We start from the raw sequence: 144,179 nt of genomic DNA, 5'->3' as shown, positions 1-144,179 counted from the left end.
TCACTTGTACTTGAATTTGAATCTCTTGTATTTGAATCATTTGTACTTGAATTTAAACAATTTGTACTTGAAGTTGAATTTAAATTAATGAAAGTTCTCATTTTGGATCTCATTCATTTTGCTTTTATTCTTATTCAAAATATTGCAAACAATATGTTCTTACATTGTTGAAATAAATAACAAAGATAACTAAGAGCTTTGCACAAAATGCATCTATATATGCACCCATATGTGCATCCATGTCATTCTTGAAACAAAAACTCATTTTGTGTCTTCTTCCAATTCCATACTGAGTCCCAATACCACTACCACACCAAAGCCAATGCTCGTCAAAGAATGGCAGATCAAGAGAAAGAATTGGAGAGAGTAAGCTCAGAACTTAAGGACCTGTGAGGAAATATGGGTCAAGTCATTGAGATACTACAAGTCATTAAGGCTAAGTTGGACACTTAAACAACGGTCGTTTCAGAGGTCATTGGTCATACAATTAAACCCCAACATGCAAGAAAGGTGCCTACTACTTGGCCAATCTTTGATTTACCTCCCGGCTTTACACCTCCAGTTGAAGGTGCCCCTGGTGTTGTACAATCCACTCAATAGACAGTGCCTTTACCAACTATCAACGAGGCATATCCCGTGGTCCACACATTTGCACAACCCCTTATTCATGCACGTATGCAACGTTATTTCGAAGATCAATAACATGCTCCAGATTTTTCTGACGAAGATGACAAAAGGCATGAAGACATAAGAGGAATGAAGGATAAGTTCCATATTCTTGAGAAATGGTTAAGGGCTATGGAAGGTGACCAAGTCTTTTGTGCTGCTATTAGGGGGATGAGCTTAGTGTCTGGTCTTGTGATTCCCGTAAAGTTCAAGACCCCTAATTTAGATAAGTACGAGGGCCACTGATGCCCTCAAAGTCACCTCATCATATACTATCAGAACATGGTTGCGCATGTCGAAGACAATAAACTTATGATACATTTCTTCCTAGATAGCTTGAGGGATGCTCCATCTAAGTGGTACTTAAGCCTTTATAAAAGTAGGATTCATTGTTTCCAAGACTTAACTGATGCTTTCATCCATCATTATAAATATAACATGGATCTGGCCCCGGATAAGAGGCAATTGTTCAGCATGTCCCAGAAGGATAATGAGGCTTTCAAGGAATATGCACAAAAATGGAGGGGGTGGCCTCACAAGTTAAACCACCCCTTGTTGAGAAGGAGTTAGCAGATAAGTTCATATATACAATAAAGCCTATGTTTTATGAAAGGATGGTGAGTAGTGTATCGACAAGTTTCTCTGATTTGGTTGTCGTGGGCATAAAGGTTGAGCTTGGATTGAAAAATGGAAAAATGATAACCACCACTGAAACATCTGGTAACAATGTCAAAAACATTTCCGGAGGTTTTCAAAGAAAAAAGGAGGGTGAAATAAACGTAGTGTCAACCAGTCAAAGAAGGAGTCACTCATGGAAGAAGCAGCAACAACAAGTTGCCCAATAACAACCAACTTATCCAATGCAGTATATCCAACAACCGTATGTGGCAGCAATCACCCCGACTTTTGGCCAACCATAAGCTCCTAGCTATCAACATGTTTAACAAGCACCAGTATACCAACAAACACCTACAGAACCCATTTATCAATAGCTAAGGGCTCATGCTCTGGGTCCGTAAAATCTTCCAAATCAGAGCAGGGTACAAAGGGGTAGACCTCATTTCGCTTCGATCCTTATGACGTACACTGAGTTCTACCCATCATTGCTGTAAAAAAGGTTGGTGACTCCAGACCTTTGGGTCCTCCATCAGATGTTTTCCTACATGATACAACCAAAATGCCCATTGTCCTTTCCATAAGGGCACTCATGGGCATGGTTTGGAAGGATGTTATGCTTTGAAGCATATAATGCGAGAGTTGGTTGAGAATAAGATCCTTTCATTCAGAGATGTTGGACCCAATGTAAAGAGTAACCCTCTTCCCGCGTGGTGTTGTTAAGGCCATTAAAGATGTATCTGATGTTTGTATAATAAAAAATGTTGAAGATGTTAAAACTCCATTGCTAGTATTCCATGCAAGATTGGTGGGAGCTGGCCAAGTTGATACCTGTCATGATAACCGTGAAGGGATGTTGTTTATCCATCACCCGTGGTAGTCTGTATGCCTTCCCCATTTCCCTTCGAAGGCACCAAGGTTATATATTGGAAGTATGACATAGCTATTGTAGATGGAGAGCCTGAAGATGTTGAATGTGAGAAGAGCCTGAAATATGTTGATGCCAATATCACAAACATCGCATGGACAAGCAGAATGACCCGCAATGGTTGGATTTATACTCCTATTTTCAATATAACCCCTCAAGAACTGATAAAGGAAGCTATGATCTTAGTTCTTTCCAAAGAATATGGAGTGGTACAGTCAGCGTTGCAATCAGGTGAAGCGGTTGAATTTCTCAAAATGATAAAGAAAATAGACTACAAAATAGTCGATCAACTACATTAAACACCATAAAAAATATCCATCATATCCTTGCTATTGAAATCCCAAGCTCATAGGGAGGATCTACTGATAGTACTTGCCCAAGCTCATGTTACTCAAGATATAACAGTTGGCCAACTCGATGGGGTGGTCGCCAATATCACAACTTGCAACATTCTAAGTTTCAGTAGTGAAGAGTTTCCTAAGGAAGGACATAATCACAACCGCGTCTTACATGTATCCATAAAGTTCTAAGAAGATTCTCTAGATAGGGTTTTAGTTGACACTGGATCTTCCCTCAATGTCCTACCAAAAAAGGAACTAGCTAAGATATCTTAACAAGGGTCAGAGATGAAACCCAATGCGCTTGTGGTTAAAGCATTTGAGGGTTCCCGAAGGACAATGGTTAAGGAGGTAGAGCTATTAATCTAAATCGGCTCACATGTATTCCCCATCATTTTTCAAGTCATGAATATCAATCTCACTTATAGCTTCCTTTTGGTACGTCCATGGATACATGCTGTTGGGGCAGTGACTTCTACTTTGCATCAGAAAATGAAGTTTTTCGTCAACAACAAGCTCATCATTGTATCAGGCGAAGAAGGTTTCATCATTAGTCAACTCTCCTTTTTCCGTTATATTGAGGCTGATAAAGATGCTTTAGAAACTTCTTTCCAAGCACTTGAGATAGCCAATGCCACGCTTGTGGAAGTAAAGGACCCTGTTGAGAAAGCTAGTTTGTCATTTGCATCTTTGAAAAGCACGAAGTTAGCAGTTGAAAGTGGAGGCCCTGCAAGTTGGGGGAAAGTCATCGATGTCAGCAAGAAAAATGATCGTTTTGGTTTGGGGTACAAGCCTTCTTCTAAGAAAAGGGCCCTGGTCCCTGCAAATGACCGCGTGCAGAGCATTCAAGAAGTCTTCCTCAACACAGGTTATGTCCGTGGGGATCAAGTCGGTGCAGTTAAAGATGATACTAAAGATGAAGAAACGTCAAATCTGATATACCATGTGAAGCAGCCTTAACAAATTGGTAGGCAGTTAAGATTCCAGAAGTTTTTCCTGTGTCAAAGTAATTGTGTTTCCTTTGTTTTTCAAAAAAAAATCCTTAGCTCTTCCCAAGGCCAACAAATCATTTATATGGCCACTTTAAATTTCAAAAATCGTTAGGAAAAATAAAGAGCATTTTTATTCAAATTCTTATTGTTCATTCACTGTCTTTCTTACTTGAAAATGGAAATATTTTCACAAAAATGCAAAAAAAATGTGCATTCTTATTTCCACCTTTCTAAGAAAGCAATCATTCAAAACATGTAAATAAATAAATAAACCACTTGAACCTGATGACCATAATACTTCCTATAACTTTGAATTCCCCATCTACTAAGCAGAAGAGGAGGGGGAGGAATATTGTGACATCCCCGAAGAAATGGCAAGGCTGCTCGAGCACGAGTCCAAGGCCCTTCAGCCACATCAAGAACCGGTGGAGACAATCAACCTTGGCATTGAGGAAGAGAAGAAAAAGGTTAAAATTGATACTACACTTGGGGAAAGCATCAAAGAAAGATTGATCAAGTTGCTAAAAGAATACGTGGATGTATTTGCATGGTCGTATCAAGATATGCCAGGTCTAGATATCGACATTGTTGTCCACAAACTACCACTGCAGCCAGATTGCCCACTTTTGAAGCAAAAACTCTAAAGGGCAAGACCTGACATGGGTCTGAAGATCTGTGACGATGTCAAATGTCAATTCGATGTCGGATTTGTAACGGTTGCAAAGTACCCTCAATGGGTAGCTAATATTGTGCTAGTACCCAAAAAGGATGGCAAAGTTAGGATGTGCGTTTATTACATGGATCTAAACAAAGCTAGTCCAAAGGACGGTTTCCCTCTGCCACATATTGACACTTTGGTAGACAACATTCCTAAGTTCACAGTCTTCTCCTTCATGGATGGATTCTCGGGTTACAATCAAATCAAAATGGCTCCAGAAGACATGGAAAATAACACATTCATCACCCTTGGGGAACATTTTTCTACAAGGTAATGCCATTTGGTCTCAACAACGTCGGGGAAACTTACCAAAAAGCAATGGTCACTCTTTTCCATGATATGATGCACAAGGAAATCGAGGTTTATGTCGATGGTATGATCACTAAATGTCAGAATAAAGAAGATCATATGGAACATCTAAAGAAGCTATTTGAGCGCCTCAGGAAATTTAAACTAAAATTCTGGTATCAGATATAAGATGTCGAAGGTAATGTTACGACACTGATATCTGCTAACACACAATGGATAAAATAAACAGAATGGTAAAGCGAATAACACAAGCAATTGTTAACCCAGTTCGGTGCAACTCACCTACGTCTGGGGGCTACCAAGCCAGGAAGGAAATTCACAAAAATAGAATTAGTTCAAAGACTACCCGTACACTTCAACAAGTTACAGTCTTTCTCACCTAATCTCTACCCGTGCAACTGCTACCTAAGCACTCTTAGATATGAGAACCCACTCACTTCCCTTACAATCACACACCCGTGATTTTAAACAACAATCCCTTGTGAAAATAAAATACTTTTCAATTACAAACTCTTGATTTTACTTCACAGTTTTAATCAAGAAGACACACTCTTGATCTTGCTTCATAACTTTGATCAAGAAGACACACACTTGATCTTGCTTCACAGCTTTGATCAAGTGGACACACACTCTTGCTTAATAGCTTTAGAGTGACAAATTACAACCATAAATCAGTCCAATTCAATCATCAATGGATGACTTGAATGACCTACAAGTCTTACGACTAAACAGACACAAACCCTAGCTCTCTCTCTCTATTTCGCTCAGTCTTGGTTGTGTGTACAAATAGGTTTTCTAAGTCCCTTTTTATAGAAGCATTGGACATCTTGAAAACCCTAAATATATTTTCCAATCAAATCTTTTTATAACAGCTGTAGAGATCTCCTTGGAAAATAAATAAATCTGGTTGTAATCCATGATTGAATGCGCCAGCTAGCCATATTTTCAATCATCCAATGATTGCCATTAATTGTGCAATCACAAAACACCAGACATTCATACTGAATGTTCTGTGTACAGGATGTCATGACATCGGGTCTGACATCCTGGAAAAATCCTGCATAATCCAATTTCCTTTTATAGCAGGTACAGCCATATCAGATACCATGACATTGTGTATGTCATCTGAAACAATCCTGCATGAACTTGTCTTCCATATAAGCTCCAGCAGGTACAACCAATATCAGAAGCCTTGTCATTGTATGTGGCATTCTGAAACAATCCTGCTTGCATATGTTCTTTAACTCCAGTAGGTACATAGGATATCTCATGTTAAGACATCACACATGACATCTTGTGAACACTCTTTGTTTTACCAAAATTGCTGCCAACACTTAGAATCAACAAACTCCCCCTTTGGCAAATTTTGGCTAAAACATATATCTGTCCTTTTTGTTCACAAGGCAAACTATCAGGAGTTAAACCACATAACAGTAGTTTAATCAGCAGCAGAAGCAAAACAATTACTAGCTATGGCTACTAGTAATACACACATGCACAAGGGTACTTCTCCTCCCCCTAAATCTATGCAACAATCAGAATCACTAGTTATTGTTGCAACTAGTAATACACACAAATGCATAATGCACCAGGGTACTTCTTCCCCCCCTAAAATTGTGCATACACCAAACATAACAGCTACTGTAACTCCAGCACCTGTACCAGCCAGAATTTCATACTGACATCTGCTTCAACATCAACACCTGTGCACCATAACAAACATCCTCTTTGACATCTGTAAACATCTGTAAACATAACACCATTCTGTCTTCGCACCTGTGCACTTCTTTCAATAATAGTTGTCCTCCAGTCCAGCCACATACAACTTCCACACATCAGCTTCCATATCAAGCACTTCTCCCCCTTTTTAGTCAAAATTGACCAAAGATGAGCAAATCTCATAGCATCTTTACACCCATCACCTCTTTCACTACCCCATACCTCACAAAACTCCATACTCTTTTTGTGAGAACTAACCACAGACTTCTTTGATTGCTATAGATTCTCATACACACATAACCCCAAATTTCCTCTTAAACATTCAAATTGATTGGCATCCAAAGCTTTTGTGAATATGTCACCTAATTGCCTCTCTGTAGGAACATGCTTCAGTGCTATGATCTTCTCTTCCACAAGTTCTCTGATGAAGTGATGCCTGATATCAATGTGCTTTGTCCTGCTGTGCGGAATAGGATTCTTGGAAATATTTATAGCACTCAGGTTATCACAGTATAATATCACGACTTCTTGTGTGACATTGTATTCAGACAATATTTGTTTCATCCAGACCAGTTGAGAACAACTACTTCCAGCTGCTATGTATTCAGCTTCAACAGTGGATAGAGATACACAGTTCTATTTCTTGCTGAACCATGAAATCAAATTGTTCCCTAAGAAGAAACATCCTCCTGATGTGCTCTTCCTATCATCAGCACTCCCAGCCCAGTCTGCATCACAGTATCCAGTCAACATAGAGCCAGATCCATGAGTATATAACATCCCATAGTCACTAGTGCCATTGACATATTTCAGTATTCTCTTTACTTGGTTTATGTGACTGAATTTTGGTTTAGCTTGATATCTAGCACACACACCAACAGTAAATGCAATGTCAGGTCTGCTTGCTGTGAGATATAGCAAACTGCCTATCATGCTTCTGTAGAGACTTTGATCTACACTGACACCATTTTCATCTTTGGAGAGTTTTACATGTGTAGGAGCAGGTGTTCTTTTAGGGCTTGCATTCTCCATGCCAAACTTCTTCACAATGTTCTTGGCATACTTGCTTTGGGATAAGAAGATAGAGTCTTCCATCTGTTTGACTTGTAGACCAAGAAAGTAGGTCAGTTCCCCAACAAGGCTCATCTCAAACTCAGATTGCATTTGTCTAACAAAATGTTCAACCATCTGTTCTGACATCCCACCAAATACAATGTCATCTACATATATTTGTGCCACCATGAGCTTCCCTCCTTCATTCTTCACAAACAGAGTTTTGTCAATACCTCCTTTCCTATATCTGTTGTCAGTGAGGAACACTGTGAGTCTCTCATACCAAGCCCTGGGAGCTTGTTTTAACCCATAGAGGGCTTTCTTCAGTCTGTACACATGTTGTGGAAGATTTGGATCTGTGAAGCCTTTAGGCTGTTTGTAACACCCTTCTAAAATACCCCAAATATTTAATTAAAATAGCAATATATCAATCAGAGTAATTATGCAATTAAGGGTGTCACACAATCATTTCACACCATTCACCAAATAACTGTCATGCTCTTTTATTAATTCAAAACATAAAGCATTTGCACAATACGCAGCGGATAGAAATCAAATCAATCATACAAAACATGTAGCCTATTACATGTAAACTGGGTCACAACCAACAATAAAACATTTAAAACATCCCATCCCGATGTTACATCTACCAGAGCATGACCCACTAAGGAACTACACTAGACTTCAAGCACTAGCTCCTACTCAATCACTGCTCGTTACCTGAAAAATAGTTGTAAGGGTGAGTTCCTCAATCAATATAATAAGCATTATAAAATATCATGAAATGCTAAGTAATTTAACACATATCATCACCCTAATCAGATCACACATATTCAGCAACGACAATATCAACTCATAATCATCATCATCATCATACTCAAACTCAACACAACCATAAAACATACGTATAATATTGGAATACATCCATTCATATTATACGCCATACATACATGCATACATTATGCAATGAGACTCCATGCATGCGGTACCGACTATTCGTGAACATATAGTTCAACCTCACCGATCAAATCCAGATACGGCTACCAAGCTCACTAGTCCCACTCATTTGAGACCTAGTGACTCACTCACTAATTCCTCACCATGGGAATTAGCTACCACCCCAAGGGCTATGATATGCACGCTAATCACCTAGCATGCAAACATCAACAATCATCCACAATGATTCACTCACTAATTCCTCACCATGGGAATTAGCTACCACCATAAAGGCCACAATATGCAAGCTAAATCACTTAGTCATGCAAACATCAACAATCATCCACAATGGACGTATGCTCACACTCTAAGCCATAAACAGTCCATTCATAATTTCATACATGATAGATACATTCACCACATTATGCATATCATCATACATCATCACATATTCACCACATAATCATATCATGTCATACCACATAATCAATCACAGCATTAGCACACTCTACTAATACCTATACTACTCAAACCAACGGGAACTGATCCCTACTCTATCATACATCAGCTAAATTACATTACTCAGCTGAACAACCAAAAACTGCACAACAACAGCACAGAAAAATCACAATCCTGCCCATACGCGTATTGCCTAGTCCCATACGCGTATGGCCCAATTCTCAGCCAATCCCATACGCGTACCACCTATCTCATACGCGTATGCTACGCGTACCACTTCCCCATACGCGTACCAACAGAGACCAAACCACGTTCAAAACATCATCTTCCTCATCCATACGCGTAATGCCTAGTGCCATACGCGTACCAGACCATCTCATACGCGTATTGCCTAGTGCCATACGCGTATGACCAGAAACCAGAATTCCAGATCTGCTATGGTTTTCTCTGCTACGAGATCTCCCAATTCCAACCTCTTACAATTCAATTTTACACAGTAATCGTTCATATCATCTAACACGAATTATCCCCTATTCGATTTCACAAATTCTAACATTTTTACATCTAATTCCTACGAATTCCCTTCAATTATAATCCAATTTTCGTTCATCCAATATTTCACAATTTCATCATGCATCATTCCAATTAGAGTCAAATCAATGGTTTATCACTACCCATTACATGTTATCCCATAATACCCATTAATCGACGATAAACCCCCCTTACCTGAGTTAATCCGGCAAATCTCTGAGCTTCAAGCTTTTCCTTCCTTCAACTCTCGTTCTCTGGCTCTTTTTTCCACTTTTCTGTCTCTTTTCCTTTTCACGTGAAAATAACCCTTTTACCAAATGGGACCTTTTCTAATTCCAACTTTTATTCCAATAATAATAATAATAATCCAATAATTCCAATTATTTAATTAAATTAATAAATATAATATTAACTTAAATTAAATGATTATCTTATTTTTATCGGGGTGTTACAACTCTCCCCCACTAAAAGAGTTTTCGTCCTCGAAAACATACCTCAAGCGAATAACTCTGGATAAGACTCCTTCATCTGGCTCTCAAGTTCCCAAGTCACATTACCACCTGCTGGTCCTCCCCAAGCTACCTTCACCAAAGCAATCTCTTTACCCCGCAACTGCTTCAACTCTCGATCCTCAATCCTCATAGGTGATGTTTCAACAGTCAGGTTATCTCTCACCTGGACATCATCTACTTGGACCACATGCGACGGATCATGAATGTACCTCCTCAACTGAGACACATGAAAAACCTCATGCAAATTCGCAAGTGACGGCGGTAAAGCGATACGATAGGCTACCTCTCCTATCCTCTCCAAAATCTGATGAGGACCAATAAATCGAGGTGTCAACTTCTTCGACTTCAAAGCTCGACCAACCCCAGTTATCGGAGTAACACGAAGAAACACATGGTCTCCCTCTTGAAACTCAAGTGACTTCCTCCTCTTGTCGTGATAACACTTCTGACGACTCTGAGCAATCCTCATTTTCTCCTGAATCATCTTAATCTTTTCCGTAGTTTGTTGAACAATCTCCGGTCCAACCACATCACTCTCACCGGACTCATACCAACATAAAGGTGTCCGACATCTCCTACCATACAAAGCTTCAAACGGTGCCATACCAATGCTCGAATGAAAACTATTGTTGTAGGTAAACTCAATCAAAGGTAAATAACAATCCCAAGCACCTCCTTTTTCCAAAACACAAGCCCTCAACAGATCCTCTAGTGACTGAATCGTCCTCTCAGTCTGACCATCAGTCTGCGGATGATATGCAGAACTCAATCTCAGCTTAGTTCCCAAAGCCCTCTGCAAACCTTCCCAGAACTTCGATGTAAATCTAGGATCTCTGTCCGAAACAATACTCGACGGAATACCATGCAAACTTACAATCTTCTCAATATACAACTCAGCTAATCTCTCTAACGGATAATCCATTCTGATCGGAATGAAATGAGCCGATTTTGTCAATCTGTCAACAATCACCCAAATAGCTTCAAAGTTCTTAATCGTCCTCGGTAAACCAGAAACAAAATCCATACTGATACTGTCCCACTTCCACTCTGGAATAGCCAACGGTTGCATTAGCCCAGACGGCTTCTGATGCTCAATCTTTGACTTCTGACAAGTCAAACAAGAATAAACAAAACTCGCAATTTCTCTTTTCATTCCCGGCCACCAAAATAACTTTTTCAAATCATGATGCATCTTCGTAGCTCCAGGATGAATACTCAGGCCACTACGATGTCCTTCCTCAAGAATACTCTTCTTAAGTTCGGTAACATCCGGAATACACACCCGATTACCAAATTTCAAAACACCATTCTCATCAACTCTGAATTCACCACCTTGACCTTGATTCACTAGAGTCAACTTATCAACCAAAAGCACATCGGATTTCTGACCCTCTCTAATCTCATCTAGAATACTACTTGTTAACTTTAACATTCCCAATTTAACACTATTGTGAGTACTCTCACACACCAAACTCAGGTCTCTAAACTGCTCAATTAAATCCAATTCCTTAACCATTAACATAGACATATGCAATGATTTCCGACTCAATGCATCAGCCACTACGTTTGCTTTACCCGGATGGTAATTCAAACCAAAGTCATAATCTTTCAGAAACTCTAACCATCTCCTCTGTCTCATATTCAGCTCTTTCTGATCAAACAAATACTTTAAACTTTTATGGTCACTGAAAACCTCAAATCTTGACCCGTACAAATAATGCCTCCATAACTTCAGAACAAAAACCACAGCTGCCAACTCTAAATCGTGTGTCGGATAGTTCCTCTCATGAACCCTCAATTGTCTCGAAGCATAAGCTATAACCTGCTTGTTCTGCATCAAAACACCACCTAAACCCAACAATGAAGCATCACAGTAAACCTCAAATAATTCCGACGGACTTGGTAATATCAGAATAGGAGCAGTAGTTAACCTTCTCTTTAACTCTCGGAAACCTTCTTCACATTTTGAGTCCCAAACAAACGCTTGCCCCTTTCTAGTCAACATCGTCAACGGTAACGCCAACTTAGAGAATCCCTCAATGAATTTCCTATAATAACCTGCAAGTCCAAGAAAACTCCTTATCTCAGACACTGACTTCGGAGCTCCCCACTTAGATACCGCTTCTATCTTAGAAGGATCAACAGCAACACCACCTCTTGAAATCACATGACCAAGAAAACTAACCTCTTCTAACCAAAATTCACACTTAGACAGTTTAGCAAATAACTTCTTTTCTCGTAGAACTCTTAAAACCATTCTCAAATGCTCAGCATGCTCTTCTTCAGATTTCGAATACACCAAAATATCGTCAATAAACACCACAACAAACTGGTCTAGATACGGATGGAAAATCCTATTCATATACTCCATGAATACTCCAGGCGCATTAGTCACACCAAAAGGCATTACGGAATACTCGTAATGTCCATACCTTGTTCTAAAAGCAGTCTTCTGAATATCCTCAGTTTTCACACGTATCTGATGATATCCCGATCTCAAATCTATTTTGCTGAACACACTCGCACCAACCAACTGATCCATCAAATCGTCAATCCTCGGCAAAGGATACCGATTCTTGATCGTCACCTTATTCAGTTGCCTGTAATCCACACACAACCTCATAGTACCTTCTTTCTTCTTAACCAACAACACTGGTGCACCCCACGGCGACACACTCGGACGAATAAATTTCTTATCCCATAGATCTTCCAACTGACTCTTCAATTCAGTTAACTCAACAGCAGACATACGGTAAGGAGCCATCGATATCGGCCTAGTACCAGGTACCAAATCAATCGAGAACTCAACTTCACGCTCTGGCGGCAATTCATTCACTTCTTCAGGAAACACATCAGGAAAATCACACACCACGGCTAGATCGCAAATCACCAGTTTATCTTTAGCCTCCAAGGTCGCTAACAGCATAAATAACTCTGCCCCATCTGCTACTTCCTCATTCACCTGCCTTGCTGATAGAAACAAACTCTTTCCTTCCTCAATCTCAGGAAAGATCACCGTCTTATCAAAACAGTTGATATAAACTCGGTTAAACACCAACCAGTTCATACCCAGGATAACATCAACCTGCACTAGTGGAAGACACACGAGGTCCATCCCAAAGTCTCTACCAAAAATACTCAAAGGACAATTCAAACAAACTGAAGTAGTAGTCACTGAACCCTTCGCAGGAGTATCAATCACCATACTACCATGCATCTCAGATATCGCTAACTTAAGTTTCACAGCACAATCCAAAGATATAAAGGAATGAGTCGCACCTGTGTCAATAATAGCTACAAGAGGAAAGCCATTAATATAACACGTACCTCGGATCAAACGATCATCTGCAGAAGTCTCAGAACCCGATAAAGCAAAGACCTTGCCTCCTGACTGGTTCTCTCTCTTCGGTTTAGGACACTGTGGACTGATATGACCCACCTCCCCACAGTTGAAACAAGTCACAGTCTTCAACCGGCACTCTGCGGCCAAGTGACCACCCTTGCCACACTTAAAACACTTCTTCTCATTACTGGTACACTCATGGACACGATGTCCAGCCTGACCACATCTGTAACACTTAGCAGGGGCACTAGAGTCTCCCCCACTAGGCCTCTTCATCCCACTCTGTCTCTGAAAACCTTTGCCAGCTGCATACGGTTTTCCACGATCATTCTGATTCTTGCCTTTCCTATCAACCCTCTGCTGATAGCTCTCCGCTCTGGCCTTGGTATCCTGTTCAAAAATCCTGCAACAGTCAACCAAATCAGAAAACACTCTGATCCGCTGATATCCAATAGCCTGCTTGATCTCGGGACGTAACCCGTTCTCAAACTTCACACACTTTGAAAATTCCCCAGTAGCCTCGTTATAGGGAGTGTAATACTTCGACAGCTCTGTGAACTTAGCAGCATACTCAGTAACAGACCGGTTGCCCTGCTTCAATTCTAAGAACTCTATCTCTTTCTTTCCTCTGACATCCTCTAGAAAGTACTTCCTCAGGAATCTCTCTCTGAACACCGCCCAAGTGATCTCAGTATTTCCAGCAGCTTCCAACTCAGTGCGGGTAGCAACCCACCAATCATCTGCTTCCTCTGACAGCATATGCGTACCGAACCTGACCTTCTGGTTATCGGCACACTCAGTCACTCGGAAGATCCTCTCAATCTCCTTCAACCACTTCTGAGCACCATCTGGATCGTATGCTCCCTTGAACATTGGAGGATTGTTCTTCTGGAACTCACTCAGTTGACGAGCAGCTCCCATTCCCACAACATTCGGATTCCCACCAAGTACTCCAGCTAGCATACCCAGAGCCTCAGCAATCGCAGCATCGTCTCTACCTCTTCCAGCCATCTCTATTCTGAAAACCCAACAAGCTAAACAATAAGTACTGATAGGGTTACACAACACCTATCCCGTTGTCAGTGAGGAACACTGTGAGTCTCTCATACCAAGCCCTGGGAGCTTGTTTTAACCCATAGAGGGCTTTCTTCAGTCTGTACACATGTTGTGGAAGATTTGGATCTGTGAAGCCTTTAGGCTGTTTGTAACACCCTTCTAAAATACCCCAAATATTTAATTAAAATAGCAATATATCAATCAGAGTAATTATGCAATTAAGGGTGTCACACAATCATTTCACACCATTCACCAAATAACTGTCATGCTCTTTTATTAATTCAAAACATAAAGCATTTGCACAATACGCAGCGGATAGAAATCAAATCAATCATACAAAACATGTAGCCTATTACATGTAAACTGGGTCACAACCAACAATAAAACATTTAAAACATCCCATCCCGATGTTACATCTACCAGAGCATGACCCACTAAGGAACTACACTAGACTTCAAGCACTAGCTCCTACTCAATCACTGCTCGTTACCTGAAAAATAGTTGTAAGGGTGAGTTCCTCAATCAATATAATAAGCATTATAAAATATCATGAAATGCTAAGTAATTTAACACATATCATCACCCTAATCAGATCACACATATTCAGCAACGACAATATCAACTCATAATCATCATCATCATCATACTCAAACTCAACACAACCATAAAACATACGTATAATATTGGAATACATCCATTCATATTATACGCCATACATACATGCATACATTATGCAATGAGACTCCATGCATGCGGTACCGACTATTCGTGAACATATAGTTCAACCTCACCGATCAAATCCAGATACGGCTACCAAGCTCACTAGTCCCACTCATTTGAGACCTAGTGACTCACTCACTAATTCCTCACCATGGGAATTAGCTACCACCCCAAGGGCTATGATATGCACGCTAATCACCTAGCATGCAAACATCAACAATCATCCACAATGATTCACTCACTAATTCCTCACCATGGGAATTAGCTACCACCATAAAGGCCACAATATGCAAGCTAAATCACTTAGTCATGCAAACATCAACAATCATCCACAATGGACGTATGCTCACACTCTAAGCCATAAACAGTCCATTCATAATTTCATACATGATAGATACATTCACCACATTATGCATATCATCATACATCATCACATATTCACCACATAATCATATCATGTCATACCACATAATCAATCACAGCATTAGCACACTCTACTAATACCTATACTACTCAAACCAACGGGAACTGATCCCTACTCTATCATACATCAGCTAAATTACATTACTCAGCTGAACAACCAAAAACTGCACAACAACAGCACAGAAAAATCACAATCCTGCCCATACGCGTATTGCCTAGTCCCATACGCGTATGGCCCAATTCTCAGCCAATCCCATACGCGTACCACCTATCTCATACGCGTATGCTACGCGTACCACTTCCCCATACGCGTACCAACAGAGACCAAACCACGTTCAAAACATCATCTTCCTCATCCATACGCGTAATGCCTAGTGCCATACGCGTACCAGACCATCTCATACGCGTATTGCCTAGTGCCATACGCGTATGACCAGAAACCAGAATTCCAGATCTGCTATGGTTTTCTCTGCTACGAGATCTCCCAATTCCAACCTCTTACAATTCAATTTTACACAGTAATCGTTCATATCATCTAACACGAATTATCCCCTATTCGATTTCACAAATTCTAACATTTTTACATCTAATTCCTACGAATTCCCTTCAATTATAATCCAATTTTCGTTCATCCAATATTTCACAATTTCATCATGCATCATTCCAATTAGAGTCAAATCAATGGTTTATCACTACCCATTACATGTTATCCCATAATACCCATTAATCGACGATAAACCCCCCTTACCTGAGTTAATCCGGCAAATCTCTGAGCTTCAAGCTTTTCCTTCCTTCAACTCTCGTTCTCTGGCTCTTTTTTCCACTTTTCTGTCTCTTTTCCTTTTCACGTGAAAATAACCCTTTTACCAAATGGGACCTTTTCTAATTCCAACTTTTATTCCAATAATAATAATAATAATCCAATAATTCCAATTATTTAATTAAATTAATAAATATAATATTAACTTAAATTAAATGATTATCTTATTTTTATCGGGGTGTTACACTGTTCAACATATACTTCTTCATTTAGGTAGCCATTTAGAAAGGCACTTTTTACATCCATCTGAAACAGTTTGAATTTCAGAATACATGCCACTCCAAGCAATAATCTAATGGACTCAAGGCGAGCTACCGGAGCAAAAGTCTCATCAAAGTCAACTCCTTCAACTTGAGTATATCCTTGAGCTACTAATCTAGCTTTGTTTTTAGTAACAACTCCTTGTTCGTCAGATCTATTCTTATATACCCACTTTGTACCTATGACATTCACTCCTTCAGGTCTAGGGACCAATTCCCATACTTCATACCTCTTGAATTGACCTAACTCTTCTTGCATGGCATTGATCCAGAACTCATCAGTCAAGGCTTCCTTGATGTTTCTAGGTTCAATCTTTGACACAAAGCAACCATATGAGATTACTTCCCTTGATCTAGTAGTGACTCCTTTATCTGGGTATCCTATGATAAGGTCTTTGGGATGATCCTTCTGAATTCTGATAGAGGGTCCCTTGTTGATTTTGTCATCTTCAGGTTCAGCTTGAGGTGGTTCTTCTTCCTTATTCTTGTCTGAGGTGTCAGCTAGAGAATCATTCAGAGATGTCTCGACATCATCTGTGACATCAGTCTGTTGATCATCAACCACTACATTTATGGATTCCATCAACACATTAGTTCTGGAATTGAAGACCCTGTAGGCTCTGCTGTTTGTTGAATAGCCCAAAAATATTCCTTCATCACTTTTGGGATCCATCTTCCTTCTTTGCTCACGATCAGCCAAGGTATAGCATTTGCTACTAAAAACATGGAAGTATTTTACTGTAGGTTTTCTTCCTTTCCAGACTTCATAAAGGGTTGTGGGAGTCCCTTTCTTTAATGTCACTCTGTTGTGGACATAGCAGGCTGTGTTCATGGCTTCAGCCCAAAAGTGATAGGGTAACTTCTTAGCGTGAATCATAGCTCTGGCTGATTCTTGCAGAGTCCTATTTTTTCTTTCCACCACACCATTTTGTTGGGGAGTGATGGGAGATGAGAACTCATGATGAATTCCTTCTGAAGAGCAGAATTCAGCAAATTTGTTGTTCTCGAATTCCTTTCCATGATCACTTCTAATTTTGACAACAGGACTTTCTTTTTCCCTTTGAAGTTTCAGACACAGCTCCTTAAAGACTTCAAAAACATCAGATTTTTCTCTTATAAAATTGATCCAGGTGTATCTGGAGAAATCATCCACTACTACATATGCATATTTTTTCCCACCAAGGCTTTCTACTTGCATGGGTCCCATCAGGTCCATATGAAGTAGTTCCAGGACTTTGGTAGTCGTGTCATGTCTGAGCTTCTGGTGTGACATCCTTGTTTGTTTTCCAATCTGACATTCTCCAAAGATTTTTCGCTCATCAATCTTTAAGTTGGGAATTCCTCTAACAGCCTCAACTGATATGATTCTCTTCATACCTTTCAGGTGCAGATGGCCCAATCTTTGATGCCATATTTTTACTTCTTCTTCTTTGGCTAAGGAACAATTGAAAAGTATCTAGTCTCTTGAGAGCTCCACATGTAGCAGTTGTCTTTGGACCTAACTCCCTTCATGATTACTTTATTTTCTCTGTTAATAATCAGACATTCAGTTTTGGTGAAGTTTACATTCAGACCTTGATCACACAGTTGACTGATGCTTATAAGATTAGCAGTTAATCCCTTAACAAGTAGGACATCATCAAGGTCAAGAACTCCTGGGCAATCCAGCTTACCCATTCCCTTGATTTCCCCCTTTGCACCATCACCAAAGGTGACATAACTCATGGCATGAGGATGAAGTTCAGTTAGCAGATTTTTGTTCCCAGTCATATGTCTGGAGCAACCACTGTCAAAATACCAATCTTCTTTGGTAGAAACTCTGAGGGAAGTGTGAGCTATGAGACTTGTGACCTTTGTCTTAGGAGCCCATTGCTTTTTGTTGACAGTCTTGTGATGCTTGGACTTTGATTGGTATTGAGACTGAACAGGGTCAGGATAGCCACATAGCTTATAGCAAAAGGGCTTCAGGTGGCCAAATTTTCCACAGTATTGGCATTTCCATCTTTGATGCTTCCCTTTTTGCTGTTGTGACATCTATTGTGACATCTCAGGTTTGCTTTTAACATGGCTATACTTAGGTTTGGATTTTGGTTTACAACCAGTGTAACTGTACTCAGCCTTGAATCCAATACCAGATTTGTTTCCTGTTATTTGGCCAGTCTGAAGAATCTTGTCTAAGATGGCAGAACCATTGTTAAGCATTCTTACATACTTAGTCATCTCATCTAGTTTGGAATTCAAGAATACAACTTCCACCTTTAATTTAGAGATGGTTTCCACAAGCTCTTCCTTTTCATTTTCCAACTGAGCGATCATTTTCTTATGGATGTCAACTTGTCTGCACACTCCTGTCCTTCTCTGGCACAATTCTTTAAGGGTTCTTTCATCATCAATTGACTCTTCCTCAGACCCCCATCTTCCTGTCAAAGCAGTCACATGGTTTGTGGCTTCTTCTGCTTCACTTCCATCAGACCAAGAGGCCACAAGACTTCTCTTTTGTTTCCTGAGGTAGGTCTCACATTCAGTTTTAATATGACCATACCCATTGCATTCATAGCACTGAACATCTTTGGGCTTTTCTTCAGACTTTGGTTTCTTACCAAAGCTATTGGATTTGTCAGATGTGATGTTCTTGACATTTCCCTTTGCTCTCACATCTACCCCTTTTATCAGTCTGTTGAACTGTCTTCCCAGCATTGCTATCTCATTTGCTAGGTCTTCATCAATATCCTGACCACCTTCCTTATCTTCCTCTTCAGTGTTTGACATAAATGCTATGCTCTTGGCTTTCTTTTCAGCTCCATCACATATTCCCATCTCAAACGTTTGGAGGGATCCAATTAGCTCGTCAACTCTCATATTTGAGATGTCTTGTGATTCTTCTATGGTTGTTACCTTCATAGCAAATCTCTTGGGGAGTGATCTGAGTATTTTTCTTACTAACTTTTCATCTGACATCTTCTCCCCCAAGGCTCCAGAGGCATTGGCAATTTCAAGGATACTCATGTAGAATTCATGAATATTTTCATCTTCTTTCATTCTTAAGTTTTCAAACTTGGAGGTGAGCAACTGAAGTCTCGACATCTTTACCCTAGAGGTGCCTTCATGAGTGGTCTTGAGAATGTCCCAAGCCTCTTTGGCCACTTCACAGTTGTTTACCAGCCTGAAAATATTCTTGTCTACCCCATTGAATATTGCATTCAAGGCTTTAGAGTTTCCAAGAGCAAGATCATCCTCCTCCTTGGACCATTTTTCTTCAGGCTTTTTCTCAGTGGTGGCTACTCCTTCTTTAGTAATGACAGGATGCACCCAACCTGTTAGCACAACTTTCTAAGCCTTGTTATCAAGGGATTTTAAAAACGCTACCATTCGAGGTTTCCAGTAGTCATAGTTAGAACCATCCAGAATTGGTGGCCTATGAACAAATCCTCCATCTCTCTCCATTGTACCAGAAAGTATTGTCCCTAGATCTCACCCAGAACCAGAGCAGGATGCCTGCTCTGATACCAATTGAAATTCTGGTATCAGATATAAGATGTCGAAGGTAATGTTACGACACTGATATCTGCTAACACACAATGGATAAAATAAATAGAATGGTAAAGCGAATAACATAAGCAATTGTTAACCCAGTTCGGTGCAACTCACCTACGTCTGGGGGCTACCAAGCTAGGAAGGAAATTCACTAAAATATAATTAGTTCAAAGACTATCCGTACACTTCAACAAGTTACAGTCTTTCTCACCTAATCTCTACCCGTGCAACTTCTACCTAAGCACTCTTAGATATGAGAACCCACTCACTTCCCTTACAATCACACACCCGTGATTTTAAACAACAATCCCTTGTGAAAAGAAAATACTTTTCAATTACAAACTCTTGATTTTACTTCACAGTTTCAATCAAGAAGACACACTCTTGATCTTGCTTCACAACTTTGATCAAGAAGACACACACTTGATCTTGCTTCACAGCTTTGATCAAGTGGACACACACTCTTGCTTAACAGCTTTAGAGTGACAAATTACAACCACAAATCAGTCCAATTCAATCATCAATGGATGAATTGAATTACCTACAAGTCTTACGACTAAACAGACACAAACCCTAGCTCTCTCTCTCTATTTTCCTCAGTCTTGGTTGTATGTACAAATAGGTTTTCTAAGTCCCTTTTTATAGAAGCATTGGACATCTTGAAAACCTTAAATATATTTTCCAATCAAATCTTTTTATAACAGCTGTAGAGATCTCCTTGGAAAATAAATAAATCTGGTTGTAATCCATGATTGAATGCGCCAGCTAGCCATATCTTCAATCATCCAATGATTGCCATTAATTGTGCAATCACAAAACACCAGACATTCATACTGAATGTTCTGTGTACAGGATGTCATGACATCGGGTATGACATCCTGGAAAAATCCTGCATAATTCAATTTCCTTTTATAGCAGGTACAACCATATCAGATACCATGACATTGTGTATGTCATCTGAAACAATCCTGCATGAACATGTCTTCCATATAAGCTCCAGCAGGTACAACCAATATCAGAAGCCTTGTCATTGTATGTGGCATTCTGAAACAATCCTGCTTGCATATGTTCTTTAACTCCAGCAGGTACATAGGATATCTCATGTTAAGACATCACACATGACATCTTGTGAACACTCTTTGTTTTACCAAAATTGCTGCCAACACTTAGAATCAACATAAACTACGATTAAACCCAACTAAATGCACCTTTGATGTTCGATCTGGAAAGCTCCTTAGTCTCATCATTAGTCAACGAGGAATTGAGGTAGATCTTGACAAGGTCAGAGCAATACAAGAAATGACTACTCCACGTACAGAGAAAAAAGTTAAAGGATTCCTTGGACGATTGAATTACATCTCCAGGTTTGTATCTCATATGACTGCTACGTGTGAGCCTATAGTCAAGTTGCTTTGAAAATATCAAGCAATTGAATGGAACTCTGACTGCCAAAAAGCTTTTGTGAAGATCGAACAATACCTGTAAGATCCCCCTATTCTAATTCCACCTATTCACGGGAAGCCTCTCTTTATGTATCTGACTATGCTTGAAGAGTCAATGGGATGCGTACTAGGGCAACACGATGAAATTGGCCAGAAAGAAGATGCCATTTACTATATGAGCAAGAAGTTTACCGATTGTGAAACCCGATATTCACTCTTGGAGAAAACTTGTTATACTTTAGCATGGGCCGCTCGCTGTCTAAGACAATACATGCTTAGTCACACTACTTTGTTGATCTCAAGAATGGATCCAATAAAGTATATCTTCGAAAAGCCTGCTTTAATTAGAAGGCTCGCCCGTTGGAAGATGTTACTGTCTGAGTATGACATCCAATATGTATCCCATAAAAGCTATTAAAGGAAGTGTGTTGTCTGATTACCTAACAAACCAACCTGTTGAAGACTACCAATCGTTGAAATTTGACTTCCTTGACGAAGACATTATGGTAGTAAAATATTATGAAATCCCAAGACCTGATGAAGGGCTTGAACCCAGATCTCGGTGGAAGATCATGTTAGATGGTTCCTCCAATTACATGGGGCGTGGTGCAGGACCTGTTTTGTTGATTCCGAATGGTGGATATACTCATTTCATGATGAGGTTGTGTTTTTATTGCACAAATAATATAGTAGAATATGAGGCATGCATCCTAGGCATTGAAGCAATAATTGACCTCTGAATCAAAATCCTTGAAGCATGTGGATACTCAGCCTTGGTGATCTACCAAGTCAAAGGTGAATGGGAAACCCGTGATACCAAGTTGATCCTTTTAGTAGTAAATTCACGACCATTAAGTTATGGATAAACTTAACGTCAATTAAACCAGAGTCGCCACCGCGCTTTTATTGTTTCCAAAGGAAAAGGGAGAAGTACGAACAAAACCCAAAGATAAGAAGTTTTCAAATCAAAACTAATAAAATGCCAGAGATTACAGGTAAGGGGGTTGGTTACACAGAGGGAAGGTGTTAGAACCCAAAGTGTCCTAGGTACTCCTAGGGAGCCCTTTTTTATGTGTGTATGTGTTTTGGTATAAAAGATGTTTGCAATAAAACAGAGTGTGGGGATGAGAAAAGAATTCATTAATTATATTTTTGTGTTTGACAAGACCTTTAGACTTGTGCCTACGTACCAACATAAAATGAGGGATCAAAACCTCGTAGTTCGTGGTATCAATTTCAAAGTGAGTGAGTTGCTTTTAACAAAAAATTAAGTTTAAAAGAGGCACAAAAGGCCCAAGAGAGTTTGAATGAGTATTAGTTTTTTTTCTCTTTGGAAATTTTAAGTAAAGTATGGTTAAGTTTGTTTACAAGTTTGAATTAAGAAAAAGAAGTTTAAAAATGCAATGGCATAAGGCCAAAGTTTCTAATTTTGTAATAAAGTCTAAATTTAATAATCAAAAGCAAAGAAGATTTTGAAAGAGGGGAGAGATTTGAAATTTAAGAAGTGGGAGGAGATGAAGAGACTAATCCTAAGCAAAAATTTAAAAGTTAAGAGTTGAAAAGATCTGACCAATGGGATGCAATCCAATAGACAAGAATGTCATATAGAAACCCACTTTTCCTTTGGACTTTGAAATCAAGCAATATCAATACACAAGTAGCAAGATGAAGAGCAAGGCATCAAATAAAGATAGCCACATCCAAGCTAGCAACTCCATAGTCTTCTTCATAATCTCCCTTGCATCCGATGACATACTCTTTGAATGGCTCAGAAATAGGCATTAGACCAGGTTCAAAGTAACATTTGCATCAAGACCATATAGCAGATGAACTCAAAAGGGATCTCAATACTTGCATCAGATGAAAGTTCAATTCACAATGACTTGGCTTCAGAAAAGTAGGCATTGGCCAAGTCCTTTTGCATAGGGAATGTTGCCTAATTCTAAGTCCAAGTCTCAGATCAAATCCAACAGTCCACACTAATATTTTTTAAGAGTTTTTGTTGTTATTATGTACTTTAAGGTCCTAATACCAACAAACACAAACAAGGTATACAAACAGATATATACAAACACAATATATTCACAATACATGGCTTAAGTGAGCAAAGTAAAAATGGAATTAAAATAAACAAGTTAAATGATGTGAATAATGGTAAATGATAAAAAGGGCTTGAATTTAAAGTGCATAAGGTAAATGACATGAATTTAAAAGTTAGTCAAATGTTAGTTGATTAGTTGTTAGTATTATTTTTGCTTTTCAATTGTTTAAGTCATTCTTTGGAGAACACTCAACCCTCTATTCACAAGCATGAATCCTTGAACCAAGACATCTTCCAAAGGAAGGAAAAAAGGCCAAGTTTCCATATAATACCATGAAAGGGGGGAGACTTACAATCTCACTTACTAGAATGCTATGCTTTTGGGTCAAAATTTAGCGCTATGTTAAGCAATCCAAATTGGACTTATGTAGAAGTCACAACTATCTGAGGCCGGGCAATAGAAATTTTAGTGTTAATACATGTTAGAGATATGGTATAATGAACCACACTCCTAAAACATACCACACTTAAAAAGAAGATGGCAAAAGGGTGAACCTAATCTCATCCATACTTGTATTGGTTTATGAACCAATTAGCCTTAGGATATAGAGATATCATTGGTCAATGGAAAGGATGGGATAAAATGGGATTGAAGATGAAGAGGGAGAGGAAATGAGACAAACACAAATTGGTCATGGGAGGAATCTTATCAAATTAAAATCATTCATTCATTTTGGGAGATGAAATGTACATTTCATCAATCTCCTAAATCCAATGATTTTAATCCAACAAAGTCAAATCAACCTTGACCAAGGCCCAAACAGAATAGTCAAACTTCACAAGTCAATAAAAATAGCTCAACACAATTTATTCACAATTAAACAATTAAAAATCAATTAAAAATGCATTAAATTAAATTATGTTTGATCAAAAACCTAAAACCTCTTCAAAACACCAAATAAATTGGCAAGAGATTTATCATAGGTCAAATAAGGTCAAAGGACCTTGGAGAAAAAATTTCATTATTTTTGGAAAGTCAAGAGTATTTTTAAACAATTAAAAATATGCACAAAAACAATTAAATCATGAAAAATATTAATGTTGATCCAAAAAATAATTTTAATTCATAAAATGAAAGAGAAAAATATTTGAAATTTTTGGGTGAAAGTCCCATATTTTTTGGATCAATATTAAAAGTAATATGAATTAATAAAAATAAAGTAATTAAAATAAAAATCAGAAAAATAAAAAAAAACGTGCACCATCTGATCTCCCTCATTCATTGAGGTGGCAGATCAAATGGTCTAAACCGCGCGTTCCATGTGGTCATCAGTCAACTGTGCAACACGTGTGGTAATCACAACCAACGCTCAAGATTAAAAGAACTTGGATGGATCATGTGGTTCAGAAGCTTGCGAACATATTGCCGGAGCCAGAGCTCCGGTCTTCTTCTCAGATGGACCTCACCGGACTGGTCCACCTTCAACCATCACCAAAATGAAAAAGCAAGACATGGATTTAAAGAAAAAATGCTCAGGAGCTCGAATCTAGCCTCAATTTTGTCTAACTCCAAGTATATAGGAAGATACAGGGAGTTGAATTTTGAGGATGATGATCTGAGTTGCTCCGATTTGACGTCTAAGCAACTCAATCTTGTTGCCTACATTGGTAGGACTTCAGACAACCAAAAATCAACAAGAATAGTGGAGAAATAAGAGAGAATCGAAGAGTGGAAAAATCTTGAAAATCACCTTCAATGGAGCTTCAGATTGGCACAATCTTGCTCTCAATTATGCTTGGCCTTGCTTCAGATGCTTGATGGAATAGAAATGGATCAAGGGAAGGGATGAACTCTTGGAGTTTCAATCCCAAAACAGTTGGAGATTTGAAACTCGATTTTCAAAGAAAATCTTCAACCTTATCCTTTAATTATGAGGGTTTAGAGTTGTTGAATCAAAGCTTGCGTATGAGGTCCAATTTCTGAGCAAGAGAGCTTCTATTTATAGGCCAATGGGACTGATATTTGTACACTTCCATTTTTGGCAAAAGTTGAAAATCTCTCTTGCATGCTTGCATGCTTGCATGGGCGTGTGATAGGCCCATCAAGTGATGCACTTAAGTCCAAAATTGAGTGTAACTCATGCTGAAATCATGTTGTCAGGACATGCATTCGTGTATGAAAAGTGGAACTTGATATTATCCAAATGGTCCTTCAACTTTAACCCATGTGTAAGTCATTCATCCTTTGTCCAAATGAGATGATTTTGGACTTTTTGGAAAGGATAGATCAAGAGGAACAACTTTCATGTTGAACATTTTTTCATTTGAAGCTTGGATCATGATGAAATTTTGAGGTGGAAGTTTGGAAAATCAAACATATCAAAAAAAATTATAAGTATCAAGCCATATGTTCACTTCTTTCACCTTGACGAATTTTTTCTATGGGCTTCAAATGAGAAAAGTTCCTTCATTAAAGTTGTAGCTCTTTTAAATCCCTTCAAATTCGTCACAAATTTGACCTCATTTGGATTGGGATGAAGGAGTTATGCATTTTAGAAGTTGAGGAAAATCACTTATTCAATGGTATTAGCCCAAAATGACCTATAATGTTTCCTCTTCGCACATGCATTTGCAAGTTGAATTTGAACTTCATCCAAACATAAAAGTTGAATTAGACATATTGAATTTGATCATTCAAGTTTAATGGCTTTCATCTCATACAAAATGAGCAAGTTATGATCTTGGAAAGTAGACCTTCAAATTAGGGTTTAGACAAAATGACATATAATCTTTCACCATAAAAATTGACTTTCCAATCAAAACTAGCTTTTGACCACATCATGAAAGTTGTTTGGAATGTAATTTAGAGTAACTTTGATCTTGGAATAATTTTCATATGATAAATATTGTAGGAGATAGGGTCTAGGGAACCCCAGTTTTGACTAGTTGACTTCCTCTGGTGAACCACCACGAACCAATTTGCTAGCTTGATACTCTCTTGACATTTGTGACTCATGGGGGATCATATATGCATAAGGTGATGAAATGTGAAGTATCCCTTGAAATGTTTTACCAATTGGTGAAGAAACTTGTTGAAGAAGTCACACAAGATACCTAGATGAATTAGGGCTTCCAAGGCAAACAAGCTTCAAAATCTTAATGATTTCTTGATCAAAATAACATGTGAAGATCATGGGGATCCATATATGATACTTAGAGCCAATGTAGTCCAATTTTTGATTGAGCTCCTTGCATTGAGGGTCTTAAACCCTAGATATGAGTTTGATAGAACATAAGTGACATACCCACTACATACAAAAGATTTAAACTATACAATGACATATTTTTGGTATTTTGGTTAGTAAAATGATAAAAACAATGTATGATACAATCCAATTGTACTTGGTGATCTCTCCCAATGCAAACCCAATGAATGAGGGGTAAGGAGGATGCCAAGGTGTGATCCCAATGCTAATGCATATGATGAGAATAACATGAGGGATCTTAGGGTCAAAATTAGGGTCTTACGACTGCCCCTATTTATGGACGTTCTAGCTGAGGAGATGAAGGTTAAAAGCTTCATATCGACTCAGTAGAACGGGCTTAAATAACAATAATAGAAGCAAATTTTGGTCCCTAAGAGACCTCATGATGCATATGATATGAAATGCTAAAATAATCTCTGTGGGGAAAATGTTGCCACAAAGGAAAAGAGTCCAGAGATACCGAAAGTCCGCAGGAGTATAATGCATTCCGTAAGGAAAACTCACTGGGTAGACAGAGACTCTGGTGCGAAAAAGGTCGTGCGTAGGCCAGGCTAAGATTTAAAACAGTTGGGGGACTCGAGGGATTCCACGAAAATAAATCAATGGAAAGACTCAGCCGAGGAATAAAAGGAACACCTGCAGGGGAAACGGGTAGATCAGAACAAAACTGAAATACTCGATCCAAATAGGAAATGGCGATTTCACTGAGGAAATACGCACTCAGACTCAACTGGGGAAGAGATGATCTTCAACATAGGAGTAACAGAAGTATATTATCCATTATCGGTTACTGCGTAAAGGGATAGCATAATCTGTCAGAGAGGACATTCATTACCAGTTAGGGTAAACATATCAAGGATGACTCGCTGAGGAAAGAACCAAATCAAATAGGATTTACAACTATCGGTTACTGGGCAGAAGACCACAAAGAAAGAGAATATCCGTCACTGGTTAAAGTGAACATATCAAGGATAAACTCAAAGGGAAGAATATCCGTCATCGATTAAGATGAACATATCAAGGATAGACTCACCTGGGGACATTAGGAAGAATATTCGTTACCGGTTAGGGTAAACATATCAAGGATAAACTGCCTGAAAAAGTAGGAATTATATCTATCGGCTATTGGATAGAATATCAGAAAGAGAATATTCGTCATCGGCTAAGATGAACATATCAAGAATAGACTCTGAGGGGAAAAATAGGAATTACATCTATCAGTTACTGGATAGAATACCGAAAAGTGAATATCCGTCATCGGTTAAGATGAACATATCAAGGATAGACGCCACGAAAGGGGAAGCAGAATTTACGACTACCAGTTACTGGGCAGAAGACCGCAAAGAAGAGGAAATCCGTCACCAGTTAGGATGAATATATCAAGGATTAACCTTCTGGGGAACAAAACAGGGATTACAACTACCTTTTTACTGGGTAGAATACCAAAACGAGAATATCCGTCATCAGTTAAGATGAACATATCAAGGATAAACTCAGAATGGAAAGAGTATCCGTCATCGGTTAAGATGAACATATCAAGGATAAACTTCCTGGGAGACGTGGAAACGAATCCGCTGGGGAGAAAAAGGCTACTTTTGCCGGGTATCGGGGCATAAGTGAAATACTTGCAAATTGGGAAGAATATCACCAGTTACTGGGTAATAGACTCTCAGGGGACCAAAAGCATCTATAGAGGTAAGATCTAGAAAGAAGCCGTCAATCAAATACTCAAACCAATGAGGATATAACTCAGGGGGAGTGATTCCATCCAGGTAATCAACTGGGGAGGAAGCTAAAATAATGGTCATCCACGAGGAAATAACTCAGTGGGGAATGAGAAAGGTTAAATTCTTTCTGTTTAAGGGGCTAACACTCTATAATTAAAAGAGGATAGACACACCAAATCTACGGTGGGGGGGGGGGTGGGGGGGGGGGGGGGGGGGGGGGGGGGGGGGGGGGAGGATACTACCGTAGCTGAGGATTAGAGAAATAGTGAATCATAAAGTGCATTATTAATGCAAATGATGAAATCTATGAATGTATATGCATATATGATGGTTATGCTGACAAAACGATCACAAAGGATACAAATGTCACTGGTCTGTATCACCAATATAATACTCATCCAATCCTCACAGGAGGGAAGCATCTGCTGGAGAGAAAAAGTTTCAAAGGAATGAACATGAATAATCCATCTTGAAGGTTCAACCCTGGCTGGGGAAGAGGAAAAGATTTGCCGAAAATCTGCACCTTCAACTCTGCGGGGAATTTTAGGTCAATACCATATTAAATGGGAGACAACCTTGCAGAGGATCGAAAATACTGCTCAAGAATCAGGGCTAACCAGAGTCAGGGGCAACTCCGCAGGTGACTTGAGGGGAAACAAAATTTGCTGAATCCATGCAACTTGCTGCGATAATGCGCCTACAACTCGAGGGAGGCAATTACGAACTCAGTTGGGGAAACCATCAAAACTCGACTGGAGATTGAAAAGTTGTTGGGGAGGAAATATAAATCACACCAACTGCTTGGGGATAACACCAATCAATGTTTTGCATTTTAGGGCTTACCTGTTCTCAAACCGTTGTGGATTTTCCTGAAATCGATTGCTCTGTAAAAAGTAATTGTTTTTATTATTTAAGAAAACATGATTTTTATTTTAAAACTTTAATTTCGAAAATGATCACAATAAAATTTAATTCCATTTAACTGAATAAATAAGAGTAGAAACAATTGGATAAAAAGCTCAACTTTATTTAATAGGATGGTAGTCTGTAAATGACAAGACTCCATAGATCTTTACAAAAGTTGAAAAATGGTAATTTACATGGAAAAGAGCTACATTGAATACAATGATCACTAATCCTTTTACCGCCTTCAATATCCAATATGCTCTTGGCTTTGGCTGAAGATGAATCAGAACCAATCATTGTGCTCAAGAAAGTCTTCAAGACTGGAGATTGGAAGCTTGTAGTTACTTGCCATAATCCCTAATTTTTGCATAAATTGCCCCAAGGTGTGGTACTCAATTTATCGGGATAATTTTTCTTTTTTATGTCTCTAACTTTTGCCTGGATCGCCCTTTCGGGTTTTCAATCAACCGAGACGCTCATTTTTTCCTAAGCCACCCTTTCGGGTTTTCAACTTAGCGAGTTGTTCTTTTCTTTTTAGGCGAAGTATTTCTTGAATGCATCGACATTCACAGGACGTGTGAACTCTTCACCATCCATAGTTGTAAGGATCAAAGCGCCACCTGAAAATGATCTCTTAAGAACATATGGGCCTGCATAATTAAGAGTCCATTTGCCCCTAGAATCTGGTTTGAAAGATAGAATCTTCTTGAGCATAAGGTCACCTTCTCTGAACACACGAGGTCTGACCTTCTTATCAAATGCCTTCTTCATTCTCTGCTGGTATAATTGACCATGACACATGGCAGTTAACCTCTTCTCTTCTCAAATTCAACTGGTCATACCTGGTCTAACACCATTCATCTTCAGTCAACTTGGCTTCCATCAGCACATACAATGATGGGATCTCAACCTCTACCGGGAGCACACCTTCCATGCCATAAACAAGTGAGAAAGGAGTTACCCATGTTTAAGTGCGGATGGATGTACGATACCCATACAAAGCAAATGGGAGAATTTCATGCCAATCTCTGTACGTCACAACCATCTTCTGGATGATCTTCTTGATGTTCTTGTTTGCAGCTTCAATAACCCCATTCATCTTAGGTCTGTAGGGAGAAGAATTATGATGTGCAATCTTGAAGTCTTTGCAAAGAGCCTCCACCATATTATTATTCAAGTTAGCTCCATTATCAGTAACGATCTTACTTGGCACACCATACCGGCATATAATCTAATTCTTGATAAACCTCACAACAACTTGCTTGGTTACATTCGCATACGACACCGCTTCAACCCACTTTGTGAAGTAATCAATTGCCACCAAAATGAAACGATGTCCATTCGACGTTTTAGGCTCAATCATGCCAATCATATCAATTCCCCACATGGAGAAGGGCCATGGGGAGGAAATAACATTCAACAGTGTCAGAGGAATATGAATCTTATCTGCATAAATTTGATACTTGTGTCATTTCTTCACAAACTTGCAACAGTCAGATTCCATTGTCAGCCAATAGTAACCTGATCTCAAAATCTTTTTATCCATAACATGTCCATTGGAGTGAGTACCAAAGGAACCTTCATGGACTTCAGTCATCAATAAGTCTGCTTCGTGTCTATCCACGCATCTGAGCAGAACTATATCGAAGTTTCTCTTATAAAGCACATCACTATTTAGGTAGAAGTTGCTGACTAACATGTCTTCTTATCTTTCAGAGTTGCCCCAGACGGGTAAATCTGACTTTGGAGAAAACACTTGATATCAAAATACCACAGCTTCTCATCCTTGATCTCTTCAACAACAAACACATGCGCTGGCCTATCAAGACGCATCACAGTAAGATTAGGAACTTCATTCCAATACTTCACTATAATCATTGAAGCCAATGTTGCAAGAGCATCTGCCATCCGGTTTTCATCTCGAGGGATATGATGAAATTCAACCTTTGTAAAGAAAGTTGAAATCCTCTTCGCATAGTCTATATATGGTATCAAACCGGGTTGGTTCGTCTCCCATTCACCTTTGATCTGATTCACGACCAAAGCCGAATCTCCATAGACTTCCAAATACTTGATTCTGAGATCAATGGCCTCTTTAAGCCCCATAATGCAAGCTTCATACTCAGCCATATTGTTTTTACACTTGAAAGTCAATCTAGCTGTAAACGGGAAATGCGTGCCTTGAGGAGTAATAATCATTGCCCCAATGCCATTACCATACTGATTAACAGCTCCATCAAATACCATGCACCAACGGGAACCAGGCTCTGGCCCTTCTTCAAGCAATGGTTCATCACAATCCTTCATTTTCAAGTACAAGATCTCTTCATCAGGAAAATCATACTGCACTGACTGATAATCTTCAATTGGTTGGTGAGCCAAATGGTTAGCTAACACACTACCTTTAATTGCTTTCTGAGATTGGTCTTCAATATCATACTCTGATAACAACATCTTCCAATGGGCAATCCTCCCTGTTAAAGCAGGTTTCTCAAAAATATACTTGATTGGATCCATTTTGGATATCAACCACGTGGTATAATTTAACATATATTGACGTAGACGCTTAGCAACCCAAGCCAATGCGCAACAAGTCTTTTCAAGCATAGAATACCGAGTCTCACAGTCGGAGAACTTCTTACTCAGGTAGTAAATAACATATTCTTTCTTTCCAGTTTCGTCTTGCTGACCAAGAACACAACACATACTTTCCTCAAGCACAGTCAGATACATGATCAATGGTCTTCCTTCAACAGGCGGAGACAGAATCGGAGGCGTAAGCAGATACTCTTTGATACTGTCAAAAGCTTTCTGGAAGTCTCCGATCCAATCACAAGACTGATCTTTCCGAAGAAGCTTGAATATAGGCGCACATGTGGCAGACATATGCAAAAGAATCTTGAGATATAATTCACGCGACCGAGAAAACCTATGACTTGCTTCTCAGTTTTGGGCGCAAGCATCTCTTGTATTACTTTGACCTTGGCAGGATCAACTCCAATACCTTTCTCGCTGACAATAAAGCCCAACAACTTACTAGAACGAACACCAAAAGTACATTTATTGGGATTCAAGCGGAGTTTATACTTCCTCAAACGCTGGAATAGCTTCAATAAATGCTCAAAATGTTATTCCTCACCACTGGATTTAGCAATCATGTCACCAACATAAACTTCGATCTCTTTATGCATCATATCATGAAAAATAATGGTCATTTCTCTTTGGTAAGTTGTACCAGCATTCTTTAAACTGAAGGGCATCACTCTATAATAGAATGTTCCCTAGGGTGTAATGAATGTCGTCTTTTCCATATCCTCGGGTGCCATTTTAATCTGATTATAACCAGAAAATTCGTCCATACATGAAAAGACTTTGAATTTAGTTGTATTGTCTACCAACATATCAATGTGTGGCAGAGGGAAATCATCTTTCAGACTAGCTTTATTCAAATCTCTATAATCAACACACATACAGACTTTTCCATCTATCTTCAAAACAGGCACAATGTTGGCCACCCATTACGGATACTCAGTAGTAACAAGGAAACCATCATCAATCTGCTTCTGCACTTCTTCTTTGATTTTTACTGCCATATCAGGATGTGTTCTCCTCAATTTCTGCTTGACTGGCGGGCATTCTGGCTTCAACGGCAATCTATGCTCCACAATCTCAGAATCTAAACCAGGCATATGTTGATAGGACCAAGCAAACACATCTGAATCCTCTCGAAGAAGATCAATAAACCCATTCTTAGCTTCTGGACATAGTTGAGACCCAATCTTGACTTCTTTCACATTATCCTCGGAATCCAAGTTGACCAACTCAATCTGCTCTCCGAATGGCTGAATGGCTTTTTCCTCGTGCTCAAGTATGCGAGACAATTCATCAGACATTTCTTCATCACTTTCTTCCTCAGCCTCAAACACAAGGAATTCAAAGTTTGGAGAAGGAGTAGAATCATTGTATTCAATGGGTTTAGAAACCAACCTGCATAATGATTTGATATTTTGATTTTAGAGAAGTGAACTATGACCAAATATTACGCAGATGGATAATTATTATTTATTTATTTATGTTTTTTGTGATTACCATTTTCAGAAAAGTAAAAAGTAAAAATAAAACATCATAGATGTGGATGAATAGAATTGCATTTTATTAATGATCAAATTGAAAGATACCTGATAATGTTCACTTCTCCCTTAGGCATAGGAGAAGGATTTTCAAAAATAATAAAACAATTACTTAGAGCGACGAACAATAACAGGAACATTGATAGCGATCCAATTGTTGCAAGCTTTTCCATGCGTCACAAAATTGGTGCAGTCTTCATCTTCATCATCCTCAATCACTGAAACTGAGTGTTGTTCATTACCATGGATGAACCCTCCGCTACGGAAACTAGGTTTCACACTTTCAACTTTGATCACAGACGACCCTTGCTGAAATCCCAAACCAGCGCGATTCTTGTTCTCGGCGACCTCTACAATCTTCTGAGCGTCTTTAAAAGAGGACATGGGTGCCCCAACTTTCTTCTCTTCAGAAATAGATAGAGCTTGGAACGAAGTTCCAATCTCATCCTTATCTTCCACAAATGAGAAAGACGACAGATGACTTACCAACAGTGCTTTTTCTTCATCCACAATGACGAGCTTACCATTCTTCACAAGTTTCAATTTCTGATGCAGAGTGAATGTTACAACTCCTACCTCATGTATCCATGGCCTTCCTAACAAGCAGCTATAGGCCGGGTAGATATCCATTACCTGAAAAGTAATTCAGAAATCGCTCGGACCTATCTTTACTAGAAGGTCCACTTCACCAATAACAATCTTGTGAGAACCATTAAATGCTTTGACAATCACGCCAATGTATCTCATAGGGGCGCCTTGATACATTAACTTTGACAGAGTTGACTTGGGGAGTATATTCAACGAAGAACCGATATCAACAAACACATTTGACAATGCATCTTCCTTACAATTCATTGATATGTGCAGCGCTAGGTTATGATGTCTTCCTTCCTCGGGAAGTTCTTCGCCACAGAAGCTCAGATTATGGCAGGAAGTAATGTTAGCCACAATATGGTCAAATTGATCCACTATCACATCATGTTCCACATAAGCTTGCTCAAATACCTTTTTTAATGCTTCTCTATGTGCTTCAGAATTCATGAGCAGAGACAACACTGAAATCTTCGAAGGAGTTTGGAGCAGTTGTTCCACCATATTGAATTCACTCTTCTTTATTAAACGCAGTACCTCATCATCATCAACATGCTTCAAATTGCTGGATTCACTAGACTGACACTTTGGAGCACTAATCGGATTTGCTGCAGGTACCTCAACCTTCTTATCAACAACCTCTACATTCTTCGAGAAAACAAGACCAAACACACGAATGCTACGGGTCACCTTTGCAATATCAGCAATGTTCACAATGGAATTAGTCATAGGCAACAGAACCTCTTGACCATTCTCCAACATAGTAGCATTATACTGATATGGAACAGCTCTATCAAATGCATACAGGACGGGGCCCGCTAACCGTATTACTAACAGCAATTCCGATCTGTTAATGTTGTTACTGATGCTGCTGTCGAACTGGATTACCACCCTCTCCAGGGTCTTAAACACTGGCGCTATTACATTTACATCATCTATATCCCTCAACTGTTGAATCTGGATTACATTCTCATCCATCAACTTCTGGATATCTCTCTTGACAACCGAACACCCACGGGGGTTCACACTGCAGATTGTACAACTGTCGTGGTCGTGTTCACAATCACTAATCGTACAAAGGGTCTTATGCATTTCCATAAAGGATCGACAAATACGTCATACATCAAACACTCGGGAACTTCCTGGACAACTATCTACCATATTAACAGAGGAATTACCATGAGCAGGCAACGAGTTAGCTTTAACATTCGGTGCACGGTCCTCAAAGGACACCATCCCACTCTTTACTAGCTTCTGGACCTTGTATTTCAACGGGTAGCAATTCTCGATATCATGACCAGGAGCCCCTTGATGAAAGGCACATCGTAGTTCTGGCTTATACCACCATGGAAGTGGTTTTGGAATTTGTGGCGGATTTCTTGGTTGGAGAAGGTTCTTGAGAACCAAGTGTCGCGGCGGGAAAATTTTGAGTGTAAGCTATTGATTAACTTAACTCGATTGAAACAGAGTCGCCACCGAATTTTTATTCATTCCAAAAGGAGAAGGGAGAAATATCGAGAAAACCCTAAAGAAAACTAGGTACGGAAGTCAGTTACGCAAGGGGAAGGTATTAGCACCCCTCACGTCCGTAGTACTCTACGGTATCCACACATGTTTGTTTGTTCTAAGGGTGTCTAAGTCTAAAGCTTAAAAGCCAAGGAGGAATGCAATGCATGATAGAAGGTTGATTTATTTACAAAGAAAAAAAAAGAAAAGGTTTTTATTAATGTGCCCGACATGGTTGTGAAACTTTGTGCCTACGTACCCCCTTAGTGAGGGATCAGGGAATTCGTAGTTCACCTTAAAAAGTTGGTTTATTTGTGTTGTTTAGGCGGATAATGTTACATTCACACTCTAGCTTTTTGACGACTTACCACCTGACCTTATGGACTTACACGTCGCGTTGCGCGGAATGGAAATAACACATCCTTTGTTAAGAAGAAGGTTTGCAAAAGAAAAAAGGGCCAAGAGGCCAAAAAGAGTTTGATTTGGTTTGTATTTTTGTTGTAGATAGTGATGAGTTAATCCCATTGTAGGGACACTTTTCCTTCTCCACTTTTATGAAAAAGATTTGAGAATTGGTCCATAATAAAAGGCTATAAATAAGAGAAATAATGGTAAATAGAATGTACCGCCACATTACCCTCCTATTACTTAAGTCTCGTAACATGTGAACCAACTCATTATGGCTTAGTGTTTTGAATTTGATTAAGAAAAAGAAGGTATAATACAAAAGAAATAAGAAAAGGCTAAGGGGAGACTACACAAAGTCCTAACATTATCATGCAATAGTGGCCCTAAAGTTGAGGATAGGGGAGACTAAGCAAAACCCTAATATTAGCATGCATGGATAGAATCCTAAGATCTAATGACTTATATTGCACAAGATGAAGTCAAATCCTAAGGGAGCATGGAAAACAAAGAATAAATAAGTAATCAAGGATAAACAACATGCATACTAAGATCAAGCAACAAAACAAACTCACGGAGAGGATGCATAAGATCGCCACAAGATGTAATGCACACGAAGCAATACTCAAGTAATCTATGCAAAACAAAACAAACTAATGTATGATAAAATATCCATGTGACAAGGCAATTACAAGCCCAAATTCATCAACATATCACAAAGGATGCCAAATGATCAAAGCACTAAGGCTAAAGCACAAAACAAATACAATTCACACAAGTGAGAGATATCATCGCACAAAGGAATCATATATCAAAGGTCAAACAAGGAAGGTATGATCACTAAAGGATCAAAACAAATAAGAGAAGGCGGTAGCTAAGACATACCAATAAGTATCAATCATTGAACGTCATTCAAGAAATGAAATAGTCCTCAAGATACAAAACTAGCTAGCGAAAACATCAAACAAAGCTCAAAGGAAGCAAACTTGTAATGCAAGCAAGAAGGAAGGACAAAGATGAAAGTAATGAAATATTCACATACACATGAAAACATAATTCAAATATATGTCCTCAACCCTAAAGGTCTCACCATCAAAGAGGAAATAAAACAAAGTGGGAGGAGGAGAAATGTTGCTTCCCAAAAGTCATCAAAGTGGACTTGTAATTGAATGCAAGCCATAGAATCATAGAAGCTATACCTTAAAGGTAAAATGACTTTAGAAGTCAGTAGCAAACATAAAAGATTCAATTCAATATGGATCAAAGGTATTTGGCAAAGGAACGCATCAAAACAATCTCCTAACCTTGATCACATATGAATGAAAATAAAGCAACAAAGACAATCATAGCAAACACAAGTTAGGGATCTTAAATGAATCAACGAAATTGATCTTAATTCCCTAAATATGTCATGAGAATAAGATAAATAAATTAGAATCATCTCCTTAATGGTTTGCATCAATGCATTCCATGTATCTCACAAAAACCACAAATAAGCGTAAGAAAGAAACACAATCAAAGAGAAAGATCAAGGTGATCAAATGAAGTCAAATGCCTCTCAAGTCTTTTATAAGACTATCCTTGAGCTTATCATTCTTATTAGAATCAATGGAGTCAAGGTCAAAGCAAAAGTTGGCTCAAAAGATCAAAAGGGTAGGAAACTAGGGTATACAAACCACACAAACTTATATGCTTAAGGTAAAAGCCAAATGATCAACTTTAAATTTCCACCAATTGAAAATAAGTTGACGTACCGATTAAGCATCCAAATGACCATAACATACCCAAAACTAAGCCTTAAATTATGTCTACAAGCTTCAAAATGAAGTTGGGTTAAATTACACTAGGAAAAAGGGATGCTCATGATAAAAAACCCCAAAGAAAATGGAAAATTAGGATATAAAATCCGAACAAAATATTTACAGGAGCTCAAACCTCTAACAAGTCATAGGCATATCCTTGCTCAAGCCAAAAGATCAAGGCAACACCAAAACAAAAAGAAAAGTTGAAACTAGCTCACAAACTAGTCTAAAACAACCTTTGAACAAAATAAATTTGAACAAGGCACAAAAACAGAAGCAAAAAATCTACAAAAATAACAAACATCAACTTAACATCTTAAAAAAGCTATAAAATATTTTTTTTTGAATTTTTATAACCAATGGAAGTGAAGGAATTAAGTTGAAACTTCATGTAGAAGCCATAAAACCTCAAGAATCCATTTAAATCTTGTCCAATTTTTAAAACAAAGTAAAACTAAAAATAAATTTGGTCCAAGACCATCAAAAGTTCCAGAAAACTCAGAGTAATATGAAAATATTTTCATAAGCTATATAAAATAAATAACAAAATAGACATATTTTAGAAATTAAAATACCAAAAATAGCAAACTAAATGTAAAAACAAAATAAAAATCATAAATAAAAAATAGACATAAACACCTTTCAGCACATATTTTTTTTTATAATGAAAAATATTTTTAATAAAATAAACAAGTAACAGAAAATAGAAGAAAACAAATGACTAAAAATAAAGTTGGTCAAACATGTCCACATGGTATTCCATGCCAAGCCAATCAAAACAAATCAAATCATTGGGTGCTAGAGGACAAAAACAAGATGAGCCAACCACAACGTGCCACATGGCCATGCAAAAGCAAAAAAAAATCAAAACCTCCTCATAAAATCGTGAAACATGATTTTCAAGCTGTAGACTTCCAATCCATTTTTCTCCTTCACTTCTTAATGAAATAAAATGTTGTAAACACCAAAGTTGTAGATCTCAGAGAGATCTACAACTTTGGTTTTGAAAGTTTTTCAAAGGGATGAATGATGAGAGAGAAATCTGAGAGAGAAGTTGGCTAAAAATCACTTTTTCACTTGAAATCATGTTTTACGAATTCCAACCAGGCAACTTCACTTCCATTTTTATCCTTCGTTTCTTAACTAAATAAAAAGTTGTAAACACCAAAGTTGTAGATCTCAGAGAGATCTACAACTTTGGTTTAGAAGTTTTTTCAAAAGGATGAATGATGAGAGAGAAATCTGGGCGAGAAGTTGGCTAAAAATCACTTTTCATCAAATAACTTCCAATCCAAAAATCAGAAAATCAAGCAAGAATCAATGGAAAGTTTCAACATGAAAAATGTTCTAAACAACATCAAGAACACATACAATAATTTCCAGATCTTTAAATGCCATGGTTAGGGTTTTGCAAGCTTACCAAGTGGAGAAAGAGTCTACTGCCCTCATGTGCTTCCAAAATCAAAAGAAACCCATAAACTCTTTTAAATTCTTCTTCCTTCAACTCAAGTAAAGAGTTTTTATATTGAGAAATTCTGGAGAAAAAGCTTGATTCAAGAGGGATAAAGATAAGACCAATTTGGTGGTTTTTTGTGAAAGGGGAAGAGAGAGCTTGTGTGTCTTGAAATGGATGACTTGACTTGCTTATACAGGCCCCCAAAGTGAGGGTAGAAGAGACATTGCAAGCAAAGACACGTTGCAGGGCATAAATGGAAGATAAGACCAAAAATCAACTTGTTAAGCAAGGCTGCATTTTGTTCACATTTGGCTAGGGGGTTTGTGCGTTTTGGACACCTCATAAGTGCAGTAGTACATGGAAAAAAGATGGTACAAGTTAGTGGAGTGTAGAGAGAGAAACATCAAAGTTGGCAATTTTGGCAAAAATGAGGTTTAAGTGTAAAATTGGCCAAAATGGTTGCATGGGTGCAAATAGAAGGCAAGGTACTCTTATTCACGATCCAAATAGGTTATGGGCTTGATTTGAGTAAAAAATAATGGCTACATTTTGAGAAAAAGGAGTATATGCAAAACTAGGTTTTAGTAAATTCACAAAAACCACCCCTTGGTCTCATGGCCATAACTTTCTCAATTTTGAGAGTTAACTCAAGTTCTTGTACTTTTTGGAACGGAATTGAGATTACCTACAACTTTCATGTTGGTGTAAATTTGGTTTGAAACATTTAAAGTCCCCAAAAGTGGCCTCGAAAATGGCTGAACGGTGAAAATGACCCATAATTCTCAAAAGTGACCTAGAATGTCTTACTCCATAACTCTCAAAATAAGTATTGTTTAGACATGGGACCACATTGACAAACATTTAGGTCTTCTTCCCATATTTCTAGGCATATAAAGTTTGCAAATTTTCAATAAAAAATGAGGAAGTTATGAATTTTACAAAATTAGCACTATGAAGTAACTTACACTTACAAAAATTTCTACTTCACCAAGTTACTTCATGAACAAGTTAGCTTCCAAACACAGTAAGAGCAATTAGAATGTTTCACATTCTGAGCAAAAGCTCGTGAAGGATTGAGAGAGAGAGAGAGAATATTCTTGGAGTGTTCAGGTGTGTCTCTCAATGCAGTTTGCTGTCCTTTATATAGAGGTGAAAGAACCGTTGAATTTGATGGCAGATATTTTTGTCTTGATTAGAAATTAATGCCATAACTTCTGTTGTTTCTTGCCAAAACAACTTTGTCTCCCTAAATAACTTCTTTCGAATAATATTTTCTTTCCATTTGAAGTTGAAGTTGCCGTTACTCTTTCTGGATAAGGAAATCCATTATCAGAGTCTGCGTTACTCTGTTAGACTGAGATCTTGAGATGTGGCTTCAGAGTTTCTGATAGTCCTCATCTTTTAGATTTCCAGTGTTGACTTCAGATGATCTTAAGATTTCTGGAGTTCTGATGTACCGTTGCTTAGATTCAGAACTTCTAGAGCGCGCTTCTTCTTCAGATGCTTCTGATATGCTGTTTTGTTCAGAGTCAGAACTTCTAGAGCGTGTTTCTACTTCAGATGCTTCTGATATTCTGATAATTTGTATCTGATTTGATTTTGTATCTGATGATGCAATCAGATTCCTTTCTTCTTGTTTAGAGTCATGCACACTTAGAAACTTTTCGTTAGAGTACCATTTTTGGTTTCATCCTTTGTTATCATCAAAATCCTGGAATCTGTTTTGCAGAGTGCTTAAGGTATTAGGCAATTTTTCATCAGAGCTATTTGATTTCTCCCCCTTTTTGTCAGAATCAAAAAGACTTACACAAAATAATAAGCAGGAAAAAGATATATATATATATATTATATATATATATATATATATATAATATATATATATATATATATATATATATATATATACATATATATATATATATATATATATATATATATATATATATAGATAAGAGAAACAGAACATCAGAGATAATGACAAGAAACGAAACATCAGAAACAAGGATAAGCAAAGCAACAAGCAAAGAATCCTAAGTGCCTAAGGGTTGGGAGGAGGAGGCATTCTCTGAAGCAGTTGGTGCAGTAGGTTCTGAATGTTGGCGTTGACAGTGTCCTGTTGATCCAATCTGGCCAGAACTTCCTTCTGCTCTTTCTGAAGCTCCTCAAGGGTTCTGAGAACCAGAGGGGCAAAAGTGGAGGACTCCCCCTGAGTCAGAGCAGTCTGTTCTTCAGCGGCTTTAACTTCAGCTTCGGCAGCAGCCTTTGCTTCAGCTTCAGCAGCAGCAGCAGCATCAGCTAGAGCTTTGGCTTCAGCTTCCCGTACCCTTTGAAGTTCTGCTTGTCTTGCTCTTTCTTCTTCTTCCCTTCTGGCCTTTTCTTCAGCCTCTCTAGTCAAGCGCTCCTGTAGTCTTGCCTCAGCGTCTCTGATGAAGTTGTTTCTGACTTGCTCAGAGATGTGCTTCAGTTTAAAGGCCTCAGAAGTCATCCAGCCAATGACTCTGTTCCAGTGTGTCCTAACAGAGTCAGGATCATCACTGATAACAGAGTTGATGGTCAGAGACTTGACCTTTTCAACTGATGCTCCTGCAAATAGCATAATTGCTTCCTCTAGGGTTGGCAGGGAATGTTCTGGTTCAGATGGCTGAGGTGGAGAAATTGGAGGGCTTAGGTTGAGAGTTTGAGGTTCAGCGGAAGTGTTTGGAGGGATAATGTCAGAGGTGTTGAGGTCAGAGGGTTGAACTTCAGATGGAGTGACGGTTGGTTGTTCTGTGGATGGTGAGGTTATTTTAGGCTCAGGTGGAGGTTGTTATGGTTGTTGTGAATCACGGTTTAGAATCTGAAGTTGGGCTAGTGTGGGAGAAGCGGGGTCAGAGGGTTCGGTGTCAGAGGAAATGTCAAAGTAGGGAGGTGATTCTGGGGCTGAGGATGAGGAAGTGGTTTGATTTAATTGTTCAGCTTCGGATAGGGGTAAGGAGGTATTGGCAAGGTTGAATTTGGGTAAGGGTTGAGAGGTTCTGGTGGTGGAAGGAGGAGTTTCAGAGGTGGTGTAGATCGGTGTAGGTAGAGGAGTAGAAGAAGCAAATTGCTGTACAGAGGGAGCAGTAGAGGCAGACTTACCAGAAGACTCTTGTAGAGATGCTGGAGGTCTTGATTCAGAGGATTCCCCTAGCTTTGCTCTCTTCGCCTTTGATGCCTTCTCAGATGACCCTCTTTTAAACCTCACGAAGTCTGGAGCTGAATCTGGCAGATCGCTCAGCCTGAATTCTGATATGTCCACTCCTTCATCCTTCAAACTTTGGAGATAGTGGAGAATTGCCTCTTTGGGTTCATCCTTGTAGAACTTACATAGACCATTTGGCATATCCCTCTGATCTTTCAAGGCTTCCCAAGAAGTGTCCAGAGTGGGTTTAACGTGAATCTTCTCCAGAATCCCCATGCTCTTCAGATTCCTGGAATTCGGAGGCCTTCCAGTTTCTATAGCCAAGTCTTCCATGAGTTTGTGTTTAATCAAATGGTCCACAAGACCATTTTCAATCAGCACGTCTGAGAGGAGTCTTCCCAGAGGAATGTAGGTTATGGGTTTCATGTTGTTCCTGGTTTCCCGTACAAAATCTCTGAGATATTTGAAGAGGAGTGCAGGGAGGCACAACTTCAGACCCTTATGGATACAATACGGAATGCATTTCTGATCTGTATTGATGTAATCTGATGAGTTAGATGTTGGGCGATGATGAATAGTTCCCAGAATGATTTTGAGCCACACCCAGAGATTCTGATGAAGTTCCTTGTTCTTTGATGGGTTGCCTTCTGTGTTGAGTTTGAAGATAGTGGGGTTGATTTCATGAGCAATGTATTTTGCCCTAGGATTGATGTTGTAAATCCTTCTTCCTCCAGCTTTTTCCATGTTTAGCAAGGCAGCTATAGACTTTTCAGTAATCACAATTTTTACCCCCAATACGTAGGAGACTATGAAGTGGTCGTCAGCATCAGCAAACCTCCAGAATTCCTTAATGAGGTTTGGGTAAACAGGGCCATAGAGCCGTTGAAAGTAGTTTTCCCAACCTTGTTGACGGAGTTCTTCAGTTAGGTCTACTCCATTCCTCTTCATGTTGTTGAAATCAACCAGTGATTCACACAAAACATCCAGTTTCTCGAAAGGAGTTGCAAGATTGATATGAGGCTCACGGTCAAGAATATGAGGCTCCTTATATACTGGTGTTATAGTTACGCCTGTAACTGTTGGAGTAGGAATGCTTGTGCTTTGAGCTGCGTTGCTGGAGTCCATTTGTTGAGAGTAGTTGAACACGGATTGTTGTTGAGAATCCATTGTTGATGAAGAACGAGATGAAGATGAACTTCTTGCAGAAATGCCTGAGAGAGCTGGTTTGAGAAAGTGAGTGAGAGTGAAGTGTGTGCACAATGTGAGAGAAGTGTTTAAATACTAAAACGAAACGCATGCAAAACGACACAAAAATCAGAGTTTAGCACAAAAACCAAGTTAGCACGTTTAGAGGGAGAAATGATTATGGCTCATTAATGAATGTCTAATCCCAACAGTATGCACACTGCTCGAGGAGATCTCAAACGTCTGCCCTTTGAATTTTTCTGGACAGTTGTCTTGAAGTTCCAAGGTTAGACGTAATTCACTCCACGTGTTGATGTATCTGGTCTTCAGGAATACCAAAGGATTGGTTCCTGGAGATTTCTAACTCAGATGGCTTCTAACTAGGTAGAAGTATCAGAGTCAGAGACAGAATCTCATTTGTTTATGTCAGAGTCTCATTTTACATCTTCAGAGGCACAATTTATTCAGGGCAATTTTGAATGTTCAGATTTTCTAAGATAAAAAGAAATCTATCTTCAGCTAAAGGCTTAGTAAAGATATCTGCCCATTGATGATCTGTATCAATGAACTTCAATGTTACTATCCCTTTCTGAACATAGTCTCTAATAAAATGATGTTTTATTTCGATGTGCTTGGCTCTGGAGTGTAAAATGGGATTCTTACTTAAGCAAATGGCAGCAGTATTATCACAAAAGATAGGAATGTTACTCTCGAAGATTTGCAGATCTTCTAACTGATTCTTCATCCAGAGCATCTGAGTTGTGCACAGTGATGCTGAGATGTATTCAGCTTCTGAAGTTGATAGAGCGATAGTTGACTGTCTTTTGCTGGCCCAGGATATCAGATTGTTTCCTAGGAGCTGACAATTTCCAGATGTGCTTTTTCGTTCCAATCTATCTCCTGCGTAATCTGCATCACAGTAACCCGAAAGTCTATACTCTGATGTTTTCTCATACATCAGGCCCAGGTTAGGAGTTCCTTTCAGATATTTGAAAATTCTCTTAACTGCTGTTAAGTGAGTTTCTCTAGGATCTGATTGGAATCTGGCACAAAGACAGACACTAAAGAGAATATCAGGTCGAGTAGCAGTCAGATAGAGAAGGGAGCCTATCATACCACGATAGAGCTTCTGACAAACCTTTTTGCTGACTTCTTCCTTTTCAAGAATGCATGTTGGATGCATGGGAGTCTTTGCAGAGTTGCATTCAGCCATGTCAAATTTCTTCAGAACATCTTTTATGTATTCGCTTTGATGAATGTACGTGACTTCTGAAGTTTGGTTAATTTGAATTCCTAGAAAGAACTTTAGTTCTTGCGTTAGACTCATTTCAAATTCTGCCTGCATTAACTCAGAAAATTCTTGACAAACAGATGCGTTAGCGGAACCAAAAATAATATCATCAACGTATATCTGGCATATCATGAGATCATTGTTAAGGTTCTTACAGAAGAGTGTGGAGTCAACTTTCCCTCTGATAAAATTGTGTTCCAGAAGGAAGTTACTTAAACGTTCATACCAAGCTCTGGGAGCTTGTTTAAGTCCATATAAAGATTTTTTAAGTTTAAAAACATGTTCTGGAAAATTTGGATTTTCAAAACCTGGAGGTTGGTTGACATACACTTCTTCTGATATATAACCATTAAGGAATGCGCTCTTGACATCCATTTGATATAATTTAATAGAATGGTTTATAGCGAAAGATACAAGAAGACGAATAAATTCTAACCTTGCGACTGGAGAAAAGGTTTCATTGTAGTCAATACCTTCTTGTTGACTGTAACCTTGAGCTACCAGTCGAGCTTTGTTTCTGACGACTTCTCCTTTCTCGTTCAGCTTGTTTCTGAATACCCATCTGGTTCCGATAACGTGAGTGCCTCTGGGATTGGGAACAAGATCCCAGACATCATTCTTTGTGAATTGATCTAACTCTTCTTGCATGGCTGAAACCCAATCGTTATCTTGAAGTGCTTCATCACAGGATATAGGCTCGATCAGAGATACTAGTCCCAGAGGAGTTTCTTCAGAGGTCTTGAAGGTAGATCTGGTTCTGACAGGTTCGTCTTTGTTGCCCAGAATCAATTCTTCAAATATGTTGAGGCGACTTTTAGCTTTCTTTGGGGTTAATGGAGGATTAATTTCCTCAGAGTTCTGAGTGTTAGTTGCTTCTGGAGCTTTGTCAGATCCTGCAAGAGTGATTTCTAAATCTGCAAATTTTTCAACTAGCTTTGACTTTTCAGGGTCAAGCTTATCGTCAAATCTGACATGAATTGATTCTTCCACAATTTTGGTTTCTGTATTGTATACTCTGTACCCTTTAGAGCGTTCTGAGTATCCTAACATAATACCTTTCTGTGCTTTGGAATCAAACTTGTTCAGATGTTCTTTAGTGTTTAAAATAAAGCAAGAACATCCAAATGGATGAAAATATGAAATGTTTGGTTTTCTTCCTTTACACAGTTCATAGGGAGTCTTTTCCAGAATAGGTCTTATGGAGATTCTATTCTGAATGTAACACGCTGTATTTACAGCTTCGGCCCAAAAGTGCTTAGCCACATTAGTTTCGTTGATCATAGTTATGGCCATCTCTTGGAGTGTCCTATTCTTCCTCTCTACAACTCCATTTTGTTGTGGAGTTCTAGGGTAAGAGAAATCATGGGATATTCCATTAGAGTCAAATAATTCCTCAAAGGATTTATTTTCGAATTCCCCACCATGATCACTTCTGACTCTGATAATTTTAGAGTCAAATTCTTTTTGCACTTTGGAGCAGAAACTAGTGAATACAGAGTGAGACTCACTCTTGTGTTTAAGGAATTTCACCCATGTCCAGCGACTGAAATCATCAACAATGACTAGTCCGTACTTCTTTCCATTGACTGATGCTGTTTTCACAGGACCAAATAAATCAATGTGAAGAAGTTCCAGAGGCTTAGAGGTAGTAACAATAATTTTCTTTTTGAAAGAGGTTTTTGAAAATTTTCCTTTCTGACATGCTTCACATAGAGCATCTGAAGAGAACTTCAGTTTAGGTAGGCCTCTGACTAACTCGAGTTTATTTAGCTGAGATAGTTTCCTCATGCTAATGTGGCCCAAGCGTCTATGCCATACCCATTGCTCTTCGTGAACAGACATCAGACATTTCACATTTTGTTCTTTTAAATCAGAAAGATTAATTTTATAAATATTGTTTTTCCTCTTGCCTGTGAATAGGACAAAACCATTGTTTTGATTTATGGCTTTACATGTTTTTTGATTAAAGATCACATCATAACCGTTATCACTTAATTGAGTTATGGATAACAAATTATGCATTAATCCTTCTACGTAAAGGACATCAGATATAGAGGGAAGAGTACCATTACCAATAGTTCCGGAGCCTCTGATCCTTCCTTTCTGATCTCCTCTGAAGCCTACGAATCCAGCGTCTTTAAGTTCCAGGCTTTGGAACATAGACTTTCTTCCCGTCATGTGTCGCGAGCATCCAGAGTCCAGGTACCATGACTGGTGTTTGAACTTTGCTGCATAGGATATCTGCAACATAAACAATCTTATCTTTTGGTACCCAGAGTCTCTTGGGTCCTTTTTGATTAGTTTTCCCAGAGTTTTTTATCACTTTGGGTTTTCTAGCATTTTCAAATTTTTGTTCTTGTGTGTGTGTATAGTGATATGAAAATGGAGATTTAAGTTGGTCACTAGTAGAAGTTTTATCTTCCTTAGGATCATACCCAATTCCTTTTCTATTGTTCTGACTGACTCCATAAATCATGGATGCCATTACACTCCTTCCTATCCCATTTTTCAGAAACTTATGAAAGGCTTTTTCGTATTTATAAATTATTGTATTTGAAGTTTGTGGAGCTTGAGATAACGCTTCTTCCAGTTTTAAACAATTTTTCTTTGCTGCATCTCTTTGTAATGTTAAAGATCTGTTTTCATCTTTTAGTTCTAGAATTGTCATCTCAAGTTTGCCACATTCTTCAAATTTTTCTTCAAGACAGCCTTTTATTGCTTTAAACTCTTGTTTTAGTTTCTGATATGAGCTAAGAGTTTCAGACAAGCATGATTCTAGATCAGATCGAGAGATTTTAGAAAATACCTCTTCAGATTCTTCATCTGAACTGTCATTGGATGTGGTAGCCATGAATGCTACATTAGCATGTTCATCAGAGTCAGATTCTGATGAGTCAGACTCGCTATCATCCCAGGTAGCCATTAATCCCTTTTTGGTTCTGAGGGAATTTTTCTTGAAGCTCTCTTTTCTGGAACTGTCTTTCTTTAACTTTGGGCATTCGTTCCTGTAGTGACGTGTTTCTTTACATTCATAACAAGTGACATCTTTGTTAGTTTTACCTTTAGACGTTGATTCTGATCGATCCCCTCTGGGTCTTGGTCTCCTGAAGTTATTGTTCCTCTTTTTCCAGAGTTGTTTAACTCTTCTGGTTAGGAGGGACAATTCTTCTTCATCATCAGAATCTTCCTGTTCAGAGTCATCAGCATCTTCTGTTTCGCCCTGGAATGCTTTGGTTCTGTCAGATTTGCGTCTTTCAGATCTGGAATTTAATGCTACAGACTTGTTCTTCTTCTAAGGCTCATCTTCTTCTAGTTCTATCTCATGGCTTCTGAGGGAACTGACAAGCTCTTCCAGACTGATGTTGTTCAGATCCTTAGACAGCTTCAGAGCAGTGACCATGGGTCTCCACTTCTTTGGCAAGCTTCTGACTATCTTTTTGACGTGGTCTGCAGTTGTGTATCCTTTGTCTAGAACTTTGAGACCTGCAATAAGAGTTTGGAATCTAGAGAACATTACCTCTATGGCTTCGTCATCCTCCATTTTGAAGGCTTCATACTTATGGATTAGAGCCAGAGCTTTTGTTTCTTTGACCTGAGAGTTTCCTTCATGAGTCATCTTTAGAGAATCAAGTATATCTTTAGCTGTTTCCCTGTTGGTGATTTTTTCATACTCATTATAGGATATGGCATTGAGAAGTATCGTTCTGGCTTTGTGATGATTCTTAAATACGCGCTTCTGATCCTCTGTCATCTTACTTCTGGGAACTTCAACTCCAGCATTAGTTACAGGAGGTGTGTATCCATCTGTGACAATGTCCCAGAGATCAGCGTCATAGCCTAGAAAGAAACTTCCAATTCTATCTTTCCAGTAATCGAATTTCTCTCCCTCAAAGACAGGAGGCTTAGCATTGTAACTGTCTCTTTCGTTTGTCTGGGCCATAGTTTTTCTCGTTCTGGATCTCTCTACACGGTTAAGTGTTTGATTGGAAAATCAATAACAGAGCCGAAGCTCTGATACCAATTGAAGGTGAGAAAAACAAGAAAAGGGGGTTTGAATTGTTTTTGGAAAATAAGTGCTTTTGCAAAATAAAATCACACAGGATTTTATACTGGTTCGCTTATAACACAAAGCTACTCCAGTCCACCCGGCCAAGGTGATTTCGCCTTCAACAAGGACTTAATCCACTAATCTTGAAAGATTATTACAACCAACGTCTAAGAGAAAGATCTCTTAGTCCTCTCAAGTATACAGACTGCGCAGAGTCACTTGAGGAATTAAACAATTTAGGTAAAAACATAATTTGTAATCTAGAGTGCTTCTAGGATAAAGAAAGTATTACAACAGTAAAAGCAATTAGAATGTTTCACGTTCTGAGCAAAAGCTCGTGAAGGATTGAGAGAGAGAGAGAATATTCTTGGAGTGTTCAGGTGTGTCTCTCAATGCAGTTTGTTGTCCTTTATATAGAGGTGAAAGGACCGTTGAATTTGATGGCAGATATTTTTGTCTTGATTAGAAATTAATGCCATAACTTCTGTTGTTTCTTGCCAAAACAACTTTGTCTCCCTGAATAACTTCTTTCCAATAATATTTTCTTTCCATTTGAAGTTGAAGTTGCCGTTACTCTTTCTGGATAAGGAAATCCATTATCAGAGTCTGCGTTACTCTGTTAGACTGAGATCTTGAGATGTGGCTTCAGAGTTTCTGATAGTCCTCATCTTTTAGATTTCCAGTGTTGACTTCAAATGATCTTAAGATTTCTGGAGTTCTGATGTACCGTTGCTTAGAGTCAGAACTTCTAGAGCGCGCTTCTTCTTCAGATGCTTCTGATATGCTATTTTGTTCAGAGTCAGAACTTCTAGAGCGTGTTTCTACTTCAGATGCTTCTGATATTCCGATAATTTGTATCTGATTTGATTTTGTATCTGATGACGCAATCAGATTCCTTTCTTCTTGTTTAGAGTCCTGCACACTTAGAAACTTTTCGTTAGAGTGCCATTTTTGGTTTCATCCTTTGTTATCATCAAAATCCTGGAATCTGTTGTAGAACAATTTTTGTTCTTACATGAACTTCATCGGGATTTTGACATTTGGCACTAAGTAGAGTTCAGAAACACTCTTACCGAACAAATATTTCCCCCTCAAGGTCTTCAACTCCTTTCGCATCTTAAGGAATTGGTCTTTCATCTCATCCATCTTCTCATAAACATCCGGACCCTCAAACGACTCAGAATGGTAGATGGTGTCCTCAACACGAGGCAGCGTGTGAACAACTGGAGGCGAAACAGACATGACCGGGCTAGATGCCGGCATGGAAGCAAAAGTAGGCGCAAAACCTTCAGACACAAAGTTCGGCGGCATTCCCCATGGGAATCAGCCAGGCATAGCAGGCGCAAACTGAGTGGCAGGCAAGGTTGAAGTAACAACCTCTGAAATGACAGTCCTCTGAGGAGGAGGAGTTGTAGGCATTGGGGAAGAGTGACTTTGAGCAGCTAGAACAGACTCCATTATGGAAGTCAAGCGGGCAATCTCTTCCTTCAACTCTCGGTTCTCTTGTTCCAAGTGTTCCATGATTTTCGGATGATTGGTGCGAGTATTGTATCGATGAGTCATCTTGGCTGAAGCATAGAAGAATAACCAATAAGACATCTGGCGGAAGAAAAACCTGCTATGCAAATGATGCATGAAATGTAATGTTTTGATTGTTTTTATTTTTCAAGGAACATACCTTTTTTATTTGCAAGTATATAATAACAATTATAACAATTTGATTTGACCATAAAAAATCTCTTTTATTCATATAATTCTGGAAGGATTACACTGAGTACAATTTCAGAAACCAAAATACAAATACAAGCGAAAAGGAGACTAATCATCCTAAGGATCCCCTAACAATAGTGTCGGATGATCTGGCTGCAGGCGTGTACTTCCTTCGGATGCGTCAGATCTCGGACTCAAAAGAAGTCTTCATCTGAGCCTTCTCAAGGACAAGCTGATCAACAATCTTCTTCTAAGCACCGGAAGGCTAAGGCATACTAGAGGAATATGGACCCTCTGGTTCTCTCTATCTCTTCACTGCTCGGTCTTTAAGAAGTTCAATAAGCGCATATTTGCCCTTAGACTCAAGCTGTAACTCCTCATGCTTTCGGCTCAAAGCATGGAACCGTTCTTCCCACATATCCTTCTCTTGCTTCATCTTGGCGAGTGCGTCTTCCAACTCCTCTACATCTTGGTTAGGGAGATTTGATGGTTCAACCACAACCATAGACATAGGTCTCTCACAAGCATAAGGCATCTTCAATTCCAAAGCTCTCTTCTTCACCCAAAGAGTGTAAGCTTTCAAAGCTACACTGTTGCACAGACCAAGCTCGGATCTTCCTTTCCTATGCACATTATGCTAAGTGTGAACTGTCTTTTGCTTCAAAAGTTGGGAATCTTTACCCTCTTGATAGAAAATACCTTCTAACTAAGTGTTATTAGGTTTATCTCTCAAGGGGAACCCAAGTTGACGACGAGCCAAAGCAGGGTTGTAGTTGATTCCTCCTTGTGTACCAATGAGAGGCACATTAGAGAATTCACCATAACTATCAATAATCTCCAAGCTACCCAATGAAGAATCATACCAAACTATATCATCATTAGTGAGAGACATAAGTCTCTGAGACCACCGTAGACATTGTTTGTTCTCCATAAAAGCAGGCGTCTGAGGCAAGTGTGAAATAAACCACTTATACAGAAGAGGAACACAACACACAATAGTTCCACCACCTTTAGAATTTCTTAAATGCAAAGAGGAGTACATATCACCCAACAGAGTAGGCACAGGATTCCCAATCAAGAAGAATCTAATGGAATTAACATAAATAAAACCGTCAATGTTAGGGAACAAAGCTAAACCATAGATGAGCAATACAAAGACGGCTTCAAAAGCAAGAATACTACTGGCCTGAGCAAAGGCAGTAGCTTTCCCAATAAGGAACTCAGAAGTCAACCCAAAGATTCCTCCTTTCTTTACCCAATGAGCCTCAATCTCAGACTTCTTCAAGTGAAGAGCTTCAGCTATCATATGAGATCTGGGAATCTCTTCCAATCCACTAAAAGGCACCTTGTTAGAAACAGGTATTCCCAAGAGATGGGCATACTCCTCTAATGTAGGCACGAGCTGATAATCGGGAAAAGTGAAGCAATGGTAGAGAGGATCATAAAACTGAATCAACACACTCAAAAGTCCATCGACCATAATAGTAGATAACACAGATAACAGCTTCCCATGATGTTGCTTGAAATCCAAGGGATCTAATACAAAAGATGATAGCTTCCTCAACTCTTTCAAATCCTAACGTCTAAAATTGTACTTCTTAGTGTTCCTTCATCTATAATCCATGGTCTGAAAATATTTGCAAATAAAACCTCAGTTCCTTGAATCTATTTTTCGTGTGATGAATGTTATGATGCGCATAAATGCATGAATGCAACAATCACAAGTAAGAGATCACCCACAAGGAAAACAAACAAAGGTTAAGGGATGAATCAAGTCATTGTCAAGATCAATCATCCATTTTGGTGGATTATGGTTTTCACCTTATCAACACCCAAGTTCCATTGATATTGGCAAGACTTGATTGGATAAACCAAGAATCAAGGGTTTGTTGTGAGTCACGAGCATGGAGTCCGGTTAAGAACCATCCCAAAGGAGTGTGTGAAGGATAAAACCTATAGGTCATGTTCTAAAAAGTTCCCAGAGTCTTAATTCCATCTATCGGATATTACAGGTTAGGATGACTGACTCATCAATCCATAATACTCTCAAGAGAAACTCGTTTGAGTGTAGTATCGTGTAACAATTGTTATCAAGTCTACACCTGAACTGTCTACGCACTACGTCCTAAATAGGCCAAGTTGGGTTAAATGTTCTACGTTCCTTAGCTTCTCGGGCCCCAAATCAGAGAAAGTAATGCCTAACCACAAATAACTTGTGTGACATCAATAGCTCCAAAAGGGTCTCCACTTAGTAGATGGGTCTCAATCCAACTTGTTAAGGACTACTCCACACAAGTCAAACATGACTATAGCATCCTCCTATCTTAATTGCACTCAAGTTTGGGTTAGAACTTATCTCACCACTCAAAGATCACCAAGCACAACAAGCAAATTATATCACACAAACAAGTATACAAACATCAAATATACAAATATATACACATAAAAAAGTAGGCTAAACCCACTGGAGACTACTCCCCAGCAGAGTCGCCACTTAATTTTTGTAGTAGTAAATTCATGACCATTAAGCTATGGATAAACTTAACGTCAATTAAACCAGAGTCACCACCGCACTTTTATTGTTTCCAAAGGAAAAGGGAAAACTACGAACAAAACCCAAAGATAAGAAGTTTTCAAATCAAAACTAATAAAATGATAAAGATTACAGGTAAAGGGGTTGGTTACACAGAAGGAAGGTGTTAACACCCAAAGTGTCCTAGGTACTCATAGGGAGCCCTTTTTTATGTGTGCATGTGTTTTGGTATAAAAGATGTTTGCAATAAAACAGAGTGTGGGGATGAGAAAAGAATTCATTAATTATATTTTTGTGTTTGACAAGACCTTCAGACTTGTGCCTACGTACCAACATAAAATGAGGGATCAAAACCTCGTAGTTCGTGGTATCAGTTTCAAAATGAATGGATTTCTTTTAACAAAAATTTGAGTTTAAAAGAGGCACAAAAGGCCCAAGAGAGTTTGAATGAGTGTTAGTTGTTTTTGTCTTTTGAAATTTTAAGTCAAGTATGGTTAAGTTTGTTTACAAGTTTGAATTAAGAAAAATAAGTATAAAAATGCAATGGCATAAGGCCAAAGTTTCTAATTTTGCAATATAGTCTAAATTTAAAAATCACAAGCAAAGAAGATTTTGAAAGAGGGGAGAGATTTGAATTGTTTAAGTCATTCTTTGGAGAACACTCAACCCTCTATTCACAAGCATGGATCCTTGAACCAAGGTATCTTCCAAAGGAAGGAAAAAAGGCCAAGTTTCCACACAATACCATGAAAGGGGGGAGACTTACAATCTCACTTACTAGAATTCTATGCTTTTGGGTCAAAATTTAGCGTTATGTTAAGCAATCGTAATTGGACTTATGTAGAAGTCACAACTATCTGAGGTCGGGCAATAGAAATTTTAGTGTTAATGCATGTTAGAGATATGTTATAATGAACCACACTCCTAAAACATACCACACTTAAAAATAAGATGGCAAAAGGGTGAACCTAATCTCATCCATACTTGTATCGGTTTATGAACCAATTAGCCTTAGGATATTGAGATATCATTGGTCAATGGAATGGATGGGATAGAATGAGATTGAAGATGAACAGGGAGGGGAAATGAGACAAACACAAATTGGTCATGGGAGGAATCTTATAAAATTAAAATCATTCATTCATTTTGGAAGATGAAATGTACATTTCATCAATCCCCTAAATTCAATGATTTTAATCCAACAAAATCAAATCAACCTTGACCAAGGCCCAAACACAATAGTCAAACTTCACAAGTCAATCAAAATAGCTCAACACAATTTATTCATAATTAAACAATTAAAAATCAATTAAAAATGCATTAAATTAAATTATGTTTGATCAAAAACCTAAAACCTCTTCAAAACACCAAATAAATGGCCAAGAGATTTATCATAGGTCAAACAAGGTCAAAGGACCTTGGAGAAAAAATTTCATTATTTTTGGAAAGTCAAAAGTATTTTTAAATAATTAAAAATATGCACAGAAACAATTAAATCATGAAATATATTAATGTTGATCCAAAAAATAATTTTATTTCAAAAAATGAAAGAGAAAAATATTTGAATTTTTTGGGTGAAAGTCTCATATTTTTTGGATCAATATTAAAATTAATATGAATTAATGAAAATAAAGCAATTGAAATGAAAATAAAAAAAATCAAAAAAACATGGACCATCTGATCTCCCTCATTAATTGAGGTGGTAGACCAAATGGTCCAAAGCGCACGTTCCATGTGGTCATCAGTCAACTGTGCAGCACACATGGTAATCACAACCAATGTTCAAGATTAAAACAAATTGGATGGATCATGTGGTTCAGAAGCTTGCCAACACATCGCCGGAGCCAGAGCTTCGGTCTTCTTCTCCGGTGGACCTCACCGGGCTGGTCCACCTTCAACCATCACCAAAATGAAAAAGCAAGACATGGATTTAAAGAAAAAATGCTCAGGAGCTCGAATTTGGCCTCAATTTTGTCTAACTCCAAGTATATAGGAAGATACAGGGAGTTGAATTTTGAGGATCATGATCTGAGTTGCTTCGATTTGACCTCTAAGCAACTCAATCTTGTTGCCTACATTGGTAGGACTTCAGATAACCAAAAATCAACAAGAATAATGGAGAAATAAGAGAGAATCGAAGAGTGGAAAAATCTGGAAAATCACCTTCAATGGAGTTTCAGATTGGCATGATCTTGCTCTCAATTATGCTTGGCCTTACTTCAGATGCTTGATGGAATAGAAATGGATCAAGGAAAGGGATGGACTCTTGGAGTTTAAATCTCAAAATTGTTGGAGATTGGAAACTCGATTTTCAAAGAAAATCTTCAAGCTTATCCTTTAATGGTGAGGGTTTAGAGTTGCTGAATCAAAGGTTGCGCATGAGGTCCAATTTTTTCTAAGCAAGAGAGCTTCTATTTATAGGCCAATGGGACTGATATTTGCACACTTCCATTTTTGGCAAAAGTTGAAAATCTCTCTTGCATGCTTACAGGGGCGTGTGATAGGCCCATCAAGTGATGTACTTAGGTCCAAAATTGAGTGTAAGTCATGCTGAAATCATGTTGTCAAGCCATGCATTCGTGTATGAAAAGTGGAACTTGATATTATCCAAATGGTCTTTCAACTTTAACCCATGCACAAGTCATCCATCCTTTGTCCCAATGAGATAATTTTGGACTTTTTGGAAAGGTTAGAACAATAGGAACAACTTTCATGTTGAACATGTTTTCATTTGAAGCTTGGATCATGATGAATTTTGAGGTAGAAGTTTGGAAAATCAAACATATAAAAAAAATCTCTAAGTACCAAGCCATATGTTCACTTCCTCCACCTTGAATAATGTTTTCTATGGGCTTCAAATGAGAAAAGTTCCTTCATAAAAGTTGTAGCTCTTCCAAATCCCTTAAAATTGGTAACAAAGTTGACCTCATTTGTATTTCGGATGAAGGAGTTATGCACTTTAGAAGTTGAGGAAAATCACTTGTTTAATGGTATTGGCCTAAAATGACCTATAATGTTTCTTCTTGGCACATGCATTTTCAAGTTTAATTTGAACTTCCTCCAAACATAAAACTTTAATTAGGCATCATTAATTTTATCATGCAATTTTAATGGCTTTCATATCATAGAAAATGATAAAGTTATAATCTTGGGAAGTTGACCTCCAAATTAGGGTTTAGACAAAATGACCTATAATCTTTCACCATAAACAATGACTTTAAAAGCAAAAATAACTCTTGACCTCATCATGAAAGTTGTTTGTAATGTCACTTAGAGTAACATTTCTCTTGAAATCATTTTCATATGACAAAAAGTGTAGGAGATAGGGTCTAGGGAACCCCAGTTTTGACTTCCTCTGGTCAACCACCATGAACCAACTTGCTAGCTCTATATTCTATTGACTTTGGGGACTCATGGGGGATCATATATGCATAAGATGATGAAATGTGAAGTATCCCTTGAAATATTTGACCAATTGGTGAAGAAACTTGTTGAAGAAGTCACACAAGATGCCCAGATGAATTAGGGCTTCCAAGGAAAACAAGCTTCAAACTCTTAATGATTTCTTGATCAAAATAACATGTGAAGATCATGGGGATCCATATATGATACTTAGATCTAATCTAGTCCAATTTTTTATTGAGCTCCTTGCATTGAGGGTCTTAAACCCTAGATATGAGTTTGATAGAACATAGGTGAGCATACCCACTACCTACAAAAGAGTTAAACTATACAATGACATATTTTTGGTATTTTGGTTAGTAAAATGATAAAAACAATGTATGATACAATCAAATTGTGCTTGGTGATCTCTCCCAATGCAAACCCAATGAATGAGGGGTAAGGAGGATGCCAATATGTGATCCCAATGCTAATGCATATGATGAGAAGAACAAGAGGGATCTTAGGGTCAAAATTGGGATCTTACAATCCCGTATCCTACCTATTTCATAAAGTTGATAAAATACTTTGACGAAATCACTTTCCGTCATATCTCGGGGAATGAGAATCAAGTAGTTAATGCCCTGGATATGTTAGCTTCAATGTACCTGTCATACCCTAATTTTAACCCTAAGATCCCACATATGATTTTCATCTTTTCACACAAACAAGGTAACATCTTGGTCCTTCCCCTTATCCATCTCTGGTTTTGCTTCTTGCAGGGATCGCCAACACCTCTCTGTTGTTGCTTTACCTTTGTGTTTACGTGATTAATTTCTTATCTAATCACTAATCAAAATACCAAAAATATTGTGTTTCCTTTAAGTTTATTTTTCATGGTAAGGGATTTTAAATCAAAATCATCTCAAAGTTTTGTTGCTTGCTTCTCAAGGAAAGTCAAAGGTTCATGTGTTTATTTCCATGCGTTCTTCAACAAGCAACTTCAAGCTTTGAGGAATTTAATCAAAAGGAAATCAAGGAGACCTTATTTTGAGTTCATATGATCACCCATATGCTTTTAAATGCAAGGAAAGTGCAGATACACAAGCTTGTTCCAAGTGGTTTGAGCAAAAAGTCAACATTTGAAGTCAAAGTTCCAAGGATCACAACTCCTTCAATTCTCAACATTTTTTAATGATTCTTTTTGCATATGACTCTTACCAACATCCTCTACAACTTATATTTTCATGACAAGAGCCAATTATGCTTGGAGGATCATCAAAAGTTTGGAGACATTATAGGTCATTTGTGGATTTAGTGAAATTTGACCTATTTCCAAGTGACTTTTCCCCAACTTTCAAGATTCATAACTTCTCCAATTTTCAACATATGAGGATGATTCTTTTTGAACAATGTTATTTATGATTACCTCTACAAGGTTTCTTCAAGGATCAAGGTATGAACATGCTTGTAGGGCCATAGAATTCATTGAAATATTACAGGCCACTTTCAGCCATGAAGTACTCAAATTGTTCTAAGCTATATAATCAGTTTTTCGCGCCAACTTCAACATGACATAACTTTGTGCTCAAACATACAAATGCAGCCTTTTGTTTCACATTGTAATCTTTGCCATGATGTTAACACATTGCAAAAATAATGGGATTAAAAAGCCTCTAGAGCAGGATGCCCCATAGGGTTAAACATGGTGACTTATAGCTGAAGAAATTGACATTGCCCGAGTTTTGAACTTCACTAATCTCAATTCCAAGCCAAATTAGCATGTGTTTTAGACCTAAACATGTTCAAACAAGTCTCCAGAAGTTAATTGACCCTTAAAACGCATCATTTGGCTGAGTTTTGATGAGTTTCAAGTCACATTTTTCTCACATTCGGATCAAATTCATTTTGCACGAATTCTGCATCATTCGACATGTATTTGGATCCAATCACATTCCCTATAAATAGAGGAAGTTGTTGCATTCATTTCCAAGCTTTGGAGAGCCAAGAAATCCCTGTTGCAACTTAAATTTTTTCCAGAAAATTCAACTATCATGTTTTGAGTTTCAGCTTGTTCCAATCCAATTTCTTGATTCCATTAGCACCTTCGGCATCCTCTGAAACTTTTGCAACAATTCCCAAGCTCTGAGACCTTATGAAGTGCTCTAACCAAATTGAGCTTCATCAACTTCTTATCACCATTTGGACAAGGTAGTTTTGGGCATCATTTAAACTCAAAAAAGTTACCATAATATAATGCTTCATTCCCTGATGCTTTCCCCTAACTTATATGGTGTTGATTGATTGTGTTCATTATTTAATTTTATTTTTCATGGCTTGCTTGTTTCTGAAACTTTTTTAAAATTCCCTTTGCTCAGTTTATATAAATGAATTTGGAGCATGAGGTTGAATTCGGGATGAGAAGAGGATCATAATGGTGGTGGTCCCGTGTCTTGAATTTACCAAACGATGAAACTCTGGTGAGAGCTCACCGAAGAAGATGACCGAAGTTTTCTCAAGTTTTCTGAGTTTGATTAGACACGTTGGAGGAACGAAATGTTCTAATTGGTTGGATTTAAACTAGATCATGTGTTTGGCTTGCAGCACGTTCCATCGTGTTCTCTAACATATGGAGTGTTGGATCTGCCACGTCAATTAATGAGGCATGATCCAACGCTCCGTGTTTTTTCTGATTTTAATTATTTTTCTTTTATTATATTTAATTGATTTTTTTTTAAAATTCATAGTAATTTCACTTTTTATCCAAAATAATTTCTAAAATTCTCTTTTATTTTTCTTCATCTGATTTTTAATTTTCCATATTATCTTTCAATGATTTTCTATTTTTCATGAATTTTCTATTTTCTCCTTTGTTTTAATTGGTTTAAAAATACTTTTATGCATTTTGAAATTCTAAAATATTTATTATATGCTTCATATTTTATTTCCAATATTCCATAATTTTCTTGGCCATTTATTTGGTGTTTTGAAGGAGTTTATGTATTTTCCATTTTATTTCTATTTTAAAATTCATTTAAAAATACTTTTGGTGTATTTTTATTTCATTTAATTGCATTTTTATTTTATGTAACATTTGTGAACTTCTGTTGGCCTTGGATCATGATGGTTTGGACTTCAAGTCTCATCAAACTCAATGGACCTTGGGTGTTAATGGGGTGAAAATCCTAATCCACCAAAATGATTTATTGATTTTGATGATGACTTGATCAAACTTCTGGTCCAATTTGGGTGTGACTTCTTTTGTTTCTCTCTTCTTCATCTCCTTCTTTCCATATGATCAATTGGATGACTTATGTTCATCTTATTCATGATGTATGGATTGGTACTTGATGAACTTTCATAATTTCAAATCTAACTTCTAAATGATCATGGATCATTTAAGGTACTTTGGATTGATGCATAGGTTTATCCTAAGTATCATGAAATGAGGATTGAATTAATGGACCACCCACCTAGCCTTTGTGCTTGATCATCCCATTTATTTCTTTTTTGTGTGGCATGCCTTTAAGAGAATGATTTATATATCATTTCTCTAGCATGTATTAACACAAACATTATTATTGATCGGTCTCAGATAGTTGTGACTTCTACATAAGTCCAATTATGATTGCTTAACATAACGCTAAATGTTTCCCAAGAAAAACAAAGCCATTTTTATAAGTGAGATTGTAAGTCTCCAATTCCTCATGGTATTGTGTGAAAATGTTGCTCCTTTTACATTTGTGAGAGCTAGTGGCATACTTGTTGATTTTATTCAAGTTGGAGCCCTTCTCATAATTGATGTATAGGTTCATGTTTTTCATGCTTGTGAGTGGATAGTTGATTGTTCTCTAAAAAATGACCAAAGCATCTTTCATATTTGATTACTAACATTTTACTTCTGTTAACTTTTATTTCCAAGTCATTTACTTTATGCTTTTTTTACTTTATGCCATTTACTTTATACTTTATGTTTAGCATCCCATATCATATTATTTATGATTTTGTCATGTGTTATTTGTCCATTTGTACTTTTCTTTTATATCATTGTAAAGAAGACATTAATAAAGGAAAGACCTAAAAAGAAACTTGGTTATCCTGATTCATGGACTTGTGGTTACCATCCTTAGCATCATTGTGGAGTTATGGACTTAGAATTAGGATCTTGACCTTTGCTTTGGGACTTGTGATTTGAGACCCTAGAATTAATCTAGTACCTTTAACTTGGGATTTCCTTTTGGAGACTTGGTTGAGTTACTCTGGTTTCATCTGATACATGGATTATTATTTGCTTATTCTGGCTTGCTTGAGGCTTAATCCAAAGAAAGGAATTCTTACTTGACTTATGTCATAAAGCTTGATATTTTCTTGGTTAGATCTTCCCTCTCTTTGGTTTTACTTTATGCTTTAGGATAGTCTCTTCTTCTCCTCCCCTTAATTTTCAAAATCTTCTCTCTTTTTTTTTTAAAACCTTCTTGTGTTTTTTAACCTGAACTACTTTCTCAATAAACCTTGAATTTTGTAAGATATTTTCAAAACCTTTTTTCCAATAAATAGTAATCCATTTTAAGCATGTTTAGACCAATTTCAAAAGACTAAAAAATGCATAACTCATTGTAAGACCCCAATTTTGTCCCTAAGATTCCTCATGGCATCATAGCATAGCATTGCATAGCCTCAAGGATCATTTAAGCATCTTGGCTTCATTTCCCTTTGGTTGGGATCTCCTGTGAGTGGTTGAGATCACCAGGCATGCTTGCATTGTATATCATTTCTTTTCTTGTTTTAATCACTAACCAAAAGCACAAAAATATGTCATCTAACATTTTGTTTTGTAGTCTAAGCAAGCATCAGGTCAAAGGTCAAGGAATTCCATTGTACAAGAGCTGATGGTATTTTCCTTGAGATGAGGGTCACATGGTATTATTTTGAGCTTATATGAGCTAGGGTTCATTTTGAAGCCATTTCCCCAAGTGGAAAAGGTTCAAATTCATCAAAGCATGTCAAGGTCATCTGAGGACCAATAATCAACTGTGCAGTTAACTGAGGGCTTTGAGGTGGGGGAAATGATTTGAAACATCTCATTTATGTTCAAACAAGGCCTATTCATCATGTTAAATATCTATCTTGAAGATTTTGAAGTCATTGCAAAAGTTTCCCAAAATGGAAAGTGACCTGTAATTTCAAGTTTTCAAAAATGGCAAGTTTTTGGTCCACATTCAACTTGACTTTCCAACATCAAAGAAGCTTCAAATGAATTTTTGGTGAACATGAAAGTTGAATATCTTTCTCTCCTCTTTCCAAAAAGTCCAAGATCATGATCATCTGATAATTGGTTGAGAAGTTATGGCCAAATGATCACAAAGTATGCATGGAAGTTCAACATGACATAACTTTTGATTCAAAACTCCAAATTGGTTCACTCTTTTTGCAAAATGCTCCTTGTGACCAATGCTTTCCAAGTGAATCATTGCCTTGCATGAAAGAAGCTCATGTGACCATTTGTTTATACATGTACATTTTGGAGGGAAAATTGGTAATTCAAAATTGGATGATCATACAAGCTAAATACCATTTCCATGATGTTTGTTGGATGATTTTGAGTGAAATTGCACCTTGCATGGCACTGTTCACGTGCACATTGGTCATGCTAAGCACACTTGTGCAAATTTGCATTACACCTCATATTTCCTTAATCGTGTATTAACCAATGCTTAATTATCATTTCAGTGTGATTAACAGATGATATAAAAGCTAAATCATAACTGCATTTGCGATAACAACAATTTTCAGATCCAAAATTTTCCATTCCCTCCTAATTTTCTCTCTCCTCGAATTTCCAAATTTCTTCACACAAGTCCTCAATTTCTTTGCATATTCTGGTTAATCATGGAATTCTGAGCAAGGATCATCAATTGGTTTGAAGAATTGAGCAAGATTCGAGCAGATTCAAGCACATGAAGATGGAAATGGAAACTTGAATTTGAGCTAGATCCAGCTGGTTTCAAGTGTTAATTCTTGCACAAAGCTTCAAGTCATAAGCATTGGAGTTGATCTGGAGCTGGAGGAAGCTTGAACACGTGAATTTGAAGGACTGCATCTCAAACAAGGTGAAATTCGACTCTCTCTTTTTGCCTTTTTATTGCCATAAACCTGTAGAGTTTGTCTTGCTGATGATGCTGATGTAATTAGATTTTGAAATGGATGAAAATTGTGCAAGATATGTTGATTTAAAGTTTGGTTGTTGAAAATGTTTTGCCTCGATCCGTTTAATCCATGAAGTTTTAGGCCAAATGAATATGAGATTCATGATCTACATTGAAAACTCTTTCAAACCATATGCATTTCATAAAATTCTGGAAAAAAAATTGAGCGCCGTCGTGGATCCAACCGGAGAAGACGGTTGAAACAACCGTCCGCCACCGTCTCTGCATGCTGTTAGGGTTTTAGGTCGAAACACTGCGTTTCGTTCGAGCTTGGGACCTTGCGTGCGCTAGTTCGAACCTTGGCATATGCATTTTTGATTTTTGCTTGTTTTGTCATTTCTTAACCTAGCGTGCATCTGTTCGAACCCTGGCGTGTGTATTTTGTGATTTTAATTGAATATTCACATTATCCTTCAGCGCGCGTGTTCAATCCTTGCCTCATGCATATTCTGATTTTTATCTCAAATTTCATTTTCCACATTATTTCATATTATTTCCTATTATTTTCATTCAACTTTCAAAAATCATAAAAAATAGTAGGATGATCCAATTTGATCCTAATTTTTTTTCACATTCTTGTTTTGATGTCTAGTTTTTTTTAGCATTTATTTCAAGAATTGTTTGGTGCTAGATTTTAAATTGTGAATTTGTGATTGAACATGGTGCCATATTGTTATGTTGCATTCATTTGATTGTAAAATGCTCATTGTTGATCCAATTGATTTGAAATTTGGCATGCTTGATCCTAACATGTGATTTGATTTTTGAGCTTTGGTTTGAGATTTTTATCATATGTTATCACTATTTTGGACATATGAACATATGTTGTGACAATTTGTGTCACATTTTGGATGTTGCATTTGTGTATTTTCATTTGCCTATCATATGAACTTTTCTGGACCTAATTGTTTACATGATGCTTGTTCATAACATGTTGAATTCACATAAAAAATTTCATGATCATTGGATGCTTTTCTGTTTTGATTGGGATTTTCTAATTTGGATGTTCAACTTTGTGCATATTGTTTGCCTTTGCATGACATGAATCATTTGATACCTTTGCCATGTGAATTGATCTTGGTCCTTTTGAGGACATTTTCTTAATTGTTTGAACTTGCTTTAAGCAAAAGATTGACTTCTGTTTTGGTCATTTGACTTGCTTTTGAACCTAGTCTTTGCACTAGTTGTTTTGTACATACTAATTGTGCTTTGTGTTTCAGGTTTGAGCATTTAGCTTTGATGGTTGGTGTGGCCTTATTATTTGAGATACAAGTTGCTTTGATTACTAACTATTGTTGTGTTGTATGTCCATTGATGTGATGAACTCATTTGAGTGCTTGCACTTATGACTTGCATTGTGTACATATTGGAAAGTTCCACTGTCTGTCTGTTGGTTTTCTGAATGCAATATTAACTGTTTGGTTTTTGTACAGGTACATTAGTTGCTAGCTAGATTTTGCTTAGCCTTTGCTTTGGAGTGTGGTTGATATACCACTGAGGTAGTTTAGCCCTCTTTCTCCATGTAGTCTGGAAGTTCTGTCACCTTTTTGGCAGGCATTTTGGCTGAAGTCCTCCTTATGAGGCTCTGTTTGTGATTGTTTACATTTGTGCCAAAGACCTCTAAATGGGGCATGTTACTTGATAAGTCCTCCTAAGTGAAGAGGCAATTGACAGATAGAAGGGATTAGCAATCAATCCCCTGTTATTCAGTGAGTCTTTCACTATGCTCGCACTACGTGCTGATGCTCTTGAACAAACACCCAAGATCTTTGTATAGTGTCTGTCAAGTGGAATAGGATCCCACATTCTGGATCCCCATACTTTCTTTATCATAAGCTCACCCAGGCCAGGGTTAAGAGCATGAGGTCTCATCCTCATTTCCTATTTCATCAGCTTCACCATAACTCTCAATGTTAGTGGTTAAGAGCTCACAGTTTAACATCACAGTTTAGCTTGTTTGTCGAGGTTGATATGACCCCTCTTGACTAAAGCCCACCTACTTGATTGAGCCTCTTGTTTGTATATAGAGTGTGATGCATTATTTGCTTGATTGCTTTGCATGTGTTTGCTTTTGCTCATTTGTTTGTTTTGTGGAGTTAAATGTAAGTCCATATATTGGCATTCTGTTTCCTGTTTGTTGTTTGGAGTCGGATCTAAGTCAATCTATTGGCATTCTATTTCCTATCTGTTTGTTTTGAGGAGTTAGATGTAAGTCCATATATTGGCTTTCTGTTTCCTGTTTTTTGTTGGGAGTTGGATGTAAGTCCATTTATTGGCATTCTGTTTCCTTGGAGTTGAGTGTAAGTCCATTTATTGGCAGCTTCTTTCCTTTTCATTTGAGTTCTCTTTTGAGACTTGCCTATTGTTTATACCTTGTGTTGCCTTATTCCAAAGGAACTTACTTGGATCATCTCTATGATCTCGAGAAAGGAATTCCTATTGTGGCTTTGTCCTTTATTCCCCACCTCTTGCATGCTTAACCTTGACCTTTTTTCATCCTTAACCCAAAAACCAAAAACTTTTGTGCAAACATTTCCACTTGTTTTCAACATTAGAAACCTAGGCCTTATGCCTTTGATTTTCAAACTTTCTTTTCATAATACTCATTTTGAATTGAATTTTTAAGTCAACTTTGACCATTTTTGTGAATACTTCTAATTGGTTAATTCAACCCACTCAAATGTGTCTCTTTTGTGGTTTCAATGACCATGTCTTAATCAAACTTTTCATAACCTTTAGCTATTATGTTTGAGTTATCTTTGTGGTAGATATAATACTCACCTCTGTCCTTAGTGATCGAATTGTAAGACTTCCATGCTTATTATAGGGTTAACCCCTCACTAGTATGTCGAAGCTATTCTCACATGGTGGACTTGTGGTTTTTCAAGTTGAGTTTTCTCCCTTTGATAACAAAAGACCTTAAGGCTTTTGGACCAATCAATCCACTCATTTGTTTTCGAAATCTTTTAGCCGAACTACGGGGTTTTGATCCTATTTTTTTTATAATAAGGTACGTAGGCAATGGATTCATCCATCCAAACACAAAAATGTAAATAAATTTGTACATTCTTTTCTCATCTCTTCAATCATGTTTGCACAAAAAAATTTCATAAACAATAACCTTTGCAACAAGTTGTGAAAAGGGCTCCCTAGGAGTACCTAGGATGTTGTGGGTGCCTAACACCTTCCCATGACATAACCAACCCCCTTACCAAGATCTCTGACCCTCTTTTACTAGTTTTGTTTGTAAAACTTTATAGGTTTTTGTTCGCTTTCTAACCATTCCTTTGGATAAATAGAAGTGCGGTGGCGACTCGACTTTGTATGATTTACCTTGGATTTAGTTAATATCTCCAATGGTAACGAATACACCGCTACACTCATTCAAATCATTTTGTGCCTTTGTGCACTTTTCCTTTTAAAACTTTTCTTAAGGCATTAGACATAATTCATTTCCATAGCTGAAATATAATTCTGCTAGCTTCATAGTATTGATGATGATTCTTTTTCCATATGTGAGAGCTAGTGGCATACTTGTTTATCCTTATCCAAGTTGGAGCCCTTCTTATGATGATGCATGGTTCTCATACTTGTGGGTGACTAGTTGAGTATTCTCCTTAAAATGATAAAATGTCTTCTCATAAAAAAATGAATCAAAACAAACTCTTTTGTTATTTTTACCACGAACTACGAGGTTTTTATCCTCCATTGCACTTTGTTGGCACGTAGGCATGACACTTCAAAAGTCTTGGCAAACACAAAAATTAAAAAAAAAACATTTCAAAGAGGTTCCCATAGAGTACCATGGATGTTTAAGGTTTCCATCTCTCTAATCTTTTATAAATAACACCCATTTTTCAAATCAAAAGACACATTTTCAAAGAGGTTCCCATAGAGTACCATGGATGTTTAAGGTGATAATACCTTCCCTTTCCATAACTAACCCTCGGACCCTTGTTCTCTTTTTATTAGTTTTGTTTTAAAACTTCTTCGGGTTTTGTTCGTACTTTTTCCCTTTTCCTTTGGAAACAATAAAAGTGCGGTGATGACTCTTGTTTCGTGAGTTAAGTTAATTGATATCTTAATCTAAAAATTTGTACCGCTATAATACCAAGTATGATTCTGTAATGAAGCGCCTCTCATCCAGATAGAGCGGAAAATTGAGCCTGCATACTGTCAGTTGGTTGAAGAAGAGGCCGATGGAAAACCTTGGTTTCACAACATCAAATACTATTTGAAAAATCAAGAGTACCCAATAGATGCAACAACCCTGGACAAGAAAACTCTGAGGAAATTAACATCCAAGTTCTTCTTGAGCAATGATGTGTTATACAAGAGAAAGCACGACATGGTTCTACTCAAATGCGTGGATAGACACGAAGCAGACCTCTTGATCAAAGAGATTCATGAGGGATCCTTTGGAACTCATGCCAATGGGCATTCCATGACTAAGAAGGTTTTGAGAGTAGTTATTATTGGTTGACCATGGAATATGACTGCTTCAATTATGCCAGGAAATGTCATAAATTCCAAATTTATGCTGACAAGGTGCATGTGTCGCCAACTCTCTTAAATGTATTGACATCACATTAGACGTTCTCAATATGGGGCATTGGCATTATTGGCGCCATCGAGCCTAAAGCTTCCAATGGTAACCGCTTCATCTTGGTTTCCATAGATTACTTTACCAAATGGGTGAAAGCCGCCTCTTATGTCAATGTGGCAAGACAAGTGGTCCCACGTTTTCTCAAGAAGGAGATTATCTGTCGCTATGGAGTTCGAAGCCAGATCATCACATACAATGAGACGAACCTGAATAGTAAAATAATGAAAGAATTATTCGAAAGCTCCAAGATTGAGCACCATAACTCTTCACCATATCGTCCAAAGATGAATTTCGTTGTTGAAGCCGCTAATAAAAACATCAAGAAGATCCTGCAGAAAATGGTGAAAACCTACAAGGATTGGCACAAAATGCTACCCTTCACACTACATGGATATCGGACCTCAACCCGCACCTCAACAAGGGCAACCACATTCTCTTTAGTGTATGGGATGGAAACTATTCTCCCAATTGAAGTGGAGATATATTCAATGAGAATCTTGATGGAGACCAAGCTAGAAAAGGCTGAATGGATCCAAAACAGATTTGACCAGTAAAACCTCATAGATGAGAAGAGAGTGACCTATCTGTGCCATGGACAGTTGTGCCAGAAATGGCTCAAAAGGGATTTTGACAAGAAAGTTTGTGTTCGGGAATTCAGAGAAGGAGACCTCGTACTCAAGAAGATATTGCTAATACACAATGACTCACGTGGGAAATGGATTCCAAATTATAAAGGCTCATATGTTGTAAAGAAAGCCTTCTCTAGAGGTGCCTTGATTCTTACAACTATGGATGATGAAGATCTCTCACATCCCATGAAGTCTGATGTAGTAAAAAAATATCATGCCTAATAAAAATCCGCTAAGTTGACAATGGAAAGGGAGACTTAGGCAAAAATGGGTATCCTGGTGGATAAAAAACCTGAAAGGGCGATCCAAGCAAAAGTTAGGGATAAAATAAAAATGATAGCGCGCTAAGTTGAAGACCCAAAAGGGAAGCTCAAGCAAAAAAGAGCGTCCCGATGGACTGAAAACACGAAAGGGAGGTCTAGGCAGAAATCATGGACAAAAGGCAAGATTGCATTAGATAAAGCAAATCAACACAAAAGAGCCAAAGATGGAAGATCAATCTAGTTGCTCCCTTCAGAAGCGAAATTTTGGGAAATCATGTTTATTGGGGATGGTAGTGGTTATTGGATTCAATGTAAACCTTTCCTCATTTCCATTTTCAAAATTGTAACATTCCATGGAGCTACGCCATTTGTATGCTACCGTTCTTGAATAAATATAAAATTTTCCTATCAGTCACTTCCAATTGTGTTCTTCTATGTTTTTCTCTGTTATGCAAAATATCATTTGTTTGTTAATGATGAAATTTTGAAACTTAAAAAAAATTAAAAAACGTATTGAAAAAAAAACAAAATTGCTTTGACATATGTGAAGACCAAGAGAAAATAATTTGTTTTCACGAAAGTCTCAAGGTTACGAAAGCACTCCTAGATCACCAACAAGAATCTCCACGGAGCACAACCTATTAATCCTCTGGGATGACCCTTTGGCTAGTTGTAACTGTCAATCTCGATAGATCCTCGTCTAATGGCCATCCATCACAGATATTTGGTAGAGTTATTGGTGTTGAGGAATCAGAACCTCAAAAAATAGTCTCTACGAATTCCCAGTCTGCTCTAGTGTCAGCATTTGCATATCATGATCATTCATATATCATGCATAAAAGAAAATTCAAACCATGCATAGCCGAAGTGTACTTCACGCACATTTTGCATTGAACCATGGTCTCGTCGTTGACTGTTATCCATTGACCCAAAGACCAGTAGTCATTGGCACTCCATCCAAAGTCCAATCATCATTGGCATCTTGTAAAGTTCAGTTGTCACTGGTGTTATCTCAAATCCAATTGTTATTGGTATGTCCAAAGTTCAGTTGTCACTGGTATATTTTTAGAAATCCAATTGTTATTTAGTACCCTTAAAATCCAGTTATCACTGGTATAATTTCAAGAGTTCAATTGTCATTGACGTCTCCAAAATTTAGTTTTTACTGGAATTATCGTAAAAAATTCAATTGTTACTAGTATCTTTTCAAAATCCCATTGTCATCGGTACCCATTTAAAACTCCAGTAGTAACTGGCGCTCTCTTCTTAAAATCTAATTTTTATTGGCTTTCTCTAATAGTCCATTTATAATTGGCACTATGTTTAAAAATCCAATCGTAATTGGTACCTGAAGTTTGGTTGTCATCAAAATCAATTAAAGTCTAGTTGAAGTTGTCACCAATCTATTAGAAGCTGTTTGTAATCCATTGCTTACGGTCGAAGTCCAATTATTATTGGCATATACAGAGAGTTTTATTACCCTGTTTTTCCTGATGGTTCCTATAAAGTCATGTATGACTCATCATTTTAAGGAATTCCTAAAAGCTTGGATGTTATTATAGTTAAGAATAACTCCAATGATGTTTATCCTGCTTGATTTATTCATAAAGTACCGTCTTAGCCTTTTTACATGGGTGATTTTCTAGTAAGAAGACTCTTAATCTAGTTTATGTTGATGTTTTTCTAGTAATAAAACTCCAATGTAATGTGTGGAGGATTTCCTAGTAAGAAAACTCCAATGTGTCGTGTGGATGTTCTTCTCATAAGAGAACTTCAACTTATTTTTTTCTTGGATAAATTCCATGTAAGGAATCTCCAAAATCTTTGATTGGGTGATTTTCTTGTGAGAAACCTCCAGAGTTGTTAGATGTATTCTAAATTGTTATGTCATGTCTGAACCTGTTTGATAAAACATACTTTGAATATTTCTTAGGAGAAATCTTCAAAATTTCCAGATACATTCTAAAGTGTAAGGTCATGTCTGAACATATTGATAAGTCATACTTTGAATGTTCCCCATTGTCTTTTCCCCAGCAATTTGTCATGCCAATGGAGTCTTCACCCGTTTGTCTTTGACGTCTCCTATGGACCACTGTTGTCATGTCTCCTTCATTTTCCGCAGGTTTGTGCATCATCCAGAAAAAAATCATGCTAGGGTTCATCATATCCCCAACAAACAAAAAGAAGAAAAAGTCTTTCACCTCATAGCATAACATGTCATTGCATCTAGAGGCGAAATTCGGGTCTTCTGTATTTAAATATCTTTCATCTTGGTTTCATGAGGATTACCATCACTCATGTAACCCGGTAAAGATATTTAAATAGGGGAAACTGTCATATCCTAAATTTCTCCCCTCCTAATTCATTTTGTGCTCATTTATCTGCATTTACTCATCTTCTTCATATCATTATACAAAGACCTTTTCATTTAGTCATTGTGTTTCATTGGCATATTCACTAAGGTTAGCTTTCCATTTAGGATTTGTGCTCGTGCTTTTGGTTTTGTATGATGAGCGCTCATTTGAGATGAAGTAGAGAGAAAGTGAAGTTTCTAAGGTGGAAGAGGAGGAACGACTGTTTGGTTCTCACACTTATAGCTTTAGGTTTTTGTGGGGGTTGGGGCCGGGTCGATTGAGCTTCAATTGGATCTCTTGCCCCTAGTGGCGGAACTGAGGGGGGACGTGGGAAGGCCACGGCCACCCCTCAACTTTTTATTTTTTTTTAATTCATATATATTAAATTACTAAAACATCCTTATTTTAAATTAAAATTAATTTTTATTTTTTCTTTTTCATTCAAAGTTAGGTTAAAATACAGATAAGGTAAAAAGCTCCTACCTTTCCTTTCTTTCTCATATGGGTTTGCTACCGGCAACGAAATCGGAAGAGATTAAAGTGATCGGCATCTAACAGGTAAAAAACTTTATTCATTCTTCTTTTATAAAAAGTAACAAATTAAAGTGATTGCTTGATTTGTGTTTTTGAGATTTTTAGGGTTCTTCTTTCTTGATGTGTTAAAATAATCTATACGAGGTTTATTAAGCCAATTCAGAATACTGTAATTTACAAATATAGTTATACACTGTAATAAGGTTTATTTAATCATTGTTGCTGCTAATTTCTAATAGTGAAGTTACCGGTATTTGAAAACGGATTAAAGTTGATTAATTAAGTTTATTAATTTTTTTCTCTTTTAATTTTTATGTTCTCTAAATTGATTTTTGGATCTGATATGATATTATAAGAAGAGTAAATATGAATAATAGGAAAATTGATTCTTTTTTCAAAAGGAAAGCATGTGAAATTGAAAGAGAAGAGAGAGATGAAGAAATTATAATCCCGACATCCGAATCTGAAACAGTTCTTGAGAATCCAACAATTTAAGAGCATCATGGTTTTAAAAATTCTTTGGAACGCGATTCTGGAAAGCGTCCTCCGATTTGGCAATATCCACCAAATCAAGTGGATGCAATACGAAGAGCTTATCTAAAATGGGGTCCATATCAAATTCATTTAGAAAACTATCATTTATCTGATAATGAGGATCATCCGGGAAGGTTTCAACATACTTGGTTTAGCATATTTCCATCATGGTTAGAATATTCACCATCTGAAGATGCCGCATATTGCTTACCATGTTACCTTTTTAGCAAAAAACTAAGTGGACGTCCCGGATCACTTGTCTTTATTTCTATGGGTTTTAGAAATTGGAAGAAAGTTAGGAATGGAAAACATTGTTCCTTTCTTAAACACATAGGGAAGGATCCTTGCTCACCACACAACAATGCAATGAAAGCTTGTCAAGACTTGTTGAATCAAGATGGTCATATTAGAAATGTTATTCAAGTGCAAAGTTCAACTCAAAGAATGAATAATCGGTTACGACTCAAGACTTTAATTGACACTATTCGTTGGTTAACACTACAAGCTTGTGCTTTTAGGGGTCACGACGAAAGTAGCAAATCAAGAAATCAAGGTAACTTTCTTGAGTTATTGAAACTTTTAGCATCCTACAATGATGAAGTTGCAAAAGTTGTGTTGGAAAATGCTCCACAAAATTGCAAGTATACTTCACATCAAATTCAAAAAGAGCTCTTGCAAATTCTTTCTAGTAGGGTGAAAAAGAGTATTCGTGAGGAAATTGGTGATTCCAAATTTGGTATCGTTGTTGATGAAGCTCGTGATGAGTCAAAACAAATGGCTCTTGTATTAAGATTTGTTGATAAAGTTGGTTTAATACAAGAGAGATTTTTTGATGTGGCACATGTTAAAGACACCACATCTTTAACTCTTAAAGAAGCAATATGTGATATACTTTATCGACATAACCTTGATGTTTCTAACATTAGTGGCCAAGGGTATGATGGTGCTAGCAATATGAGAGGAGAATGGAATGGTTTACAAGTCCTCTTTATGAAGGATTGTCCTTATGCATACTATGTTCATTGTTTTTCTCATCGATTACAACTTGCATTAGTTACATCATCAAGAGAAGTCAAACTTGTTCATAAATTTTTTGAGAAGCTGGTCTTTGTTGTGAATGTTGTTTGTTCTTCTACAAAGCGTCATGATGAGTTACAAGCTGCCCAATTAGAAGAAATTGCTTATTTGTTAGAGATTGGTGAGATTGTAACTGATAAAGGTGCAAATCAAGTTGGTACATTGAAACGAGCTGGAGATACTCGTTGGGGATCACATTACAATTTAATTTCTAGCTTGATAAACATGTATGAAGCAACTTGTTTAGTTTTAAAAAAAATTGCAAAAGATGGAGGGAGTTATGCTACACGTGGGGATGCAGATAGTTGTTACAATTACTTGAAGGCATTTGACTTTATATTTATTTTGCACTTGATGAAAGAAATCATGGGAATAACAGATATGCTTTGTCAAGCCTTACAAAAAAAATCAAGATGTAGTTAATGCTATGAACTTGGTTCGTTCAACAAAACATCTTATTCAAGGTTTGGGAGAAAATGGTTGGGATATATTGTTTACTAAAGTGGTATCTTTTTGTGAAATGCATGATATTGAGATTCCTGATCTTAATGATGTTCATTCAACAACAAGATTTGGACGCTCCCGTCTTGAAGAGAATCAAGTCACAATTCAACATTACTTTAAAGTTGAAATCTTTTTCACTACCATTGACAAACAGTTACAAGAGTTGAATAGCAGATTCAGTGAGCAGGCAATGTATTTGTTAACTCTTTCTTGTTCTTTATCTCCTAAGGATGGATATAAAGCTTTTAGCATTGATACTATTTGTTCTTTAGTTGAAAAATATTATCCTATGGATTTTAGTGATCAAGAGAAGAATAATTTGCAATTTCAACTCCAACATTTTCTATTTGTTGCTCGTCAAGCATCAAACTTGAATAATTTATCAACTATTCAAGAACTATGTTCATGTTTCGTTGCATCTGGACAGGCTGAAACTTACTTCTTGATTGATAGACTACTTCGTCTTATCATGACTCTTCCCGTTTCTATGGCCACAACTGAGAGGTCTTTTTCAGCAATGAAAATTATTGAGACTAAGTTGAGAAACAAGATGGATGATGGGTTTCTTGGAGATAGCATGACAGTATATATTGAAAGGGAGATTAGTGCAAGCATTAGTTCGGAGTCAATTATTGACGATTTCAAGTCACTCGGAACGCGTAAAGCATTACTTTAACATAGTTTTAAGTTATGTAATTTAAATTTTTAGTAATTAACTTTGTATTTATTTTAACTTTAATGTTTTATTTAAAATACTATTTACATTTTATTTATAATCTTTATTTTACATTAGCGGCCATCCCAAATTTTTTTATCTGGCTCCGCCATTGCTTGCCCCGCCCCCTCTTATGGAAGTCTAGATAAGATCTCTTTGGTCCTCCATCGCTCCCCCCCCCCCCCCCCTTTGTCACTTAAACCCCCCTCCTGGCCCATTTTGGTTTCTTAGTTTGTTTATTTCTTTTTCTTTCTTTAGTCTTCAATTTCCAACAAGTTTTAATATCTAAATAGAATTATTATTTTTTTATTTTATTTCTATTTTAGCAATGTATAAAAAAATTGTATAACCTTATTTTAATTAGTATTATTCACATGTATTTTCTTTTTTAAAAAACAATTCAAAAAAGGGACAAAAAGAGATAACTTTTTAGGTTTGGTTAGTAGGTTCCTTAAGTTTTTTTGGTGTCCGATTCCAAAGGAGTGTGTCGTCATGATTTTTAATTCGGTCTCGATTTATTGATTTGTTTATTGCGTGCTTGTGTGATTAATTTTCATGCCATGTTTGACATCGATTATATTTTGCCCAGACTTTGTTTTTTTAGATGAGATAATGGATACTCTATCAAGAGTGCATCTTTCATAAAACCCAAACCCTGAACTATCAACCTCTCTTAAGGATCTCATATTTTATTTTCTTCAATTAATCACTTTCTTTTTATTCAAACTCTTTTCATAATAAAATTGAAAGAAACCGACAACCTAGGTGAAAGGTCCAGTTGTAGTCCCGGATGCTAGGCCCAAGTTGTAAGAGCTTGCAAGCCATAAGCGTTCATCTTTCTTTCAAAACACTTGTACATATTAAAACTATTTTCATAATAACATTGAAAGAAATAGACTGCCTAGGTAAAAGATCCAGACGTAGTCCCGAGTATTAGACCCAAGTTGTAAGATCTTGTAAGTCACAAATACTCGTCTTTCAACCCAAAAATACATCCAACCAATCAAAATCTTTTCTCTCCACCGCGTGATTGATCTTAAAAACCTTTTTATAAACAAAATACATTTTGTATTAAGATGATTCAAAGTAATGATTTATCCTTAATTTTTGAGTTGAGATAAGTGACATTTTCCCGAATGTTGATTTGTAAATCCACTCGATGTGATACATACGTCCGCTCCTCACCTATTTTGGGTAAAACAATGTTCTTAGTCGATTAACACAATATATCTTTCGCTAAAATTGACCAACAAACAAACTTTTTTCTATCCAGAACTATGTGTGCCTTGAGTTCTCTATTGAGATACGTAGGAGCAAGATTGCTAAATCTTGGCAGGCCCATTAACAAAAAAAAAGTTTAGGTTTAGTCCCCTTCATTGCAAAAAATCCAAAAACATATTCTCTTATCTTTTGATCCTATTATTATTTTCCCTCATAATAACTCGAGAAGCCTAACATTTCAAATTAACATTAACACGCACAACTAACCCAATGGTTCCCGTTGAGTACATTGGACGTGAGGGGTGATAATACCTCCCCCTTGCGTAATCGACTTGCGAACCCTGATTTGGTTGCGAGGATTATAATCATTATCGTTCTTTCTTAGGTTTTATCAATATTTCCCCTTTTCTTGTTAGGAATAAATATATGTTTGGTGGAGACTCTGTTTAGTCCATCCTACGAGCATGCTATTGCGCTTCACTAAATCGTGTTCTCATTTTTTGAGGTACGAAAATTATGAAGAGTTATTAAAGCCTCATCAAAAGAAGATTTAGGATTCCAAATAAATGCTAAAGTAAAAAATAGTATGGCAAGGAACTATAAGCTTCAGAGTTCTAAAGGAGAGAAGGTCTAAAAGCTCACTTGTCAGTGTCAAGTGATCAGTGTATATAAAGGTATAAGACAAACTATCAATTTTACTAAGGAAAATCACACACACACACGTACGCTTAAAAAAATTTAAAAGCATCTATTGGTTTTATAAATCGCCTAAACTTGTTTTAAAATTCTAGCTAATTGATTAGGAATCTTCCTGATTAATTGAAAGCATTTTTAAAAAAAGGATAATCGATTATGCCTTTGGCATAGTCGATTATGTCATGTTGTAACACCTAAAATCGATTGGATAAGTATTTAATGGTTTAAACAACTACATAATAAAACCTTCCATTTTAGCGTGTCTTAATCAATTATGCACTTAACATAATCGATTATGAGGCTTAACTAGCCCATGAATTGTTTCCTAATTTATACCACATTTGGTCCTATGAATAAAGGGCTCCTCTATCATTTAAAATCATCAAGAAAATAGTTTTTGATCCCTCTTTCTCAGTCTCCACTCTTTTTCTACAAATATATTATTTCTTACTTTAGTGTTGCCTTAGTGCTTTGAGAGTGAATTTGCGCTTTGTGAGGACCATTATTTCTGGTGTGGAGTAAATTTGTAAATTGCTCAAAGAGTGTATTATCTGTTGTGTAATATTTTCCTTGTTATTGGTAGTGTTTGGTTGTAAGTTAAACCATGTAAAATATCTCAGTTGGTTGTGGAGGTCTCTATAGTTAAACCTCCGTCTTGGTTGAGTAGTTAGCCATTGAAAAACTCTAATTCTTGTAAAAGAAGTTTCATAGGCAAAGCATGTAAAGAGCTCACATCATATTGGTAACTCTCAATAAGGAATTATTGGGGAGAGAACCAAGTCAATTGATTAAGACTGAACCTCTATAAATTTCGGATGCATTTGTCTCATCCCATAACTCTTTACTTTTCTATTTGATTATTTTCGCGTTGTTTTACTCTGTTCATTTTGCAAAAGAGTTTTAAACTTTTTTTTTGTAAAATATATTTTATTTTGAAAATAGATTTTCAAGTCAAACAATTCACCCCATTTTGAGTTTGGAGTCTCATGTTCAATACTCGTAAGCTATTTTTGATCAATTTAATTTTTTATTTTATAAGAAAAGAACTTCATCCTTGAATGTGTAAAGAGTCCCATTGATCTTTTGACAAATTTGCGATAGCCTTCTACTTTTCTCCAACAAATCAGTATTCTAAACGAATTTAGACCTCAATTCAAGATTTTTTTACTGAACATGAATGGACAAGGATCTGACAACTCTTTCTCAAGCCACCATTGCGAGCATGCTGGCCACCTAAGTGACCAATTTTGTGAAATTAAAATTCTATCTAACTGGCTAATCATCAATATGTCAAATTTTGAAAAAGTATTCCTTTTTCCTTGGATATGAGAATCAATGAGGCCAAGAGATGAAATCATATTATTAAATTCTTCTGTTTCTTCAACTCTTGGCGAGGTTCCCACTCAATTTTTATCACTTTGGTTTCTTACAACATTGAAGTCACTCAAACGACATATTCTATCTCTTTCCTATATTCAATACATCTTTATAATTTAATACACAACCTTATTTTTTATATATCATTAAAAGGGGGAATAGACACTTATTATTTAATCCATAAACTTCTTTTGTTTCAAGAGATAAATCCATATAAATCTACTAAAATCATCAATGAAATGCACAAAGTATTTAAAACCAAAAGTTGATATTATTGGTGCAGAACCCCATACATTAGAGAGGATCAACTCAAGTGGTTCATGAGCATAGGAGGACGAGGAATTAAAAGATAAGATGTGAATTTTTTCATATCGACAGAAAGCTAAACTCATCATTATATGAAACTTTCACATTATAATTATTCAAGACTTTATTTAGGACTTTACTGATAGGGTGACTAAGTCTTATATACCAATTCTCTTTGACAGACACATAAGCACTTGAGTCCCCGAGAGATGATACAAGACTTCTTTAAGTGTCCCTTTTATTATTGTATTAACTGTTAAATTTTCATTCACAAAGCATCAATTTTTTATCAAATTCAACTAGTATGTTATTGTCAATAGCCAACTTACGCACGCCTAATAAGTTTTTGGTGACATTTGGAACATAAAAACATCATCTAAGTTGGGAGTTTTTAGTTTAGAGGATCTTGGGGCCACAATTTTTAATTTCTCATCATTTCAAACAATAATACAATTCTTACCATGATGCTCAATTAGGCCCTTAAACTTGCCAGCTTGATGTGTCACATTTGCTTGCTTCACTGTCAAACACTACTATAGAAAACATATTTTACCTTGGTTATAAATAAGGTTAAACCTCAATTTCTTAGGAGAGGTAACGAAGGGCATCATGGAAAGTGCATAAGTTTTCCACTAAATTGTTCTTACACTGAGGATAAAGTCGTAATGGTCATGTGTTTGATCCCTAGTGACAACATTTTTTGTATTTTCAAAACTAGATAGAAAGCCCCATTTTCCCCCTCTATTATACTGATCACTGAGGTAATAGACTTAGTTTTACTACCTTAGTTTAGTGACATAACCGAGGGGAAAAACCTTGTTATTAAATATTTTTCTCTATGTTTTATTTTTAACCTGTATTATTTAAAACGGAACCTAAATTGTCCATTTTTGAAACAGAAACATTCTTATGTACAAAAAATATTCATTGTGTACATCAATTGCAAAGCCAAAGTGGCACACACATTCTCGTTTTACAACAAAACTAAAATAAATGATTAACCAATAATATCAAAAACCAAAATGCAAATTCTTAAATGGTCATCCAAAAATTTTCTTATGTGAATTTTGTAATTGGCTGTTAAGAATTAACTTGTCTCACTGGCTAGATACCTTCCCAATATTTTACTTGAATGTGAATGCATAAAAAGGGTTGGCTCGTCAAACGTCTGGTTTCTTCGTGAACAAAGTTTAGAATCAACAAAGGTTCGTAGAACAAAGGGCTAAACTATGTTCGGCCATCATAGCAAATAAACATATTCCTAAGCTTAATGTGCGAAAACAATAAGAGATTAGCTCAAAGAGTACTAAAAAATGCGCTAACGACAATGGTTGTTTGTTTATGTGTAGTCCTTCTGTATGTAGAATAGAAATAAGGGAACAACTGACGATTTGGCACCAGATATCCGAAGGTGTGGAAAGAGAAGCGGTGTCATTGCCGTTCTTAACCGAGACTCGGGTTAAGCTCCGTCTTGGAACCTAGTGGGGTTAGGAGTAAAGAATCCTGAGGTTGGCCCCTTAAAAGGCTCAAATACTAGATATCAAGATCCAAGGCATACCAGACCTTTCCTGAAAGCTTAGTAAAGGAGTCTGTTGAAAAGTATATCTTCGGCAAATATTTTTATATCGTATCCACAGAGATTGGTTGTTATTACCGCCGTTCTATAATTCAAATTGTTATAAGTTTAGAAAGTAACAAAGTTGTTTTGTTTGGAAAGTTATCTTATGAGTAAATGTTACTAAAAAACAATAAAATGGTTTTAATCAAATGTAAAAGCTTGGCAAGATTGGGGTTCACTATTCCAAGTGCTTATGATTCCTTAGGATAACTATATAGATTTAAGATTATTGATGAGGTTCAAGTATCCTCTCAAAGTCATTTATGTCTAAATGATATTGTGATAATCACTATATTGATCCTTAGACGATCTCTCCACCTAACTATCAATATAGCAATCTTTAACGGTTGATACAAAAGAAGAGTAGTGAATAAATCTATCTCTACAACTTATTCACTACTTGAAAATCTATTTTATGTCAAGACTCAAATAATCTCTTTCAACAATTACTCAAATCTGATTTTCAACTTAGGCAAAAAATAACATTCAATACATCAACAATCTTTTACCATATATATCAATCAAATGGAATACATAAACAAATGAGAATAGCTACTACCTCCAATCTTGACAAAATGGGGTTTAGCTCCTCATCATCATTTTACAAAGCAAAATGCAATGGAAGAAAACTCTGTTTTTCTCCCTTACAAAAAATCCAAGTATCAATGTGTGAATGTGTTAGAATGTTAGAATAATAGAATACATATCAATTTTCATTCTGATTTTCTAAAAGGGTTGACATTTCCTCATTTGATCATTTTTCATCCCAGGCAGAAAAGCTCCCCTAAGGCAGACACCAAAATGGCAAAACCAGCTGGCCTTGAAAACAACACTCTTGACCAAAATCAGCTTGCTGGATTCGCAGCCTTCGCGGGGCGAACTGAAGCTATCTCAGCTTCCTTGCTTTGCAAGCTTCAACCAAGGAGTCTTCCAAGTTAGGCTTCCAAATTGGGCCTCCAAATTGCATTCAACAACTCTTCCATATTATGGTGTTGCATTCCAAAAGCTCTCTCATCCAAAAATTCTACAAAACTAACAAATATGTGAAATAACTATTCAAAACAAAATAAATTAAACCTAATTGCATTTATACAAAATAGTGAGAATAAAAGTGTGTAATTACATCAAAACTTGGTAAAAGGGACCAATAAAATGATATAAAAAGTAGTACTAATTGGTCCCTAACAACTCTCCCCAACTTAGCGTTTTGTTTGTCCCTAAACAAAAGTTTCCACCCTCACAACCAAAGAAATTACACAAAAGATCGAAGCAAGGATTTACCAAGGACATTCAAATGGTTCAAAAGTGTTTGGCAATTTCTCAATCCACCTATCTCAATTCTAGAAAAAACATGAATAAGAGAAATGGTTGAGTGCAAAAATCATTCCAAGGAATTCAAAGCCATATATGTCAAAATTGAATCAAACTTACACACACATCATAATAATGATGAATAACATGAAGGGTTACTTTCACTCATTCAAGCAATTAAATCAACATCAACTCAAATCATGCGGTTGTCACAACAAATACCAAATCATGTGAAAAAGAAGAATCAAAAGGTCTTTCAAAGGTTGTAATGTGGCTTAGGTTACAAGAAAGGATATGATTAAGAGAATTCAACAAAGTTGCCTATCCTAAGGGAGCATTCCCAAACATTCAACTCTACACAATTTCCCTTTCTTTGATCCCTATCTTTTTCTTTTTCTTTTTCTTTTCAAATCCACACAACCATGAGCATTTTCTTTGCTTTTTTCTTTCTTTTCTTTTTCTTTGCTCTATGGTTTCAAGGGTGATTTCTTTTTCTTGTTTCTTTTCATATTTTTACCCTTTCATAAAAACTCACATTTCCAAGTTTCTAATCAACTTTTCACTTTACTCTCCCCAACTTTAAATTCCAAAACCAAATTTATTCAATAATGCTCCCTACTTAGACATAAGCAAAAGGCAAAATTTGCAAACAACTCGGTTTGAGGTTTCAATTGATATGAAAGAAATTAGGATTCATTTATTCCAAAATTTTCAATTGATTTTACAATGATCAATCAAATGAATCCTAAAATAAGCTCAAAGGGGTTTAACTAAGGATTACTCCTCACAAGGTTAGTTGATTCAAACTTTTTGGTAAAGTGGATTTTCTCACAGACAATGCCTCTATCATTTTCAAAATTTTCACACAAAAATGGATTGATGCATGATTTAGCATGATAAGAATGAGTTGGAATAATGCTTGGTTTCCCACTTTTTAGTGTACAATGGAAAGCTTCCTCACAATTGGTTAAGTCCTATTTTGATTCAAAGATGACATACATTTCAATGAGTTTATGATATGAAATTTGCACACACCATCAAACTACTCATGTTAAGTCTAGAAAGCGATAAAGTGTACCTTAAAATGCCGACACTAATTCTTATCATCACCACTCGAAGTGTCCTATGCTTCTTTCTTTGCGATCATTTCTCGGTTGCTTTAAGCTTGACTTAAGAGTAAGAACAATTAAACAAAAACTGTTGGTAAACCAAATTGATTGTAACACACTTAAATCTCAAAAAGTATTCATGCAATTATCAAAACAACTAAATAAATAAAAAACAAAGTTTTGGTGAACTAGAGCCACCCAAAAGTACATCAAAATTTTTCCAAAACAAAAATAATACAAAGAAAACTCAAAATAAAACAAGCTCCTCAAATTCACCAACTCCTCAATCCTCCTCCTCTTGGCCACCACCAACAGATCCAAGGACGTCTTCCATCTCATCATTCTGGTTTGCACCACCTCCCGCACCCCCCATAAAAGCTGGCCTGCCCTCAGGCCAATTAGTATAAGCCACATATTCCGCTTGAGAAGGAAATGTGCGGGCTTCGGGTGCAAGGAACGTGTTCTGGAATTGTTGGTGCATAGCATCAAAAATAAATGATTGAGACCTCCTAGAGGCCTCAAATCTCTCACAGCAATAATTGGCAAACGCCATCTGGTCGAAGACTGGAGTAGTGCGGGGTCGGGGTCTGGATGACGAAGTCCCAGCTCCTTCGGTTCTATCCATTTGGCTTTGGCAGAACCTATTCAGATAGGCGTCGTTAATCACACTAATGATAGAGAAGTGTACTTCATCCGGAATGACAACATTCGCCCGACGGCAAAGTCCCATGATCAACCCCGGGTATGCAAGCACACCTGCTTTACCACCAAATTTGGTTCCACTTATAGCCATCTTCCTCATTTCTCCCGCTATGATTGATGCTACATCCACAGATTTGTCGATCATAATGTAGTACAGCAAACACCCTACATCCAGAGGAATCGTGGTTGTGTGGCTCCTTGGCCGAATATTGCTCAACAGCAGTACTAGAAATGCCCTTGCTTCCAGATTTAGATTTTCCCTTTTCCAAGATTTTGGAAGTCCTTGATCATTTAGGTCAAATGATTTTCCTTTAAGGCACAGGGTAGCATTCACCGCTTGAAGATCCCACACATTAGCCAATTCCTGGGTACGATACTCGCACCGCTCGTTCTCTCCCAGGGTTAGAGGATTTCCAAGATATGAGTTAATTGCATCTCTGCCAAAAGAGATAATCCTGCCTCTTACCCTTGTTTGGTAGTTGAAAGCTACCCCCTCTTCTTGATGCATGGCGTTTGCATAGAATTCCCGTACAATATCATAATTGATAGCCGCCTCGGGTTCACAAAGCTTGGTCCACCTTCGTCTCTCAAAATTTGAAACCACATTCCGATACGTCCCTCCCGGTAATAAACGGATGAACCTTTTCGGTTGGATGGTTCTCTTGATTAGGTTTTCGAAGCGTTCTTCGTGTTCGTCACTGGTGAACCTTCTTAATGAACGGGGTTGAACGGAAGCTGTGGTTTTGGTTCTCTTAGACATCTGCAATAAGCATCAGAACAACCACAAAACAAAACATGAAGAGAGTTAGCAATCAACAGCATAAAAACATGGCCCTGGAATTTCTGAATTTGCAGCGCGAAGGCCCGTTCGCGGCACGAACCCTGCGAACTAGGAAATCTCCAGGAGCCTGCTAGGGTTCCAACGATTTGAGGGTTTTTACTTACAACAGCCAAAATCACAACTCTACCTAATCCTTATCTGAACCCACATTAGACATGCAAGGTTGTTTCAAGTGTCAATTTCAATTTTCTACAAAACCCTAACCTTACCTAAGTGAGAACCTAAAAGGAATGGAGAAGAGAACATGAAAAGAACAACATACCTTAGTGAAGTGCTTGATTCTTGTTAACAATTGGGGATTTGGGAGTTGGGGAAGGAAGATTTTTAGTTTTTGGGAGTGGGAGTGAAAAAGAGGGAAAGTTGCTGTTTTTGAAAATGAAATAGAATGAACAGGAAAAATAACCTAAACAGAACTTAAATGGTTCTGCCACGCACCGTTCGCGGGGCGAACCTTGTTCGCGGTGCGAACTAAAGCTTTGCATTCACTTCGCTGGGCGAACGATGGTCGCGGGGCGAACGGCAGTGGACAGAACCCAATTTCACAGAATTTAACACAACAGAAATTCAACACAGCAAAATTGAGAAAATGTAAAATGCAGACTTACAACGTTGGATTGCCTCTCAAAAACGCTTTGTTTAACGCCGTTTAGAGCTCGACGGTCCAATGATTAGCCCGGTCCGGATAGAGAAATGACACACACATCCCGATTTACGTCGCCACTATGGTAGACTTTGAGTCTTTGGCCATTTACAGTCCAGCTCTCTTGTGACTTTAGATCCTCGATCACAATGGCCCCATAATTGCGCACCTCTTTGACAACAAACGGTCCTGACCACTTTGACTTCAGCTTACCAGGGAATAACTTCAACCTTGAGTTGAAAAGCAATACCATTTGTCCAACATGAAACTTCTTATGACGGACCTTTCCATCATGGTATGCCTTTACCTTTTCCTTGTACAGTCTATTCGAATGGTAAGCGTTGTGCCGTGATTCCTCCAATTCATGGAGTTGCCCTTTTCTTCTTTCTCCAGCTAAAGTGGAGTCGAAGTTCAAGAATTTAAGAGCCCATAATGCCCTATGCTCCATTTCCACTGGAAGATGACAAGTCTTCCCATACACTATTTGAAACAGAGTTAGCCCAATAGGTGCTTTGTAGGCGGTACGATACGCCCACAAAGCTTCATCCAGTTTTAAGGACCAATCTTTTCTTGAATTCGAGACTGTTTTCTCAAGGATCCGCTTGACTTCCCGGTTAGAAACCTCAGTCTGACCATTCGCTTGTGGGTGCTAGGGAGTGGTCACTTTATGCTTTACACCATAATGTTGCAAAACTTTTTCTAGAGGTGTATTGCAAAAGTGTGATCCTCCATCACTTATCAACACCCTAGGCACACCAAAACGTGAAAATATGTTTTTCTTTAAAAATTTAATCACTGTTTTGGCATCGGCCTTAGGTGAAGCAATTGCTTCTACCCACTTTGGGACATAGTCAACGGCCACTAGTATGTACTCATTTGAGAAAGAAGAGGGGAATGGGCTAACGAAATCAATACCCCAACAATAAAAAACTTCTACTTCTAGCATGTTGGTTAGAGGCATTTCGTCCCGTTTTCCTATTCCTCCACTCCGTTGGCATGTATCACAACTCTTCGCATGTTCATGTGCATCTTTAAATAAAGATGGCCAATAAAAGCCCGATTGGAGCACTTTAGTGGCTGTTCTCAAACCGCTATAGTGACCTCCATACAGAGAGTTGTGACAATGCCAAAGGATGTCTCTTGACTCCTCAATTGTTACACACCTTCTCAAAATATTGTCTACACCCATTTTAAACAGATAAGGATCATCCCAAACATAATATTTTGCATCCTCCAAGAATTTCCGTTTTTGATTACCAGCGAGGTCTTCCGGTGTTAAACTGGTTGCTTTGTAATTAGCAAAATCAGCAAACCAAGGCCTCACTTGAATCGCATATAGTTTTTCATCCGAAAATTCTTCTCTCACTTCCTCTTCTTTGTTGGTGATGTCTACATTGACCAAACGAGACAAATGATCCGCAACCAAAATTTTGGAACCTTTTTTATCCCGGATTTCCAAATCAAACTCTTGCAGTAAGAGAATCCAGCGAATTAGTCTTTGTTTGGAATCCGGTTTGGTTAGCAAATATTTTATCGTCGAGTGGTCAGTGTAGACTACAACTTTTGACCCAATCAAGTAAGCTCTAAACTTTTCCAATGCGTACACTATGGCTAGTAACTCTTTTTCAGTTGTCGCATAATTGACTTGTGCTTCATTTAACACTTTACTAGCATAGTGGATAGCATGAAAAACTTTATCTCTTCTTTGACCCAACACCGCACCAACCGCATAATCGCTTGCGTCACACATAAGTTCAAAATCAAGTTTCCAATTTGGTGCCACGATTATGGGTGCGGTGACTAACTTTTCTTTTAAATCAAGGAAAGCTTTGAGACATGACTCATCGAAAAGAAAATGCGTACCTTTGTTGAGCAGGTTGCTCAATGGCTTTGCTATCTTTGAAAAATCTTTGATGAATCTCCGGTAGAAACCGGCATGCCCGAGAAAACTCCTTATTCCTTTTATATTTATTGGAGGTGGTAGTTTCTCGATAACTTCCACCTTAGCTTTGTCAACCTCTAATCCTTCGGAGGAGATCTTATGATCGAGTACAACACCTTCGGTGACCATGAAGTTGCATTTTTCCCAATTGAGCACTAAGTTGGTCTCCACGCATTTTCCCAAAACCACATCAAGGTGTTTTAAGCACAAATCAAAAGATGATCCGTACACGGAGAACACATCCATGAACACCTCAATGCATTCTTCTATTAAGTCCGAGAATATAGCTTGCATACACCGTTGAAATGTGGCCGGTGCATTACATAACCCGAAAGGCATTCTTCGGTAAGCAAAGATGCCAAAAGGACATGTAAAAGCTGTCTTCTCATGATCCGCCGGATTGACCGAAATTTGGTTGTACCCCGAATACCCATCCAAGAAACAGTAGAAATTTTTGCCGGCTAACCTTTCCAACATTTGATCCATGAAAGGTAGTGGGAAGTGATCTTTTCTTGTAGCTTGGTTCAACCTTCTATAGTCAATACACATCCTCCACCCGGTTACCGTTCTTGCCGGAATCAACTCATTTTTATCATTCTTGATAACCGTCATGCCACCTTTCTTGGGAACTACTTGCACCGGACTCACCCATGCACTATCGGAGATGGTATAAATCATTTTGGCTTCCAAGAGTTTGACAACTTCTTTCCGAACTACTTCTTACATCGATGGATTTAGACGCCTTTGAGGTTGTGCAACGGGTTTGAAATTCTCTTCCATCATGATCTTATGCATACAATAGGTCGGACTAATACCCTTCAAGTCGGATAACACCCACCCTATTGCACCTTCATTCTTTTTCAGCACTTGTATCAATTTGTATTCCTCTTTTGTGGACAAGGTGTTGCTTATAATCACCGACTTGGTACGCTCGTCACCAAGGAATACATACTTCAAGTGTGAAGGTAGCATTTTCAGCTCTAATTTTGGTTCTTCAGTTTTCTTCGTCGCATCCAAGTCTTCCTTTGTTCCTTCTTGATAAGTAAGCTCACCACAAGACTCTAACTCATGCAACATTGCTTCAATCTCTTTTTCTTCATTTTCGGTCAATACATTGTAGGCTCCGATAAGAGATCTCTCTAGAGGATTAGAAATATGAACTTGGTTTGCGACCTCCACTACTTCCTCTTCGATTGCATCGATTCAGAAAGAATCATGCTTGTCATTTGGATGCTTTGTGGCTTCAAAAAGATTAAAGGTCACCTCTTCGTCTTGCACTCTCACCTTCATTAGTCCATCATCAATGTCAATCATCATCCGGGCTGTTTTCATGAATGGTCTTCCAAGAATTAGAGGCACATCACGATCTTCATCCATCTCTACTATCACAAAATCTACCGGAAACAAGAATTTGTCCACTTTCACTAACATGTCTTGAGCAATTCCATATGGTGAAGTGGTAGACTTGTCGGCTAGTTGTAAAGTCATCCTTGTCGATTTGATCTCAACATTTCCAAATCTTTTAACAATGGAGAGGGGGATTAAATTGATGCTAGACCCCAAGTCAATGAAGCCATTACCAATGTATGTGCTTCCGATGGTCACTGGTAAAATGACTCGGCCCGGATCGGATTCCTTCCTTGGGAGAGTCTTTTGAATGATGGCACTACAACGTGCATCAAGCAAGACGGTTTCGTCTTCCACGTGTCTCCTTTTCTTTGTAAGAATGTCCTTCATGAACTTTGCGTACCGTGGCATTTGTTCTAATGCGTCGGCAAATGGAATATTAATCTGAAGTTGTTTGAATATGTCCATGAACCGTGCATAATGCCTAGCATTGTCCTTCTTCGATGGAGCATGCAGATAAGGTAGATGTTGGGTTGGAATGACGCTCACACCTTTCTCTCCTTTCTTCTTCTTTCTTGGTTCGGCATCCTTTTTCACCTCCAATTCAGCCTGCTGCTCCTTTGGCAAATCCTGCTCTTTTCGCGGCGCGAAGGGGGATCGCGGCGCGAACTGAAGAGTTCCAACCACTTTCTCCCTTCCACCAACCATGTCCTCTTTTTCCAACATTTCATCCATATCATTCTCTACTGTAATTTCCTCACTTTTTTCACTTGTCAACTCTTTACCGCTCCTCGTGACGATTGCTTTACAATGCTCCTTTGGATTGGTTTGAGTGTTAGCGGAAAAGGAAGATCCTGCGTTTTGTTCCGACAGTTGCTTCGCAAGTTGGCCTACTTGATTTTCCAGATTCTTAATTGTTGCTTCATTACTCTTCTGATTTGCCATGGAGGCTTGCATGAATTGTTGAAGAGTGTCCTCTAGCTTGGAATTTCCTCCCTGCGATTGTTGACCTTGAGAGTTTGGGTGTTGATAGGGACTTTGTTGCTGAAAATTTTGATTGTTGAACCTTGATGGTTGATAGCCTTGATTGTTTCTTGGTTGATAACCTTGATTGTTAGGAGGTTGTCTTTGATATCCTTGATTTTGATTGTTCACATAGCTCACTTCTTCTAGTGGAGGACAAAAACCAGTAGGATGATCTCCTTGACATAATTCGCAGCATGCTACTTGATGTCGAACTTGAGACCCTTGAATTTCCTTCATTTGCTGTGGAAGCTTGGCCATTTATTGAGTAAGCAACTCCACTTGTTGAGAGAGTAGCTTGTTTTGAGCAAGAATATCGTCATTGGTGTTTAACTCAAGAACTCCCGGTTTACGTTGTGAAGGGCTACGGTCATGTTGACTTTGGCGATCATTGAGTGCCATCCGTTCGATAATGACTTTAGCTTCTTCCGCATTCTTTGACATAAGAGAGCCACCCACGGTAGCATCCAAAAGTGTCTTGTGAATTGATTGGAGTCCATTTAGAAAAATGTGGATTTGAGTGAGCTTATCAAAACCATGACCCTTGCATTTTCTCAACATTGACTTGAATCTTTCCCAAGCCTCATTTAGAGACTCGTTGCTTCATTGAGTGAATACTGCAATAGCCGTTTTGGCTTCCATGAATCGGGATTGAGGGAAATATCTTTCTAAGAACTTTTCTTCTAGCAAATTCCAATCCGTCATCACTCTCGGTGCTTGATCAAGGTACCACTCCTTTGCCTTTCCCACTAAGGAATGTGGGAACATCCTTTTGAATAATGCCTCTTCACCCGTTTCATCAATTCCCGTAGAACCCGCAATCTCATAGAATTTGATGAGATGGGTATACGGATCTTCATGGTCCATTCCGGTGAATGGATTTGCAGAGAAAAGTTGGAGGATTCCGGTTTTCATCTTCGTATTTCTTCCTCCACAGGCAAATTGAGCATTCCTTCTTGGACTATTAGCGGACATTTCGATACGATTGTCATCCGCCATGTTTCCGTCACAAGCTTCTACAACCACTTCTTCGATTTGAACAAGTGCGGAAGTAGATGCTTCTTCTCTCCGGTTCCTCTCTTCGGCTAGTTTCCTTCTTCTTCGTGTTTTGCTATTGAGCTTCCGAAGTGTTCTTTCAATTTCGGGATCAAATTGAAATTGCTCCTCGGTAGCTTTTCCTTGCATGCACTAGAATCTACAAAACTAACAAACCAAGTGAAACAAAAGAGAGATAGTAATAAAAGTAACAAAACTTAAAACAATGAATTATAGCAATGCTTGTAATATCGAACACCAATCCCCGGCAACGGCGCCAATTTGTTGAAAAGTATATCTTCGGCAAATATTTTTATATCGTATCCACAGAGATTGGTTGTTATTACCGCCGTTCTATAATTCAAATTGTTATAAGTTTAGAAAGTAACAAAGTTGTTTTGTTTGGAAGGTTATCTTATGCGTAAATGTTACTAAAAAACAATAAAATGGTTTTAATCAAATGTAAAAGCTTGGCAAGATTGGGGTTCACTATTCCAAGTGCTTATGATTCCTTTGTATAACTATATAGATTTAAGATTATTGATGATGTTCAAGTATCCTCTCAAAGTCATTTATGTGTAAATGATATTGTGATAATCACTATATTGATCCTTAGACGATCTCTCCTCCTAACTATCAATATAGCAATCTTTAACGGTTGATACAAAAGAAGAGTAATGAATAAATCTATCTCTACAACTTATTCACTACTTGAAAATCTATTTTATGTCAAGACTCAAATAATCTCTTTCAACAATTACTCAAATCTGATCTTCAACTTAGGGCAAAAATAGCATTCAATACATCAACAATCTTTTACCATATATATAAATCAAATGGAATACATAAACAAATGAGAATAGCTACTACCTCCAATCTTGACAAAATGGGGTTTAGCTCCTCATCATCATTTTACAAAGCAAAATGCAATGGAAGAAAACTCTGTTTTTCTCTCTTACAAAAAATCCAAGTATCAATGTGTGAATGTGTTAGAATGTTAGAATAATAGAATACATATCAATTTCCATTCTGATTTTCTAAAAGGGTTGACATTTCCTCATTTGATCATTTTTCATCCCAGGCAGAAAAGCTCCCCCAAGGCAGACACCAAAATGGCAAAACCAGCTGGCCTTGAAAACAGAACTCTTGACAAAAATCAGCTTGCTGGATTCGCAGCCTTCGCAGCGCGAAGGTGGTTCGCGGCGCGAACTGAAGCTATCTCAGCTTCCTTGCTTTGCAAGCTTCAACCAAGGAGTCTTCCAAGTTAGGCTTCCAAAATTGGGCCTCCAAATTGCATTCAACACCTCTTCCATATTATGGTGTTACATTCCAAAAGCTCTCTTATCCAAAAATTCTACAAAACTAACAAATATGTGAAATAACTATTCAAAACAAAATAAATTAAACCTAATTGCATTTATACAAAATAGTGAGAATAAAAGTGTGTAATTATATCAAAACTTGGTAAAAGGGACCAATAAAATGATATAAAAAGTAGTACTAATTGGTCCCTAACAGAGTCCTAAGTCGAATAACCTTACTCAATTCAATGATTTTTAAGTGAATACACGAAACAATGGACAACCCACGGGGTCACTCTGTCCTTAAAGACTCGTGTTTATTTCCCTTGTATCCAAGTCATACTCATTCCGTACGACGAAGGATTAGGCCTTCGAGGTCGGAACTCATCACATTACTGGATTCATACCTTTGTTATATAGTTTTGATGAACCTCACGGATGTCTATAATTTGAACTACATTTGAAGCAAATTAGGATATTCAACAACAACAACATTAAATCTTTAAACCATTGATCTCAACAACAACAACAACAACATTAAATCTTAAAACAATTGATCTCAACAACAATTTTTTACTAACAAAAACAAGATTAACTTTGCTTACAACAACAACAACAATAACAACATCAGTAATAACAACAATAACAACAACTACATTCAAACTTCAATATCAATAACAACAACACCAACAACAACAACCTTCAAACTTCAATATCAACAACATGCATCAACAACCACAACTAACATAAATAATTTATCAGCATATATGAATGTCACAAAAAATAAAACTTACTTTAGGGGTATTAGTTTTTGGAATTTTAGTTCTAAGACCATGAAACATTTGGTATCCTTCGACATCTCTACATGTTGGAAAAAATAAATATTAGTAAAAACTATAAAAATGTAAAATGAATAAATATAAGTTAATAAGTCACGTAAAATATTTACATACTAGTTTACCCATATCCCTTCTTTATGATCATAACGAATAACATGCATATCATATATTTTATTTAGATTAGAGACGCAAATGTGTTGCAAATGAAGGGGTATCAAAATTTAAATCTTAATTTTAATCATTATCATGAATTTGATTTTCTTATAGAATAACTGACCATCTATTATTAGAAGGATCAGTGACATAAAAAAAATTGTTTTGCTTAGGATGACACGATAAATGGTTCGTTCATATAAGTTGTCTTTTGAAGATCAATATGTGTGAATCTTAATTCATCAATTTCTACACCAGTGTTACTCTCAATTGACTTTCACTTAAAACAAGTCAATTTAAAGATAACATAATCAATCTCAAAAATCCAAAAATGATGAACCAATTTCTTCCATTGCAATGAATCATCAATATGACAAATTTTCCATCACATATTCTTTCATCTACATACCATCTAATATTCTCTGCGTCAATTACATTAGAAAACAATCTCTTAAAACTTTGAATTATTAGTAGGTACCACATCATCTTTTGCAGAAACACCCTTTTTGGTTACACCACGATCATCTTCAACACCAATATCTTTCAGCTTGTAGCGTGACTCCCCACACCTCGGGCACTCTTTCAAGTTTTCATATCTTTCATGTATAATATGAAATAATTACGACATGCATGTATTTTGAGATAGCCCAAATCCATTGGATACAATATCTTCCTAAACTCATAACTACGGTTCGACAACGTGTCATCTTCTAGAAGCATTTCTTGCAATAATTCAAGCAATTCAGCGAAACTTCTATTCGTCCACCCATTTTTCTCCTTAAGATTAAATAGTTTTGACATAGTTGAAAATCTTGTAAAATTTTTGCACCCCATAAATATTGGCTCTTCCATGTCAGTATGTAATGTATCATACACATGTGCTTTTTAAAAAGAATCTACTCCAATATCACAAATCATGTCTTATAGGTTATCATTCATATCTTCATCAACTTCACCTCTATGTGATGCAAGTTTTTTTGTCACTTGATCATGCCATACCCATTTTGTATGATTTTGAATAATTCCACCATAACCTAAATGATTGAATATTTCTTCTTTTGAACATTTTTTTTTTCGTATTTCGACATATTTCATAAGGATAATAAAAAAATACCATCATCGTTAGGAAGAATTATTTCTATGAATTAATAAATTGAATTACTTCATTCTCATATTCTTTACTTAATCTATTGACTTCCATCCAACTACGATCTATAATCATGTATCTTATAAAAATAAAATAAATATCGTACACGAAGAACAACAATGAACATTCCATCTCAACAAAAAAACAATAACACTAAACTTTCAATCTCAACGCAACAACTGCAAATACTACAAAAACAACAACAACATTATACCATAATTCTGAAAAACAACAAAACAACAACAACAACAACAACAACAACAATATTATTGGTACAATCATGGAGAAAGTTTTACGTACCACAAACATGATGAGAAAGTCAAAGAAATCGGTTGGTTTGAGTTTTAAGTTTTCTTATTAGAGCTTATTTCCTCCTTTGGAAGATAGAGTTTTGTTTAAGGTTTAGTGGATAAGATGAAGAATTATGTTTTTTTGTTAGGTGGAGAAGATGAAGAAGGGTCTTTGTTTGTTAGGGTGCAAAAAGTTTATGAGAAATGCAAAAGTGAATGAGAGTTAGCATTATGATGTTGGAATAAAATATTGTTTGGAGTTTATATCCCGGTTGACAGTAAACACCGAAGTTAAAGTTGAGTTATATTTTAATTAATTAAAATAATGAGCAAAATGCGCTCTCGATTGGCAACAAAATCATAGATGATTTATATTATAGCTAAAAGATTAAATAAAATAAGCGCGTCATTTTTGTCCTAAATAAAACATGAAATTGCAAGAGTTGGGAATCGAAGCTCGAACCCTGAGCAATATTTCCAACCAATTAAGGCAAAAAAATTGAGGGAACATATTCATTAAAAAAATTAAAAGGTCGCAAGCCAAGACGGTTGACATCGGTTTTTAATTGGCTGAGGTGAAAATTTTATAATTAAATATATTATTTGTAGTAGTGAAAATATCAGTCATAAGCCTAATAAGTTCCTTGTGCTACAAGGAAAGTTTTGTGTTATGTTTGCTTGTCTCCATCTATGAGTTGTTTGGTCCCGAGTTAGATTTGTCAAACCTGTAAAAATATTGTATTGCAGTGTGATCAGTTTTTAAGAAAATTTGGCAGATTGGCTTGGAAGTCCTGCCTCTGCCTTTGCCTCATCTCTAACTTCTTCATGAGTGGCACGTCTCTGGTTCACATTTGGGTTAGATTTGTCTTCCTTCCAGTTTCCATTGTAGTTAGATTTGTTGACAACGTTGGTTGATGCATTGAGAGTTAGATTGATGATATTATCGAGTTGATCAATCTTACTTTCAAAGCTCAAAAGTTGAGACTATAAATTAATCCAATTGAGATTGATTTAGTCTAGAAGTTTCACAAATATAGGATTATACTCAGTGTCTAACCATTGAGAGTTTGGATGATTAGATTTGAGTTAGGAATGGATTTCCTGCAAGCTTAAGCTTATCTATAAGACTTTTCATCTTCATAGTCTTAAATTTTCATTTCAACTCTCCTTGTAATATGAAATTATGATTTTAAGTAGGTGATTCAAGATATTTTTTGGGATACTTCTAGGCTTTGGGCCTCTTCCCAAAGCTTCTTTGAATTTTCACATTGTAAAAACTGTGTTGCAATGTCTACCGTCATAGATTTATTTATTCAACCAAGTAATTATTGATAATATGGTTTCCAATCCTCAATGACAGGATTCAATGTTTTTCTTGAATCAATATTTGTGATGAATTCATCAAGAAACATATGTGTCCCAAGCATATATCTATAAAGCCTATAACCCTTGACTATAGATAATAACAAGGATTTCCATAGTGGAAAGTTGTCTTGCCCAACATGAGTTTTTTGTGTGGATGCCATGAACGTGGTTTTAGGTCAATATCCTTTAGGCAGTTAACACTCTGACGCCAACTTAGAAAACTTAGAAATGTATAAGTTTGTGATAACTTACAATGATCAGAAATATGTACATATATACAAGTATGTTAAGCTAATCACACTCCTAAGATTGTGCTAGTCTTTAAGACTAGTCACTAATTATAGAAACTAATAATTTTTGTGAGATATTGAATTGCAAATATATTTAATGTACATGATATGCATACAAATATGATCCGAGTATTAAGGGAATTTGCCTAACTCGTGTTACTCAATTAATATAGATGAAAAGGACCAATTGTGAGGTCATGAAGGTTAAACAATTTTTTTTGTCTTAATAAAAAAATTGAAATATAAAGTTATACTCCAAAGAAAACATCCCCAAAGATGAAAGATCCAGGTAAATCCACGTTATATGCACTATTGGAATTTGACTATTGGAAATAACCTTTGTAATTTGGCGGCTAATATTGAATTGATGTCCTTTTTCATGATGAAGAAGTTAGAGGGGGGGGGGGGGGGGGGGGGGTTGGAAGTTAAACCAATTGAAATGTTCTTTTAACTAGCAGAAATATCCATTGAATATTCTTATACAGTTATGGAGGATGTGATAGTGAAGGTGGATAAATTCATATGTTAAGTAGACTTTATAATTATAATATCGAAAAAGGTGTCGAGATTTCCCTAATCATTGGTGAACTATATTTGGCTACAAAAGATCTAGGATTGATGTTGAGTTGGGAGAACTTGTGTTGAGTTTTCAAGATGAAAATGCCACTTTCAATGTCTTTGAAGTTACATATCTTCCAAATGAGTAACCATAATGCTACATAATTGGTGTAATCGAAGAAGTAGTTCAACACGAGTCATCAATGTGATAATAGTCAAAACTACGTAAAATACGTAGACATTTATTAACTTATTTTACAAGCAATCAATATAAAAAAAACCTTGATTTATCAAACAAAAGTGATAAAAACACATTTTTAGAGATTTTACTTGCACATTAACCAAAAATATGTTAAAAAAAAAATACTGAAAAACCATCAAGGAACATGCAAACACCTTGCCAAGACTCTTTCCTACAAGAAAAGATTGCTAGGCTAGGACCTTGGGCATGCTAGGCAAGCACATGCGATAGAAAACTTCAAGGTTAAGTTACTTTATGGTGAAGGAAAGATGAGTATGCTAGTAGAAGATGGGTCGCATGTTTAGCGAGCTACGGAGGATAAGGCAAGTTGCAGGACAATTAGAATTTCTTAACAAGGAAGAAAGTAGACACAATAGATGAAGATGGACGGTGCGCCTAACGAGTCTACCTTTCTCAAGACTATAAATAGGGGTGCCAGATTCAGTTCAAAATAGAGTTTCGGTGGATTCAAGGTAATGTAGAAATAAAGTATGTTCACCTTAAATATCAATAAGAAAGAATAAGGAGAGGAAGATCGAAAGCGGAAGCGTTGGTCGAGGGATCGTTGTAAACGTTATTCAAAATCTTTATTATAGGATTTATATGTAAAGCTACGATGAATAAGCTTAGCTAATTCTCTTTTGTTATGGTTAGGTGTTGCCATTATTATACTCATGTATTAATTATGATCATGAAATTTTATGTAATTCTACTTAAGCTTTAACATTAATGATTCTTTGTTCTTACTATTATTTTTAGATTATCTACCTAAAACATGTTCTCGTGGTACAACTTGACATTCGAGAGGTGTTGGTCTTTACTAGATCCAAATCTCCATTTATTGGATGTTAATCCTAAGAGATAGGGCTAGGTTTAATATCCGAAAGAATAATGATAATTGATATCTTTATTCATTATTGGGACTTAATATTGTTTTATTAGTTAATAGGGCGAGGGACTGTCTATTAGGTAATACAATTGATCTCACGTTGTTGACTCAAAGATGCTATGCAATGAGAGAAATAAGTGAATGTATTAATGTACCGGTAAATTTTTTGAGATTAAGATATCAATTAACTTAACTCGCAAAGCAAGAGTCGTCATCGCGCTTTTATTGTTCCAAAGGAAAAGGGAAAAAGTACGCACAAAACCCGAAGAAGTTTTAAAACAAAACTAATAAAAAGAGAACAAGGGTTTGGGGGTTGATTTTGCAAAGGGAGGTTATTAGCACCCTAAACATTCATGGTACTCCATGAGAACCTCTTTGAAAATGTGTATATTTTGGTTTGAAAAGGGTGTTGTTTGTAAAAGATTAGAGAGATGGGAAAAAAGTATATTTTTTGTGTTTGCCAAGACTTTTGAAGTCTCATGCATACGTACCGACAAAATGCAATGGAGGATCAAAACCTCATAGTTCATGGTCAAAATGACAAAAGGGAGTTTTCTTTGATTCATTTTTATGGGAAAAGACATTTTGTCATTTTAAGGAGAATACTCAACTAGTCACCCACAAGTATGAGTACTTTGCATCATCATGAGAAGGGCTCCAACTTGGATAAAGATCAACAAGTATTCCACTAGCTCTGACAAATGGAAAAGAATTATGATCAATACTATGGGGATTGGAGAATTATATCTCAACTATAGAAATTAATCATGTCTAATACCTTGAGAAATATTTTAAAAGGAAAAGTGCACAAGGGAACAAAATGATTTGAATGAGTTATGCCTTTTTTAGTCTTTTGAAATTGGTCTAAACATGCTTAAGATGGATTAACATTTATTCAAGCAAAAAGGGTTTTGAAAGTCACTTAACAAAAGTCAAGGTTTATTGAGGAAATGGTTCAAGTTTAAAAAACAAGAAGGTTTAAAAAAAAGATTTTGAAAATTAAAGAAGGTCGAAGGAGAAGAAGAGACTATCCTAAAGCATAAAGTAAAACCTAGGGAGGAAAGATCTAACCAAGAGATAGCAAACTTTGTGACATGATTCAAGTAAGAAATCCCTCCTTTGGATTAAGCCTCAAGCAAGTAAAATAAGCAAATAATAACCGATGCATAAGATGAAATCAGAGTAAACTCAACCAAGTCTTCAAAAGGAAATCCTAAGTCAAAGGTACCAGATGAATTCCAAGATCTCAAATCATAAGTCCAAAGCAAAGGTCAAGGTCCCAATTCTAAGTCCATAACTCTCCAATGATGCCAAGGATAGTAACCACAAGTCCATGAGTCTAGATAATCAAGTTTCTTTTTAGGTTTTTTACTTTTATTAATGTCTTACTTATAATGATACAAAAGAAAAAGTCCAAATGGACAAAGAACAAATGACATAATCACAAACAATATGATATGAAATGCTAAACATAAAGTATAAAGTAAATGTCACGAAATAAAAGAGCATAAAGTAAATGACTTTGAAGTAAAAGTTAATACAAGTAAAGTATTAGTAAAGGATGTTAGTAATTAAAGATGAAAAGATGTTTTGATAACTTTTTAGAGAATACTCAACTACCCACTCACAAGCATGAAAATATGAATCTATATATTATTTATGAGAAGGGCTCCAACTTGGATAGAATCAACAAGTATGCCACTAGCTCTCACAAATGGAAAAGGAGCAACATTTGCACATAATACCATGAGGAATAGGAGACGTACAATCTCACTTATAAAAATGCATTTGTTTTCTTTGTGACAAATTTAGCGCTATGTTAAGCAATTGTAATTGGACTTGCATAGAAGTCACAACTATCTGAGGTCGGTCAATAATAATATTTGTGTTAATACATGCTAGAGAAATGATATGTAAATCCTTCTTCTAAAGACATGCCAAATAAAAAAGAAAAGGGACGATCAAGCATAAAGGCTAGGAGGATATTACTTCAATCCACACTTCATGACACTTAGGATAAACTTATGCATCAATCCAAAGTACCTTAAATGATCCATGATCAATTAGGAGGTAGATTTGAAATGATGAAAGTTCATCAAGTACTAATCCATACATCATGAACAAGATAGACACAAGCCATCCAATTGATCAAAGGGAAAAGAAAGAGATGAAGAAGATAGACACAAGAGAAGTCACACCCAAATTGGACCAAAGTTTGATCAAGTCATTATAAAAATCAATCACCCATTTTGGTGGATTAGGGTTTTCACCCCATCAACACCCAAGATCCATTGAGTTTGATGAGACTTGAAGTCTAAACCATCATGATACAAGGCCAACATAAGTCATCAAAGGTCACAAAAATAAAAATGCAATTAAATGAAATAAAAATGCATCAAATATATTTTTAAATGAATTTTAAAATAGAAATAAAATGGAGAATCCATAAAGTCCTTCAAAACACCAAATAAATGGCTAAGAAAATTATGGAAGGTTGAAAATAAAATAAGAAGTATATAATAATTTTTTCAGAATTTTAAAATACAAAAAAGTATTTTTAACCAATTAAAACAAAGGAGAAAATATAAAATTCATTAAAAATAGAAAATCAATGAAATAAAATGTGGAAAAATAAAAATCAGATGAAGAAAAATAAAAGAGAATATTAGAAATTATTTTGGATTTTTTTGGATGAAAAATGAAATTATTATGAATATTTAAAGAAAGAAATTAAAAATAATAAAAGAAAAATAATTAAAATACGCCTCATTAATTGATGTGGCAAATCCAACACTCCAAATGTTAGAGAGTATAACGGAAAAAGCTGCAAACCAAACACAGGATCCAGTTTAAATCCAACCAATCAAAATATTTCATTATGCCAACGTGTCTAATCAAACTCAAACAACATGAGAAAGCTCTGATCTTCTTCTTCGGTGAGCTGTCACCGGAGTTTCATCGTTTGGTAAATTCAAGACACGAGACCACCACCATTGTGATCCTCTTCTCATCCCGAATTCAACCTTATGCTCTAAATTCATTTATGTGAACTGAAAAGGGAATTTCAGAGAAGTTTTAGAAACAAGCAAGCCATGAAAAAGAAAATTAAATGATGAACACGGTCAATCAACACCAGATAAGTTAGGGGAAAGCATCAAAGAGTGAAGGACTACATTATGGTAACTTGTTTCAGTTCAAATGATGCTCATAACTACCTTGTCCAGATGGTGATCAAAAGTTGATGAAGCTCGATCTGGTTAGAGCACTTCAGGAGGTCTCAGATCTTGGGAATTGTAGCAATGCCGAAGGTGCTAATGGAATCAAGAAATTAAATTGGAACAAGTTGAAACTCAAAACACGATAATTGAATTTTCTGGAAAAATTTCAAGTTGCAACAGGGATTTCTTGGCTCTCCAAAGCTTGAAAATGAATGCAGAATATTCGTCTATTTATAAGAAATGTGATTGGATCCAAATATGTGTGAAATGGTGCAGAATTCTTGCGAAACGAATTTGATGTGAGTGTGTGAAAAGTGTGACTTGAAACTCATCAAAAATCAGCTAAGTGATGCATTTCAAAGGTCAATTAACTTCTGGAGACTTGGTTAAACATGTTTAGGTCCAAAACACATGTTAATTTGGCTTGGAATTGAGATTATTGAAGTTCAAATTTCGGGAAATGATAATTTCTTCAGTTCCAAGTCACCATGTTCAACCCAATGGGGCATCCTACTCAGGAGGCTTTTTGATCCCATTCTTTTTGCAATGTGTTAACATTATGGGAAAGAGTACAATGTGACAAGAAAGGTTGCATTTGGATGCTTGAGAACAAAGTTATGTCATGTTGAAGTTGGCATGAAAGACTGATCATATAACTTAGAAAAATTTGAGTGTTTCATAGCTGAAAATGACTTGTAATGTCTCAATGAATTTCAGGCCTTCCAAGCATATTATGACCTTTGTCCTTGAAGAAAAATTATAGAGGACATCATAAATGACATTGTGCAAAAATAATAAGCCTCGCATGTTAAAATTGAAGAAGTTATGTGTAATACCCCAAAATTTACCCTTCATTTTTCCTGGAAGCATAGGATTATGTTTTACACTTCATTAGCATCATATTAGGTCATACTCATCGCATACTGCATTAGTGACATGGAGATCAGGTTTTGATCGATCACTCCTTAACAGAAGAAGCCCACACAAAGCAATATTGAGAATTGGACTTCATTTTCTAAGTATACAAGTCTCAAGGGTCTCAAGGGGGTCCAAGTATTTTATTATGGTCCTAAGTTCATCAGTGAAGGATTCAAAGCTATCAGAGTGTTCATCTGGATTTAATTAGAAATTAGGGTTTCATGGCTACCTGCAACAGGAAATGTTTGGTTGGAAGTAGAGGAGTTCATCCATGTCATGATTAGAGAGGCATCTTGGCCTAGGAAGATTCACAATTATCTTAGAAAGATCCATTGGCAATCAGTGCAATCAGTTCCTGATCATTTTGCCCTAAAACTAGGGTTTGGTATAAAATCAGTTTATTTCTGATTATTTGGGTGAAAATATTTTCCATGGCCCTCCATATGTCCACAAGGGTCTACATACAAAAAATCAGCTCTTTATTTGAGCTAGAAGTGCTTCAATTGATCAATGGAATCGGGAATCAGACAGTTTGGGAAAAGTCAACTGTGGGGCCAGAAAAGTCAACTCCTGACATTTTGAGAGTGGAATCTCAAAATACATGCCTAGGGGATCCTACATGTAAAATTTGATCAAGGTTGGATAATGGATTCATCATTTAATCAGGAATTGGAAAAGTTACTTAATTTGGAAATGGTTGACTTTCCATTTAGGGCAAGTTTTCATGATCGTTGCACTCACTTTATGCCCATTTTGTATCAAGATAAAAGCTCCATTTGAAACTTTCTCCAACATGAAAGTTGTTCCTCTTGTCCCAAGCTTTCTAGAGATATAAAGTTTGCTCCATTTGGATTAGAATTGAGAAAGTTATGCTTAGTCAAAGTGAGACATTTTTTTAGGACACTTAGAAAAATTTCTAAGTCCAAAATCTTCAAAATTTGTCAAGACTTCTTGGCCAGTTTTCTTGCACTTAAAGGAATTATTTGAAAACACTTTCTTCACAACAATTGTACCTTTCCATGTCCTATTTCACAAACTTTTGGAATCATCTCATTTGGATCCATGGTTTGAGAGATACATTCATTTAAAGTGGGCACCATGATTTGATTTTCTAGGCAGATTTTGGGCCTGGCTGGCCCAATCAGATTTTCTAAGCATGCTGCACAAACCAGTCACATTTTTTACCTCTTTTTGCCATGCATTGGACATCCATTCACTTAAGTTTGGCCCAAAATAACAACATTTTACACCTCACTTCACACTTTTATTCTTATGGATAAATCACTTATTAAAAAGCCCATGAGAACACCTAATCCACCCTATTTAAGAAGTTGAAATCCTAATCCTAAAGGAGCATTGGAATTTCGTGGCAAGGAGGCAAAGTTTTATCACATATCAGATTCCATTCCACTTCTATTTTCCATTAGGTAATCATCTCTTCCATGGCCATGTTTTGATATATCTACGTTTGCTTACCATGTTCATCACCATTAATCCTTCCATTTTCATATTCCTTTTTCTTATTTAAAATATTTTCTTCGTCCATAAAATTACCCAAAAATATTTTTCACTTTTCTTAACGTTTTACTTAATTTTATATAATTTTAATTTTTGTATTTTTTAATATTAATATTTTATTTTAATTATTTATTCTAACTGGTCCATTTTAACACACTTTTTTTTATTGATTTTATTTTTATGACTTCAAATTATTTTTAGCATTTTATTTTTGAGATGAAGGTTGTCCACTGTATCATGATCAACCTGACCTTTTCTTGGAATTTTATTTCACATTTTTAATTTATTTTGGATTTACTTTTGACCTAGTTTGGTTGCTGGACTTTTAATTTGACTTTTGTTTTATTTTAATTAATTCACGTATCAATTGTCGTTATTTTTAAAATCTTTTTGGGGGATGATGATATCCTTACCCTACCTTATTTATTTTAATTTTTAATAATTTTATTGATTAATTTACTATTGATTATTGATTTATTTCTAACTTAGTCTCATTAATTGACTTTTGGTTTGACCTCTGTTTTATTTTAATTAATTTATCTACCAATTTTCGTTATTTTTAAAATCTTTTTGGGTTATGATGATGCCCTGACCCCACCTCATTTAGATTAATTTTTCATAATTTTCTTGATTAATTTTCTATTTATTTGTTATTTTTTAAGTTGACTTGAATTTTCAGTTGACTTCTTTATGATCGATGTTTGACTTAGGGATTGCTTATGGCAATTGAAGAGATCTTTTGATCCTACCTCGTTCATCTCATATGCCATTTATTAGAGGCCTTTTATCTTGATTTTATTTGGTCCTTACCTCATTTCCTGATTAAATTATTCAGTGGACCCTTCATGTGCATATTTTTATCTATTTGATTCATCTGTTATCTTTTATACTCGTTTCTCTCATTCATGCGTTCTATTGCTTGATTATTTAACATGTTCATACTCCCATGCATTGTTTAAATGCTCCATTATTTGATTCTTTGGTTTGATTATATATTGTTTATTATCCGATCTGATTGATAATTGTTGCCTACTTGTATGATGTATGAGGCATATATTCTTATTGTTTGTTTGCCATGAACAATCCCCATTCATAACAAATGTACCCCTCTCCCATAAAGTGTATAATATTTATTTCTTTATTTCTTTAGTCACCTGTTAATACAAGAATTAAAACGAACATCGGATAACCATTTCAAAATAAGATCAAAAGCTCGATCCAACGTCGAGTAATCATTTTCAAAACTTAACAGAACTAGCACGCATTCATCCATCCTCTTGTAAGTCGATTGCCTCAGGCATCGCCATCTACCAGTAAGTCAATTGCCTCCGGCATCTCCATCTACCCTTATCCGTAACTCCTCTCCGCGCTCCATCCGTCGACTCTTGTTCCGTTTAGGTAGCACCCATTAGGTAGAATCCTTTGTATGATAACATAGGTAGAATTCCCTTATTCTTTGCATGCTAACATTAGGTAGATGTTCCCCTTTGTAAATCCTAACACATAGGTCCATATTGCATGACAACTCTAGAGCAGAGCTTCCCCATTTTTAGACCTTCCGTGCGTCTCCGATCTTGTGGCATGTCAGTCCGTTCTATTGCAAAGAGGTAACTGCCTAAGACTCGATTCAGCGAGCTGCGACACCTACTGCTAGGACGTTGAACACACTACCCACCCTCCTTTGACACAGTTGGTGTCCTCTTTTGTAAGTCCATGTTCAGATGGCAATCCTTAACCCCTAGTTAGCCGAACTATGTTTTGCTCTGATTCTCATTCCAGATGAGATACGTAGGCATAAGACGCGACGTCTTACCGAGCACACTTCTCTTTAACCCATAGGTAGCCGAGCTACGAAGACTCTGATTCTCATACTCAGATGAGATACGTAGGCAATGGGTGTGACATCCTTGCGAGTCATTTTCTTTTAACCTTCCTTTTAGTAAATAGTACTTTAGATATACCTACACCCTTTAGACTAGAACAACACTTATGAAAAGGGCTCCCTAGGAGTACCTAGGATGTTTTGGGTGCTTAAAACCTTCCCATTGCATAACCAACCCCCTTACCCAGATCTCTGACATTTTTACTAGTTTTTGATTCGATAAAACTCTTAGGTTTTTGTTCGCTTTCTAACCATTCCTTTGGATAAATAGAAGTGCGGTGGTGACTCGACTTGTATGGTTTACCTTGGATTTAGTCAATATCTCTAATGGTAACGAATACCCCGCTACAGAAAAGTGGCGACTCTACTGGGGAATATCATTTGCCTAGTGGGTTTTGCCTACTTTTCATATTTGTTGTATTGTATGGTATATTGCTTTGTGACATATTTTTGTGCAATTTGGGATTACTGTATTGTATGTAATAATTGAATTGTTTGAATATTAATTCCTTCTATGCTTGGTGATCTTTGTGAGATGAGTTATATACCCGAACTCGAGTGCACTTAGGATAGGAGAATGGCATAGTCTTGTTGACTTGTGTGGAGTTATTCCTTAGCAAGTTGACTTGCAAGACCATTCACTTGGTGGAGGTTATGTTGGGATCAATAATGTCACACGAGTAGTCTTGGTTAGGCATTACTCTTTCCAATATATGCCATAGAAGCCAAGGACCTTAGTTTACCACGCCCATCTTGGCCTATTTTTAGGACGTAGTGCGAAGATCATTCAAGTGTAAGATTTGATACGATTGTTACGCGATACTACACTCATAAGAGTCTCTCTTGAGAATATTTTTGGAATACGAGTAGTCGTTTATCCGATAATATCCGAAAGATGGGATGATGACTATGGGAACCTCTTTGTAGAACATGATTGTCAGGTTTAACCATAGTACACTCCCTTTGGGTGGTTCTTAACCAAGGCTCCATGCTCGCGACTCGCAACAAACCCTTGATTCGTGGTTGATCTATTCTTGTGTATCCTTAATATCAATGGAACTTGGGTGTTGATAAGGTGTAAACCATAATCCACCAAAATGGATGATTGATATTAAGGATGACTTGATCCAACCCCTTGACCTTTGTGTGGTGTGATTTTCTTGATCCTTGAGTGTGATTGTTGCATCCATGCATTCATGCATTCATACACATCCATATCATCAACAATGAGAAAATTTTCAAGGAACTTAAGAGGTCTATTTGCAAATTTTCAGACATGGATAAGCAAAGAAGGAATACGAAGAAGTACAGTTTCAGACAACCCGACATGAAAGAGTTAAGGAGTTTGACATCCTATGTGTTAGATCCCCTGGAATTCAAGGCTCGTCATGGGAAGCTTCTGTCTATTCTGGATACTCAAGTGGATGAAGGTCTAATGAGTGTGTTGGTGCAGTTCTATGATCCCTTGTACCGTTGCTTCACTTTTTCGAATTTTCAGCTTTTGCCTACGCTTGAGGAGTATGCCTGTCTTGTGGGTATACCTATTCTAGATCAGTTGCCGTTCAGTGGCTTGGTGAGAGTTCCTTCTTCTCAAGAGATTGTTGATCTGTTGCGTATAGATGAATATATTATTGGTGCTCATATGACTACCAAAGGTTGAATTCAAGGTCTCCCGTCTGATTTCCTCATTGATCAAGCTACTATGTTTGGGAAGGCCATGAGTGAGGACGCCTTTGAGGCCATATTTGTACTTCTCATTTATGGGCTAGTGTTATTCCCCAACATCGACAAGTTTTTGGATGTGAACGCCATTAGGAGTTTCTCTACTCTTAATCACGTTCCTACTCTGTTGGGTGACACTTATTTCTCTTTTCATATGATGAATGCAAAGGGCAGTGGTGTCTTTGTGTGTTGTTTGCCTCTGTTGTACAAGTGGTTTATTTCGCACTTGCCTCAGACGCTCGCCTTCAAGGAGAACAAAGGATGTCTATGGTGGTCCACGAGACTTATGTCTCTCACTAATGATGATATCTTTTGGTACAACCGTGTATATGATGGTGTGCAGATTATCGACTCTTGTGGTGAATTCTCCAATGTACCTCTTCTTGATACATGCGGTGGAATTAACAACAACCCTATTTTGGCACGTCATCATCTTGGGTTCCCCCTAAAGGATAAACCCAATAACATTCTGTTAGAGGGTGTGTTCTTTCAGGAGGGTAAAGATCCCCAAGGCTTGAAGGGCAGGATGGTCCGCGCTTGGCGCAAGATCCATAAGAAAGGAACCCTAGGTCCGAAGAACTGTATCGCTTTGGAACCCTATACCTCTTGGGTTAGGAGGAGAGCTTCCGAGTACCTCATGCCTTATGAGTATCCAAGACCCACACCTTTGGTTGTGGCTAGGCCTTCAACCCTCCCTAGCCAAGGAGTAGAGGAGTTGAGAGACGAAGACCGTTCGCGTGCTTGGATCCGTGAACGAGAGGAGTTGCTTCAGCAGATCAGAGAGAAGGATGCTTTGATAGAGTTCTTTGAGCACCGGGTTAATGATGATCCTGATGACGCATTGAATTCTCTACTTCCTCAATCTTCCATGTTTTGGAAGAGGAAGTATGATCGACTCGCCAAAGAGAAGGACAATATGGAGGTAGCCTATGAGAGGGAGGTGAAGAGGCTTCGTGCAGCTTATCTTCCGGTCTCGAGGGCTTTGGACGATTGCTTCTAGGGATCCATAGGATGTTCATTTTCCTTCTCTCTTGTAATGTATTTGGTTACCAAGACTGTACTTCTTTGGCGTAAAAACATTTCCAAATTTAATAGACGTGATATTTCCGTATGTGATAAACGTTTAATATTTCCAAAATTTGCAAATAAGACTCTAAAGTTCCTCTAATATAAAAATTAAATCATAAGCATTTCATGCATCATGTTTATCTATTCCTAGGGGTTTATATCTTCTTCTTGATTCTAGTCGGGGTTTTCTTACACTGTTTATCTAATGTGAGACTGGAATCAAGGGGTAGAATACCCTTTGAAATTGATAAACATGTCATTGCATTTGCATATTCATTAGCATGTCTTGCATAACAGGTACCGCCGCAGTGTTCTCATCTTGTTTGGTATTCCATTATTAGGATAGCTGACTCAGGCATTCACCGATACGGTACCCGAAGGAATCAATAGAGAGCAATGGAAGGTTTACAAGCAGTGCTCGCTGAGATGAGGATTTGCATGAATCAGTTCATGGAAGTGGTCCAAGGAGTGGCTCAGGGACAGCAGGAGATTAGATTGTTGGTACAGGGGAATCCCCCTACTACTCAAACGGAGGTTGTGGCTGATCCTCCCGCTGGAGAGGCTAATGGACCCAATGGACCGGGGCTTATCCCAATCCCACATGGCAACCTTGGTCAACAATCCATCAGTGATGATCAGGAGGATCAATTCCCCCTGCTTCAGGAGGACTTTGGCATGGGCCATGGTATGGACCCTATGTTTCGGAGACTGGAAGAGAGGTTGAAAGTTGTGGAAGGGCATAATGCTCTTGGTGTGGATGTTGCTGACTTGGGGCTGGTCCCAGGCGTGAGAGTTCCGCCAAAATTCAAAGTCCCCGTGTTTGATAAGTACAATGGCAACTCTTTCCCGAAGACTCATGTACAAGCTTACTTCTGCAAGATGATCGCGTATTCTAATGATGAGAAGCTGCTCATGTACTTCTTCTAGGACAGCCTAGCTGGGGCATCCTTGGAGTGGTATATGAGGTTGGACAGAGCCCATATTCGCTGGTGGAGAGACTTGGCTGAGATCTTTGTGAAGCAATATCAGTATAATGCGGATATGGCACCTGACAGGACTCAGCTCCAGAATCTGTCTCTCAAGAGCAACGAGTGCTTCAAAGAGTATGCTCAACGCTGGAGAGAGTTGGCTTCCCGTGTTCAGCCTCTGATGTTGGAAAAAGAGATGGCCAACATGTTTATGAACACACTGCCTGGATCTTATTTGGAGCGTCTGATGGGTTGCAACGCCTCGAATTTTGCTGATGTGGTCTCTACCGGTGAGAGGGTGGAGAACTACTTGAAGACATGTAAGATCCAAAATGGGGTTGGATCATCTTCGGGGTCAAAGAAGCCATTTATATGAGGGTAGAAGAGGAGAGAAGGGGATGCAAATGCCATATCTTCTTATCAGAACAGGGGTAACCGGAGGAATAACTTTCAGAATTACCATTAACAACCTTATGTTACAGCAGTGACCATTCCGGCTGCAGCACCAGTGCAACAACAACAACCTCAACGTCAACAAAATCAATACGAACAACAACAGGGTAATAGACCTGCTTATCAACAGAGACAGAGGATGATGGATAGGAATTTCGACGCTCTTCCGATGTCGTATGCCCAGTTTCTTCCCAACCTTCAACATTTGCAACTTGTGCAGTTATGCATTTTGGCTCCTCCCGTTGGCAGGCTTCCAGTGGGTTATGACGCCAATGCTAGGTGTAGTTTCCACTCTAGGGCACCTAGCCACACTATTGAGAACTGCAAAGCTTTTAAGCAAGTAGTTCAGGACCTTATTGATTCAAAAGCCATTAACTTTGCGCCGGCTCCTAATGTTATTAACAATCCTATGCCGCAGCATGGTGGAGCGAATGTTAACATGGTCGAAGGAGAAGTCAAATTAGTCAAGGAGGTGTTGAAGCTGAAGACTCCGCTGTTAGAAATCAAAGAATACTTGCTAAAGGCAGATGTTTTCCCCGGCTGTGGGAGCGGTTGTTTGGGTTGTGTTGCACAGAGTGGGGGTTGTGTGAAGCTGCAGCAGGGTATCCAGGCCTTGCTTGACGATGGTATCCTCCAAGCTGAAGACCTATCTGCCCAAAGGTCTATTGAAAGGGTTGTTGAAGGGGTTGTTGAGAATGTAGATGTTGATCCTCTATTTCCTGAAGATGCTGAAGAATTTACAAATGTTGTTCCTGCTGATTTTGTAATTCCCAATGATGTAATTAATTTTTCTGATGTTGTTGCTGATATTCCAAACATGGTGTTTGATTCTGATGTACTTGCTGAACTTGATTCCGATGTTTCGGATGTTTGTACTTCAATAAATAAGATTTCTGAGTATGACTATGACGTTGCCACCATCACAATTTTCTACCCGACCGCTCAGATCAGTGCGCCAGTAGCGCAACCGGTACCACCAGTGCGACCGCATCAATCCACTATGACCATCATGACCCCTGGTCCTTTACCTTTCACCAACGAAAGGGTCATTCCTTGGCATTACGGGGGGAGTGTGTACACGCATGATCATGGAGTGGAGCAGCCACTGAAAATAGAAGAGGTGCAGGATCAGAAGTCCGAACCTGGAATTGAGATAAAAGATCCCGCAGTGGACAATGTTGGTGGAATCGGGCGATTCACCAGAAGTGGTAGACTATTCTCACCACCGGTTACCCAACCTGATAGTGCTGACGCCGCGGCGAAGGCCAAAGGCAAGCAAGTTGTGAATGAGGGTACCTCTGCACCACAGGATGGCTCTGAGCCTGCTTTTGCGAAGGGTGTGGACGAACTTTTGAGAATTATAAAGAAAAGTGATTACAAGGTAGTCGATCAGTTGATTCAGACGCCATCCAAGATATCTATTCTCTCACTCTTGCTGTGTTCGGAGGCACATAGGGAGGCACTCCTGAAGGTCCTTAATGTTGCATATGTGCCTCAGGAGATCTCAGTGAACCAACTAGAAGGGATCGTTGCAAATGTTCATACAAGCAACGGATTGGGTTTTACTGATTCTAACTTGACGCCAGCTGGACGCGATCATAACAAGGCTTTGCACATCTCGATGGAGTGTAAAGACACTGTGCTATCCCATGTTCTGGTGGATACAGGTTCCTCTCTCAATGTGCTACCAAAGAGAGCCCTGTCAAGGTTAGATGTAGAAGGTTTGATCTTGAAGCCTTCCGATCTTGTGGTAAGAGCCTTCGATGGTTCTAAGAGGTCGGTGTTCGGAGAGGTAGAATTGCCAATTCAGATTGGATCACAAACCTTTAACACCGTATTCTATGTGATGGATATCAGTCCTTCGTATAGCTGCTTGTTGGGTCGTCCTTAGGTCCACAATGCTGGGGCAGTCTCCTCGACCTTGCATCAGAAGATCAAGTTCCCGGTCAACGGAAGAATTATCACTGTCTGTGGTGAGGAGGATATTCTGGTCAGTAACATGTTTACATTCAAGTATGTAGAGGTAGAAGGTGAGATTCATGAGACCCTGTGTCAGGACTTTGAGGCAGTTCAAGTCAAGGATGTAGCTCCAGTGGAAGAGGTTGAAGCAGGTGCCTCTTTGTCGTCCTTCAAGCAGGCACAGGCCTTGTTAAATTCAGGTGTTGCTCCCGGTTGGGGACGTCTGGTGGATTTACCTGTAAAGGAAGACAAGCTTGGGATTGGGTATCAGCCGGCATTGACTTCTACAACTTCAACGCCTCAGACTCGTCAGGGGCTGATTACTTTCTCCAGTGTTGGCATCATTCAGTACGACCAGGTCTCTGCAATCAACAAAGAAAATGGGGATAGTGATTGCGACATTGACAACTGGGTGCGTCCAAGGGTCCCGGGTGAAGTTCTCCGCAACTGGTCTTCTGAAGAGATTATCCAAGTCACTCTTCTTAAAGAGTAATTTTCTTTGTTCATTCATGCATATCCAAGTCTTACGTGCCGCCCAGGGCGTGATGACTCATTATAGGGCTCATCTATGTGGATACCTGCATTTTTTATCATAAATAAAGGACGTCTTTTTGCATTCAAATATTTTGTTCACTATTTTTCTATTTTTGTAGTTTTCAAAAATAAAATATTTATATATATATATAATATAATATATATATATATATATATATATATATATATATATAATATATTATATATATACATTTGGCAATGTTTGTTTAGTTTCCACTTCTTGTTCACACTCATAAGCACATACCATCACTCATGCAGATGCACGTCACCGGATCCTATTGATAACAGTTCTGCTATGCCTCGCTTCGACTTTGAAAATCTAATCTTTCAAGCTGAAGAAGAGGGTGATGAAGACTATGAACTCCCTGAAGAACTTGCCAGGTTTTTAAAACAGGAAGAAAGGGTCATTCAACCGCATCAAGAGTCTACTGAAGTGATTAATCTCGGCACCGAGGACGTCAAGAGAGAGATCAAGATAGGGGTTGCTTTGGAAGATAATGTGAAGAAGGGGTTGATCGAATTGTTGTAAGAGTATGTTGACATCTTCGCTTGGTCTTATCAGGACATGCCAGGGCTTGACACAGACATTGTGGTACATCGTTTACCTCTCAAAGAAGATTGTCCTCTGGTCAAGCAGAAGCTCAGAAGAACAAGACCAGAGATGGCTGTCAAGATAAAGGAAGAAGTGCAAAAACAGTTGGATGCAGGGTTTCTAGCAGTTACAAATTATCCGCCATGGGTTGCAAATATCGTTCCCGTACCTAAGAAGGATGGAAAGGTACGAATGTGTGTTGACTACCGGGATCTGAACAGAGCTAGTCCTAAAGATGATTTCCCATTACCTCACATCGACGTTTTGGTGGATAACACGGCTCAGTTCTCGGTATTCTCCTTCATGGATGGCTTTTCTGGATATAATCAAATTAAGATGGCACCAGAAGACATGGAGAAGACAACTTTCATAACCCCATGGGGCACCTTCTGCTACAAGGTGATGCCGTTTAGTCTGAAAAATGTTGGGGTAACATATCAACGAGCTATGGTAACTCTTTTCCATGATATGATTCATCATGAAATCGAGGTTTATGTTGATGATATGATTGCCAAATCTCAAACGGAAGAAGAACATCTGGTGAATTTGCAGAAACTGTTTGAGCGTTTGAGGAAATTCAAGCTGAGGCTTAGTCCGAACAAGTGTACTTTCGGGGTGGGATCTGGAAAACTGCTGGGTTTTATTGTTAGTGAAAAAGGGATTGAGGTGGATCCGGCCAAAGTGAAAGCGATACAAGAAATGCCTGAGCCAAGAACAAAAAAACAAGTCTGTGGTTTCTTAGGAAGGTTGAACTACATTGCAAGGTTCATCTCTCACCTAACAGTCACATGTGAGCCAATATTCAAATTGTTGAGAAAAGATCAGGCCATCAGGTGGAATGATGATTGCCAAAGGGCTTTCGAGAAGATAAAAGAGTATTTGCAGAATCCTCCAATCCTTATGCCTCCAGTCCCAGGGAGACCGCTGATTATGTATTTGACAGTACTTGATAATTCCATGGGTTGTGTTCTCGGTCAACACGACGAGACAGGTAGGAAAGAGCATTCCATCTACTACATGAGTAAAAAATTCAAAGATTGCGAGTCGAGATACTCAATGCTTGAAAAGACATGTTGTGCACTTGCATGGGCTGCTAAGCGACTGAGACAATACATGCTGACTCACACGACCTTACTGATCTCCAAAATGGATCCAGTCAAGTATATATTTGAGAAGCCAGCTCTCACCGGAAGGGTTGCTCGTTGGAAAATGGTACTGACAGAGTACAACATCTAGTATACATCCCAGAAAGCCATCAAAGGGAGTATTCTATCATACTATCTTGTTCAGCAGCCGATTGATGATTATAAGCCGATGAAGTTTGATTTTCCGGATGAAGACATCATGTTCCTCAATATGAAAGACTATGAAGAGCCAGTTGTTGAGAAGGGACCTGATCCAGATGAAAAGTGGACTTTAATGTTTGATGGGGCCGTCAATGCCAAAGGAAGTGCAATTGGTGTTGTCATTACCACTCCGAAAGGTGCCCACATGCCTTTCACCGGTCGTCTGACTTTTGAGTGCACCAATAATGAAGCTGAGTATGAAGCCTGTATCTTGGGTATCGAGCAAGCCATTGATTTGAGAATCAAGACTCTGGACATCTTCGGAGATTCAGCTCAAGTGATCAATCAAGTGAATGGTGATTGGAATACTCTCCAGCATAATCTGGTCCCCTACAGAGACTACACGAGAAGACTGTTGACTTTCTTCATAACAGTAAGGCTGTATCATATACCTCGTGATGAGAACCAGATGGCAGACGCTCTTGCTACTCTATCCTCCATGATCAAGGTGATTCGGTGGAACTCTGCTCCCAGGATCGATGTTATGCGCCTTGATAGGGCCGCGTATGTGTTTGATGCTGAACTGGTAGTTGATGACAAGCCCTGGTACCACGACATCAAGTGCTTTCTGAAGAATCAAGAGTACCCAGCAGGGGCATCCAACAATGATAGAAACACTTTGAGAAGATTGGCAGGCAATTTCTTTTTGAACAAAGACGATGTGCTGTATAAGAGGAACTTCGACATGGTTTTGCTCAGATGCGTGGATAGACACGAAGCGGACATGTTAATGCAAGAAGTTCATGAAGGCTCCTTCGGTACTCATGTCGGCGTACATGCAATAGCTAAGAAATTGTTGAGAGCGGGTTATTACTGGATGACCATGGAATCTGATTGTTTCAAATATGCTCGGAAGTGTCATAAATGCCAGATATATGCTGATAAGGTGCATGTGCCGCCAAATCCTCTGAATGTGATGTCTTCGCCGTGGCCGTTTGCTATGTGGGGCATTGATATGATTGGAAAGATTGAGCCGACTGCTTCCAATGGGCACCGTTTCATCCTTGTTGCCATCGACTATTTCACCAAGTGGGTTGAAGCAGCGTCATTTGCGAAGGTCACCAGACATGTGGTTACCTGATTCATTAAGAAAGAAATCATTTTTCATTATGGGATTCCCGAAAGAATCATTACTGATAATGGTTCTAACCTCAATAACAAAATGATGAAGGAGTTGTGCAAGAACTTCAACATTCAACATCATAACTCTTCCCCTTATCGTCCTAAGATGAACGGTGCCGTTGAGGTAGCAAATAAGAACATAAAGAAGATTGTGTAGAAGATGGTCGTTACGTACAGAGATTGGCATGAGATGCTACCCTTCGCCTTACATGGGTATCGTACTTCAGTACGTACGTTGACTGGGGCAACCCCTTATTCCCTTGTGTATGGTATGGAAGCAGTCCTACCTGTTCAAGTGGAGATTCCTTCTCTAAGAGTCATGTTGGATGTCAAGTTAGACGAAGCTGAATGGATTAAGACAAGGTTCAATGAGTTGATTCTTATCGAAGAGAAGCGAATGGCAGCCATTTGTCATGGGAAATTGTATCAGAGTCGGATGAAGAAAGCCTTTGATCAGAAAGTGCGTCCTCGATGCTTCCAAGTCGGAGATTTGGTGTTGAAAAGGATCCTTCATCCTTCGACAGATCACAGGAGCAAGTGGACTCCTAACTATGATGGACCGTATATTGTCACCAAGGTTTTTGATGGTGGAGCCTTAATGCTTGCAACTATGGATAGTGAAAACTTCACTTCCCCTGTGAACTCAAACGCAGTTAAAAAATACTTCGCATAAAATAGACCCGCTGGACGATAAAAAGAATAGTCCAGGCAAAAAAAATGGGCATCCCGGCGAACCAAGAAAATGAAAAAGGTTCGGGCAAAAGTTAGGGATTAAAAAATAAAAATATTGTACACCCGGTAAGTTGAAAACCCGAAAGGGAAGCTTAGGCAAAAATGGGTATCCCGGTGGATTGAAAACCCGAAAGGGCGATCCAGGCAAAAGTTAGGGATTAAGCGAATGGTTGCGTTCTGAGTAGTTCTGAATATCATCTCGTGTCGATAACCGGAAACTTCCAAAGGATAGGAAACAGTCCAATCACCTTTTTCGGAAAGCTGATCATCTGGAGGATCTTGAAGACGAGCGAATCATAGCAGAATTGGAACCCGATAGAAATCCATTTCACATTGCCATTAGATTAATTTCTGTTTTTATCTGTTGTGCAATTACCTCTTTCCAAGGATTGATTCCTGATGTAAATACCTATTCAGAGGCCACTCAATCAATAAAATCATGTTATTCAGTACATCTCTGTGTTCATTTTCATTTAACTGTTTTGTTTGCAAAAATGACGTCCGAATTTTTGATAAACATTGCATCACGAAACATAAGAGCTTTACAGGTACGTGCTTAATAAACATTGAAAATTGCTGTAAATTTTAAGTGCTTTGGATCGTCTATTCAGAACAGGTACACTCGGGGCATTTCCTTAAGGTCCCCATCAAATGATCGCGAATGTTTTTCCTCAACAGTTGGAATTTGGTATCTTATCCCTGTAGAGCTGGTCCAAGCGTTGGATTCTTCAATCCCCAGCAGGCTCTCACTGCTGTACTTCCCCAGGCCTTTGTTTCAGATTATACATTCACCAGTAGAGTCGACAATGTCAGACTGTATATCCCCAATGGAGTTGACAGTGTCAGACTGTATATCCCCAGCGGAGTTGACAGTGACAGACTGTATCTTCCCAGCAGAAGCAGCTGCTCCGCAGAGTTCGATGCCAGATCGATGATCTCGACGCTAGACCCAAGGTCGCTTTCCTTGAAGCAGAATCTCGGTACCGTATCGGTGTTTGCTTCCCCTACTGAGTCATCTCTCTCGCAGATTATGGTTGCCAAAACCAATGTGGCTTTCCTCAACAGCAAGTTTTCAGTGTCATTCTCTCCCCAGTCAGAGCCTCGGTATTTTGTTATTTTCCAGAACACCGCGTGGCTAGTCATTTCCCCACAGAGTTCTTTGTGTTGTGCATCTCCAACAACCTTGCTAGGGTCCAGAAGATGGTGATCATTTCCCCAGCAGAATTCCATGCCTTAGCTTGGCGTTCTCTCTAATTAAGCATTTCACATCCCTGCATGTAGAATCATATCGCATCGCATCCTCCCAAATCGCGTAGCATTTCCATTTTCATGGAGCATTACGCCATTGAAAAATTCAAACATACGCATGTAAAGCATAAGGCAATCTCGGTATCCCAAGTGATAAGCCAAAAGTTGTTTCCAGTACTCAGATTGAAGATTGTTCATGACTTATCTTTATTATTCCTAGCAGGGGTCATTGGCCCACGCGCCGCCTCAATTATCATTTTCCCTATATCTGTCGATGCTGACAGGCATGAAAGTTTCCGGTATTCATACCGAAGTGGCATTCAGGCTAGTTTTCCAATGTTCAGATCGAAGAAGTTTTCGACATTCAGGTCGATGCAACTTGTGGCATTCAGGCCAGTTTTCCGGTATTCAGACCGAAGTGACATTCAAGCCAGTTTCTCGGTGTTCAGACCGATGTTTGATAATCAAGTATCGTCCGATGCTCAAATCGAAGTCATTTCCAGTATTCAGATTGATGAGCGACATTTAGGCCATGGTTATTTGTGTGTTACCATTTATTTTGGTATTCAGGCTAACATTCCTTGTTTCAGTGTTCAGACCGACTCTCACTGTACCAGACAGATTCTTTTTCAAGACCACCTCTTGGCCGATTCTGACAGGCATTGTTACTTCATTTTTTCACTTCAGTGTAAATTTTTGGGCTTTTATCGTATTCAATCACTTGATACCTCGAAAGTGAGAAAGTCGTTGCTATCTTCCTTTCGGGTTTCCAGTTGATTGAATAGGGGCAACTGTAATACCCCAAAATTTACCCTTCATTTTTCCTGGAAGCATAGGATTATGTTTTACACTTCATTAGCATCATATTAGGTCATACTCATTGCATACTGCATTAGTGACATGGAGATCAGGTTTTGATCGATCACTCCTTAACAGAAGGAGCCCACACAAAGCAAGATTGAGAATTGGACTTCATTTTCTAAGTATACAAGTCTCAAGGGTCTCAGGGGGGTCCAAGTATCTTATTATGGTCCTCAGTTCATCAGTGAAAGATTCAAAGCTATCAGAGTGTTTATTTGGATTTAATCAGAAATTAGGGTTTCATGGCTACCTGCAACAGGAAATGTTTGGTTGGAAGTAGAGGAGCTCATCCATGTCATAATTAGAGAGGCATCTTGGCCTACGAAGATTCACAATTATCTTAGAAAGATCCATTGGCAATCATTGCAATCAGTTCTTGATCATTTTGCTCTAAAATTAGGGTTTGGTATAAAATCAGTTTATTTCTGATTCTTTGGGTGAAACGCTTTTCCATGGCCCTCCATATGTCCACAAGGGTCTACATACAAAAAATCAGCTCTTTATTTGAGCTAGAAGTGCTTCAATTGATCAATGGAATCGGGAATCAGACAGTTTGGGAAAAGTCAATTGTGGGGCCAGAAAAGTCAACTCCTGACATTTTGAGAGTGGAATCTCAAAATCCATGCCTAGGGGATCCTACATGTGAAATTTGATCAAGTTTGGATCATGGATTCATCATTTAATCAGGAATTGGAAAAGTTACTTAATTTGGAAATGGTTGACTTTCCATTTAGGGCAAGTTTTCATGATCGTTGCACTCACTTTATGCCCATTTTGCATCAAGAGAAAATCTCTATTTGAAAATTTCTCAAACAAGAAAGTTGTTCCTCTTGTTCCAAGCTTTCTAGAGATATAGAGTTTGCTCCATTTGGATTAGAATTGAGAAAGTTATGCTTAGTCAAAGTGAGACATTTTTTTAGGACACTTAGAAAAAATTCTAAATCCAAAATCTTCAAAATTTGTCAAGACTTCTTGGCCAGTTTTCTTGCACTTAAAGGCATTATTTGAAAATACTTTCTTCACAACAATTGTACCTTGCCATGCCCTCTTTTACAACCTTTTGGAATCATCTCATTTGGATCCATGGTTTAAGAGATACATTCATTTAAAGTGGGCACCATGATTTGATTTTCTAGGCAGATTTTGGGCCTGGCTGGCCCAATCAGATTTTCTAAGCATGCTGCACAAACCAGTCACGTTTTTTTACCTCTTTTGGCCATGCATTGGACATCCATTCACTTAAGTTTGCCCCAAAATAACAACATTTTACACCTCACTTCACACTTTTATTCTTATGGATAAATCACTTACTAAAAAGCCCATGAGAACACCTAATCCACCCTATTTAAGAAGCTGAAACCCTAACCCTAAAGGAGCATTGGAATTTCGGGGCAAGGAGGAAAAGCTTCATCACATATCAGATTCCATTCCACTTCTATTTTCCATTAGGTAATCATCTCTTCCATGGCCATGTTTTGATATATCTACGCTTCCTTACCATGTTCATCACCATTAATCCTTCCATTTTCATATTCCTTTTTCTTATTTAAAATATTTTCTTCGTCCATAAATTTACCCAAAAATATTTTTCACTTTTCTTAACATTTTATTTAATTTTATATAATTTTTATTTTCGTATTTTTTAATATTAATATTTTATTTTAATTATTTATTCTAACTGGTCCATTTTAACACACTTTTTTTATTGATTTTATTTTTATGACATAAAATTATTGTTAGCATTTGATTTTTGGGATGAAGGTTGACCATTGTCTCATGGTCAACCTGACATTTTCTTGGAATTTTATTTCACATTTTTAATTTATTTTGGATTTATTTTTGACCTAGTTTGGTTGGTGGACTTTTAATTTGATTTCTGTTTTATTTTAATTAATCCACGTACCAATTTTCGTTATTTTTAAAATCTTTTTGGGGGATGATGATGTCCTTACCCCACCTTATTTAGCTTAATTTCTAATAATTTTTTTGATTAATTTACAATTTATTCTTGATTTATTTCTAACCTAGTCTCATTAATTGACTTTTGGTTTAACATCTGTTTTATTTTAATTAATTTATGTACCAATTTTCGTTATTTTTAAAATCTTTTTGTGGGATGATGATGTCCTGACCCCACCTCATTTATTTTAATTTTGCATAATTTTATTGATTAATTTTCTATTTATTTGTTATATTTTAAGTTGACTTGAATTTTCAGTTGACTTCTTTATGATCGATGTTTGACTTAGGGATTGCTTATGGCAATTGAAGAGATCTTTTGATCCTCCCTCATTCATCTCATATGCCATGTATGAGAGGCCTTTTACCTTGATTTTATTTGGTCCTTACCTCATTTCCTGATTAAATTATTCAGTGGACCCTTCGTGTGCATATTTTCATCTGTTTGATTCATCTGTTATCTTTTATACTTGTTTCTCTCATTCTTGATTTCTATTGCTTGATTATTTAACATGTTCATACTCCCATGCATTGTTTAAATGCTCCATTATTTGATTCTTTGGTTTGATTATATATTGTTTATTTATCCGATCTGATTGATAACTGTTTCCTACTTGTATGATGTATGAGGCATATATTCTTCTTGTTTGTTTGCCATGAACAATCCCCATTCATAACAAATGTTCCCATCTCCCATAAAGTGTATAATATTTATTTCTTTATTTCTTTAGTCACTTGTTAATACAAGAATTAAAACGAACATCTGATAACCATTTCAAAATAAGATCAAAAGATCGATCCAATATCGAGTAATCATTTTCAAAACTTAACAGAACCAGCACGCATTCATCCATCCTCTTGTAAGTCGATTGCCTCAGGCATCGCCATCTACATATAAGTCGATTGCCTCTGGCATCGCCATCTACCCTTATCCGTAACACCTCTTCGTGCTCCATCCGTCGACTCTTGTTCTGTTTAGGTAGCACCCATTAGGTAGAACCCTTTGTATGATAACATAGGTAGAATTACCTTATTCTTTGCATGCTAACATTAGGTATATGTTCCCCTTTGTAAATCCTAACACATAGTCCATATTGCATGACAACTCTAGAGCAGAGCTTCCCTACTTTAAGACCTTCCATGCGTCTCCGATCTTGTGGCATGTCAGTCCGTTCTATTGCAAAGAGGTAACTGCCTAAGACTCGATTCAGTGAGCTACGACACCTACTGCTAGGACGTTGAACATACTGCCCACCCTCCTTTGACACAGCTGGTGTCCTCTTTTATAAGTCCATGTTCAAATGGCAATCCTTAACCCCTAGTTAGCCGAACTACGTTTTGCTCTGATTCTCATTCCAGATGAGATATGTAGGCATAAGACACAACGTCTTACCGAGCACACTTCTCTTTAACCCATAGGTAGCCGAGCTACGAAGACTCTGATTCTCATACTCAGATGAGATAAGTAGGCAGTGGATGCGACATCCTTGCGAGTCATTTTCTTTTAATCTTCCTTTTAGTAAATAGTACTTTAGATATACCTACACCCTTTAGACTAGAACAACACTTATGAAAAGGGCTCCCTAGGAGTACCTAGGATGTTTTGGGTGCTTAAAACCTTCCCATTGCATAACCAACCCCCTTACCCAGATCTCTGACATTTTTACTAGTTTTTGATTCGATAAAACTCTTAGGTTTTTGTTCGCTTTCTAACCATTCCTTTGGATAAATAGAAGTACGGTGGCGAGTCGACTTGTATGGTTTACCTTGGATTTAGTCAATATCTCTAATGGTAACGAATACCCCGCTACATTATGCTCTTTGAAAGTTGGGGAAAAGTCACTTGAAAATAGGTCAAATTTCACTAAGTCCGCAAATGACCTATAATGTCTCCAAGCATAATTGGATCTTGTCATGTAAAGATAAGTTTTATAGGATGTTGAGAAGAGTCATATTTAAAAAGAAGCATTCAAAAATGTTGATAATTGAAGGAGTTGTGATCCTTTGAACCTTGACTTCAAAATGTTGACTTTTTGGTCAAACCCCTTGGGACAAGCTTGTGTACTTGGACTTTCCTTGCATTCCAAAGCACATGGGTATTCATATGAACTCAAAATAAGGTGTCCTTGATTTCCTCTTGATTAAATTTCTCAAAGCTTGAAGTCTCTTGTTGAAGAAGGCATGGAAATAAACACATGAACCTTTGACTTTCCTTGAGAAGTAAGCCACAAAACATTGAGATGTCCTTGGTTAAAAAGCCCTTACCTTGCATAATAAAGTTAAGGGAAACAATACATATTTTTGGTATTTTGATTAGTGGTTAGATAAGAAATTAATCATGTAAACACAAAGGTAAAACAAAACAAAGAGATGCTTGGTGATCCCTGCAAGAAGCAAACCCAAAGATGGATAACAGGAAAGACCAAGATGTGACCTTGTTTATGTGTAATGATGAAACTGATATGTGGGATATTAGGGTTAAAAGTTAGGGTATGGCAATTAATAGCTGAGTAGAAAAGCATATTACTGACTAATGGTTATACATGAGGATAAGGATGAATAAATCTAACCCCTAACAAGTTTTCTCAATGTTAGCACTGAAATTTCAATTTATTTTATGACATTTTATTTTTTCAACCAAACAACTCTAAAAACTTTACTTAGAATAATAAAAATTGTTCAATAGTTTTAAAACACAACGAGTCTTTGTGGATACGATAATATTGCACTTGTTATTTGCAATGCAACAAACAGTTTTTAAAAACACAACCAGTCTCCTTGGATACAATAGTTTTTATCATTTTAAGTTTTCTATTTATGACTTACTAATAATAGTAGCTGGTATGTGATTACCTTTTTATGAGAGGAAAGGATCTAGTAAAAGAACTTTGATTCGATCTTGAAATCGAAATAATCACATGTAAGATCAGAAAGGAAAAGTTGTAAGCTAGACTTAAAGATCTAGAAGAGTTTTCTATTTCAAAACAATAAAACATTGTTAATGAAGATAGCAACAACAACAACAACAACAGTAACAACATTAAAAACAATGTTAGGGGCATGGCATGCCACACTAGTCCAAGACGTCTAGCACACATAGCTAGACCATAAATGCATGCTCGTCAAAAAGAAATGAACACATGTTTGTTACAAATTAATTATGATGACCCTTTCGCAGGTTTAGATCATGAGAAACCGTGCACATACCTCATGAATTTTTACCATATTTCTAGGATGCTAGGAGCCTCGAAGATTAAAGAGGAAGCGATATTCCTAAGATGGTTTCCACATACACTAATTGGAAACAAAGTAATGGTATCTTTACCAACCAACATCGACAATGACAAATTGGTATATGTTATAGGAAAAGTTCTCACATAGATTTTTCCCTCACAACAAGTTCATGAAAGAAAATACAACCATTTCAGTGTTCTCCCAAGGCGCAACTAAAACTCTTTGTGAATCTTAGGTGAGGAACAAGTATATTATGAGAATATGTATAAACCATGAATTTGATGAACTTACACAAATTCATATATTTAGAAATGGACTACAACAACTACCTAATTTGTTGCTAAATGCTACAATTGGGGGTTCTTTTATGTCCAAAAGCGCACAAGATGCAATTGCAATAATTTATCGAAAGGAACTTAGTTATCATCAATGACAAGATAATAGAAGCCTTTTTCAAAGAAATATTAGAATCATGGAGTTGAATACCGATGATGCTATTCTAGCACAAAATAAGTTGTTGACACAAACATTGGACGAGATTACAAAGCAATTATCTAAATTTCCACAATAATTAAATGAGATACATGAAGTTCCAAAATAATGGAAGATTGTATTTTGAGAAATATTAAACAATGATCACTCAACTGGATTTCCCCCTCTCAATTGATGAGGGAATAAAAATTATGTAGGTATTTAACATAGGCCTGGGCAATTGGTGGCTAATTTTTGTACGTGCAAGTATACATGGTCAAATTAGTAACAAGTGATAAGAAAAAATATAGATCCCACAAAAATTGTAGTAAGCATAATGATTTTCATAAAGGGAGTTGTAAAATAAACATGTGTAGCACCTCAAATTTGCACCTACCTTGTGTACATACATTTTCATCATCAGGTCATTAACATAACATAGTCTATTGCATAACATGGCATTGCCATTTGCCCAAGTGCAAGGTCCTCAGACAGAATTAGGTCAACTGATCAGGAGAATCAGTCAATCAAGCAAGCAAGTGTAATTTCCATTGAGACAAAGCCCTAGGGTTGATTTATCAAGTTCATATGGTCTAAGGATCATTTTGAAGTGATTTGGCCAAAGATTGGATGCTCAGAAGTCATCAGTCAAGCTGAATTTCAGCTGAAACCTTAGAAAGTCAACTGTGGTCAACTGTGCCTGATTTTATGGATTGGAAAGTGTGAGATGGTTTGAAAGGCCTCATTCATGTCTATATAAGTCTCATTTGACATATCAAAGATCAAGGTTGAAGAAAATAAAGTCAAATCAAAAGTTTCCTAAAATGGCAGGTGACCTGTAATTTCAACTGCCCAAAATGGAAAGTTTTTCTCCTCAAAATTACTTCATCATACAAGCTTCAAATGGAATTTTGTCCAACATGAAAGTTGGATATCTTGTTCTCCCATTTCCAAAAAGTCCAAGAACACTCATTTCTCATGTGTGGTTGGCAAGTTATGATCAAATCATTTTCAGAAAATGTTGAAATTCAAAGTGCCATAACTTTTGAATGGAAAGGCCAATTTGGGTGATTCTTTTTTGAGCAAGTCACATTTGACATGCACTATCACATTGCATCATTACATTTCATCCAAAATCAACACATAAAAAGGTCATTTTTCAAGTGAACCATTTGAAAATTGGTGGGAAAAATAGTGATTTTCAAAATTACATGTCATTTGCACTTGAAACCTTTTCCAACACATTCCAAATGACAAATATGACTTGCTCAAACTGCATTTTTACTGTTGCATTGGCTACAATTGGAAAGGGCATTTTGGCCACTTTGCTTAACATATGCATTACACTAATCCACTTGAATTTTTGTTAATCTTGATTAATAACTGGATTAAGAGGTGGTATAAAGGCATAATTGTAAAAGAAACTCTTACTCACATTTCATTTTCTCAGATCCAAAAGCAAAATCATCAAATTCTCTCCAATTTTCTTCAAACTTTCTCACACTTTTTTCACCAATTTCATCCAATTTCATCAGTGTTTTGCATTGTTCTTGCTTGCATCTTCATTTGCAGGTGAAATTGTGCATCTGTTTGCAATCAAATCGTGGCCAAGCTCAAGGAATCGGCACTGTTGCATCCAAGATCATCCATGGCAAATTGAGGATTCTTCCACCTGGTGCATAATCGAGCTAAGCTATTTGTTCCAATCGACTTCTACATCATCAAGCATCACCTGTTTCATCATTTCACACCTGGAAACGCGCGAATCCAACAGCTGCTCACTCATAAGGTTGGATTTCAATCTTCACCATTGCTGGAATTGAGATATGGTTATTGTAGATTGTAGATTGTAGAGCACGATGCAGCTTGTGGTTTTGAAATTCATCGAGTATTGAATGAGAAATCTAGATTTGAATTTTGATGTTCCAACTTTCTTTTGATCGATTCGTTCAGCATTTTAGGAATTAGGTAAAATCATGTGGATATTGTTGTTGTGGTTGATTAGACGATTCCATTGATATATGATTTGCCAAGTTTCGTGAACAAATGTTCTTGATGAATTCTGGTGATGAACTGATGAACGCGTGAGGGAGGTCGAAAGCATTTCCGGAAACTACCTTTTGATCTTTGTTAGCGCTACTGTTCATACGTTTAGATGTTAGCGCGCTAATTTTTCAAACCGTGTAGCTTCATTTCCACTTTTGGCTTTTAATATTTGTTTCAACCATGCTTCATAATTCACCTTGCCATTTCATTGTTGTTTTATTTTTTTTCCACAATCAAAAATCCATATCTAACTCAATTTTGATCCAAATAATATGCAATTTTTTGTGCCATTCTCCTTGCGATGTGCTGGATTTTTTGGTTATTTTTAGTCATGTTGTGCACGTGTGGAAAAATTATTGGCCTAGGGTTTGATTGAATGTGTCCTTTTGTGCACCATGCTCACTCTTTCATTCATGAAATGATGATACTTCATTAGAAATTCTTGAAATTTTTTGTGCATATTCTAGACATGTTCCTGGTGATTTTGATATGTGGTTTGCAATTTTTGAGTTCCTGGATTGAGAGTTATGACATGATCTTTGGAGTGTTACATTTTTTGCCATGCCATGTCTTGTGCAATTTCTTGATTTTATTTTCTATGCTTGTTGAACTTGAATTGAGCTGGATTTTTGCATGAGAATACTTGTGAATATTGAGAATACATGTGAATGTTTATGGATTTTTGGAAGGCATTTCCTATTTGATTGGGATTTTATTTGCTGCTTGACCAATTGTTGACCATTTGTGAGACATGTTTGAATTTGATTTGTGAAATTCTGGTTATTAATTGGATGGATTTGAAATTTGACATGTATATAGTAGACACTTTGATGTGCATCATGGTTTTAGTCCCATTCATTTATCATGTTTTGTCTCTGTTTTATGGTTGATTGAAAATGATGTTTGTTTTATGTCATGAATGAGCTTGCTTGAATTTTTGTTGACTTTCTGAATTTCATTGACCTACTTCCCTTAATCCAAATGAGCTGAAATTTGGTATGATTGACATGTTATGAATACTGTTTGATCATGAATTTTTTGAGGATTTGTTGAAATGTTTTGGTATTGATTTGATTGTGATTATTCTGTTTGGTCCTTTGAAGTTCTAAATTGCATGTTTAGTGCCTTTTCCTTCATGAAATGATAATGATGAATGATATGAATGTGGAACCACTTGGGTTTGATTCTTAATTGTTTGATCTTGATGTTGGATAATTTTCACTTGCTGTTTTGAATTTTCACCTCCTTTTGACCCTAGGCTTGTCCTAGTGGTCTTGTATCTCATGTTTGAGTTTGCTTTTCAGGTTAGGAAGCAAATGCTTTAAGGAGATTAATGCAAGTTGATTAAGTTTGGTTGATTGTTATGAACTAACTTGTTCTATTTTGTAGGATGCTTAGCTCACTTGCTTTGGGCTTGTGCTTTGCACATGTGATTGATTGTGTGTCTGTTGATTCTTATTTGCTTGTTTTGACTTTGTGGTTGGTATACTGACTGTATTTGATTGATTTCAGGTACCATAGTCGCTTTAGTTCTTTGAGAACTAGCTATTGCTTTGCTTAAGCATTGAGGTAGACTCTCTTGTCTTCATGTAGTCTGGAAGACCTGGCCTGTTACTTGGCCAGGCACCTGTCTGAAGTCCTCCTTAAGAGGCGATGTTTGTGCTTGTTTACTTTTGTCCCCAAGCAGGTAAAGACCTCTATGAGGCAATTGGCAGATAAAAGAGATATGCAATCTATCTCCCGCTATTCTGTTGAGTCGTCCCTCTGCTCACACCACTGTGTTGACGCATTGAGGACAGTAACCCAAGATCTTGTACAGTTGTACAGTTGAGTCCGTGTCTTGAGTGTAGAAGGGTTCCCACATTCTGAACCCACGCTCCTTTGTCTGAAGCTCTCCCTGGCCAGGGATAAGAGCTGTGAAGTCTTATCTTCACCCACCTTTCCTCAGCTTCACCTAGGCTCTCAATATCAAGGTTAAGAGCTAACACCACCCCTGTACAGATGGCTTGCTCTTGCAGCCCCACCCTTGTTTGAGCCTCACTTGTGTGCATATAGTGCGTGCTGTTTGTGATTGTTTGCTATTGCTTGTGCTTTAGGATAGGCTTGCTTGCTGTGCAAGTTAGCTAGAAACCTTAACTTAGGGATGATTTTGCATGATAACATCTAGGCTCGAGTCGTAGTCTCCCTAGTTGTGTCTCCCTCTGTTATCTGGTTAGGCTAGTCCTGTGTCCCTCCGTAGGGGAACTACGTCGCCCTGATCCTCATACCAGAAGAGGTACGTAGGCAGGAGATGAGCAGATCTCTCCGGGCGCCCGTTTTTGTTTTGTCTTTGTGTGTGTCAGGAGATGGATGTAAGCCCAGCGATTGGCATTCGTATCCTCTTGTTGTGTGCTTGGAAGCTGATATAAGTCCAGCGATTGGCATTCGGGTTCCAGTGTGGGTGTGTTTGGTTCGGAAGCTGATATAAGTCCAGCGATTGGCATTCGGGTTCCATGTTTGCCCTTGTTTGTGTGGTCTTGGGTGCGTGTTAGCCGAGCTACGAATGCTCTGATTCTTCTTCGTCCAAGAAGATACGTATGCATAGGATGCGACATCCTAGCGAGCCTGTGTTTTCCCCCCGGTCCGAACTACTTAGACTCTGATGTCTATGCTTGATAGACTAAGTAGGCCCAGGATGCGATATCCTGCCGAGTCAGTCTCGTTTGTTTTCTTGTGTCTCTTTCAGCCAGTGTTTGTTTGTTTTTGAGCAGTGTTTTAGCAACCATTTTCCTTCCTATTGTGCGTGGATCCCGTCGAGTACGACGGATGCGTAGGGGTGCTAATACCTTCCCTTCGCATAACCGACTCCCGATCCCATTCTCTTTGGTCGCGAGACCATGCTTTTTTCCAGGTTTACTCTGAGCATTTCCTTTCCCTCTTTTGGGATAAATAACGCACGGTGGCGGCTCTGTTGTTCTTGTTTCCCGCCGGTTTTTCGCGTAATGCGACAGCTGGCGACTCTGCTGGGGACTAAGAGAAGTTGACCTGTGCTGGTCCATCTTCCCTAAGCGAGTCTCTCCTAGCGTTCTCTAGGTTAGGGCTTTGGTTGCTTTTGCTGTTATTTATTGCATTCATTGTTTATTGTTTGCATTTATTGTTTGCATTAATGTTTGCATTCATTCATATTCATCTGTTGGCTGTGTTGTGTTCTCTCTGTTTGGGGTGGGAGTTACTCGAGGTAAAAGGCCCAATACCCAGGCTATGAGTGAAATCTAGGAAACCTAGGAATAGAGTGATTCATGGGAAGCGGGTGGTATGCGCCACTTAGCGGAACATTGATATCACGAGCAGTTCAGACCCTGGTGGGATATTATCGTTACATACTTCGGGTGTGTATATGATGGTATTCTGCGAAAGGTTATTTATGCTGCGTTTCTCTCGACCTTACCCTGGCCTAGATGACACCCGTGAGTAGGGAGGGAATGATCATTTTAACAGGTACAGATGGTGACTGTTGGTGACCGGTAGGTGACTTGATGGTGACTCAGGGTTCTGTTAGTGACTCAGTTTCTCAGATTGGGTTCAGATGACAGTTGATTAGTTGACTTTGGGTTTCAGATGATTATGATCAGAGTTCGAGCCGAAGCTTCGATCCTGTGTTCAGAGACGCACAGCTTGCCAGTCGTGTCTGCATCATGTGCATCATAGCATGTTTATTTTTCAAAAGAAATGCAATAAAAAATTGAAAAAAATTTGAAAAAAAAAAAGAAAAAAACTAATCCCTGCATGCATATCATTTCTCAGGTACATTCCAGAGCTTGGTTCACTGATAGAGATGGCAACAGTCCCAGAGCCGAAGCGGAAGACCTGTTCTTATAGCTTTCATCGTGAGCCTCTGACGTCTCTGACTGAGTTGAGCAGTTTTGTGATCAGTGATCGTCAGAGGAGGTTTGTTGACCAGTATGGGGATCTGTTGACTTTGTTGAAGATGGTGGTCGATCCGGTGCCGTTGCAGACTCTTCTTCAGTTCTACGACCCGGAGCTTAGATGTTTCACTTTCCAGGACTATCAGTTGGCGCCTACTCTCGAGGAGTACTCCATTCTGTTGTGCGTCCCTATTCAGCATCAGATTCCTTTCTTGGACGTACCAAAGGAAGTTGACTTCAGGGTTATTGCTAGAGCTCTTCATCTGAGTATTAGAGAGATCAGTGATAGTTGGAAGACCAGTGGGGATACAGTTGGGCTGCCTTTGAAGTTTCTGCTGAGAGTTGCCAGAGAAGAAGCAGATAAGGGGAATTGGGAAGCTTTTTATGCCCAGCTTGCTGTTATGATCTATGGGATCGTCCTGTTTCCGAGTATGCCTAACTTTGTTGACTATGCTGCAGTCTGTATCTTCATTGGAGGGAATCTGGTCCCTACCCTGTTAGCTGACACTTATTATGCCATCCACAGTATGCATGGTAAGGGTGGAGCTATCAGATGTTGTCTCCCACTCTTGCTCAGGTGGTTTATGTCTCTCCTGCCAGTCAGCGGACCGTTTGTTGATGCTCAGAGCACTTATAGGTGGACTCAGAGGGTGATGTCCCTCACTTCATATGATATCAGATGGCAGTCTTACCGGATGGACGTGCGGGATGTTATTATGAGTTGTGGAGAATTCCGGAACGTACCACTTGTAGGGACTAGGGGTTGCATCAATTACAACCCAGTTCTTTCTCTTCGCCAGTTAGGGTTCGTGATGAGTGGAAGGCCACTTGAAGCTGAGATGGCTGAGAGTGTGTGTTTCGAGAAGCGAAGTGACCCTGTTAGATTGGAGCAGATCGGGAGAGCTTGGAAGTCTATTTGTGTTAGAGATGGATCCGTCTTAGGGAAGAAGTTTGCCATTGTTATGCCTGATTACACTGATTGGGTGAAGAAGAGAGTGGAAACTTTGTTGTTGCCCTATGATAGGATGAATCCGTTGCAAGTGCAACCTCCCTTGATTCTTGCTGAGAGTGTACCTGCTGAGCAGTACAAGCAAGCCCTGATGGAGAATCGCCGTCTGAAGGAGAAAGAGCAAGATGCCCAGTTGGAGTTGTATCAAGCCAAAGCTGATATGCTGAATTTGACTCACCAGCTCAGAGATGCCCAGAATGCAGATATTGGTGGAGTGAGGAGCAAGAAGAGATCTTATTCAGAGATGGAGACCTTGCTAGATGCAGAGCACAGAGAGTGTTTGAGATTGCAGAGAGCTGAAGCCGGTTATCTGAAGAAGATCAGAGACTTGGAGAAGCAACTCAGAGACAAAGATATCCAGTTGAAGAAGGAAGTCGACCAGAGACTTGCATCAGAAGACCAACTTGGGTCAGAGGTTGTCGAGCTTAGAAGACAGTTGAAGGAGAGGATTACTCCCTTGCCAGAATGTTCAGAGTGTGAACTGTTGATAGACCAGTGTCACTACTTGAAGACGCTCATTCCTGGAAGCCGCTTGTCTTAGCTTGTATTTTCTGATGTATATGTTGAGAATCACCCCCAGGCTTGTTGGGTGGGATTCATCTGTTGTATTTTTTTTGGATATTTGGATCTTTGTTGTATGATCCTCTTTCTCATTTATAGATGAGATTACTGTTTCACTCCGCACTCAAAGCTCAATTGTATGTTGTTTCTGTATCTCCTGTGTTGTTCTTGATGCAGGTTGCCATCTTTTGAAGATGAACCAGGCTCTTTGAATGCCTGAGAAATGAACATTTCATGTGCATCATACGCATTAGCATCATACTCATATCATATTGCATAACAGGTGTTCTTATGCCGACTTCTCACTCTGGTTCCTGTGTCAGGCAGGATAGCTGATCAGCGACCGCACCGGTACTCTACAAGACTTAATCAACGAAGGAGCATGGATCAGGTTCAGAATGAATTGGCTGAGATGAGGGCGAACATGGCCCAGTTCATGACGATGATGCAAGGGGTTGCTCAAGGTCAGGAGGAGCTCCGTGCTTTGGTTCAGAGACAAGAAACGGTTATTCAGGCGTCTAACCGTGGTTCACCCGCTGGTATTCCCGTGCCCGAGAATATTAATGTTGTTGTCGCTCCCGTTCATGACTATGCTGTGGGAGATGAGCTCAAGGGTATCAGAATCAATGGTCAGCCTCTTGCTGCAGAGGTCAATGCCAGAGCTACCCGGGCTCCGGTACGTCATCCAGCTCCTATTGTCGACAGACAAGAGGACATGTTCACCATGGTGAGTGAAGATGAGGATGTGGTCAGAGATGTTGTCAGAGTGGAGGACAGGGATCGGAAGGTTGATGCCCTGGCTGAGAAAATAAGAGCAATGGAATGTCAGAACTCTCTTGGTTTTGACGTAACAAATCTGGGGTTGGTGGAAGGTCTGAGAATTCCCCATAAGTTCAAAGCGCCCACTTTTGACAAGTACAATGGTACTTCTTGCCCTCGCACTCATGTGCAGGCATATTATCGGAAGATCTCGGCATATACAGATGACGAGAAGATGTGGATGTATTTTTTCCAAGATAGTCTGTCTGGGGCATCTTTGGATTGGTACATGGAGCTCAAAAGAGATTCTATCCGATGTTGGAGGGATCTGGGAGAAGCTTTTCTCAGACAATACAAGCACAACATGGATATGGCACCGAGCCGGACTCAGCTGCAAAGTCTGTGCCAGAAAAATAATGAAAGCTTCAAAGAGTACGCCCAGAGGTGGCGTGAACTTGCCGCAAGAGTTCAACCCCCTATGCTGGAAAGGGAGTTGACTGATATGTTCATCGGCACACTTCAGGGAGTGTTCATGGACCGAATGGGGAGTTGCCCATTTGGAAGCTTTTCCGATGTCGTGATTTGTGGTGAGAGAACTGAGAGCTTGATCAAAGCTGGGAAGATCAATGATGCTGGTTCCTCTTCATCAAAGAAACCTTTCTCTGGGGCACCATGCCGTAGAGAAGGAGAAACTAATGCTGTTCAGCACCGCCGAGGTTCGAACAGAAATCAGAATCATTACAGACAGGTTGCTGCAGTGACCATTCCTGCACCTCAACAACGTCAACCTTCTCAACAACTGAGACAACAGCAACAACAACAACAGCCACAGCGTCCGTATCAGCCAAGGCAACGGATGGCCGAGCGAAGCTTTGATCCTTTGCCAATGACCTACACTGAGCTACTGCCTGAGTTGCTCAGATTAGGGTTCGTTGAGTTGAGAACTATGGCTCCGCCGACAGTATTGTCGCCTGGGTACGATGCTAATGTCCGGTGTGATTTTCATTCGGGGGCACCAGGACATCATATTGAGAAGTGTCGGGCTTTTCAACACAAAGTCCAGGATTTGATCGATTCCAAGGCGATCAATTTCTCTCTTGTGCCTAACGTTGTTAACAATCCTATGCCGGCGTATGGTGCTCACTGGGTAAATTGTGTTGAAAGTGAAGCTGAAGATCTGGTTGACAGGGTTGAGGAAATTTAGACTTCGTTGCTGGTTGTCAAGAGCCGTCTGTTGAATAGTGGTGTTCGTCCGGGCTGTGATGAAGACTGTGTGGGCTGTGTAGAGTCAGACAATGGTTGTGAACTGTTGAGGACTGGCATCCAGAGTCTGATGGATGAAGGTTGTGTCCAGTTTGGTAGGGCTGACAACAGAGATCGTGGGGCAGTGTCTACTGTCACGATATTCTTTAAACCGTCTAAGGGACGTACGCCTACAACAAGTGGTAATCCGGTTACCATTGCTGCACCAGTTTCTGCCAATACTCCAACAACTATCGTTGCTCCGGTAAGAAGGGCTGTGAATAGTAATGCTGTGCCTTGGAAGTATGATAACACCTACCGAAACAACAGAAGGGCTGAGAACCGGGTCAAGCCTTCGAATCAAGCGCCCGTGACAATTAATGCACCAGTCAGTAAAGCTCCTGCGGTTGTGAGTCCCGCTGTGGACAATGTGGGTGGTCCAGGAGGCTTTACTCGTAGTGGTCGGTTGTTTGCGCCTCAACCGTTGAGGGATGCCAGTGCTGAGGCATCTACTAGAGCTAAGGGCAAACAGGCCGTGGTTGATGAAGCGCCTGCTCAAACGAATGTGCCTGGTGGCTCGTTTGAGAAGGACGTGGAGGAGTTCATGCGCATCATTAAGAAGAGTGATTACAAGATTGTGGATCAACTCAATCAAACTCCCTCCAAAATCTCTATTCTGTCTCTGCTGCTGTGCTCTGAGGCACATCGAGACGCCTTGCTGAAGATGTTGAATATGGCGTATGTACCTCAGGAGATTTCAGTCAACCAGCTTGAGGGTGTAATTGCTAACGTGAGTACCCGACATGGCGTGGGGTTTACAGATCTTGATCTGACGCCCGAGGGGCGGAATCATAACAAGGCCTTGCACATCACTATGGAGTGCAAGGGGGCTGTACTGTCTCACGTACTGGTGGACACCGGGTCTTCGTTGAATGTGCTGCCGAAGAAAATCTTGAAGAAGATACCTGTTGAAGGGGTTGTGCTGACGCCTAGTGACCTTATAGTTCGTGCTTTTGACGGATCCAAACGTTCTGTGTTTGGGGAAGTCACTTTGCCTATGAAGATAGGTCCTGAGGAGTTTGACATCGTCTTCTATGTCATGGACATCCAGCCTGCTTACAGTTGTTTGTTATGGCGTCCATGGATACATGCAGCAGGGGCAGCCTCGTCGACTCTCCACCAGAAGCTCAAATACGTCTGGAATGGTCAGATTGTGACCGTATGCAGTGAAGAGGATATCTTGGTGAGTCATTTATCCTCGTTCAAATATGTCGAGGTGGATGGCGAGATCCACGAGACTTTATGCCAGGCGTTCGAGACGGTGGCTCTTGAGAAGGTGGCGTATGCTGAACAGTGGAAGTCGGGTGCTTCAATTACTTCTTACAAGCAGGCTAAGGAGGTTGTTGATTCCGGTAAGGCTGAAGGCTGGGGCAAGATGGTGGACTTGCCTGTCAAGGAGGACAAGTTTGGCATTGGATATGAGCCTCTTCGAGCAGAGCAGGGGGCAGCAGGTCCAAGTACCTTTACCAGCGCTGGGCTGATGAATCATGGTGACGTCTTCGCAGCTGATGTTGAAGACAGTGACAGTGATATTGATCTCGACTGCTGGGTTCGCCCGAGTGCGCTAGGGGAAGTGATCAACAATTGGACTGCAGAGGATATAGTCCAAGTTACTCTTCAAACAGAGTAATTTTCTTTTGTTTTTTTCATTCTGCACAAAACCCTACGTTCTGCCCAAGACGTAGTGGTTCATTGTAGGGCCTCATGTTTTCAATGATTATCATTAATAAAGGACGTTTTGCAAACAATTTTGTGATCCCTGTCTTTCTATTTTTGTTTTCTCATTTTTCAAAAAAATAAAGATGGCAATGTTTTTGTTTTTGTGACTTTATTGAAATCTTTTTCTAAAACAAAACATTAAAACATGCAGAAGTGACCTTATGGCATCCACTATGAACAAATCTGTTATGGCTCAGTATGATTTCGACAATCCCATCTACCAAGCTGAAGAGGAGAATGAGGAAGACAGTGAACTCCCGAAAGAATTGGCTAGATTGTTGAAGCAGGAGGAGAGGGTCATCCAACCTCATCAGGAGGAGTTGGAGATTGTGAATCTGGGTACTGAGGATGCCAGAAGAGATATCAAGATCGGGGCTGCTTTGAAGCCAGAGGTCAAGAGCAGGTTGATTGAGATGTTGAGAGAGTATGTGGAGATATTCGCCTGGTCTTATCAAGATATGCCGGGGTTGAATACTGATATTGTGGTTCATAGGCTACCTCTCAGAGATGATTGTCCTTCGGTCAAGCAGAAGCTTCGTAGAACGAGTCCTGATATGGCAATGAAAATCAAGGAAGAGGTTCAGAAGCAGTTCGATGCGGGTTTCTTGTCAGTGACAACGTACCCACCGTGGGTAGCCAACATCGTTCCTGTGCCGAAGAAGGATGGCAAAGTCAGAATGTGTGTCGATTACCGGGATTTGAACAGAGCGAGTCCAAAGGATGATTTCCCATTACCTCACATTGATGTATTGGTGGATAATACGGCTCAGTCCTCGGTATTCTCTTTCATGGATGGTTTCTCGGGCTATAATCAGATTAAGATGGCGCCAGAGGACATGGAAAAGACGACATTCATTACACCTTGGGGCATGTTCTGCTATAAGGTGATGCCATTCGGGCTGAAGAATGCCGGTGCTACCTATCAGAGGGCTATGACGACTCTCTTTCATGACATGATGCACAAAGAGATTGAAGTGTATGTGGATGACATGATTGCAAAGTCGCAGACGGAAGAGGAGCACCTGGTTAATTTGCAGAAGTTGTTTGACAGATTGGTCAAGTTCAAGCTGAGGCTGAATCCAAACAAGTGTACGTTTGGCGTGAGATCGGGGAAGCTGTTAGGCTTCATTGTCAGTGAGAAAGGGATTGAGGTTGATCCAGCAAAAGTCAAAGCTATTCAAGAAATGCCTGAACCGAAAACTGAAAAGCAGGTTCGTGGGTTTTTAGGGAGATTGAATTACATTGCAAGGTTTGTATCTCACCTAACTGCCACGTGTGAACCAATATTCAAATTGCTTAGAAAGAATCAAGCAATCAGGTGGAATGACGATTGTCAGAAAGCTTTTGACAAGATAAAAGAATATTTACAGAAACCTCCAATCCTGATTCCTCCCGTTCCAGGGAGACCATTGATAATGTACCTGTCAGTTACCGAGAACTCGATGGGGTGTGTATTGGGACAGCATGACGAGTCTGGTCGAAAAGAGCATGCCATATACTACCGTAGCAAAAAGTTTACCGACTGTGAAATCAAATATTCACAGCTTGAGAAAACTTGTTGTGCTTTTGCCTGGGCTGCTCACCGACTGAGGCAGTATATGCTGAACCATACTACCTTATTGATTTCTAAGATGGATCCAGTGAAATACATCTTTGAGAAGCCGGCTCTCACTGGACGTGTTGCCCGTTGGCAGATGATTTTAACAGAATATGATATTCAATACACGTCTCAGAAGGCTATCAAAGGTAGTGTGTTGTCAGACTATCTCGCCGAGCAACCGATCGACGACTATCAGCCTATGATGTTTGAATTCCCTGATGAAGACATCATGTATCTTAAGATGAAAGATTGTGAAGAACCTCTTGTCGAGGAAGGACCGAATCCTGATGACAAGTGGACACTGATGTTTGATTGGGCTGTAAATGTGAATGGTAATGGTGTTGGTGCAGTGCTGATCAATCCTAAAGGTGCTCATATACCTTTTTCTGCCAGATTGACTTTTGATGTCACCAACAATGAAGCTGAGTATGAGGCTTGTATCATGGGGATAGAAGAAGCCATTGATTTGAGAATCAAAACGCTTGACATTTATGGAGATTCCGCTCTAGTAATTAATTAGGTCAATGGAGATTGGAATACGAACCAGCCGCATTTGATTCTGTATAGAGATTACACCAAAAGAATACTGACGTTCTTCAAGAAGGTGAAGTTGTATCATGTCCCCCGGGACGAGAATCAGATGGCTGATGCGTTGGCTACTTTATCTTCTATGATAAAGGTTCATTGGTGGAATCATGTGCCACATGTTGCGGTAAATCGACTCGAGAGGCCTGCGTATGTATTTGCAGCCGAGACTGTTGCGATTGATGAGAAACCGTGGTACTATGATATCAAGAACTTCCTCAAGACTCGGGAGTATCCTGAAGGTGCGTCAAAGAATGACAAGAAAACCCTGAGAAGGCTGGCTGGAAGCTTTTATTTGAATCAGGATGATGTGCTGTATAAGAGGAACTTTGACATGGTCTTGCTCAGATGCGTGGATAGACACAAAGCAGACATGTTGATGCAAGAAGTGCACGAGGGTTCGTTTGGTACCCATGCTGGTGGTCATGCAATGTCGAAGAAACTGTTGAGAGCCGGTTATTACTGGATGACTATGGAATCCGATTGCTTCAAGTACGCTCGGAAGTGCCATAAGTGCCAGATATATGCTGATAAGGTGCATGTACCACCAAGCCCGTTGAATGTCATGAACTCGCCTTGGCCGTTTGCCATGTGGGGCATTGACATGATTGGGAAGATTGAGCCTACTGCTTCAAATGGACATCGCTTCATCCTGGTTGCGATTGATTACTTCACCAAGTGGGTGGAAGCAGCTTCCTATGCTAATGTTACCAAACAAGTGGTTGCCCGGTTCATCAAGAAAGAAATCATCTGTCGTTATGGAGTTCCTGAGAGAATCATCACTGACAATGGTTCGAATCTCAATAACAGGATGATGAAAGAGCTTTGCAGAGATTTCAAGATTGAACATCACAATTCTTCTCCTTACAGACCAAAGATGAATGGTGTTGTAGAGGCGGCTAATAAGAATATCAAGAAGGTTGTGCAGAAGATGGTCGTTACGTACAAGGATTGGCATGAGATGCTGCCCTTCGCTTTGCATGGGTACCATACCTCAGTGCGCACGTCGACCGGGGCAACCCCGTACTCCCTTGTGTATGGTATGGAAGCAGTCCTACCAGTTGAAGTGGAGATCCCTTCTCTGAGGGTATTATTGGATTTCAAGCTGGACGAAGCCGAGTGGATTCGAACAAGGTTTAACGAGTTAAGCCTTATCGAAGAGAGACGGCTAGCAGCTGTGTGCCATGGGCAGTTATATCAGAGAAGGATGAAGCGAGCCTTTGATCAGAAAGTGCGTCCTCGGACATTTCAGACTGGTGATCTAGTTCTGAAGAGGATCCTTCCTCCCGGTGCAGATAACAGGGGCAAGTGGACTCCTAATTATGAAGGTCCATATGTTGTGAAGAAGGTCTTCTCCGGCGGAGCCTTGATGCTTACAACTATGGATGGTGAAGATTTCCCGTCCCCTGTTAACTCAGATGTAGTCAAAAAATACTTCGCATAAATTGACCCGCTGGACAAAAAGAATAAAGGAGTCCAGGCAAAAAAGGGCATCCCGGCGAACCAAAAAAACAGAAAGAAAAGGTTCGGGCAAAAATTAGGGATAAAAATGAAAAGAATTTGTACACCCGGTAAGTCGAAAACCCGCGAGGGCGGCGGCTTAGGCAAAAATGGGTGTCCCGGTGGATTGAAAACCCGAAAGGGCGATCCATTCAAAAGAGGGATTAAAGCGAAGACTACAGTCTGAGTTATCTGTACTTCACCGTGCTCCATCGTCTGCCATCTCCAAAGATGTGATCGGTCCAGTCATGCTTCTCAGAAAGCAAGGAAGTTGGGAGGAAAACTGATGATCTGTGAGTTATAACAGGATTGGGAAATAGTGGATGCCGTGTTCACATTGCCATTAGGATAGATTTTTTCCTTTTGTGCGCAATTGCCTCTTTCTAGGAATTGCTTCCCAATGTACTTGCCTTTTCAGGCGCATTTTCAATCAATAAAAGTCGTTATTCAGATAAATAGCTCTCTTGTTTTTATTTTACTGTTTTGTTTGCAAAGACGTCCGAATTTTTGATAAACATTGCATATAAAAACATGAAGGCTTAACAATAACTGGCAGAAAGATAAAACATTTGAAAATCATTTTGAATGTTGAGGACACTTGAGCGTATCTTGTCCATGTATCCCTGGGGCATGTTGATTGTGGTTGTTTTGCAGGTCATTATCTGTGAGCATTCCCCAGCAGATATTTTCTCTCCAAGCAAGTTTGAGAGCTATCAGAGTCTATTCTCTCCCCAGCAGTCAGGTTTGAAATAGTATTGCCATCCCCAGCGTGGCTGTGAACGCTCATCCTCGGCAGGGTTGTGGATGTTTCTCCCCCAGCACAGGGTCTGGCATATTGTGTTACCACCAGAGTTTTGCTTTTCCTCAGCAGAGAAGTGTTTCATCCCCAACAGAGGTTTGCCCCAGCTAGTCCCCGAGTGGAGCGGGTTTCAACGAAATATTTCTCCAGCAGAGTTCATCCTACCAGCGGATTGGACGAGTTTTCATAGCAGATTGATGTTTGCATCCCCAGCCGAGTCTATTCTACCTGTGGATTGCGTGGGTCGTCCCCAGTGGAGTAGCAATTATTCCCCAGAGCTATCCTAAATGAGGTTTGGTTGAGTCTTCCCCAGTGAAGTCGCTTTATCATTCCCCGGTAAAGTCGTCTTGTTACTCCCCGGCGAGTAGTTTCACCAGAGAGTTGCCTGGTTTACTTTCCCCAGTGGAACAACATTGATTAATCCCCGAAGAGTTGCCTGGTTTGTTCCCCAGCGGAGTATTTGTTTGCTTCCCGAGCGGAGTGGGCCCTGTGAAGGATGTTCCCCCAACGGAGTCTATCCTTTCCCCGGCAGCAGTTTTGTTTTTCCAGCATGAGTGAGAAGTCGGTGCGTCCTCGGCAAAGCATTCCCCGATAAGGCTCTCCCCGCAGAGTATCCTTCGAGCAGAGTCTCCCCACAGAGTTGGAGTATATGATCTTGTGGCTCCCTAGCCAGTGTTTCATTTTGCATGAAGTAATCATTGCATCCTCAAAAATGCGTAGCATTTCCATTCAAGATGGAGCATTACGCCATAGAAAAATTCAAACATATGCATTCATGTGTTCGAAACCCCATCAGACGGTATCCCCGACAGAAGCGGATTTTTGTTCAACCTGTACAGCACGTTTGCTACAGTTGCTCCTGACGACATTCAGGATTGACAATCCCCACCGAGGTTATTTCCTCATCCGTTGGTGAAAGGAAAGCCTGCTTCTCTCCAGTGAGACCCCTGTAAGTGTTCAGCCTCGCCCTGACATATGTAGATGTCGTTACCCTGTCAGCACCCGCGTGTGTTGTTTCTTTGATGTCGGTAAACACCATCTTTCGGTGCTTTCCCAGTCATGCGTAAGTGTCTGGTCTTCTTTGGTGTCGGTAAACACCATCTTTCGGTGGTTTCCCAGTCATGCGTAAGTGTCTGGTCTTCTTTTGATGTCGGTAAACATCATCTTTCGATGTTCGTAATGTCGTCCTTCTTCCCTATTGAAGATTCCTCCTCTCCGTTGGTGTCGATAAACGTCGAGTTTTTCCCTATCATTCGTTGATAATTTGGTTGTGTTCATTATCCTCAGAAGATCCTCCTCTCCGTTGGTGTCGATAAACGTCGAGTTTTTCCTATGCGTCCGATGACGTATAGTGGTTTATTCCCCACAGATCATTCATTAATGGCTGTTGATTCCCCTCAGAGTTCTCTCCGTTGGTCTCGGTAAACGTCGAGTTTTTCTCATTCGTCCGTTGACGTTTGGTTGTACATCCTATTCTCCAGTCATTCATTAATGTCTGGTTGATTCCCAGCCAGAATCCCCAGTAGACGTCCTATTCGGTTTCTGATTGTGGTGCCTTTCCCTCGTGAAGTGGCTTTCTCCTTCTCCGTTGGTGTCGATAAACGTCGAGCTTCTCCCTTTCGTCCGATGACGTCTGGTCGAGTCTTCCCAGTTCATCTGTCGTCCGTTGATGTCTGGTTACCTCTCCGTTGGTCTTGGTAAACGTCGAGTTTTTCCTGGTCGTCCTCCAGTAGAGTTACCTCTCCGTTGGTTTTGGTAAACGTTAAGTTTTTCCCATGTCGTCCGTTGACGTATGGTTGTATCCCTTCCCAGTCATTCACTAATGCCTGGCTACCTCTCCGTTGGTCTTGGTAAACGTCGAGTTTTTCCTAGTTGTCCGTTGGCATCTAGTTGCGATTTTTGTTCCCATTCATCGTTTTGAGATGTCTGGAGGTGGTTGTGCCTTTGAGAAGAAGAAACAGAAAAATCAAAATTCCCAGTAATAAGTATCAGATCCCAGTGGACGTTTCCGTTGGTGGATCCCCGCAGTGTGCAAATTTCTACGGTTCTTGGTATTCAATCCCTGTTTAACCTGAAAGTCTGACAGCCGCTGCTCTCATCCATTCGGGTTCCCAGTTGATTGAATAGGGGCAGCTGTAGCACCTCAAATTTGCACCTACCTTGTGTACATACATTTTCATCATCAGGTCATTAACATAACATAGTCCATTGCATAACATGGCATTGCCATTTGCCCAAGTGCAAGGTCCTCAGACAGAATTAGGTCAACTGATCAGGAGAATCAGTCAATCAAGCAAGCAAGTGTAATTTCCATTGAGACAAAGCCCTAGGGTTGATTTATCAAGTTCATATGGTCTAAGGATCATTTTGAAGTGATTTGGCCAAAGATTGGATGCTCAGAAGTCATCAGTCAAGCTGAATTTCAGCTGAAACCTTAGAAAGTCAACTGTGCCTGATTTTATGGATTGGAAAGTGTGAGATGGTTTGAAAGGCCTCATTCATGTCCATATAAGTCTCATTTGACATATCAAAGATCAAGGTTGAAGAAAATAAAGTCAGATCAAAAGTTTCCTAAAATGGCAGGTGACCTGTAATTTCAACTGCCCAAAATGGAAAGTTTTTCTCCTCAAAATTACTTCATCATACAAGCTTCAAATGGAATTTTGTCCAACATGAAAGTTGAAGATCTTGTTCTCCCATTTCCAAAAAGTCCAAGAACACTCATTTCTCATGTGTGGTTGGCAAGTTATGATCAAATCATTTTCAGAAAATGTTGAAATTCAAAGTGCCATAACTTTTGAATGGAAAGGCCAATTTGGGTGATTCTTTTTTGAGCAAGTCACATTTGACATGTACTATCACATTGCATCATTACATTTCATCCAAAATCAACACATAAAAAGGTCATTTTTCAAGTGAACCATTTGAAAATTGGTGGGAAAAATAGTGATTTTCAAAATTACATGTCATTTGCACTTGAAACCTTTTCCAACACATTCCAAATGACAAATATGACTTGCTCAAACTGCATTTTTACTGTTGCATTGGCTACAATTGGAAAGGGCATTTTGGCCACTTTGCTTAACATATGCATTACACTAATCCACTTGAATTTTTGTTAATCTTGATTAATAAGTGGATTAAGAGGTGGTATAAAGGCATAATTGTAACAGAAACTCTTAATCACATTTCATTTTCTCAGATCCAAAAGCAAAATCATCAAATTCTCTCCAATTTTCTTCAAACTTTCTCACACTTTTTTCACCAATTTCATCCAATTTCATCAGTGTTTTGCATTGTTCTTGCTTGCATCTTCATTTGCAGGTGAAATTGTGCATCTGTTTGCAATCAAATCGTGGCCAAGCTCAAGGAATCGGCACTGTTGCATCCAAGATCATCCATGGCAAATTGAGGATTCTTCCACCTGGTGCATAATCGAGCTAAGCTATTTGTTCCAATCAACTTCTACATCATCAAGCATCACCTGTTTCATCATTTCACACCTGGAAACGCGCGAATCCAACAGCTGCTCACTCATAAGGTTGGATTTCAATCTTCACCATTGCTGGAATTGAGATATGGTTATTGTAGATTGTAGATTGTAGAGCACGATGCAGCTTGTGGTTTTGAAATTCATCGAGTATTGAATGAGAAATCTAGATTTGAATTTTGATGTTCCAACTTTCTTTTGATCGATTCGTTCAGCATATTAGGAATTAGGTAAAATCATGTGGATATTGTTGTTGTGGTTGATTAGACGATTCCATTGATATATGATTTGCCAAGTTTCGTGAACAAATGTTCTTGATGAATTCTGGTGATGAACTGATGAACGCGTGAGGGAGGTCGAAAGCATTTCCGGAAACTACCTTTTGATCTTTGTTAGCGCTACTGTTCATACGTTTAGATGTTAGCGCGCTAATTTTTCAAACCGTGTAGCTTCATTTCCACTTTTGGCTTTTAATATTTGTTTCAACCATGCTTCATAATTCACCTTGCCATTTCATTGTTGTTTTATTTTTTTTCCACAATCAAAAATCCATATCTAACTCAATTTTGATCCAAATAATATGCAATTTTTTGTGCCATTCTCCTTGCGATGTGCTGGATTTTTTGGTTATTTTTAGTCATGTTGTGCACGTGTGGAAAAATTATTGGCCTAGGGTTTGATTGAATGTGTCCTTTTGTGCACCATGCTCACTCTTTCATTCATGAAATGATGATACTTCATTAGAAATTCTTGAAATTTTTTGTGCATATTCTAGACATGTTCCTGGTGATTTTGATATGTGGTTTGCAATTTTTGAGTTCCTGGATTGAGAGTTATGACATGATCTTTGGAGTGTTACATTTTTTGCCATGCCATGTCTTGTGCAATTTCTTGATTTTATTTTCTATGCTTGTTGAACTTGAATTGAGCTGGATTTTTGCATGAGAATACTTGTGAATATTGAGAATACATGTGAATGTTTATGGATTTTTGGAAGGCATTTCCTATTTGATTGGGATTTTATTTGCTGCTTGACCAATTGTTGACCATTTGTGAGACATGTTTGAATTTGATTTGTGAAATTCTGGTTATTAATTGGATGGATTTGAAATTTGACATGTATATAGTAGACACTTTGATGTGCATCATGGTTTTAGTCCCATTCATTTATCATGTTTTGTCTCTGTTTTATGGTTGATTGAAAATGATGTTTGTTTTATGTCATGAATGAGCTTGCTTGAATTTTTGTTGACTTTCTGAATTTCATTGACCTACTTCCCTTAATCCAAATGAGCTGAAATTTGGTATGATTGACATGTTATGAATACTGTTTGATCATGAATTTTTTGAGGATTTGTTGAAATGTTTTGGTATTGATTTGATTGTGATTATTCTGTTTGGTCCTTTGAAGTTCTAAATTGCATGTTTAGTGCCTTTTCCTTCATGAAATGATAATGATGAATGATATGAATGTGGAACCACTTGGGTTTGATTCTTAATTGTTTGATCTTGATGTTGGATAATTTTCACTTGCTGTTTTGAAATTTTCACCTCCTTTTGACCCTAGGCTTGTCCTAGTGGTCTTGTATCTCATGTTTGAGTTTGCTTTTCAGGTTAGGAAGCAAATGCTTTAAGGAGATTAATGCAAGTTGATTAAGTTTGGTTGATTGTTATGAACTAACTTGTTCTATCTTGTAGGATGCTTAGCTCACTTGCTTTGGGCTTGTGCTTTGCACATGTGATTGATTGTGTGTCTGTTGATTCTTATTTGCTTGTTTTGACTTTGTGGTTGGTATACTGACTGTATTTGATTGATTTCAGGTACCATAGTCGCTTTAGTTCTTTGAGAACTAGCTATTGCTTTGCTTAAGCATTGAGGTAGACTCTCTTGTCTTCATGTAGTCTGGAAGACCTGGCCTGTTACTTGGCCAGGCACCTGTCTGAAGTCCTCCTTAAGAGGCGATGTTTGTGCTTGTTTACTTTTGTCCCCAAGCAGGTAAAGACCTCTATGAGGCAATTGGCAGATAAAAGAGATATGCAATCTATCTCCCGCTATTCTGTTGAGTCGTCCCTCTGCTCACACCACTGTGTTGACGCATTGTTCGAACAGAAATCAGAATCATTACAGACAGGTTGCTGCAGTGACCATTCCTGCACCTCAACAACGTCAACCTTCTCAACAACTGAGACAACAGCAACAACAACAACAGCCACATCGTCCGTATCAGCCAAGGCAACGGATGGCCGAGCGAAGCTTTGATCCTTTGCCAATGACCTACACTGAGCTACTGCCTGAGTTGCTCAGATTAGGGTTCGTTGAGTTGAGAACTATGGCTCCGCCGACAGTATTGCCGCCTGGGTACGATGCTAATGTCCGGTGTGATTTTCATTCGGGGGCACCAGGACATCATATTGAGAAGTGTCGGGCTTTTCAACACAAAGTCCAAGATTTGATCGATTCCAAGGCGATCAATTTCTCTCTTGTGCCTAACGTTGTTAACAATCCTATGCCGGCGTATGGTGCTCACCGGGTAAATTGTGTTGAAAGTGAAGCTGAAGATCTGGTTGACAGGGTTGAGGAAATTCAGACTTCGTTGCTGGTTGTCAAGAGCCGTCTGTTGAATAGTGGTGTTCGTCCGGGCTGTGATGAAGACTGTGTGGGCTGTGTAGAGTCAGACAATGGTTGTGAACTGTTGAGGACTGGCATCCAGAGTCTGATGGATGAAGGTTGTGTCCAGTTTGGTAGGGCTGACAACAGAGATCGTGGGGCAGTGTCTACTGTCACGATATTCTTTAAACCGTCTAAGGGACGTACGCCTACAACAAGTGGTAATCCGGTTACCATTGCTGCACCAGTTTCTGCCAATACTCCAACAACTATCGTTGCTCCGGTAAGAAGGGCT

This window comes from Lathyrus oleraceus, chromosome 6 (genome assembly GCF_024323335.1).
Source record: "Lathyrus oleraceus cultivar Zhongwan6 chromosome 6, CAAS_Psat_ZW6_1.0, whole genome shotgun sequence".
Taxonomy (NCBI): Eukaryota; Viridiplantae; Streptophyta; class Magnoliopsida; order Fabales; family Fabaceae; genus Lathyrus; species Lathyrus oleraceus.
Note: the sequence above shows the minus strand (reverse complement) of the source record.